We start from the raw sequence: 130283 nt of genomic DNA, 5'->3' as shown, positions 1-130283 counted from the left end.
TTTAGATGCTTTTGTTAAGTGGTGAACTAGCTGTTGGATTTCAAACCTTGTAATAAACATGTGATGAAAGTTAAATCTGGAATTAAATTTTGAAGGACATACACTGTATCAGGTAGATGGAGACCATCGGACCTTAACTTAGACATTTGTACTAAGGTTGACAGGAGGATCAGACTAATTGATTGTTAATACATAGGTTGACAGGCTCAGACTAATTGACTGTTAATGTCATTCATTGAATGCCCCAGATAACAGAGTGTATACCCTGTAGCCTACAGATTAGTACACCTCCAAATGTTTACAGTGTCCATTGTTCGATAATTTGTTGCATCCCATTGTTCGTGTTACCTATACATAGGTGATACTTTTTCACCTGGCCAAGGTGTAGGGTTTTGTTGACTTGTACTGGTAGGGAGGATTTTCTTCATTAACAGATACTGTTTTATATAGGGCCTGGGGTTGTTTAGCAGTGACAACACATTGTCCATGAAGTTGTAAATTATGGAGTAATTGGGGAAAATAGGACAAGAGACGTGATACTCTGACTTGGAGAGACATATTGTGTTTTGTTTGGTTTCACTTTGATACAGTTCATTGTGTTTTTTGTTGATTATTCAATCAGAGGGAGGTGAGTTTGATTTTTGTATCTGCATGCATTGTCAAATTTATTTGATCTAATGAGTGGTAATCTATATTGTTTATTTAATTTCTCTAAAGAGACTGATTAAGTATACATGTACTAGATGAAGTAGTCAGAGAAGAAAAGTATGTGTAAGCTCTGTGTAAGTTTGATGTACTATTTATCAGTATGTGTAAGCTCGAGCTCTGTGTAAGTTTGATGTACTATTTATCAGTATGTGTAAGCTCTGTGTAAGTTTGATGTACTATTTATCAGTATGTGTAAGCTCTGTGTAAGTTTGATGTACTATTTATCAGTATGTGTAAGCTCTGTGTAAGTTTGATGTACTATTTATCAGTATGTGTAAGCTCTGTGTAAGTTTGATGTACTATTTATCAGTATGATGATTGATTGTATATATATTAATTTGTTTAACGTCCCCCTAGTGATTTTTTATTTCACTCATATGGAGACGTCGCCACTGGCTGGTGAAGGGCTGCAAAATTTATCCCTATGCTTGGTGCTTATGGCCATTGAGTAGGGAGGGATCTTTATCGTGCCACACCTGCTGTGACATGGTGCCTCGTTTTTTTTGGTCTCATCTGAAGGACTACTCTATTTCATTGCCTTTTATGATAAGCAAGGGGTACAGAGGGTCTATTCTAACCCGGATCCCCATGGGATATTAATATGACAAGAACTCTGTCCAACACACATGTACATGTAATATATAACTATAATGGCAAAGCTAATCTTGGCATTTTTACACAAGAAAGATGTGATTTAACCTGAAGGACGCGCTCTTGCCTGGTTTATTCACATAGTCCACACTCTATGCAATGATGTCAGAGAGCATCCTTCACTTAGGACTTTAAAAATTGTTAGACAAATTATCTCATTTACTGCAGAAAGACCAAATCTCTCTCTCTCTCTCTCTCTCTCTCTCTCTCTCTCTCTCTCTCTCTCTCTCTGACTTGTCCATTTTTTGAATTGTTTTATATATTCTGATCCACTGTGATTTGGGCTTAAAAGATACCTGAACCTTAATTATCAATTTTAGGGGGTTGTACTACACGTGCACCTCCATTAAATCTACGCATGACCCTGAATAGTGCACATACGATTTTAAAACAAAAATACATTTAGCAACTTCTTAATGTTTTTTTTACTCCGATATGATCTCGTTAAGTCTCATTTATGGCATTTTATTCTGGAATGTCACTGCTTTAAGAAGTTGGTGCATGGTATCACAATTTCATTGCTTTGGGAGGTTGGTGGTATCTCGATTTATCTCAAGATCTTGGATGTACCCTGAAGTATTCTAAATCTTGATGTACTCTTAATTCTGAGTCATTTGTAGCATGTGAAATGGAATATATGAAATGTCATCATAAGAAAAAATCTGTCAGTTTTTTCTTACCCTATGAACAGAATTGTAGATGGAACGTAAGAAATTTCGTATAATAAACACTTATATTCACTGTTTTTCCATGTTAAATTTATCGCTGCGTGTACTGGTACAATTTATTATTCAGTAGTCTATAATGAATATACAGTTTCGTAATTCTCAGTGTGTTCAGCATAGGTCATACTTCTGTTAATATTACTCGGGTCATTAGAATTGTTACTGTACTTTGATGGGATGTGGGAGAGTGTGCAGGTGTTTGGGTTCTTAAATACGTGGGTACGTGACCAAATGATGCAGTGATTGATTATGTTGTAGAAGTTTAGACATGCCCAGGTTCATGGATATCATATCCTCCACTGTATTGAGTACATCTGAAATTGCTGAGGTTACACTAAATTATAATTCTCTACAGTTGAGAATTGAGGTTACTCTAAATGAGAATTCTGTACAGGTGAGAATTGAGGTTACACTAAATGATAATTCTCTACAATTGAGAATGGAGGTGACACTAAATGAGAATTCTGTACAGTTGAGAATTGAGGTTACACTAAATCAGAATTGTTGAGGATGGAGGTTACACTAAATGAGAATTGTTGAGGATGGAGGTTACACTAAATGAGAATTCTGTACAGTTGAGAATTGAGGTTACACTAAATGAGAATTCTGTACAGATGAGAATTGAGGTGACACTAAATGAGAATTCTGTACAGATGAGAATTGAGGTGACACTAAATGATAATTGTTGAGAATGGAGGTGACACTAAATGAGAATTCTGTACAGTTGAATATTGAGGTGACACTAAATGATAATTCTGTACAGTTGAGAATGGAGGTTACACTAAATGATAATTCTGTACAGGTGAGAATGGAAGTGACACAATGATAATTCTGTACAGTTGAATATTGAGGTGACACTAAATGAGCATGCAGGAGTTACTGGAGGCAAATAAAACTTTCTTATTTACTGTATAGTTACTGGAGGTAAAATTTTGAGTAGATTTTGTAAATCTTTCATATTTCATATTGATAATACCGTATTTTAGATGTCGGCTGCCATGTTGAAGCCCCCTGATCTGCTGAAGTGCAGTGACAAAGATTTTGACAGCGGAATACAACACCTTGGACTAAAAGTAAGGACACTATAGAATTCACTTGTGTTATCCCAGGAGTGGAAATAAGCCCAAATGGAGAATAGCTGATATAGTATATTTTTTCCAGTTTAAGTTTAAAATTGTATGATTTAAAGGACAGTGTATGATTAGGGCCTGATCTGGCCCCCTGAAATAACTTTAATTTTAAAGACACATGCTCTTTATTGAAAACTGTTGATGACCTATCACGTGACACCATAAACATGTGACAACATAAACATATGATACAATTTCCTGGTGGACTTTTCACCACGTTTTCCTTTCTGCATACATAGTGCATTAGAGAACATGATTTTTATTGTAACTGCATGGGTATATATGTATTTCTATTTATAGAAATAAAGCATGTTCTCTAGTGTGCTGTATGTTTCTGAAATGAAGAAAAAGAAGAAGCACTAAAAGTAACATTTTCATTGTAACAAGTGACAGTAGACAATAAATTGCCTCACTTCTGACTTCACATTACAAGGTACATTTATGGTGCGAAACTGGCCATAAATATTATCATGGTGTTGTCACACAGGAAGTATATACATTTTCAATGTTTTTCCCTGTGATGTATTTATACATTGTAATGATGGGCATTGCCTCTGTTTCTGCACTCGTAAACAATGCACATTTGAATACAGAACTACTTATAAAGATAATAGATTTTAAGTGAGAATGGGATCTTCCTAAAACTCCAAAAGAACTACTAAGTGAGAATGGGATCTTCCTAAAACTCCAAAAGAACTACTTATAAATATGTTAGATTTTAAGTGAGAATGGGATCTTCCTAAAACTCCAAATTGGCCTGATAACAATCACCGTAAATGAAAATGAAAAATCTGAAAATAAGAGTTCAGCAAACTAGAAAACCATTTGAAATTCATACACTGAACTGTCACTGAAATTTTAATTTTTCCGTGGGTGCTTTTACCAATCGTATTACATAAACACACAGTCAATAATTGGTATTTTATAATTATCGTAGGGGCTCTTGGAGACTATATCGTTGATGCAGAGGGAACAAAGGAAAGAGCAGGAGAACTTTGACTCACTGAAGGGCGAGTTGGACTCACTGAGCAAGAGCTCAAGTCAGTATAAACAGATTCAGAAGGAAATGAAAGGGTCACAGACCAGGATGACTGCACTCATGAACCGATCCATGAAGTGCTTCCAACAGGTACCATCAGTTCGCTTAGAGGGGCATGGACACAACTTGAACTTGAAATTTTTAAATTTTATTTTTCCATTTCCAATGTTTACAATGCTTAATTATGGTATTTCTAATGGTCAGCAAAAATGTGAATGTCAGTTGTCGAGTTAAAAGTGAGATACAGCACTCACAATTCTTTTGTTATGTAAACAAGGCTTATGTCATGTTTTTGTTTACATGTAGATTGCTTAATAGAAAATATTATGTTTAAAGCAAAATGAAATGTGACAACCAAGTTAGAAACCGTTTAATTGTATTCAGAATTAACTTATGAAATATCTGCTTTAAAGAATTTTTTTTACTAGTATATGTATATGTAACCCATATAAACAACACATGACACGAGCCGTGTTTACATCACAAAGAATTGTGAGCTCTGTATCTCTCTCTCTCTTATAAATCCACAACTGACATCAAAATTAAATTTACTCAACATGATAGATATCTCTACATTAAGTGTGAAAGCTAGCTCAATATTAATGTGTGGTAGATATCAACATAAGGTGTGAAAGCCTGATCAACCTTGGGTAATGTAGCTCAAAAGTTGATAGCTATCTCAACATTAGGTATGATAGTATACAGTTCAAATATATCATTGAGGGAGTGAACAAGATTCTAGTTCTCCGAGAGCAAGCCTATTTCCCGAGGTGAAGTGGAGGATAATAGGCTAGGTCTAGTGGACCGAGGCGAAGTGGAGGATAATAGGCTAGCTCTAGTGGACTGAGGCGAAGCGGAGGATAATAGGCTAGCTCTAGTGGACTGAGGCGAAGTGGAGGATAATAGGCTAGGTCTAGTGGACCGAGGCGAAGTGGAAGATAATAGACTAGGTCTAGTGGACCGAGGCGAAGTGGAGGATAATAGGCTAGGTCTAGTGGACCGAGGCGAAGTGGAGGATAATAGACTAGGTCTAGTGGACCGAGGCGAAGTGGAGGATAATAGACTAGCTCTAGGGGACCTGGAATCTTGCTGTCTCCCTCAAAGATATTATACATTAACCGTTTTATTATATTAAACAATACAAACATTTTAAAATCCTGAGTAATTAAAACTTGAAATCAATACACAGTGGAGAGGAGAGGAAAAAATCATATCAACTTTACTTGAATTGTTTTAAAACTTCAATATAGTCGTGATAGTGGCAAGGACATTTATTTAAATGTGTAATATGTTGAGAGGTCAGCAGTCTCGGGGGGGTGGGGGGGGGGGGCATAATGCAGATACCTACATTTGAATAATAGTGCATGTAAGTTATTTTACACACAATTATATATCTTTAGGCCACCTGAGTTCACTCAGGTGATCTATTGCAATTAGTTGTTGTCTGTCATCGTGCATTAACAGTTAAACATTGTTAACTTCTTCTTGATAAGTACCCTTCCAATTCTTTTGAGACAAGGGGGACATAAATTATAAATTTCAGGTCTCCTGCACCCTTGGGTCCTTAAGGGTATGGACAACAACTGCCAAAAATTGACCAATTTTCAAAAATCATCATCTCTACAACCACTCATGTGTAAGAAAATTAACTAAATACATAGTGATGTAGAGCAGGAAAGCCTTGACCAAAATTGTAGATTTCATCACCTCTTGGGTAGAGGTTCTGATTCCAGCGTGGGGCCAAACTTAGTATATATATAGTGTTAATGCACTTCAATAACATCTTCTTTAATGCTATTGATACTAAATTGAAACTAAATGGATATTTAGAAAGAACAGGTAGTCCTTTTACCAAAATTGTAAATGGTCTGTTATTAAATGTGTGAACAATAGAACCTTTTTAACTTCTTTAACTAACTTTAACTTTAACTTTCCAATTCCTTTAAATTTTTGTATGAAGCATCTTTGGTACAAGAGGGACAGAAATTGTAAATTTCAGGACTACTGCACCCCTGGGGCCTTAGGGATGGGGCAAAATTTGACAATTTTTAAAAATCTTCTTATTAATAACAACCGTACATGTAAGACAAGCTAAATACATAGTGATGTCGCGCATATGCATACATGCCAACTTTTAAAAATCCCCATGGGGGATTTTGCGTGCGACAACCTTTTTTCAAAGCTCAAAATTCACGACATTTTACCATGAAAATAAATATTTGTCTTTTCAAATAAAATATCAATCTAATCATTGTACATGTATCATATATTAACACAACATCAAGTGTGTTTGACCATTAACTTTAACAAAATTTAAAAAAAAAAAAACACTCTGAAAGATAAACATAAATATTTTATTAAAATCATCTATTCAGCAAAAAATCCTCTCCAACAATGAGTCACATACATATTATCAAAAATTAATAATACTTAAAGTTGCATCCTTCTACACCATATAAACATTGGCTGGTCTATATATCAAAATTTAAATTAAAGCACATGCATTTAGGTATGACTACAAAGGCGATCTTGCTTGTCTGTAAACATGGGCTTGCAGAGTCTGGTGGAACAATCTGTGTTGCAACCAGAAAAGGGGTGATCTGCCCTGCTATGAAGTTTGCGAACAAAACCTTTGCATCCATGACATCTGAAATAATTACGAGGAAAAAAAAACATCAAAATATACGTTTTTACTTGTAAATTAAGGCTACTTGCTAATATAAAATTCAGTAAGACTTGTGTGAATTACGCATCACAAAGTCTATTGAATACTACACTATATAATACATCGCTATAGACAGATAGACTCGGATAGCCTATATTATTATAGTTGGAAAAAAATATAGTTTGCATATTTTGGATGCTGTCAGCAATGGCTGACTATTGTCCCGATTTCTGATTGGCCAGTTCAGAAATGACGTGGAATTTCAAATTCCGGTTGGAAATGGGGGGTTGTCGTAAAATGGGAGATATTTTTAAAAAATCAGGATTTCAGGGTAGTTTTGCAATCGCGATCGGGATATCGGGATTTGCCTTTTCAACTGTTTCAAATCGGGAGAATCCCGCACAAATCGGGAAAGTTGGCATGTATGCATATGTAAAACATTCAGATAATATCTTCTTTAATGCTATTGATACTGAATTGAAACTAGATACTAGATATTTAGATGGAGTAGGTCGACCTTTACCAAAATTGTAAATTTCATGACCCCGGGGGAGGGGGGGGGGGGGGGGGGGGGGTAACGATTTCGGTTGCAGGATGGGGCCAAAATTATTATAGTGATTATTGTGTTGATCGTTTGAAAGATTTCTTTATGTTTGCTGTTATGGTATAAAATCTAACTGCATGTTTAGTAAAAGCAGGAAAGGGTGTACCAAAATTGTGTTTTGCAACCTTAGGGTTTTAACTCTTGGAGAGGTCCAAATTAGTCACATTGTGTTAATGTTACATATATTATGTAATGCCTTTCATTAGTATAGGCACTTTTAAGTTTTAAGAACACATCTTGATTTATACTGATCCTAAATAGAATTTAGCTTAGTTATGCAGATCAGGATTTTATAGCCCTTGGCACTAGTGATACTTTTAACTAATAATCAGGTGACCAGTAAGGCCTTGTTTAGAAAAAAAATTACTACACCTTTTTTTTTTCTTGCGGGGTCATTGATTTTGTCGCAAATCTTTGTTATTTTTGTATTTCCTGCCAATATATAAATTACACTGGGATTCCTTGATGTGAAAGAGGATGCAGTGTGCCGACTCGAATTAGCAGTTGTGTCTGAAGACATGTAGACAATGTAGACCAGTAATACTTTTCTCCTTACTTGAGGTGTTGCATTGTATTTACATTTTTGGGTGATTGTTTTATCAACAAATGGAGCGATTTTCCGCACTTTTCAAAAAGACTTTATTTTTTTCCTGAATTAAGCAAGCTTATCTATAAAACAAGTAATTGTTTTTGTCCTGGTGCACCTGCAAAATTCTGTAGTGCATTTGGTTTGAAATGACGAAAGGGGGGGGGGTGGACACAAAATAACATTAACCTGTTTTTACTGAAAATAATTTGTTTGAGTTATTAATAATATTGATATAAGGACAGGAGCAAAGACAAGTCACTCATTGTGACAACAAATTTAACTTGCATGTATTATGTGCGTTATTTTTCAAACAACATGTGTGCATTACGCCCCTGACTGATTATATATGTTTCATATCATTTTTATTTTACATGTAACACAGAGTTATTTCAGACAGACTATTTATAGTAGAATATTCTGTTTATGACCCCTGTAGACAAAGTGTAAGGGGATTATACTGGAATCACCTTGTCTGTCTGTATAGACACAATTTCTCCAGAGTTAGTATATCTAAAGGTTGATGAACAGATTTGATTAAAACTTAATGTATATCTTACTGAAGTTGTGCACCTGGAATGTTGGGGTCTATACTTGACTACCATCACATGTTTAGCTGATATAATAGATATAGTAGGTTTATACATAAAAGGTTTAAGTTTGTGGTTTCAGTAAAATGATACGCTTATATTTCAGCAAGGAAACCAGCATATTTCCAAATCTGTGGAAAATGAGGAAAAGCGAAATTCTGGAGAAGTGGAGAAACAAACAAAGCCCCAAACTACGGTGATAAATACTGTCCAAAACGCAAAACCTCCCTCAAAGAATGGCATCTCTAGGGCAGGGAACCAGGCAAAACTTAGTGATCAAACTACAGCAACCAAATCTGTCAGTGTGACGAAAGTGGAGAGTACACAGCAGAATGGGTCTGTTCCGCTCGAGAAAGACCCCAAAACCAGCAAAGTGACAGTGACCTTTTCCCCCACAAAACCTGCCAGTGTGAATGGTGAGTCGGACAAAAAATCAGTAACAAATGGAGGGGGAAAATCTTCCGTGGTGAAAAATAACGGCTCAAGCATCGAGTCGTCATTTAAATCCTCAGTGTCTGTGAAACCTTCCTCATCTCAACCGAATCCAGAGAATAATTCCAAGAAAGGCAAGGAACCGTGTATTTCAAATTCTTCAAAGTCTGCAGAACCTGCGGTTGTGAAGGCTGATCCAAAGTTATTGAAATCAACCGCTCCAACTGTTGTGTACCATATGGGACGACCAATGGCTGTGGATCAAAACCTTGGCAAGAATCGGGACCAAGTATTGGCAGACATTCGGAACTTTAAACGAAAATCAGAACCAGTGAAGCCAGTGGAAAAAGACGTAAAACAGATTTTTAGCAGTGCAACATCGAATGTGTCAGGATCTTCAAATGGCAAAGATGTGCCGTCTTCACCTATAGATGTGTCGCCTTCACCTAAAGATGTGCCGTCACCATCTAAAGATTTGCCTTCTTCATCTGAGGAGGAAGTGGATAGCGGATCAGGAAGCGTGGAGGGCAGTCCTGAAGTGGAGAAATTTGTAAGCAGCTTCAGCTTCACCCAGAAAACCCACAATGCCCCAGTTAGTGCAGAGAAACCCACTAAGCAGTTGATGGACAAAGGAAAGACAACTCTTCCAGTCCTCGGCGAAACAGTAAAAGTGAAAGGTAGTACTATATTTAAGTTACGGTAGAGGGTGCCAATGATATGCTCTGGTGTATGACTGAAAAAAAAATTACACTCTGGTTATTAGGTGAAATTGATAGGGATGTGTGAGAGTTGGATACTAGGTATTCAACATAGCCGGATTGGCAGGGCGGTGTTTGGTACACAACATAATCCCATCAGATAACACAAGGGAAATAAAACAAATTTTTTTGATTTAATGAATGTAACTTTTTTACTGAATACTTATAAAATACTAAAGGACTTCTTTCAACGATGAATTCACTGTGAATCAGAGTTAAGCTTTGTCTTTGTAAACATTGCAGACAGACATCTCAGTAATTGTTAGATTAGACGTGAAGGCTATCGTGGTTACATGAGACATATTTACAGAGTGTGCAGACTCTTAAGTATGATACTCTCCCCCATCCCAAACCAAAAAAAATTGTTGGATATTGTAGCCCCAGGTTCCTGGTTGTCATCTCCCCCCCCCCTTCCCCCCTCTCCAAACATGAACCCTGTCCCAAGATCAAGTTTGTTGTCTTTGTCTCTCGTTGTGGTCGCGATCACTGTGATTTATTGTGCACAAAGGTAAAGTCTTGTCAATCAGAATCAATACAGATTGTAAGTAATGCATCAATCACTTGTAAGCCCATCAGTCACTGTGTAGTTAAACTGTATCAATGAGATGTTATTCTGTACAGAGCAATGGCTGTCGGGCTCTAGAACCGGTCCAACAACATTACATACTAGAGTTCTTGTAGTCAAAGGGTGTTGTGCTTCACTAATAAAACCTTTTAAGTTATGTTTATCAGTTGGGCGTAATGTCAAAATAAGAAAAGGAAATTACTGGAGATTATTTATATGGGATGGAAAGTTTTACGTTATTTGTTCAGCTGATTTTTTATGCAAATGTGTTAATCTGGTAAATGTGCTTTATGGAAAGTATATACATGATGTAGCATAGTTGTGTTAGTGACAATATTAAATTTACATGTACTTAGTGAAGAAAAAAGGCATGCAAATTTAAGTTTTTACTGCAGAGATTCCATCCAAAGATAAAAATTTAAACAGCTGTATGTCAGTGTGGTCAATGACTGATATTTATCTGAAGTAGGACCTCAATTTAACTCCATTTGCACTAACAAATCATTTATATGCAATTTACATAGACCTGCTTAGTCAGATTAAACCAGACCAGATCAGACTACTTATATATTCCCTGATTGACACAGCGGGCAGCCTGTTTTATTTATCAGTCCACTTTGATCTTTTAAGCATTGGCCAATTTATCCCTTCTTATCCCTGACAGTTTGATGTAAGCATTGCATAAAAATGGTCCCTTTAATTTTTTGCGCTCCAGTGATCTGACGGAGGGGGCCTACACAATGTGTTTATTAATAGACAGCTTCGTATATGTAAAGCCTCGATCACAGGAGACAGGCCTGTCAGGGGAATTTTTAAATTTCAATTTAGGAGTGAAAATGGCGGAGGATTGGTGTGTCATGTGACTTTACCTTGCACAAAAACAACAAACAGTTTGTATGTGTGCTGTGATCAATCTATTTGGGAACTTTTTAAAGAATGTGAAAATAGATTCTGAGAGGTCTGTTAGTGCTGAATGAACTTTTTTCCGGCATTAATCAAATATTTGGAGTTTAAGAAAGGTTAAGTTGTAAAGTGAATGGGACCTTTTGTATGGGATTTAAACAAAGTTTAGAGAGCTTTCAGTGACTAGCTGTATCAATCAACTCTTTATTGAGTGACTGTGTGTACACAGACAGTCATCAAGTTCTCAACAATATCTTCAATCCAGTATGAATGAAGAGAACTCTGACAGCAGGTACTCCAGAATTCTACAGAATGTCTGGCCACCTCCGAACGATAATACCCGAGCTCGTCTGGATAGATTAAGAGAACTAGAAAATCAGAGAAGGCAGCACGAGTCCAGTTCTCGAACTCGTAGTTCAAGTGTAGAGCGAGCCCACTCCTCATCTCGTGAGCTTCTGCTTGGATCCAGGGGAACTTTTGGTAGATCTAGTTTACGGTCGTCTGCCAGACGGGGAAGGGAGCCAATGAGAGCATTCCCTTTAGGTCAGGCCAACAACTCAGGTAACTTGCCGACAGAATGTGAAAGTGAAAGTAGACCTCTCAATGACATCAGTAACAACAATATGACAGGTGATGTGTCACACACTGCGCGGCAAACCGATAATTCCCAGACTGAGGCTTCCAAGGCTTCTACAAACAACTTGGAGGGAAAAACTAATAACATTGAATTAATTATAATAGAAGGTGGTGAAAGAAACAGTGTAGAAAAATCAGAGACCATGTCTGGTGATGTGTCATCCGAAGGAGATCAATGTAAGGATACAGAGAACTCAGCCTCAAATAATCAATCAATGGAAGTGTGTGTGAAGACAGGCAGCACAGCAGTAGCTGATCCTGGGACAAGTGCTGATACCAACACAGAAAATAACGTGACTGAGCAACCAGTGAAATCTGTCACACCCGAGAGGACTGATAGTGTTAATAGTGATTCCAGTAAAGCTAAAGTAGGACAACCAAAGCCTGACACAGAAATTCAGATCTCATCTGCAGCATCCTGGGAGGTTTCTGATGACACTGACAAAAAGTTAGAGCAGATGACGGAGAACCAGCAGACACGCCTGGCCAAACTCCAGGAGCTGGAGGAACTCCGAACACGAGGCCGTGCTCGGGAGAATCCAGAGGATTCAAACTTGTCTGCGCGGGAACGCTTCAACATGAACTTTAACCCCAACATCAGGCCACAGAAACAGCTTTCCATCAGAGAACAGATCCGGAACTCGAGACGAGCCAGAAGACATCACTCCGATCTTCAACTCTCACAGCATTCTCCTTTCTTATCAGAGACGTCCACCACGTCATCGACAGCAGGAACAAAGGAGCAGACTACCAGTAGTGCTATTAATCCGTCGGCTTGGGACTCGGCCTTTTCTGATGACCGCAGTGAAAGAATGAAGAGACTGAAAGAGCTGGAGAAGATTCGCAAGGAAGGTAGAGACAGTGTCGCTGGCTCGAGTTTTGACTCTGAAATTTTAAGTCCCAGAGACCGCAGGAATTCCGCTCAGTCAGATCATCTCCATTCTTTATTCTCAGCAAGTCGTGTACAGCCATCATTCTCCACTGGAGGCAGCCTGTTCCCGCTGTCTTCTAATTACAGCGAAAGCTTGCCATCTCTTGTCACCAGTAACTTGTCAGTTGATACTCCCATGCCAAGTCTGTTTAATCGGGAACGAAATGTATTCCCCTCTGGTCCTGCTTTAACTCGTTCGACGTCCCTTTCGACACAAGAAGTGATTGCCCGGGCAAGGGAGGTAATCAACACCTCGGGTACAGCTTCTCTTGCTGCAAGTTCTGAGACTGATGTCAGATCATCGAGAGGTGAACTCAACCTTCACTTAGATTGGACCTCTGAGCCCCTTACAGAGGAACTCGGCGAATCGGACCGACCAACCACTGTGGACCAACTTCGAGAGGCACGGGCCGAAGCCAACCCCAGAGTCCATGATGTTCCACTGGATTTGAACCACGAGGACGGTGCCACATGTGTGAAGGCCATGCGTGAAGCCATAGACGAAACATACAGAAGCAGGTATAAAAGCCGTGGACTTCCCAGCGATGTCGCCGACCACTTCCTGGCAGACTGTTTTAACCCTAAATATACATTAGAAGAACGCATTGTTCTGATAAGGAAAAAACTATGGGGGGATCTTCCTGTGGTGAAATGTGAACGAGGAAATCCGGATGGGGCCTCGACTTCTGAAAGTGAGACAAATAAAACCTCCGAATCAAAGTCCAATGATGTGAAGGTTATTTAGATCTTGTTACGAACATCAACTACAAACATGTTTACATTGAAAGCTCTTCTGTTTTATGGTCTACTACACAAAGCTTCAGATTTTTATTGCCAGCTGAATTTAGTTTACTCAATTAAAGTCAAAAATACAAAGGGACGTTTTATGGCAATGCTGTTTTTGTGGGTAAAACAGAAGTGAAAATAAAAGTTGCTTTAATTTTTATTCTGGGGCTTATCTTTTGTAGCTTAATTATTGTGGAGTTTTAGTGCAGTATATTAAAATTGTTTGGTGTTTTTCAAAACATTTTTTCACAAGGCATATTGGTACAGATAAATTATATATAACAAGTTATTCTCTTTTAGAAGCTCAACTAATGTTCTAAAATTCATGATGGCGGTGTGTGTATATACATATATATGTTGTGTGTATTAATACATAAACTGAACTATATTTCTGAACTTGAACCTGCAGAAATTCATCAACAGGAATTTTTGCCATGTGCAAAGAACAGAAAAATGAAAGTGAAACTGAGTAGAATCTCAGTTTTAACACTTTAAACCAAATATACGTTGAAATCTGAAACCGAGATAAAAATTAATATCCAACTATTTATTATGGCGGCCCTGCATGGCCATGGCCATGGCCATGGCAATGTGATAATAATTTTGCACTTCTCAAAATTAAGCTAATGTCTTTAGTAATTTGTATGAAACTGTTCATTATCAATACAGCTTTTTATGGTAAAATTGGAAAAAGAGAGTATTAATTTAATACTCCCCCTCAGAAATTGCCAGCTACATGCTACTCGTACAATGAACATTTCATATGTTTTTCTGAATGGATGGTAAATAAGAAGCAGTTATTCAAAAAGTCCTCTCTAAATGAGGTAGGCTCACAACCTTTTAAATTCCAGGTGAAGGATGCCGGTCATTTACTGGTCTCGTGCAGTATTACATCATTTACTCTTATTTATTTTTGTATTATGATGTCATAATCTCATTTTCTTGAAATGGTATATTTTGAAACTTTATTCATGTATATAATACCCTAACGTACATCTCAAAATCAAATTTCTCTATAGTTATTATAGACTAAGAACCCTCTGAATGGATCATTAAATTTTGCTTGTTTTGAACACTATATCAACCTCTGATGCAGTGTCCATTGTGTATTGATGGGTGAATAATGCAACCTTGTTTGTTATACAATTAGTACATATAAATTCAGATCATAGCCTAACATTTCTTAAAATTGCAAATTTTAATGAGTCCATTCACCGGGATTTTTTTACCCCTTGAATCCAGGGGCCAGGGCCGTCAAGTTTGGGAAAAATAACGATATATGATTGAAATTTGGAAATTTGTTTCATGCAAATAAATAAAAAAACAAACAAAAAGTTAACCATTTGATATTTTATTATCAATATGGTTTAAACAAGCTTTAATTTCCGGTATTTGGCAGAGAAAAAACTGTCAAAAATGTTTTGCAACAGAGTGGCACCAAGGTTGGATATGGCCCCTGATGGCATATTCTCATCAAAGCATCCATCATTTTGGAATTTTTAGGCATCATTTTGCGAAAAACACTTGCTCTTTAGCATTGGGAATGGGGCCGAAATTTGGCCCTCTACAGACCCTAAAGAAATCCCTGTTCATGAATTTACATGCCAGATAAAAGCTTCACGAGGTTATAAATTTTGTAAATCTTATTATTTCAAGGGAAAAGAAATAGAATATCACTGACCATCTATTTCTTTTAACACTCTACCTCATGACTTGAAAGCGAAGTCCATCAACATTCATTTATAATCGGTGTGAATCATTCAGTTGTGCCCCTAAGGATTCCAAATGGCGTGCAAATTTATCATTTTGCACTCTAGACTCTTAAGGAAAAAATAAGCATCAAAGGTGTTCCCTCTGAGTTAAGAAAGAGATGTCACACATGGATTTCTCTCAAATTGTAACCACTTTGTTTTAATACCTTGAGAGTAGGAAGGTTTGAATTATCAGAGAAAATTCAGACCTTATGGTTACCATAACAATGTGGGAAGAAGAGGATGAACAGGAAGTGGAGAATGAGGAGGTGGATTTAGAGAGGTGGCTTAAAGGTAACCAGAGTGTGTGTGTGGGTTTATAATTGACATGTCAGAATTTTCTGTGGTTGTTGAAGTCTGTGTTGTTATTCAAGCTGATGCACAATATATGTGGTAAAAAGTATTGTGATCGATGCGACTATGCATCAACATTCAAATTTTACCGACTCGGCAGCTGTTCATCGACATTAGAGATGTCACTGTGATAGAATAATTTGAAGGCATTGATTACTTATAAGACTGGGAGAGGAATTTTTCAGCAGCCTCACAAGACCCAGAACAGAATAAACTTGTTAATATACTGTTTCTTTGTCGTTTAGTAAAGCTGTGTCCCTGCTCTTGAGGAAAAGAATCACCTGTACGAGTTAACGGTTGAGATATATAAATATCACTTTTGTGCTATTTGTAAGTAGATAAAACTAAATAGGACAAAAGTGAACTCTTCTCAATAAATGTTCTTGGTTGCAACTGAGAGCTTCCTACAAGGGTATATTGACACAAGTTTTGACCAGATTTGTGCAGATTCAGCTCTTGATGTGGGTTTCCTGGTATTATATATATAACTAGAGTGACCTGCATATTGTAGGTCAACTTTTGTCGGATTCTTCTTTTTTAATAGAACTTGGATATGTTCATTGATTGATTGTATATTTTTTAATGTCCTTCTCGAGAATATTTCACTGATAAGGAGACTAAGGTGACCATTGCCGGTGAAGGGCTGCAAAATTTAGACCCATGCTCGGCACTAATATGACCATTGAGCAGGGAGGGATCTTTATCGTGCCACATCTGCTGTGACACGGGACCTCGGTTTTTGCGGTCTCATCCTAAGGACGGCCCCATTTAGTCACCTCTTACGACAGGCAAGGGTTACGTACTGAGGACCAAGTCTAACCTGGATCCCCTGTCTTGGATAATGAGTGGGAGAAATGAATACCTGGAAATTAAAGAGGAAACTCATGAAACAGCAGCTGCACTTTAAAGTAAAAAGTTCCAGTCAGTGTTGCCAGTCTGACAGGTGTATTTACATGATGCTTCATGGGCAGGCATATTATTATGATGAGATGCTCCTTTTTGCACATTTCATGGAACTTTTGGGAGAAGGAGAAATCTGCTCCATATAGGATTAGCCTGTAGCATCCGAATGATGTCTGGCATCAAGGTTTTGCTATTTCAGTGTGCCTCTGCATGGTCAAATTTCCTGACTCCATGCATTCTCAAGGGACTGATTGTCCAACCTTACTTTGCCCTTTCCAGCTTTAACCTTTTTAATGATGCAGATATTGTTTGAATTATGCTCAGTATAAAGTGTTACTTATACACCTCTATATTCTAGCAATAGCTAAGCTCGGTTTATATCTTACAGAATCCCAGTTTACAGTGACTTTAAACTGCGGTGAATTCTTTATGTATGTTTGCAAGAGAAAGACCTATGTTTATGATATGTTATTTGTGCAGGTGTAAATGGTTGTCAAATTACAAACCACAATCTTCAGCCATGTATAACATTCTGTAATCGTACAATGAAAGTCTGGTTCACTGTGACCAAGTTTTAATTTTTATTTTTTTTTAATACACTTTTTGCTTGGTCGCAAGATTGCACATAGCACTCCCTGTGCCCCAGTTCATCTTGCCTATAGAGGTATTCCGTAGGCACAACATGATTCATGGGATTTATAAATAACATTAAAAATCAACATTGTAAATATGTCCCAAGCTTTAATATATGAAACCTTGCAGGTGAAAACACCCACAGATAAAATCAGGAAAAATGTTATCAGCTGAGGCTCGCGGTGATTGAATCACTAACAAGAATCCAAAGGTGTTTGAATATAATCAGAAATTTTAAAATGGACATGATTCTAAATTCTGCCGTATTTGATTTTAATTTGACAATTATAAACTTTAAAATCTTGGTTAATTTACCTTGAAGTTACTTGTAAATCTTTATTGTATTGTAAATCAGAAATGTGAAAATGTTGTTTTATTGATCTGAGATAATTCTACCTGACTGAGCAAAATTTATTCTTCAATTTGAAATGAAAATATTTTGATAGGGAAGTTTAAATTCACTGTAGTGTACCCAGAAATGAGCAGTCTGACATGTAGTTTTTTATTGCTGTGTATGCAGAGTAAGGGATTTCTGTTTGTAGAGTTTTGTCACCATTGCGATGTTCCACCTGTGTTATTTTTCTGTCACAAAATAAGTACGCCCAAATACATGTCCTGCTCTTGTGCACATTCTTAATATTCTGCGTAGGTTTAGACTGGCATAATCTCTTAATGCAATTGAACAGGCATGTGACCCAATTGCTTTTTAGGCGGGCTCAGGTTTTATTTTTCTTTCTTCAAATGACTTGGTTCTTGCAAGTTGTAAGAAATTGTGTGACCAGGCATGACAGCATGATATTGTGTGACATAATGTGTATTTTATGGCAATTAGACATGCTGGAAAGGACGTCAATACGTATAGATAATGATAAAATTGTGAGTCACTCCTACTGTCTTGTTTAAATATTATCATAAAGTGGCAGCTTCATCATAGAGACATCAGACTAGAGGCCCCAGGCTTATAAGGTCGTGTGCGCTAACTACTGGGTTGTTAATACAAAGAATTTGTATGACATCGGAGTCTTATGACAATATGTTACGTGTTCCATTTAGTTAGAAAATATAAACCTTCCTCAAAAAAAAAAAATTAAATTTCACCAGGTCAGGATATCCCTGATATTTTACATCAAAGATACAAGTTACATTGTCATATACAAGTTACATTGTCATATCAAAGACCATCATGACCTGTTGAACTAGGAGAAGCCTTGATCAGAACTGCAGGGTCCTTCCCACCCCCTGACAGAACTTAGCTGTCACGCCTCAGGGGTCAATGGAAAGGTGTGCTGGAGATAAAAGCGAGTTTATGGCAATGTCTGAATGAAAAGCCTGCCGATTTTATACGCTAATCACCGCCTCCGATTAGGCGTTCATTTTATGTTATGATGTATATATACGTTAAAGCAACTGCTATTTCTAGAATATGTGCATGCTTGAACAATTGTGCTGATCTATCCTTGCCCTTGGTGACAATTGATAGGGTTTTATAGTACAGCGCTAAAACTAAACATTTAAAACTTTAACTGACATTGGTTCAGTGGAACCACATTTACTATTGATTGCTATATCTGCACAGGGATAGCTAGACTGGTTGTGAAATGGAACTCAATGAATGGGATAACCTTTGCGATTCGTACATTTTACTAGGGATTAAAAAATGTGAAAACTGGCTGTCGTTTTGAGAAGCTTTCATACAGATTAAGGAGTGATTCATTGAATTCTAAAATACCTTGTGTGGGAAGAGAAAGTATATAGGCACTTTTTGAGTAACAGAGTGATCCCAAGATTTTAGTTGTTGTGTCATGTGAAATTGTGTTTTGTATTTTTAAATGGAAATGGGGACACGGGAACTGGTGTAATTCGAGGAAAAGTTTTAGGGATGATCATTGATCAAGCGAGAGACGAACTGTCAACTGATTTCTACCTGGGCCTTTTGAAATCAAAAACCATTGCATAATCAATTTACTGTATGTGTTTGTTTGACCTACCTGGGAAGTAACTTTAAATGGACATACATGTAGCTTTACAAAGAAAGGGACTGAAGCACATTGCTAGACAGTCAACGCTGCACTGCGTTACATCTTTGCAAGTGTGAAATCAATAATTTCAGTAAAACTCCGTGAGAGAAGCCCGGTACAAGTATGCCGGTTCGTAAAACAGGAATGCATGGCTCAGGGCATTGATGCATGACTTTATGTAATCTGTGAAGGAACCATGTTTTAAACAGTGGAGGGAATGTTGGATAAACTATGACAATTATCATCATGGTTATTGTTGATGATTTGTGTTCTAGACGACATGAATATTAGACTACGTGTGTCTGTGTGATGATTGTTCCAGCTATACAAACATTTCACCTTATAAAAAATGAAAACGTGTGCCTCTGATGAATTAAAGGAGGACTTTTGATGTGTGTGTTTGATGATATGTTTGGAGTAAATTAACATTTGAACAGTAAGTGCTAAAATGTCGTACAGTACGTTAATGACAAACATTTGGCCCCCTCCCAATGATGAAGTGAAGTCTCGCCTGGAACGTCTGCAAGAACTTAAACAGCTGAGAGAGAATAGGGATGCTAGTGGCACCGGGACCCTTCACACTGACACAAGAGCATCAGAAGGATCAAGAATCAGCCGCAGACAGCTCCTTAATACCAGAACTCTTCCAACCAGCCGACTACGTGAACGGCAGGAGGAGAGGCTGAAGGCTACCCTGGAGAGGAAATCCCAGGACGACCAACTGAGTGCATCACAGGAGGCACTGAGCAGGGCAAGCTATGGTGGAGCCAGACCTAAAAATATCAGTGCTTCTCTGAGGCCAAATTCGTCTGGGACATCTGAGATTCTAGCTTCTATTAGAAAGAATGAAGACATTGGGTTGAACCATCATGAGAGACAGAGGACCTTTTCTGCCGAGAGTGATACGTTCGAAGATCATGGTCCCAATGAGAATGTGATATATCAGAGTACGTCTGCCAGACTGACATCCATCGGAAGTCTCGCTAGTTTGACCGATGAACGGGAAACTGAGGTCAAAGCACAGGACGTAAGTGTAGAATCTGAGAGTGCTGACCATATTGAGGACATCGAGAGCTTTAAGCAGAGCTTGTATGGCCCATCAAACTCGCCAGCAAAGGTGATACTACAGGAGAGAGTATTAACACCATTCACCGATCCATCCTGTTTAATGGACGCCTCTGAATTCTCAAGCAGATTATTGACTTCTACTAAAAGTGAAAGTAGAGGAAAGGTGGGCGATTCTGCTCGGTGGAGACGAAACTTCCCTCAAAGTGCAGGAAAATCGTCATTGAGGAGTGAGAACCAGACTCAATCTAGTCAAGAGCAAACAAGTAATGGTAATCAATCGATTCAGGGAAATGGAGGTCTGGATATAAGTGTTGAGAAAACAACTGTGAAGCCAAGTGAATCTGAAGATAAGACGGTGGCAGCCTCAATACACACTGATAAACAGAGTGGTAGCAGTGAAACTACCATTGAAAAACAAAATGGAAGTGATAAAGTGATAGTATTTGATGGAGAAAGTATGAAAGTGATGGGGCGAAGCAATGATAACGGTACTGTTCCGTTGGAAAAGGAATCTGTGGTTTCTCCACATGACACGAATGTTGTTCAAAGCAGTCATGAAAATTCGGTAGAAAACGAGTCCTTTAAGTCTGGATTTTTAGACAGTTCTAATGACCAAGTTGTGCATGGATCATTTAATATCAGTGACCAATTGTCCAATTTCAGTGTCCAAAGTCAAGCAGACACGTCAGATTATAGAGAGAGCATTCTGGATGAAAGTGATAGCATCTTTGACACGAAGTATGAAAGTGTATTGGAGGAGGATGCTTTCCCAGACAGAGACTCTTGGCTGAGTGACCGGTCAATTCTAGGAGAGGGTTCTTTGTCCTATTCCAACAGAAGTGCCTGGCAGACTGACCGACCAACATTTGACAGGAGTGGAGGGTATGCTCCAAAGCAATCCAGACGTAATGTTCTGACATCCAGCAGGGCCAAACCCAGTACAACGAGAATCAGCAGATATACATCTCTGCCAAACAGTACTGACAGTCGTATTGCTGGCTTCAGATCGAAATATCTCAATCGAGATTATCCAGATTCATATACAAGTTCGTACGGTGGTGAAAGCAGTGTGACCTCGTCATACATAGAGACTGAATCAGAAGACATATCCAGTCGACTGGGAAACATTCTAAGTGATAGCTTTAAAAAGTTTGATAGTGTTTTGGATGGTAGTGACGTGCCGAAGAAGTCTGACAATTCCTCGAGGAATTTAAGGAGAAGCTACAGTCAGAAAGTGGATAGCGATAATGACTCGAGATTCAGTCGATTTAGGAGAACTAGCGAGACAAACGATGAAAGTGATTTTGACTCGAGCATAAGTCGATACAGGAGATCTAGTGAAACCAACAGTGATGGTGAATTTAGAAGTCGTTATGACACTGGTAGTTCTTCATTGCAGTTAAATCCTGGCATGCATGAATTCATTTCTGATATAAGGAGTCGAATAAGTGGTGAAAGAGTGAGCGACACTACCCGATCCAGTTCTAGCAAACCTCTGGCTCGAACAAGTGGTGGCAGCTCTGTGTTAGAGAATGCTAAAAAGATGTTACTGGGTATTACAGATGAACCGGAAGTCGGTGTTCATGATCAACAGTTTGAAAACCTGAGACATCAAACAGAACTATTGACTGAAACTCTAGTTGGTGCAGAAATTGATGTAAATGTGACAGAGAACAATGTTGAAATCAGTGGGAGTGATGTTCAGTCTGAAGAAGATGTCATTGACAATTCCTCAGAAGCTCAGCTTGAAAAAGGAGACATTATTCAGTTAACACCAGAACCAGATAAACAGTTAGGTGCTAGTGAGAAAGAGGCAGGTGTTAGTGAAGGTGTTGAACTTGATGGGGATAGTGTATTAGTCAATAAAGTAGTGTCTGACTCTGTCACATCTATAGGAACTGAAACAGTAAAAGATGTCAAAGATGAGGAGACATCTACTGGTAAAGTAGATGCAGAAAATGTGGTAAAATGTTCTGAAAATGATGACAACTCAGACAATGCAACATTAGTAAAAGCCAATGACACCAACTCAAAAGAACAGATCTCAAACAAAGGGAAATCTAAAAAGAAAAAGAAGGGGAAAAAGAAGAAGAATTCAGATAGTCAATCTGATGCATCTAATGATATTGACAGTAAAAGTTTGGATGGGAAAAAAATTGAGATCTCGCAGAGTGAGGATGTGCTGACGGTTACCATTGAAGACACAAAAGGAGTTACGGCTCCTCAGGAGGTAGAATCCACCGGGTCTGTGGGGAAACAGTTTGAGGGCATTATCAATGATATCGACCACAGGAGTGAGAAGACGTCTGTAGCCACGGAGGACCTCCTCTCTCTGATTGGTAAGGGAGAGGAAAACGAATCACTGACCAGCAAAACTGGCAGCACCAACTCAAAGAAAACAGTAAATAAGTCCAACAAGGACAGCACTGACACAACCAGCTCTCAGATTCCAGATGAAAACTTTGCTACTTTTGAGGGAGAAGATCCCTTGGCTTTGACCAAGAATGAAAACGTGTCTATGGAAGGTAGTAGTCTTCTTCAAACAGATGCCGAGCAGTTTGAAACCGCATCAGAGGAGGAGTTCTATGAAGCTCTGCCTGGGGAGATGGTGGATGAAGATGGGAATGTTTATGTGGAACACAGGGAGCAGTTTATCTATGTTACTGCTGGTTCCAAAGTGAGGAAGAAAAAACTTAGTAAGAAGTCTCTACTTGGAGAAAAATCTTCACAGGAAGTGAACTCACAAGCTGATGTTCATGACTCTAATCTGGATGATAGAATGAAATCACAAGTGAATGTAGATAGCTCAAGGATTGGCCATGTTAAGGAATGGATGGAGAGCAACATCTTTCCATCCAACAATGCTTTGGATGAGAAAGACTTCAGGGTGAAATCTAGTGACCAAGGAAGCCATTTCTCTTTGGCTTCCACCATTGGTGATTTTGATTCCAGAGGAAGCCTTGATAGCAAAGACAAGTCTGATGATGGGAAAACAATTAAAAATGTGTCAGTTTTTAGCAGTGATACCTCAGGTGGCAGCACATTATCAGAGAAGAAAAACTCATCTATGCAAACTAATGTGTCATTGTTGAATACAAGAGACAGTGCTACTCAAATGCTGATAAAGTCTAGAAACATTGGTGTGCAGATTGATGCTGAAATGTTTGACAAATTTGTTCAGACTATTGGAGAGCTTGTCTGCCCTTGCTGTAAACATAAATTCAACATTCAGGAAGGTTTCAGTCCTACAGCTGATGATATCAAAGTAAATGATAAAGATGTACAGAAAGTTAAGGAAGAACTGAAATTAAAACTTCAAATTAAAATTGAACAAGAAGATGAAAACAAACCTGGAAGTCTTAAAACATCCTCTAACTCCAGCGCATCATCAAAATCTTCATCATCTAGAAATTCCATGGCAACACCACCAAAAAGTCCATCTATCATTTCATCTGCTTCATCAACCAAGCGAAGTCCACGTGGAACCCCAAATGAGAAAAGCCCAAATGTAACCCCAAGAAAACAAAGCCCCTCTGCTGTGAAAAGAACTCAATCTCTAGGAGAAAAACCCAACAGAAAAAGTCCATCAACCACTCCTAGAAAACATAGTCCAGCTAGAAAAAGTCCGGTCACTACACCTAGAAAACAAAGTCCATCTAGAAAAAGTCCATCAACCACTCCTAGAAAGCAAAGTCCTGCAAGAAAAAGTGGAGCTACCACTCCTAGAAAGCAAAGTCCTGCAAGAAAAAGTGGAGCTACCACTCCTAGAAAGCAAAGTCCAGCAAGAGAAGGTGCTAGAACACCTAACACGAAAGCCTCACCATCTCACCAAGGAGGACAAACAAATGGTGAAATAAACAAGGGGCCAAGTTCTAAAGTCCGGAAAGAAAGGGTGGCCAGTGTACAGGACCTTCTCTATCAAAATGGTGAGCAAACAACAGAAAAAAAGCCTGAGGGTAAAAGAAGACCAACAACACCAGGACCAAAAAGGGAGAAGTCATCCGAGAGACAGAAAAGGGAGGCATCTGGAGATAGACGAAGCGATGATGGCTCAAGTGAGAAAAGTGATTTGCCAGGATACATGCAGCCCACCAAGTCTAGCAGGAAGAAAAAGTCCATTGGAAACAAAGATGATTTGCTGGAGGATGGCAAACAAAAGAAAGGGACCACAGCACCCAAGAGTAATACAGAGACTGATGAACATGACGCATTCACCACACTGAATGAAAACCCATTCATCAGGAGTGATCGACAAAGTTCTACAGGAGCAAATGGTCAAAGATCATCAGGAAAATGGTATCGCAAAGAACCTCTGAAATATGAGGAGGAACACAAGAAAGGAAAGCCACGCACTCCAAAGAAGCAACGGTCGACCTCAACGTCATCTGAGAAAACTCTGTCAATAAATTCTGACATGAAAACGGAGAAAATGCTAAAGAGTAATGAGAAGTTGAATGTCTCGAGTCTGGGATCTCAGAGCAGTCTGTTGGAGACAGATCTTGATGAAGCCATGGGGTGTAAAATTGACAGGAGTGAAGCAGATGAGGATGAATTCATGGAGACCGTTCCATATCAGAGCAGCCACTTTTTGGGACCTGACTTGAAAAGCTATGCTGAAAATGTCTCCCGAAACATTGCTGAAGTGGAGGTGAAGAAACTGACAAGTAATAGTAATCAAAACGAGGATGTGTCAAATTCAAACGGGCAGCTTTCACTACCGCCAGGGGCAGGTAACTTGTTCCAGCATCCCAGTGAGCAGTTTTACTGACTTTTTTCTTGCATTGCTTGCCATTATATCCAGAGCTTGGGTTCTGCTTGCAAAATGTACCCATGAGCATTGTTACGTACAAAATTAAATCAAAGTGGTCATTCTAAAGTTTTTTCTGTGGTCCAATTTTTTCATCTCCCCCTTTTTTAAAGCTTATTTGTTTTGTTTGTAGCTTGAGAAAATGCATTGTTGTTCTTAATGCTTGTAGACATTTTTGACAGATCATTGTTAGATTTTATCCATGTTTATGTTTTATGTAAGTGGTTTTGTGAAACTGGTAGCTGAAATTTCGCAGGACAGCTCTTCATACGAATAAATGTACCATGACCTTTCAACTGTCAATTTAAATTGTGCTGATGTGAATTATGGTGACCAGATTTATAGAACCACAAAATGGACCCATAGCTGCTTGTCCAGCATATCATAAAATTTTGTTTGCATTTTCTTGAATTTTTGAAATTCTTTATTATATATATTATTTTATACGAAAACTTATTTTTATACTTTAATGAGTAAACCTTGTGCATTATTAACATCCTATACATTCACAGATTGTCTAACAATAAAAACATTAAGGGGCTGTCCATTCAAAATGAGGCACGTACTGTCTAATGATTGACACATTTGACTTAAGGCTGATGTGTGTTTTCTGTTTGTGAAGTTTGCTTGATCGATTCCCTGTTATAAATGTAAAACAGAGCTGAATTTCAATATGAACATATTTATATCCAAAGGACTAGGAACTACACCTATCCTTCCCTGAATTTTAAACATGTCATTTTCTCTCAATTGCAATAATTTCCCAGTTGAAATTGTGTGAAAATAGAATTAATATTTACTTTTTCCCCAAACAAATTTTTAGTTTCGAGTATATGGTATTGAAATTTTTTTTTTTACAGTTCCTCAGAAATAGTCAGATGTGTCAACTTTAAGAACAATTTTTGGACAACATTCATCAGAAATTTGATGTGTTATTAACTTTGACCCAATATACCATAGATAGCCTCTTAAGGTAGTACTCTACATCGTCATAATGGCTGACTTCCTTTAAAAACATGGATGACAAAATCGATGTCAGCAATATTTGACTTTTCCTTTTTCATTTAAATACGTAGCCGAGTGGCTCAGTAGGTTAGCACGTTGACTGCTGAACTGTAGGTCGCAGGTTCGAATCCAGCAGGGGTTTTAATTTTTGTTCAGATTACCTTCTACTAAAACTGTATTTTTTGACAAAATAAAGTAAATTTGAAAATTTTCAACTTCAAAATATTGTTTTACATATCCTCCACTTTTCATCTACATCAAATTTCTCCGGTGTAGCATACCTCCTTAATGTATTGTATACCTGGATTTAATACCTAATGTCTACTAATTAAGAAACATTGTGTAGTGATGTATGTCTATATTTGGATTTCTGCATTAATTCATGATGTCTATCCTTGCTATACTAAGGGGGAAATGTGTGCATCTTTTCTATAAGGTCTAAGCCACTCATTTTTGTATGTGTAAAAAAAATTGTACCAGGCCGGTTACCATGTATATTAATGTTTAGGTTTAATTAAACTTTCTTCCTAATTTCTGAATTTTTGAGAAAGAAATTAATTGAAAGTTTTGGATATTTCTCTTCTGATGTCAAGTCACGCCCCTGACTGCTAGTGATAAGAATTTCTCTGAGTATAAATGATTTCTGTTCTTAAGAAATCAAGGCAACAGAATCAAACATTAAAACACATGCATCGGAAACAGTAGGAATGGATAATGAAAATTAAGAAAAAAAGATATTGCCAATGAAATTATGGAGTTTAAATACTGAGCAATTGCTGGCTGCATGGGTTGGGGACCATATGTTTGGATTTTAAGTAGCTGAAATATAAAATAAAGTTTTGCTTGGCATTGAATGTATTTGTAATTTATTTTAAATGTCCCAGCTACAATGTTTTCACAACAGTGCATGGCTTTTACTTTAATTTATTCAATATATTAGTATATTGATACATTTCATAAAGAAAATGCATTGCATGCACCGTTGAAGATATTATAAACATTTCAATTGTTTGACATTGTATGTTTGAATAGAAACAATGTTTCAAATCCTGCTTAACATGCTCTACATGTAAATGCCAAAAAAGAAGAAAACAGAACAAAAACAACAGGTGGGACCATTTTGTTAACATGCCAGGTGCCTTGTCCTAGATTTCGATGATTTATTATTTTTCTAGTATAAGGTATTTATATCTCAAATGTTAGAAAAACGGTTAGAAAATGGCTTCTGAATTAATCTTTTTAAAAAAATCCATAACATTTCAGCTACTTATGAAATTCATCCATCAGTCCTAAGGTATAACTATCAAAATGGTATTTTTCCTCCCTTTTTTTTCTGACTAATCAGAACAATTGATTGAGAACAGTGGGAATGCAGATTGCCACAATGAACATTGGTAATTTCTTTGAATGCAAGAGTTCTGAAAATTTAACTGAAAATTAATGTAGACAAGTGTAATATTTTTTTTTACAATTAAATTTCTCATTCAAAACTCTTCCTATGTATTGGTGTACTGATATGAAATGAACATATCTTCTAACAAGCGAGTGTTTTACCAGTACTGAAGAGTGTGTATTTGTGATTTAGATTTTGAATGCCCCTGAAGGACAATCATTTGCATGAAAATGTTGTGATAAATGTTTCATGTGATGAGTTTAGTTTTTTTTTTTTTTTTTGCTTATCCAGTATCATAGCTTCACTCAGTCTGCACGGGACAATTTTATGCCATATTTTTATTGAAATATTAAAATTTTATGACACTCCTTTTATCCAAACCTGTTTTTCTTGTTTTATTAAACTAAGAGAGGATGACAAAGGAAGGGGGATAACTCTGTGAAAGAGTTCATCCAATCAAGTTTAACCTACAAGGATTTTAATATAATGACTGTGTACAACTGGAATGCATTAACACGCCGCTTACAATTCTAAAAGAAATTGCAGAAGTACTGGTACATGGCTGCACTGCAATTCATTTCATTTTATTTTACATTATATGAATTCTAAGACAATGTACTCTAGTGCCATGGTAACTAATGGATGCTGAGCTTATAATTAATTGCATGCTTTAAACTTTTGATGACCAACACACACTGCAGGATACAGACTACCTGGATTTTTAAGGAGTTTTTGTTGATAGGATATATTCTTGGTGGTCAATTTTACCATTCAGCAGTGTAATGAAATCAGCAGGATGTATCACACGGAAAATCCCATTATGGGCCTTATGGTCTGAGCAAGCTCATGCTTTTAAACCCCGTAAAGGCTTCAAATGCTTCATGGAAATATTTTCTATGCCAGCCAATGACTGCAAATTAGATTTCTTCAGGAAAATCTATAGCCTTGCTTGTTTTCTATGACCCCAAACTGTGAGCTAACTAGTATCCGACACACCATTGTTGGTTACCCACGGGTGCTAATCGACTCTAACTACATCACTGTGGGTTGCGACGATGCAGACACAACTGCACTGATTCAGTCAAAATAACAACATTATGGCTAACCATTGGTGTGTGTTCAAGGGGAGGTAATCCATATTTGGAGAAGACTTAGTATATTGTCATTGTAGGCCACTAGCAGCTGCTTTAATTAACTCTTCAGCACTGTATTGGGGAATAGTGTCCAGGTCATTGAAATGTCGACTGTATTCATTATGTTTTAACAGTTTAAAACCTCTAGTTCAGGGCCACACTAAGCACAGTTACATACAGATGGGTTTTTTTTTGGTTTTTTTTGCATGTGTTTCTGTATCCTGATGAATAAAATATCAAATGAAAATTTACCTAGCATTTCTGAAAGTGCAAATATTTTTATAAGTTAAATTTTGAAATTGAGCGTTCCATTCATTTCATGGTAAAACACAAATTTTGTTTTACCCATCAATTATCTGTGTGTTGATACATTACTGTTAAATTCACCAAATCACATCGCACTGTGGTTTTCTGAATCCAGATCATGTCTCTGAAACTGTTGATATCACTATAATGCATCAACATATATGTTGAAAGTGATTGACAGACAAAAACTGCACACACAAAAAACATATTTTCACTACATGTGTATCTTTTTGCTAAAAAGAAAAACTTAATATAAATATGCATTTAAAAAATACATGAAGGTATGCATAAAAATTTATCTTTACTTTTGTAACTTGATCCAAAGTGTTTGGATCACGTCTCGTTAACAGGCGCAGATCATCAGATCAAACTCAATGCTTTCCCATAATTGTGTCTCGTTTGATCCTGATGATCCATGCATGCACTCGACATGATCGACTCAACGTGATCTGACTCCTCAGGTCGAGTTACTGCAGTAATGATATATATGTGTCGTTATAATCAGTGTTTTACACACCAATTTTGAAAGCTGCATTATGTCCTTGGCTACTGATTTGGAGAAAAATCTTCGACATTGTTAGGGAAGACCATGGCCGGCCCTGCATCAAAAAGACAAAAATATGAAAAAGAATTAAACACTGCAGAAAAAATTGAATAAAAACATTCTTAGATCTGTGTGTATATCACATTGACACAGTAAATCAAGTCACATAAATGACGTTGACATTGTCCATGATGTGCGATTCACAAGGTCGTGTACCACTGACCATTACTCTTTGTCCATTCAACAATATTCCAGTGTATATCATAAGGTAGCCTGCATGGAGACATTTGTGCTGAATGTTTCAATAGAATAGATATAGACAGCAAATTTTGGATAAATATATGGTTGCTCACATTGCTCATCAGATTTAGAATTTAGAAAAAGCTTCGGAACATTAATAAACATTGTTTCAAAAATTTTAATGGCCAGAATCTGAGAAGAATGAAACGGAGGTCACACAAACTCTTGATGAGAAGGACGGAGAAGGATCTAAACAGAAGCTTCTTAGTGACGAGGAGCAAACCGGTGTCCCTGTGGAAACAGAGAGTGGACAGGATGAAGTGGCCCCCGTCCGAGTCAACCTAACTAGCTGGGATCCAGTGAGTACTGCTTTATTGCAGATGTTACTGTATTTATTAAATTCTAGTGACTGAATCAAGAAGAATAGTTTTTGAGTGTGTATATATATAAAAGTATCTTTTATCGGAGTAAAATTTAAAAAAAAACAACTCTAAAACACTTTTTTGAAATATTTCGACCGTGTTGCTGGTCTTAATTCTTCAGTCATGTTTACTTATCAAAGCATCATAACACGTACCTTATATAACGTTACGTTGTTAAGATAAATAAACAAAACTGAAGAGGATCGGTAAAATGATCAAAATATTTCAAGAAAGTGTTAGTTTATATATAGGCATTACATTGTCCTGACTAAATATATATATACCGTCCCATTTTAAGAGACAAAAATGCTGAATTTGTTTTGCTAAAATTCCACTTCTGTGTTATCTATATGTGATATTTATAATGGGGAAGTCCTTGTTCATGTTATTCACAATTTATAATTTATTTATAGTGTTTCATCTTTGTGATTTTAAATTGAAATCAAATCGAATAATTTGCTATCCGTAGAATATTATTTTGCATCTTTCTGAATAAAATCAAACCACACTTTGCCCGATATGTGGACAATTACTGCGTGGGAGATTAAAATTAAACCTCTCACTTCGCTTGATGCATGGACAAATAGGGGGAGCTCCCACGCAGTGATTGTCCGTATATCGGGCGACGTGAACAGGCAGTGATTGTCCGTATATCGAGCGACGTGAGAGGTTTGATTTCAATGGACTGTTTTTCTATTATCTCTTATATTTGCATTATTTTTTTTTTCAGACAAAGTTGTTGAGTGATTTGTATACTGTCAAACTAATGCCTGATGTAAGTCTTACTTAAAACTAATGCCTGATGTAAGTCTTTCCTTACTTAAAACTAATGCCTGATGTAAGTTTTTTCTTACTTAAAACTTTGTTACATAGATTTCTCTCATATGTGATATGTAATTAACCCCAAAAAGTTTCCATGAAAGAAAAACTAGATGATAAAACCATTTAATTCACGGACACCAACAGAAGAATCATTCACGGACACCAACATAAGAATCATTCACCAGGAGATTTTTTTAAAAAAAATTCATATTCTTTAAAAATATGGCCTTGTCAATTTAACATTGAACGCTATGGGAAATACATGTTTTTGTCAAACAAAATAAAAGACAAATATGAGAAATAAGTCTCGGTAAAAATGTGCATAAACATTTTTTCCTTATTTATAAAGAAAACTATGTCAGTAGGCAAAATCTGATAAAATTAAATTTTTCTCAATTTTGAGCAAAGGGAAATAACTCTTTATACAAAATATTTGCAAGAAATTGTAACAAATTGTATCTTATACAGTCTAATTAAAATTAGATGTTAAATCTGCTGGCATACATACATGTATCTGATTAAAATTAGATTTAGATCCGCTGGCAGACCTATCTAGACTAGTTAAAATTAGACGTTTGATCTGCTATATGTGCGAGTGTGTGAGTGCAGGATCTTGTTTTTCATATATATATATATATATATATATATATATATATATATGATTTGCAATTGGTTGAGCAAAATATTAACATAATTAATTTGAAATGTAAACAACTCTGCCAAATAAATTTCCATGTATATCATGAGACATTAAACTTTTTATACAATCATAGATAAGATATGTATTGGTCTTTTATCATTAAAACTGTATACGATGATAGACTGCATAAAACCAGTTTATTTTCATGCCCAACCTTGACCTTCTCTCGCTAGCTCTGTAATATTTTATGTATATATATACTCATGGACAAAAGAAACGTTACACATGAAAAAATTATAGTAAAACAATATTTTTTCGTATAAATAAATAAAAACTTGTTTAACAACACTTCATGCTTTACTGATTACACTGGCAAACACAACAAATGTTAAAACCTAGTCATGCGTGAATTTATCGTTGATACCCGTAAACATGGTTTCGTGGATATCGCATTGCACGTGCAAAGAAAATCATTTTCATTTTTATCAAATACTACTCAAGGTGATTCAGGCAGTAAGAAAAACATCAAAATTTTCCAACATCTTCGCGTATTGCAATGCCCCGGCTCGACAGTTCCAGTCGCGAAAGAGCAATTGGCATGTTGGAACTTGGAGCGTCGCAAGCCGACGTTGCACGGCGATTTGGGGTTGCAAGGATCACGATTTCTCGATTATTGCACCGTTTCAACACAACAAATTCAACAGCAGACCGCCCCCGATCTGGAAGACCTAGGGTAACAACGCCCAGGCAGGACCGCATGATACGATTACGTCATCTACGGAACAGAACGGAAAATCCAGCAAACACTGCTGTTGGAATTCCTGGATTGCGGCGAATCAGTCGCCGAACAGTTCAACGACGTTTGTCGGCTGCAGGTCTACGTGCACGACGCCCATACAAAGGACCTATGCTGACCCAAAGACACTGCCGAGAACGACTTCAATGGGCTCGACGTCACTTGAGATGGAGGCTTGCAGACTGGAATCACGTTCTGTTTAGTGATGAATCACGTTTCATGCTGCGCCGAGTGGATGGCAGAACACGCGTGTACCGTAGACGCGGTGAACGCTTCTCTGATGGATGTGTGCTACGCCATGACCGCTTTGGAGGCGGAAGTGTAATGATGTGGGGCGGAATAAGTGGTAATCGACGAACAGATCTTGTACCGATCATTGGGACATTAAATGCACAACGATACCGTAATGAAATCCTTGCACAACATGTCCGTCCCTTTATCGCTGCAAATGGCGGAATTTTCCAACAGGATAATGCGCGCCCCCACGTTGCAAGAGCCAACAGAGACTTTCTTGCCAACAATCACATCGACATCTTGCCATGGCCAGCACTTTCGCCCGATTTATCGCCAATCGAGCACCTCTGGGACCAATTAGACCGTCGAGTAAGACAACGCCGCAATCAACCGGAAACGCTTGAACAGCTTAGAACTGCTTTGCAGGAAGAATGGCAAAGAATCCCTCAGGTCTCCATCAATCGTCTCATTGCTTCTATGCGTCGTCGTTGTCAAGCTGTTATCGATAACATTGGTTCTTTCACTCGTTATTGACATTGTGAATTGAATATCCGAAGTTAACACTTTCCGGCTTTGACTCCGTAATTTGTGTATGTTCAGATTCGGGAAACCTTAGATATTTGTTGTGTTTGAACATTCAAATTTTATTTTTTTATTCCCAAATTATATTATATTTTCATGAAATAAAATTACAGTTATACATTTTGGTGTAACGTTTCTTTTGTCCATGAGTATATATCCTTTCTACACAGTTTAGATTACTGTTGATATACATAAATTGTTTACCAAACCAAAAAAACAGAAAAAAAGATAAATTTATTCTTTGTTATTGTCATCAAGGAGCAAGTATTTTGAAATCTAGCAGTGTTTGTATTCTGAAATGAAACTTTTTTGCCCTGTTTGTTTTGTGCCTCAATGAATGTGATATTTCACCTCATATTATGAATTTTGTTAGACTGCCAAGGACATCTCCGACAAGTTTGTTGCCATGGAGGGTCTCATGGAAAAATTACCCATGAACAAGAAGAAGGCCACTCTTCTCAAGACCTGGAAACGCCGATTTTTCCGAGCTACGGATGGCTGGTTGTATTATTATGAGGTACAGGATCAAGTCATTGTTATTCACAAAGTAAAAGCTCGGCTGTTGAGCGGTACAATAGAAACTGATCATGCTCTTTCCTGTTGAATTTTTCATGCAATTGTAGAAATGTATTGCCTGGATATTCTCCAACTCGATCCTGATCAGTATTGATGTTACTCGGTTCACAATGCTCAGAGATTAAGAACCCCAGTAATGCTAAATTCATTCCACCTCTATAAATCTGAGATCCACCGTTTCATATCTCCACAAATTATAACATTCAGACCTCCTTCCATTTTTAGACATTGCACAAATATTAAATTTACGGTTTCTATACAATCCTTGTATTTTTTTGTGGGTGTGTTTAATGTATACGTAACACAGTGTAGGTATGAATGTATACAAGACAATGGTGAGTCAAGTAGCTAGTGCTTGGCTTCATTTAAATTGTCCCACTTTCTTTGAATTTTCCATCAGGCACAGATTTTGAAATTTTATGGTGTTTTTTTTTTCCAGACCAGTAACCACGATAAGCCCAGTGACTCGCTGCAGCTGATGGGGGGGAAGGTGGAGGACCTCGGGAACAGGATCCTGGGAGTGGATGACGGGGTTTGTAGACTGCAGTCAACATCTGTATGCATTCACTCTCTCTCTTGGTCGTTGTCTATGTCATTCCTATCTTTTTCCTGTTGACAGAGGGGAAAGTTCCTAATGGTGCGCTGTCCCTCAGACAAGGAGTACGGTCAGTGGAAGCTGGCCTTGGAGTCGCAGACTGCGGACAATGTCAAGGCCACTTATGTCAGACCGGTGTTGTCATGTCCCCCACATCCTCAGAAAGTAGGTGTTGTGATATCTTCCCAGAACTCTTCCTTTAATGTTTCTCTCACCTCCAAACATCATGGAATTCCTCTCATTGAGTTTTATATTATTAAAGCTGGGTTTACCTGTGCACCAGGAAAACACCACGTACATGTAGTTCCAATGACTATTCACTCCAAACTAGTAAATGTTAACATCCCCCCCCCCTCCCCCCACATCCCTACCCCCTTTGAGTTACCTGCAGAAAACGATAGTGCTTAAACACTTGATATTCCAAAGGATTTTCTGTACGAGTCAGTTATGTAATACTGGCTGATGCTGTTTGTAAGTACGACGTCCATTGTCTTCTGTTATTGCTTGCCTATTTCTGAGCAATATTTTCTGACTTAAGTCTGTTACGGAGAAAGTTTTTAGTCAACTTGAGTAGAAAAATTTAATTCAGATTTTTTTTCAATAAACGTAGAAATATAACTTTTCTCAGATTTGAGAATGAACTATAAAATTTGAGTGAAAATTTTGATTAAAAATTTTTTGTTGTTGTTGAGAAAATGAAGCCTGACCTCAAGATCTTGAAACAGACTGAAATTTTCTACCAATGAAAGCTCAAAATTCATATATGTAATTAACAGCATTCTTGTTATGTAATCTTGCCATTTGATTTTGGACTTTTTGATTGGCTAAATAATTTCAGCACTGAACACAGATCTGATATTGATTGACGTCTTAGATGCACCTTGATCCTGATGTTTTGATTTTAAGTGCAGTGCATTTTCAGTGAATTGCGTTTTGAACAATTTTCCACGTCCATCTCAACACGTGGGGGGAAAAATCTGTGGTAACTGAATATAATATATATATTATATCAAATATTTATAACTATACGCATGAGGGAGATTTACGCACTTATTGTGTGGTCACATAGTATAAATTTCCCCCACACGTAAATAATCACTTTTACAGTATCAGTTTTTCACTTCTGTTCTGATCTTGTGGTTTCAGAAAGTGATTTTGATAGACCTAGGAAGCAGTGCAATAAGAGCGGGAATTCTTGGAGAACACGGTATGAAATGATTATCAAGAGCGTTAAGGATTGTGAATGTAAATACAGCCTGCATATATCATGTATGTTATTATTATAGTACGAGTTACACAGGCAGTTTGGGACGTAATGCGGAGTCTTCCAGGGTGTGAAATGGAAATCCGTATTGGCAAAGCAAAGAATTTCCATGACGACGCACCCTGGATGACCCTGTATTACGTCCCAAACTGACTGTGTAACGAATTTATCTCACCGAGAACCTTTACAAGATTTGATCAGATTTCAGTAACTTGTGTAATGAATATTCACTTACCAAATTCAACCCCATACAATACGTAATATATATCACATCAACCCCATATAATACGTAATATATATCACATTAACCCCATACAATACGTAATATATATCACATTAAGAATCACATAACCATTATATCAAAACATCACAGTTAAAGATGTGAACAGTAAAATTAAATAAAAACATATCATGTAAATTATCAAAACTGTTCAGCAACAGATTTACTTATCGCTTGTGTGTGATGTCATAGTTGTCAAAATTATACACTTCCTGCACGTAGACAGTATTGATAATTTCTGGGCGTCATGTGATTTGTTTTTATCCAAATTGAATCATATATCAACAATTTGAAGCGAGATATAATTATCTATTTACATTTCCATGGTTTTGCCTTTGATATCTTTACAAATTGTAATGATAGCCATTTCCTCGTGAAAGCGATGCAATGGTAAACAATGCTCGTATGAATCTTAATGAATATAGTGCATCTATTCTTATGGTTGGGAATTCTAAAAGTAGAATGTAAATATAGATAAATTTCAGTTTTGAAAACACACGAGAGTACGAACTGCAATGCTTTGTTCCATCGTGAAGCACCGCAGCTCACACCCTCATTGTACAAATGTATTTTGAAAAAATTGAATTTATTTCTTGGATAAATGGCTGTTCTTCCAGCCCTCCCCAAACAGTTTCACTGAATTCTTGTAAAACAATGATATCAGTGGATGAAGAACATAAGCGGTTAAAATGGACAGTATGATTTTTGTGGATAATTTTTTACTATGATGATTTATTAAAAAAACAAAATTGCTGGAGATAATTTAGATATTTTACTGTATAGCGACATTGCCTTCGGTGTTCTTTCCCAACATGGTGGCCCGCTCGACTGACGGCCAGGGACATGCCGTGGGGATAGAGGCCTTCGAACCAGAGTACAGAAAAAACTTGTCTAAAACAGTCCACCCCACAGATAAGGTTGATAAGGTATGATGACTATCAATTAACTCGTTTCACAGTTTTCTTCTCCCTGTCATTATATCAGAGTGAAATATACATTAACTCAACATTTAATAATTTATTGCACATGAGAAATATTACATGAATACACCATTCTGTAATTTAATTGTTACACATCAGAAATGTAACATTAATACTCCATTTTGTAATTTATTTGTTACACATGAGAAATGTAACATTAATACACCATTTTGTAATTTAATTGTTACACATCAGAAATGTAACATTAATACTCCATTTTGTAATTTAATTGTTACACATGAGAAATGTAACCTTAATACACCATTTTGTAATTTAATTGTTACACATCAGAAATGTAACATTAATACTCCATTTTGTAATTTAATTGTTACACATGAGAAATGTAACATTAATACTCTATTTTGTAATTTAATTGTTACACGTCAGAAATGTAACATTAATACACCATTTTGTAATTTGTTACACATGGGGAAATATAGCAGTAATTACTGCTATATTTCCCCATGTGTAACAAATTGTGACACATCTGATTTTGCTGTTTTTTTTATTATGTTTTCCTACGTATTTTGTGATTTCATTACATGTCATGATTACTTAATTTGTTGGGACTCTTGTATTGGAAATTCGCTAAAGCTACAAGTCACTAGAGACTTGTATTGGAAATTCACTAAAGATTCAAGTCACCAGAAACTTAATTGTATTGGAAATTCACTAAAGATACAAGTCATCATAGACTTGTATTGGAAATTCGCTAAAGCTACAAGTCACTAGAGACTTGTATTGGAAATTCGCTAAAGCTACAAGTCTGATATCAGAGACTTGTATTGGAAATTCGCTAAAGCTACAAGTCTGATATCAGAGACTTGTATTGGAAATTCGCTAAAGCTACAAGTCTGATATCAGAGACTTGTATTGGAAATTCGCTAAAGCTACAAGTCTGATATCAGAGACTTGTATTGGAAATTCGCTAAAGATACAAGTCACCAAAGATTTGTATTGGAAATTCGCTAAAGATACAAGTCATCGGAGACTTGTATTGGAAATTCACTAAAGCTTCAAGTCACCAGAGATGTTTGGGGGCTGGATTTTATAACAATATCCATCACAGGGTAAAATTCAGCACACAATGATTCTGTACAAGAACATCTGTAATGGCAGAATTTCACTCTGTAAATTCCATGAACAAAAAACAAAACTAAGAAACAGATACATTGTCCATGATAGACCTAAATTTAGACCTAAATATAGACCTAGATATAGACCTAAATATAGACCTAGATATAGACCCAGATATAGACCTAAATATGCTAGTGTAGGTGAAGTGAAAATCACCAGTTACCCAATCGGAACTCCTCGAATGTCTCGCGCTGGCAATGCATCAAATTCACTCATGGATACCATCGTATTACATCCGAGATCTATGTCGAGTGTGCGAGGAGTTCCGATTGACCAGTTACCATTTCATTTTATCCTCCAATACAAAAGAGTTGTAATAATTAGGTAATTATGATACAAAGTTATTCAAATATCACTGCAGTTTATGAATGCATATTATCTTTGTGTTGCTTACAGTAATTTTAAAATGTAATTTTAGTTACAGAAATTATATGCATGTGGAATAATGTTTTTATGAATTTTCTAGGATTTTTTACGACCTGTAAGTCTAAGTGTTATGACCTTTGACCTCTTCCTTTTACTGCTTTTAGTATGTATTCTTGTCTCCAGGCATGTGCACAACTGCAATGAGTTGCACTATCCAAAATACGAGCCCAGAATCATACAGATACCCATTATTTAACTGTAAACTAACCTTGAATGGCTTGTGAGAAATGCCCTCAGGATTTCTGAATGTCTCACAGTATCGTCACTATTTGTATTTATAAACCAGTCACTCTGAATGTATGAGAGATAAGGTACTCGTTGATAAAATAGGTAGTGAAGGCTTGCTTGTAATTTTCTGTTGTCACAAACATGTTTCCCATAGGTACATAACAAATAAAGCTGTCACGAATATAGGATGTTTCAAAGTACTGTAAATGTATTACATTTGGCTGTGTATTCTATTTAGCGCCTTTGGCGGAACGCAGCTTCCGCTAAATCAAGTACATCGCTAAATACCATCCGTAAATCTAGATGTTTAAAGTAATTCAGGAATGCACTAAATCAAATCTTCGCTAACTTGTTGAAAAAACGATTTCCACCAAATATCGTACACGCCAAATATAATATGTTTACAGTATTCTAATGATGATCATGATATGTACACACACACAAAAAACACACATAATGCTTATTTAAAAATCTGAGTTCATTTCAGAGACAGTTTCATGTGTAAATAAAATCTGAAGCCTTTCAGTGCATTAAACTCTCAGTACATCCACTGGTGCCTTTCTTGGAATGTTAGGGAGTTCCTTTGGCTGTTAAAGTCACCTGACTGGTTTTTCTTTAAAATCTTTTTCTAATTTATGAGGATGTTTTGGTCCTTATCTGCAGTAACTATAAATCACAGCTTCATGGTGCTAAGTGTGAAGTCCCTCTTGATTTTATTGATACTGTGTTATATTTCTTTACACTTCTCTGTTGTGTAGTGATTGGGATGTATGGACTGACGATATTGGCTGGAATATAGTCCTTGAAGCTTTCTACTTTTCCATTTTTTCGTTCATTCTCCCTGCGCTTACCGTCCACTCTATGTGCGCTCTCTCAGTTTTGCATCCACCAACCGCTCGCAGTCACTGTTCACAAAGCGTTCACCAGCCGCTCGCAGTCACTGTTCACATAGCGCTCACCAACCGCTCGCAGTCACTGTTCACATAGCGCTCACCAACCGCTCGCAGTCACTGTTCACAAAGCGTTCACCAGCCGCTCGTAGTCACTGTTCACATAACGCTCACCAACCGCTCACAGTCTGTTCACAAAGCATTCACCAGCCGCTCGCAGTCACTGTTCGCAAAGCATTCACCAGCCGCTCACAGTCACTGTTCACATAGCGCTCACCAACCGCTCACAGTCACTGTTCACAAAGCGCTCACCAACCGCTCGCAGTCACTGTTCACAAAGCGTTCACTAACCACTCGCATTCAATGTTCACAAAGCGTTCACTAACCACTCGCATTCAATGTTCACAAAGCGCTCACCAACCGTCGCATTCACTGTTCACAAAGTGTTTGCCGACTGCTCGCATTCACTGTTCACAAAGTGTTCGCCGACTGCTCATATTCACTGTTCAGATAGCATTCATCGTTCGCTCCCCATGCGTTCGCCATGCATACATTGTTTGTTTAGCATTCAGTGTTTTGATCTTTGATTTTCATTCGAAACTCCAAAGTGAACGGATCAATCTTTATAATGAGGATAAAAGGGACAGGAATCTGTGTACAAGAGTGGAAGGAAACTTTCATATTACATCAGAGATATGATTTTGAACTACGAAGTATCTGGATTATCAACTGTGAAAAGCCAAAGGAAACTCCAGTTCACTCAGCAATATGTTGCATTGAGACATCCTAAATTTCAATGTTTGGTCTGCGTTCGTTCACTATGTGACGTACGCATTCATTATTTCCATACTGTTCATTCACCGTTTGTTCACCATTTATGTGGGAAAGCAGAACATATCAGGGGCTGTAGCTCAGTGGATAAAGCACTAGTAATACAGGGTCCTGGTTCAATTCCCAGTCCAGCCATAAATTATCTCCTTTCCTGTTACATCCTGGTAAATCTCATTCTGTTTTCAGTCGACATGATCAGGAATTATATGATAAATTGAGTAACAACCAGCACTGGATATTCACGCTTCACATGTCATGTTTTCACGCTTCATTGCCTTTCCATTGTCTAACTCTTCTTTCATTTTACTAACTTCTTGATATGTCATGTGAAACTGGGGAAAGGGTTACTATATTCATTGATTGTTCATGTCTTGTTCATCACCATACATTGTATTCAGCTTCTTTCAAAAGTTGCATGTAACACAGTTTTTAAAAAAAGTCATGTTTTGTTATTCAGAACAATGCCATCTGATTGAGTATTTGCATGTAGTAAAGAAATGTAAAATGAATGTCTACTTTGTCTTGTGTACGTTCAATGCACTATTTAAGGCAGCACACTTCATTAAATTCCTTGGATGAAATTGAGTTTTATTGTCTTACAGTTCAGTATAGACATATCCACCATTGGAGCAGTATTCAAGAAAATCTTCACTGACCTTAAAGTGGAACCAGCAGACTATTGGGTAAGAACCAGTTCAAGTTCATCTCCATAGCAACCTCCCTCCATATTGATTTTCTCTGATGTGGTATGCCACCTTAATGTAAATTTTGTGTATTTTCCAGCTGATGATTAGTACGCCTCAGAATCTGGGTGATAAGATCCGGGCTGGACTGATGGAGGTACTGATGGACACGCACCATGTCCTGGGGGTGTGTATGGTGATGCAGTCACTGCTAGCTCTCTACTCGTACAATGCTACATCTGGTATAATCGTAGATGTAGGGGAGAGAATGGAGATTCTCCCTATATATGATGGTGGGTATACATTCACATTTTAGTGATTTTACATGCATCAGAAGAAAAATCTATTTACACATAGTACAAGTATAATGACAATTCACAGCACGTCAGTCAATCATTACAACACTCATTACACTCATCCACTGCAGCAGAACAATGGGTTTTTTATTTTCTTGTCAGATCCAATAACAGTAATATTGAAAGCTAATAGAAATACAACTTTTGATGATTTCTTTAAAGACAACAAGTGTTACAATAATTTAAAGGGTTTTTTATGTAAAAAAAAAAAAAAAAAAAAAAACCTGTTTGAGATACATTTCTCCTGTAAAATGCCTCGCTATACCTTTTTAGCTATTCAGAGCTGGGAGCTCAAGTGAGCTTTTCTGATTACTTTTTGTCTGTTGTCTGTCCGTCCATCCATAAACTTTTGACATCTTATCCAGAACCCACGGGTAATTTCAGCCAAATTTGCCACAAAGCATGCTTGGGGAAAGAGGATTCAAATTTGTTCAAATGACGTGCCACACCCTTTCCGAAGTGGAGCTAATTTAGAATTCATGTTTGTTATTATGAAGGGCCATGCTCCCTCCAAAGGGAAGATAATTAAGAAAAGGCAATACTGAAAAGTAGGGTTGGTCATTTAGAAATCTTCTCAAGAACCACTGAGTCACTCAGAAAAGTTGAAATTTACACGAAATCTTCCTGACATAGTGTAGATTTAAGTTTGTTGAAAGCATGACCATTGGTAGGCTGGGACCACAGAAGGGGGTCAAGTTTTACATAGGAATATATTGGAAAAATAATCCAAAGGCTCAAGTTAGCTTTTCTGATCAAAATTTGTCTGGCGTCGGTGTTGTAAACTTTTCACATTTTCCTCTTCTTCTCCTGAACCACCGGTTCAATTTTAACCAAACTTGGCACAAAGCATCCTTGGATGAAGGGCTTTCAAGTTTGTACAAATGAAGGGCTAGGCCCCCCTTCAAAGGGGAGATAATCACGAAAATGCAAAATTAGGGTAGGGTCATTTAAAAATCTTCTTAAGAACCATTGGGCCGGAGGAGCTGACATTGACATGCAAGCTTCCTTACACAGTGCAGATCAAGTTTGTTCAAATCATGGCCCCCGGGGGTAGGTTGGGGCTACAATAGGGGATCAAAGTTTTACATAGAAATATATAGGGAAAATCTTTAAATATCTTCTTCTCAAGAACCATTGGGCCAAAGAAGTTGACATTTACATGAAAGCTTTCTGATATAGAGCAGATTCAAGTTTGTAAAAAAAAAAATTAAAAATCAACAGTTGAACAACAGCAGGGTCAAGGTGATGCAGGTGAGTGATGTGGTCCATTGGCCTTGCTTTATTGTGTGCTGTTTGCTCGGCTATCACTCCATTAAAGATGAAATAACAAAATATTTCAGAGACCACCTTACATGTATTCATGTTTTCTATTGTCTTCTTGATTGCAAATTGAAGAATTTAATTTCTATGCATTCATTGAGATATGTTACACAATACTGTGCCTTTCATTTTTTTTCCCTTGCTATTGTAGGTTTTGTTATAGAGGGGGGCGTTTCCAGACAGTCATATGGCGGTCAAAAGGTCATAGAATCTCTCAACTCCTGTCTCCATGGCTACAAATTCTCCACACCTATCCAACAGCTACTTGTCCGCTACGTCATGGAGCAGGTAAGGTTTGATTCATAAAAAATAAGATTTGTTCCCCTTTCATGCATTTATAAATACATAATTATTGTTTTTAACTTAATTTTACACAATATCATGCATATTAATCTTATTTTGAGGGTGTAAATCTGCTAACAGTATAACTTTGGCCTGTTGTTGTGATAATAACCATATCAAGTTTTAGCTCACTGGAATAAGTATAGAAATTGTGTTGGAGTCTCTTGTTACCATTGAATAAAAAATATGAACTCTGGGAGTGAAATCCGAAAATCTCTGATTGTGAGACATAAAGGCTAGCTGTTGTCAGTCCCTAAAGAGCAGATGTGTTTGTATTTCAGTCCTGTTACCTGGTCACAGACTACAAGGATACTATGAAGAAATGTGAACAGGATCCAGAACACTACAAAACCACTGTGTATCTGAATAACTTTGATTTACCTGAGGGGGCGGCTCTGTAAGTACCAAATACTGTACCAGTATGTATATTACTGAGGGGGCGGCTCTGTAAGTACTAAATACCGTACCAGTATGTATATTACTGAGGGGGCGGCTCTGTAAGTACTAGATACCATACCAGTATGTATATTACTGAGGGGGCGGCTCTGTGAGTACTAAATACCGTACCAGTATGTATATTACTGAGGGGGCTGCACTGTAAGTACTAAATACCGTACCAGTATGTATATTACTGAGGGGGCGGCTCTGTAAGTACTAAATACCGTACCAGTATGTATATTACTGAGGGGGAGGCTCTGTAAGTACTAAATACCGTACCAGTATGTATATTACTGAGGGGGCGGCTCTGTGAGTACTAAATACCATACCAGTATGTATATTACTGAGGGGGCGGCTCTGTAAGTACTAAATACCGTACCAGTATGTATATTACTGAGGGGGCGGCTCTGTAAGTACTAAATACCGTACCAGTATGTATATTACTGAGGGGGCGGCTCTGTAAGTACTAAATACCGTACCAGTATGTATATTACTGAGGGGGCGGCTCTGTGAGTACTTAATACCGTACCAGTATGTATATTACTGAGGGGGCGGCTCTGTAAGTACTAAATACCGTACCAGTATGTATATTACTGAGGGGGCTGCTCTGTAAGTACTAAATACCTTACCAGTATGTATATTGCTGAGGGGGTGGCTCTGTAAGTACTAAATACCAATTTCCGCACCAGTATGTATCTTACTTTTCTTGTTTATGAACTCTCTGAAAGATTATTGAGGGTTCATAGCCATTAAACAAGTGATTATGATAGAGTATTACCTTTCTGATGATTTGAACTACACATTAAATTAAGTGAGGTTAAATGGGTATGATGCAGTAATATTCTATTTCACAGGGAGGTAACTCATGACTACAGCTGCTTTAAGAGTCCTGAGGGGTTCTTCAACACAGATTTATGGGGAATGGACTACCCCTGTGTGCACAAGTTGGTGTTCCAGGCCATTCAGTCCTGTCCCATCGACAGCAGGAAGCGCATGTACAGGTAGGTCGTGTATCATAGCAGCTGCAACCGTCTCTCTGCAACAATTACTTTTTAAGATTGTGGCATAGCAGGATTTATACAGGATGATAATTCCTTGAAAGTTTTAGTGTAATCTAAATGCTTGAACAGTGCTTGAAATTTCCTAAGATTTTGAAAAGCCCACGAATTTTATGAAAAAGCAATTGAATATTTTTAGGTCACCTGAGTAAACTCAGGTGGTGGCTTATTGCAATTGACCTGTGTCAATTGGAGCATCTGAAGTGCATTATGAGTACCTTTTATGCTTACGGTTTCAGAAGACATTACCAAAATATACCAGAAATTGCAATACCAAAATATTCGACAGGTTTTTTGATGAAATTGATTTCTTTTAATGGGTTTACAAATGTCACATTTAAACCATATCTCCTATGTTTACAGGGCTATCTACCTAAGTGGTGGGATAACCTTGTTGCCAGGATTTGCTGAGAGACTACAAAGTGAATTGCAAACATTGGCACCACCCTCTGTTATAGTGGAGGTAAGATCCTGCTGCATGCATGTGTTATAATGTGGAGTGGAAATTCAATTCAGTAATGTACATCGACCTCGGTGTTATATTGACCTCTGTATTACATCAACCTCAGTGTTATATTGACCTCTGTGTTATATTGGCCTGTATTGTATCAATCTCTGTGTTGTATGGACCTCTGTGTTGTATTGACCTCTATATTATATCAACCTCTTTGTTATATTGACCTCTATGTTATATCAATCTCTGTGTTATATCGACCTCTGTGTTATATTGATCTCTGTGTTATATCAACCTCTGTGTTGTATGGACCTCTGTGTTATATCAATCTCTGTGTTATATCAACCTCGTGTTATATTGACCTCTATGTTATATCAATCTCTGTTATATCGACCTTTGTGTTGTAGGTCCATGCCTCTCCCCAGAGATATCACAGTGCTTTTATTGGTGCCTGCTCACTTGCCAGTATGGAACAGTTTCAGCAAATCTGTATCAGTGCTGAGGAATGGAAGAAAGAGGGAGTCAAAGCATTCAAAAAGTGGAATATGGCTGGCTGAAAAGCCAGAACAGGAATGTAGGGTGGGACATTTTCAGACTTTATTTTAACATTCCATTTTGAGACATTCCTATGAAGAAGAGTCTATTGCTTCTCTGCACATATCTCAGTGTTGTGATGGAATACAGTTTTTGCATTCCCAACAAAATATTTTTCTCTGTGATCCTTTTAAATATGATTTTGAATATTGTATATTTACTTGTATATCTACAAACATAAGTGTGTTTTTGTTGTGTGTGTATTGTACTTTCATTTTAGAATTGTGAATAGGCTGTACTTTCTCTTTGTCCGCCTAACACATGATACAATACCAAAGATATATCTGTATACACAATGTAGTCTTTATGGGACACTAAGAAATATGACTGATTCACTTCAATTTACACTTTACACAACAAACATTGTGGACTTTTAAGAAAGTCTTTAAAGGTAAGGGCACAGTGTCATACAATTGACTGCCATATATCTGTGTTCTGTTTATTCATTACCTTATTTCCCTTGTGTGCATTAAACACCGAGATTGTCTTCCAAAAACCCCTTGTTACATATCATGTACTATTTTTTAAGACTTCAGCTGTTTTGGGTTTGTTTGTTTTTTTCAATGAATTTTTTTTTTCAATGACGATTTTACCTTTTCTTGTGTTCGCACTAACAATAGTGCATATTTTACATGATATGAATTCTAATGTAATAAGCTACTTTTCAAGGAATTTGGTCCGAAGGTGAAATAATAATCTATTTTGAAAAGATCCTTTTAACAAATTTCTTAAGAGGTAATCTTTACAAGAAAGAAAAAAACTTGTTTATATGATTGAAGATTAATATCCAAAATGTAACTGTAGTTCGAACAATCTTGATATTGTTCTATAATACAAAGGTATGGATACTGTGATTTTGTAGGTAAGTGAAATATTTTTTTTAAAAAGATTAGTGAATACAGAGAAACCTGTCTAAACTGGACAGATTAGAGTAAATCCAGAATACAAGGCTCGTATTATGATAGATATTAAAATCTGATTTAAAATTCAGATTACACAGCGTTCGGACAAGTTTTAGAGTAGTACGCAAGATAAGCAGGAGATGTAGATTTTCATCAAACGGAGGAAGTAAATCTAACATGCAATACTCAATCGGACTTGCCAAAAAGACCAATTTTAATTCATCACAAATCATTCCCTAGTCTTAGAAGTTAATCATTCTAACGGACAAATTCTTTTAGATTGGAAAGTGCATGTTTTGAATTTTTTTAATCTTCGGAATAACGATATTTTTGTTGTTTTTATACTGTTTTTGCGATTCTCATGCAATATGAATACCAGAGCCTTTTCGAAATGAAAGGACTTTTAGTATGCAGTTTTGAACTCCAAAAATTGTTTAACGGGTATAATGTTGATTTAATTGAAGATGGATTCCACCCAATGCTTAGATTCCCCTGCTTCTGAAATGTTTTAGACAGATGTCACAGTATGGTTGTTGAACCGTCATGTGTATGTCATTGTTGTTCAACTAAGAGAAAAATATCAAAGTGGATTTTATATCTTTAGTATTAATCAGTATGCTAGAAATAACCACATTACTGACAAATTTTATCTAGTCTCCTATGAATATTCAAACAGGACAAATGTTCTCCCAAGATGTTTCAGAAGTCTTTCTTAAAAATAGTCTCATGATAAGTTTTGAAAAAAATGTAAGGAGAGGATTAAGTCAACAGTCTCATTATATCGGTTGATGATTTAAAGAGAAGCTGTTCTTGTTATTAGTAATTTCGTAAAAGTTATTCTCCATTTATTTATTCTGTAAAACACATGCAGTCTAAATATATGATGTATTGTGTGGAGTCTTGATATACTGCTTAATGACATGGTGGGATTTATACTAACTATAGAGATAAATGAAAATTTCAAGTATGTAAAACAATGTACGGTCAAACCTCGTTATCTCGAACTCGATGGGACCAGGGAAAATTTTTCGAGTGCGAAATACATTAAAAGGAATAATATCCATGGCATCTGAGATACCGAAGTTGACCTGTATATTAGATATCATGTAGTCACAAGTACTTGACAATACAAAAATGTTGGGAAACATACAGTGGTGAGTGTAAGGATGTGATTTCAATATATACAAACTGTATGTGATTGTCTTGGTCATGTCAAGCACCTGCATGTGTAATAGATGCATGTGATATTGTATATTTCAGAAAGAATTTCACATTGGAGGTGAACAAACCCTTGGGTTGATATTAGTGGTGTAGACACGGAAATCCGTGTGAATTTTAAGTATTTTTGTATGTTAGTCACTAAAGGAATGTTATTTCATGTAATAAAGGTTGTGCTGTATGGTGCAATATATCTCTAACCATGTGATATTGATCAATATTAACTGCTATATTATTCTGTTTACATATACACAAGTATCGCTGAATTGTACCATTCCATATTATTTTTGAATTATACATACTTGTACAATGTTTTTTGTATAGGATATGTACATGTAATTCTTTGAAACACATTATGGCAATAAAAAGAACAAATTGCAATTGATTGATTTTGGTTTTTATTAGCTCACTTGAACTATAAGCTCAAGCGAGCTTTTCTGATCACCTGTTGTCTGACGTTCATCTGGCTGTTTGCCTATAAACTTTACATATTTTCGAATTCTTTGCCAGAACCACTAGGCCAATTTCAACCAAACTTGCCATAATGCATCTTATGGTAAAGGGGATTCAAAACTACAAATGAAGGGTCACACTGTTTTCGAAGAGAAGATAATTCAGAAATGGTGAAAATAAGGTGGATCACTTAAAAATATTCTCCTCGAGAACCCCTGGACCAAAAAGACAACACTTTTGTGAAAGCTTCCTTGATGAGTGTAGTTTCAGAAATGTTCAAATCATGGCCCCTGGGAGCAGTCTGATTAAAATCAGACACCATACTCATTATCATAACAATATGATTAAAATCAGACCCTATATTCATTCTCATATTGCTATGATAATGAGTATGGGGTCTGATTTTAATCAGACTGTCTCCGGGTGTAGGGTGGGGCCACAACATGGGATTAAAGTTTTACATACTTTGGGGGTATATAGGAAAATATCTTTTCAAATCTCGAGAACAGCAAAGCTTCTATGAGTCATGAGTATATGCAAGCATCCTTAGAAAGTGCAGATTCAAGTTTGTACAATTTAAGTGTAGGGTGGGGCAACAATAGATGTTCAAAGTTTTACATTGGGACAATATGATCAAAAAGTTTTTAGAAATTTTCTTTTTGTGAACAGCTATGAATAGTGTTGTTAGGCAAGCAACCTCAGGTAGTGCAGTCAATAAGTGTTGAGATCGAGAATGGGGTTGACTGAGTCGTTGTCAAACTGCTTCTCTTATCCGAGTATTTCTTGAAAAATATGAGACACGTAGATGCGGACTGTGCGTAGTTTCCCAAACAAAGATATGACAGATCGTGACTGTTTCTCCACCAAGTCCCAGACAACAAAGATATGACATAGATCGTGACTGTTTCTCCACAAAGTCCCAGACAACAAAGATATGACATAGATCGTGACTGTTTCTTTGCCAAGTCCCAGATACTAGAAATGAAAGTTACGGATCCTTCGGATATGATCTTAACGTGTTGCGGATTAAGACATTGACACGATAAAGATCTTCCACTGATATGAACGTAGTACCATACTCGGACAACCTGTACACATGGACTCAACTTGATTGGTTGGTGTAGAGTGACTGGACCTACGTTTTATTGATACGCAGCCTCATGGAATTTTACGGACAAAAGCCAATGGTGAAATTAGAACCATGCCCGTCCAATGTCCCCCTCGTATTGTAATGACATGGGATTAACAATTTCCTATAACTAAATCGATGTTGCATCAAAGAATATACGTCATCAACTATAAGTAGTAATTAAGAGAAATTTTCCTCATCTTTTGTCATATGCATACATTAAAAACACTCCATATTATACTCGTACTTCGAAATTGAAAACGTAACAAACACTTACCTGAAAAAAATGTACTGAGCGAAAGAACAAAAATATGCACACTATCAAAGTACTGTATGATTTATTGGGTTTTTAACATTACATGAATCAATCAAGAACCTGTATACAAGTCAGTCTTATATTTAGTGATCATAGCCTGTCTGTTGACCTGAAGATTAAGATTTTGTGCAGTATTGCTTGATTCCTGAAGATTAAGATTTTGTGCAGTATTGCTTGATTCCTGAAGATTAAGACTTTCTGCAGCATTGCTTGATTCCTGAAGATTAAGATTTTGTGCAGCATTGCTTGATTCTACGAAGGACTTTAAGACTTGGGGGAGAAAAGAAGAAGTAAATTAATGGATTAACAGCATTGTTCAAAAGCAAAAACAATGACGTAACTGATATATTGTGATAAAAAAAGAAAAACTGACATTCGGTGAGTCTGAAATCTATAAGAAAGCATATTAAATGTAGAATCATATTTGCCAGCAACGGAATTGTACTCAATAGATAAATTACAATGATTACAAACAGCATCAGGGACATTTTTCTTGAAATTGATGAGGGTTGTTCTGGTGACAAATAGCTCGTCTTTTTTAGTTTGAAAATTTTGATGATATGCAACACAACAATGAACAAAAATGGAACAAATGCGATATATATACCAAATATTAGTTCAATTAAAACACTATTTTTGGCAGTGATATTCTCGTGTAGTTCCATTATAATTCTAAAGCAGTATAGAGATCCAGTTAGTATTCCTGCAAACCACACTCCTCCCGACATTTTTAATACGCTTTTTGTGGTGATCTTTACACTTTGCAAAGGCTTAGTAATAAATACATAACGTAAATATGCAATCAACACGATATGAAAGTTGGCACTGTGTAAAAAATAAAACGTTACTGTTCCATACATATTCCAAGCTTGTTCTCCCATCCCATTTTCAATACCGTTAATCGTGTACACGTAACGCGTGCACAAACATAGCAAATCAGCAACAGAGAGAGAGACAAGCTATTGCCGTGAATGTCGGTGTTCTAAGTCCCTTCCTTGTTGATACAAGAATGATTATGACAGTATTACCAGCCACTCCGATAACAAGGAGGATTGTTGAGATGATCGTAATTGGTAGATCCCACGAAGAATTGGGTGCTCGTTTAAGGTAGTACTCTACATCGTCATAATGGCTGACTTCCTTTAAAACAAAGATGAAAAAAATCGATATCAGCAATATTTGACTTTCCTTTTCTATTTGAATACCTAGCCGAGTAGCTCAGTAAGTAGAATACCGACTGCTGAACTGTAGGGGTTTTAATTTTTTCAGATTACCTTCTATTAAAACTGTATTTTTTGACAAAATAAAGTATATTTTAAAATCTTCAACTTCAAAATATTGTTGTACATATCCTCCATTTTTCATCTACATCAAATTTTTCTGGTGTAGCATACCTCCTTAGGTGAAACAGTGCTGATATTCAATAAAGATGATGTGTTTGGAGGACCGCAACAATGGCGTGTGTACGTCATGCCTGCAAAATAGAGACATATGAATAAATAATCACAGTACTGAAAGTACTGAAACGAGGTGACGAACGATACAAATTGTCACAGAGATGATAATGCTAAATATACTGTATTATTATCTATTCTGTTTAATTCCCATGCCGCTCCAAAACTCTTCAAACCCAATCAAATGTTTTAGTTAACCATCGTAAAATGGCTGAAACATGGTCAATACGACTGACGCCAGTGGCGTAGCTTCCTATGAAGCACGAAAGCATGTGCTTCCACATTGTAGCGGTAAAAAATGAAATAATTTGAAGTCAAGTCAAAATGAATATTAGATTTTAAATAATATAAAAACAAATAAATATTTGGTCAAAAATGCTGAATCATTTCATCTTTATCTGTTTCGGGCTCGGGCTCCGGGTCTTTAAAAATGACGTCATATCTATAACGTAATTGTGGAGCGCCAAATTAACATAAACTCAAATGACTGAAAATATCTTCAATTATTTGAAGATATCATCAATTCAATTATTACTCTCTTTAATTGAATTAATGCGCGCATTAAATCAATTATTGCTCTCATCAAATGAATTAATGCGCGCTTCAATTCAATTATTGCTCTCTTCAATTGAATTAATGCGCGCATCAATTGAATTAATGAGAGCAATAATTGATTTAATGCGCGCATTAATTCAATTATTGCTCTCTTCAATTCTATTGATGAGAGCATCAATTGAATTAATGAGAGCAATAATAGATTTGATGCGCACATTAATTCAATTATTGCTCTCTTCAATTTAATTGATGAGAGCATCAATTTCGTAGAAATATTGCTCACAATAATTAATTTAGAGCTCGGTATAAATAATTTGATGATCTCTTTAATTCAATTGAAGACATCTTTAATTGTTTACAATGCTTTTGTATAAGGAATTAATGCGCACATCAATTCTTTTAAAGAGAGCAACAATTCAAGTAAAGAGATCATTAATTCAATTGTGGATATGTTGAATTGAAGATATCTTTAATTATATAGTTGCTCTCTCTAACAGAATTATTGCTCTCTTGAAATTAATTAAAGATATCATTAATTCAATTGAAGAGAGCAATAATTCAATTAATGCGCGCATTAAATCAATTATTGCTCTCATCAAATAAATTAATGTGCATATCAATTCAATTATTGCTCATATCAAATGATTTAATGCGCGTAATATATCAATTATTGCTCTCTTCAATTGAATTGTAGCGTGCATCAATGCAATTGTTGATATCATTAATTCATTTGAAGAGATCATTAATTCAATTAAAACGTGCACCAATTCAGCTGATGAATTAATGCTATCATCAATTCAATTAATGCGTGCAATAATTCAGAATTGAAGATACCATTAATTATTTAAAGACATCTTTAATTTAATTGTTGCGCGCATTAAATGAAGATGATATCTTCAAATAATTGAAGATATCTTCAATTATTTGAGTTAATGTTAATTTGGCGCTCCATACATAATGTAATCCGAAACAAAAACAATATAGGCCTATTCGTTCCAAAATGCAGAGGGACATTGCGTCCTTACCCATGTGCCTGTATTTAAATTCAAAGAAAATGTGTATTGAATGTGTATTGAAGACTTTGAAAATACCTTTCTTAATTGTCTAAAAGGCACCAGCTTATAGAGGCTTTGCCCGTGGCCCCCAACAAAGTGCCTGCCCTTTCTGCTTCCATATTTATCTTCCCCAAGCTACGCCACTGTGCGCTAAACCCCATACAATATATTCTCTTTAGAGAAGTCGAGAGGCATAACCTTCATCGACTTCTCTTCGCAAGCATTCATGTTTTGATTCTGGAAAATGTGTAAATGCCGGAGTCGGTGACGGTTTATGCTTCGACCGACGTATCGACTCAGATGTGCCTGGATTTACGCATTAGACAACTTGTTTTCCAGCATTTAACAGCAATGCACAAAACCGTCATAAGGAAATCAAAACTTACTTGCTTTTAATCCATTTTCAAGATGCCCCTGTCCCGGTTTTAAATCACAACTCTGATTACGTTAGCCTGCTTTTCTCTTAACTGGTGCCCTATTGTGACAGCTCCCAAGACCAGTTAACGTAAACCCGGGACAGAGGACATGTTGAAAATGGATTAAAAGCAAGTAAGTTTTGATTTTGAAGCATAAACCGTCACCGACTCCGGCATTTACACGTTTTCCAGAATCAAAACATGAATGCTTGCGAAAAGAAGTCGATGAAGGCTATGCCTCTCGACTTCTCTAAAGAGAATACATACAATCAACCTATGGTGCTTAAGAAGAATAGGTGTCTTGAAGGTAAACAAAAATAACAAGAGGCCCATGGGCCATATCGTTCACCTGAGTCACTATAGTCTATCATTGTTCAGAGGTTGTGATTTTTAAAAGACTTTTTTTTTTTCATAAATCGTTATTCCCATGAAAACTTTTGACCCCAAATTGTAGCTCCGGAGGTTCACAAGGAAACTCAACATGAATTTACATTACACAGAGATGCCTCAAGATGCCTCAAAATGAATTTACATTACACAGAGATGCCTCAAGATGCCTCAAAATGACTACATGTATCTTGCTGTTCTAAATAAGACCAGGGTCACACGGTCATAGAGCATGGCATGGTATGAAATACCTTGTATACAAAATATGAAAGCTCTATCGTAAATAGTTCACGAGATATTGAATAGGTCAGATTTTGATCAAAAGTATGTCAAACCTCCAGGTCAAGGTCACAAGATCAAATTATACCGTAAATAATATATCTACAAAATATTAAAGCTTTGCCTTAAATACTTCAGGAGATATTGATTAGGATGGGATATTAAAGAAAGTAGGTCACGGTCAAAAGATCAAATACGATTGTATCACAAGGTTCTGTCAATAAGACAAGTGCATTAAGTATTTCAACGGACTTGAAATTAATTCAGGATAGTTTGTCGGATTAAAGACAATATGATGAGCAAAATAGAAATGGAAGACATTGTGTCCTCTATTCTGGAGAAGATGAAAAAGAAATTATTGCAGTCGTAAAAAGCACAATATTGACGTAAATGAAAGAAAGCACCACAAAAGTAATCAAAGCTGATGTAAAAAAAAAAAAAAAAAAAAATGATAATTTGAACAATAACTTGAGAACGTTGCAGAGATCTCAGACGGCCACGGGAGCTGCCACATCGCTCACCTGAATCTACTTGACCCATATTTAAAGATTTACCCTATATATATTCACATGTAAAACCTTGATCCCTATTGTGGCCCCAACCTACCGCCGGAGCCCATGATTTATACAGACTTGAATCTGCACTATATCAGGAAGCTTTCCTGTAAATGTAAACTTTTCTGGCCCAGTGGTTCTTGAGATTTTTAAAGATTTTCCCTACAGTTGTATATATTTGTATGTAAAACTTTGATCCCCTATTGTGGCCCCATTCTACCCCTGGGGCGATGATTTTAACAAACTTGAATCTGCACTATGACAGGAAGCTTTCATGTACATGTAACCTTTTGTGGCCCAGTGGTTCTTTAAGAAGATTTTTAAATATTTTTCCTATATATTTGTATGTAAAACTTGGATCCAGCATTGTGGCCCCATCCTACCCCTAGGGGCCATGATGTTAATAAACTTGAATCTGCACTATGTCAGAAAGCTTTTATGCAAATTTGTACATTCCTAGCCCAGTGGTTCTTGCGAAGAATTTCAAATGACCCCACCCTATTTTTGCATTTTTGTGATTATCTCCCCTTTGAAGAAGACATGACCCTTTATTTGTACAAAACTGAAAGCCTTTTACCCAAGGATGCTTTTTGCCAAATGTGGTTGAACTTGGCCCTGTGGTTTTGGAGAATAATTCGAAAATGTGAAAAGTTTACAGACAGACGGACAACGGGTGATCAGAAAAGCTGACCCGAGCTTTCAGCTTAGGTGAGCTAAAAAGAGGATGAAAACTTCCATGAGGACTTGTGCAAAATCCCCAGAGAGTCGGTCAATATCGATTTGGCACATGCAGATATTCTGGCCATTCATCGGATACCAGTTGGGATGAGAGACGGCCCAAGACTGGTTATAGTCAAATTTCGTGACCCAGAGACAAAAATAAGAGTGATAGAGAATCAATCACAGGAAAAAGTGAAGAAGCATTTCATCAAGTACGACCATATAAGTCCCATGAACGCCAAGCTCATCCGCGACCTAATTATAAACGAAGACCCCATGATTCATTCAGCTTGGTAATTTAATGGTAAAGTGTTCACCATCCATGTAGTAGTGGTAACAGATATAAATTCGGCATTTTGGATGATGTGAATGAAAAACTTTTAAAAACACGGCCGCTAGTGTGTTTATCATTACGAGAACAAACCTATAAACCAAATACTTTCGGGATCAATGTTAAAGTTTTGTTTACAAGTGGGAAAGATGTGTGAAAAGGATCGAGAGTATTTTTCGTTTACAAATAAAGATGCCATTTTTTTAAAATATGGATATGTCGGCAAGTGTTTGCTTACAATATCCATTAGCGATTATGCAATGCTTTATATTATATACCAGTCTTTTTACATTAGAAAATTGTTGATTCTATAAAAATCCTTACCGTGAATTGTCAGGGCTTGGTTACATTATCAAAACGTCAAGATGTGTTAAATTTTTATAGATCGAAAGGTTATTCTATATGTTTTTAAGATACCAACTTCACTCCTGAAACAGGATATTAAAGGAAAGGGGGGTGTATAAATGTTTCTTCAGTTCTTATAAATCAAATGCAAGAGGAGTATCCATATTTTTTAACAATAATTTTGAATACAAGATGCACCAACAAAATAGGGACAAAGAGGGGAAAAATGCCCCAGACTTAACGATAGACTTAACGATAGACTTAACGTTAGAGGATAATAAGGTCACTGTTATTAACATCGATAGTCCTGAGTTTTATGAAAATGTTCATGAATCATGAGGTTTTTTTTTTTAAACTGCATATTGAATATCATATACTTTTAGGGAATTTCAATCTTGCACTAAGCCCAGATATTATACTTCAATAAATAACTCAAAAGTAAGGAAGAAACTATTAGAAATTATGGATGACCTATAACTTCTAGATCATTTTAGAATACTGAATCCCGATAGAAGGGTTTATACATGGCATAAAAAGACGCTATTGAAACAGGGTCGTCTAGATTACATTTTAATCTCTGAAAGTTTGTCCAATTCCAAGGAAACATACTTAATCAAACCTGGTTATAGATCAGACCACTCCATAGTTGTTGTAGAATTAAGATTTAACTCTTTTAAAAGGGGATGTAATTATGGAAATAAGGGGTCACTATTTCATACCCATCCTATAAGAAATAAGAGAAAAACAAAGACTGAAATAGGTAAAGATGATTGGAGTTGAAAAGAGATTATAACTTCCAATTTTTCTGCTAATTGTCCTTTAAAAAAATAGGTCACTTACAAACTGAGGAAAAAAATAGATTTGCATCTTATTGAAGAAAAGAGGTTGATTTTAGAAAACTTGAGAAAACTTGGAAGGCCATGTTATAAGATCTAAATCTATATGGATAGAGGAAGGGGGAAACCCACAAGGTATTTCTGCAATCTGGAAAAACACTTTATGCGAATAAAACTATTAAAGAATTAGAAGTTGAAGGAAATTGTATGATCTATGTCCAGGCGGATAAACTTAATGAAGTTAAACGTTTTACCAAATTCTAAATGCAAATAAAGATTCAGAACTTTTAGATTTAGATCATAACAAAATTAATCAGTATTGTGTTTCGAAGTTGGACAAACATATTTCAGAGTCTTTGGAAAGAACAATATCTGAAAAAGAAGTGTTTGAAGTATTAAAACATATGAAAAACAATAAATCTCCAGGTAGTGATGGATATAGTGTCTAATTTTTCAATTTTTTTTGTGGATAAATCTGAAAGAACTTGTATTAAAACGTCATGTCCTTTGAATGGACGTAGAACCACTGTGGGGTGGTGACTGGTTACTAGATTGAAACTCCGAAGCACTTTTTTTTTTTTATCTGAGTCTACACTTTTTGATAATCTATTAGTTGAGCTTTTGTTACAAAATTTCCCTTATCAGAGATAGTATAGATATCTGAAATAACTGCGGCCTCCTCAAGAGTTCTCGCATTCTTATCTTCTAAATGTGTTCTCAAATCTTGATGAACACACTCCTTAAACTCCTCTATAAGATGAGTTGGCGAATGCTTTTAAAATTTTCATGAAATCCGTTAGATCTCAAATATTGATCAAATACACGTAAATCTTCTTTTTCTCTAGCAAATTCAACATATCCTTGATTGTCAAATGTTATGTATTTCCTGAATTTTTGTCTGCTCGCTTCGGGCACTAATTTATAAGCTTTTAATATCACGGCTTTGACCTTGTTATAATCTGAACTGTCATCTATGGAGAGTGCCGAGAAAAAAATGAGGATTGCGTTTTTGTTATACTGGTATTAATTTTCGAAAAAAGAATCTGAAAACAGGTTGAATTTGACTGCACTCATCAAGCACTTTGGTGGAATTTTCGAAATTTCTAGTTTTTTGTTTCCACGCATGATGATGCTAAACAAGAGACCACAAGCCTTATCAGTCACATACGTAGTATTTAAAAGTATCAGTATGATACATGTAACTATTATAATAATTTTCCCGTTCTGCACATATATCCAGGCTAAATTAAATATAAAACAAGATTTGTTCTATCAAAATAACACAAAGGTCCCAAGAAGTGTTCATACTGATGAAAGACTACACAATATCCTTGTATTGCTCGACCTCTCTGCGGCTTTCGATGTCATAGACCACAATATCCTATTGCAACGTATGGAAAACATGTTTGGTATCACTGGATATGCATTGAAATGGATTAAATCCTATGTTAGTGATATATATCAACGTGTTGCCGTCGGTTCATCTTTGTCTGATGCTTGTCTCCTCGAATGTGATGTACCGCAAGGCTCAGTCCTGGGTCCGAGACTCTACTGTCTTTTTTCAAAACCCTTAGGGGAAGTTTGCAGACGTCATGATATGACGTATCATATATACGCCGATGACACCCAGATCTATATCATCGTTGAACCTAGTGACAATTGGACTGATATGTCTCAAAGATTCTCAAGTTGTTTATCGGACATACGTATGTGGATGAGTATCAACCTCCTCAATGAAGATAAAACTGAACTTGTAGTCTTCGCACCAAAACACAGACTTAAAGATATGAGCAGTTTTTATCTTGAATTTGGTGATTGTGTTGTAAGTGATTCATCTTTCGTAAAAAAAAAAAATTAGGCGTATTCTTTGATAAAGACCTTACCATGGAAAAACAATGTCTCTCTATTTCCCGATCAGCATATGTGAACATTCGCAGAATTGGCTGTATCCGTTCATTTATCAATGATGAAGCATGTAAAACTCTAGTAAACTCGCTAGTTACATCCAGATTAGATTACGGAAATGCATTGCTTTATGGTGTTCATTCTAAACACACCAGCAAACTTCAGAGGGCACAAAACACAGCTGCAAGATTAATAACACGCTCAAAAAAGTCCGACCATATTACTCCTGTTCTAATAGATCTTCACTGGCTCCCAGTTGAATACAGAATTCAATATAAGATACTTCTTCATACTTTCAAATCTCTCAACAACCTATCTCCAGTTTACATAAAGGATATCCTTACAGTTTACAATCCCACACAATCACTAAGATCCGAATCTCTGCATCTTCTCCAGGTACCTCGGACACGTACGAAAACATATGGGGATCGATGTTTGGACAAGGCTGCATCGAGTCTCTGAAATTCTCTGCCTTTTAAACTCAGACAATGTACTTCATTGTCTAATTTTAAAGTGGACCTCAAAACGCATCTCTTTAGATAAGCTTTTAATTTGTGATTATTTTTATATACTTAGTGCTCTTACATACAGCTCTTACAGTGCTGTTAACAAACAAAAAACCAAAAACCAACCAAAAAAAAAAAGCCACCCCCCCCCCGCTGATTGTTATTATGCCTATGTCCTTTCTATGTATTTAATTATTCCTAAGGGTTGTTTTAAATTGTTTCATATGTTATTAGGGTAATCATATCATATCGCTATATATTAATAATAATATGTATGCATTTTAATTCTGACACTATGAATATTTTATTCACATGTATGTACACATCGATTTTATATGATCTTTTCTTTCACATTTGTAAAGCGCTTTAGAGAACTAATGTTGATAGGGCGCTATATAAATCTTTTAATTACAATTAATTACAATTACAATATGATTATTTTGAATTAACACTAGGTCTATACGACTATTTTGGATACGCCCAAGAGTCAGAACCATTGGGTTGCAAAATTTCCCCCTATCTGATTTTTCCAAAATATAACTTCAGTTTTAATACAGTATCAGCAAAATTAAAGAAATCTTCCAAATGATAAAGACAATAATCACCCACCCTGGGACCAAAACCCCTGCCCTACCCCTGAGATACTGAAAATTACAAAATATTCAGACATTATTTCGCAATGAAAAGAAAAGAGGAAAAAAAAGCTGATTTAAATGTTACTCCCTATAGGCTCTGGGGTAAGTGGTGCAAAATCCTGCATTCTGAGCATTTCCTGGCATTTCTTTTTCACCTTCAAATTATCTACTTCTTAAACAAATTTTTTATGTTACATATACTTTTTAAGAATTCTTAAGCGATATCTGACGAAAATATCGTACATATATATCAGTGGTCGTATTTATCCTAGAATTAAAACTGGCATTAACTTACAGTTAAACTTAACTAACCTTTGTGCAATTGGGTCCTGGTGTTGATACATGTTGAGTAATGTAACTCGTTAAGAATAACTCTTAACTTTTTGTTCCGCAGAGAGGGGATCCGGACCCCCACTTCTGGATCCACCCTTAGGATTCTATATCATTTTCAAAGTGTATTGCAACAGCTTTTATGTGTTTTTATGTGGCATTAACATATCTAACAAATGGAATCTAATTATAAAACACAGAGCGATTTTGCAAATGGTAGCAATTAAGGGCGGCACTATTGATTACATGCTGACGGTGACTTACGTCACCTCGAAAAATGATAAAAAGGATAAAACCTATCTACATTGTAGGCCTAAATCATAATGATAAGGTCACTATACGTACCGTCCATGAGTTTTGAAAACGTCTCTTATAGAAGGTGTCCGTATTCTTTATATAGTTTCTTCAATATTCCATCTTCTGAGAAAGGATTCGATGAATTAGATGCAAACACGTTCTCATTGTCACTGAGCGTAAACCTGAAAAGCTAAATACTTCTAAAAGGAAGTATCTTAAGTTTAACACAATACTACATTGTGCGTTGCTATAATTGATGTACGGAGTCTGACTTGGAAGAATACGGAAGCCGGTAGGTGCCAGGGTATAAAATTAATATTCATTTAACTGGCGGCCGCCACTTATTATTTGGCGGCCGTCATATGAATTAACTGGCGGTCGCCACTTATTTTATCGCAAAACTTAAATCATACATGTCGGCTGCCAATTTAAAAAACAATTTAATTTATACTGCTGAGTAATGATTTTTGAAAGATTTAGAATAGTACGCAGACACATAACATCGTTTTTCAAAGTGTAGGGACAATCGGATGAGAAATTGTCTTCTACAATTGTTGAAAAGCAGAAAAGGAATCTAAAAAATTCTTTTTTTTTAAAGAAACTTCATACTCCTGTATTGGAGGGAGGGCTCCGTTCGTCCTTCAATTCATTTATTATTACATTTTTACCATTCATTACTAGCACCAAAAGAATGGGGGGGGGGGGGGGGGGGGGGCAATCCGCCAATTAATCTTATTTCACATGTGAAAATAACCTAGTTTACATATGAAAATAACAGAAAATGAACGTTGTCAAAAAACGTGGAGGGTCAGCCTCCTGGTTCTACGTGCCTGGTACGTTGGCATATCAAGTACACATGAAAATTTTTGTTCATGCGCAAATCTGTCGACATTTGATATCATGAACATTGATATGACTTGTAAATTAACAGCACAATCGAAAAACAATAATGCTCTTAATTGTATCACTAAGTATTGGAGAGGGAGATTACAGGGATTGCACCCCTTTCATTTTGAGAAAGAGAGAGAGGGGTTGAATAACTGGCGGCCACCAGTTAATTTATATGGCGGCCGCCAGTTAAATGAATATCAATCCTATCGGCTTCCGTAGACCAATACAATAGAGCTTTATTGAATTCATAATTTCCCAGTACACTAGCTCATTGTCAACTTAACGAACAAGTGCAACCCAAAAGATAATGCAGTGTGTATAACTCTGAAGTCTCCGAGTATGAATTACATTCAACAGAAAATGCTAGGGGGCGCTCTACCAACTAGGTTACATTGCTAATATCATTAAAAATATAGTCAATTCATTTTAAAAAGAAGATATAACAATTAGAAATTAAGTATAGGGAAATCCCCCCTCTCCGTTGATTTTTCTCCCGAGGTGGGTTTGGTGTATACCGAGAATTTTCCTTGTCAACGCGTGCGATGATTGTCATACATGTATGTAGGCACCTATAAATCCCAAGTTAATATTGTTACCAAAAACTCGATGGAATGTAATCAATTGTTTGTTTCTTGCACGATGGCCTATGAGAAGTCTATTACAGAAATCTGAAAAACGAAAGTTTTATGAAACCTCGTTCATTAGTGTAGATTCAAAATTGATCAAATCACGGAGCCCCTGGAGTAGGGTGGGGCCACAGGGCCACAATAAAGGATCAGAGTTTTACATGCATTGGGAATATACAATTCAGTAAAATGTCTTTTAAAATCTCAAGAAAAGAAACGCCTTGATAAGTCTTGCATATCTTAAAGCGAGGAATTAAAAAGGAGTACAATTTAGAAATTGCATCCTTATCGATTCTTGTTTGAAAATTATATGGAACTCTCGTTTTACAATTGAAAACTGGTAGAAGACCAATGATTTCCTATTTCAAATTAGGTTTCTGACATTTCATTTTCATTCAAACATGTCTTCTATTGATATCAGCAAGAATAATATTTTTGATGACAAAAGCTTTGCGAAAAAATCCAATGCGTGTGTATTAATTATTTCAAAATCATCCGACTTCGGATGTTCGATTTTTTTCTACCGCCAATAGAAATGAACACATCATTCAGATCCGGGACACGGAACATGTGAAAACAAATTAACAGCCGGTAAATGTTGATTTCCTTGTGACAGATACATGCATTATTGTTAAACTTGTGGAAAAACTATCCAGGTATATTTGAGTTGAAATGTAAGTGGAAGCGTAAACCGTCACCGGTTCCGGCATTTACACGTTTTCCAGAATAAAAACATGAGGGTTTGCTAAGAGAAGTGGATGTATGCTATGTCTGTCCACTTCTCTTTAGAAAATAAATGATTCTCCAGCTTGATAAATCAGAAGACCACCCGTGTCCTGCAGACGAGATGTAAGATTGGGATTGGCGCAGAAAACCTTAACTTTTGCGGACGAGACTATTTTTGAGTTGTGTACATTTCTGAAGGAAGAGAACAAATTGTCAGAAATTCAGGATGCCAATGAAGCTAGGTCTTTTTATATACGTTTGGCGACTTATTCGATCTGAGTTGCAGCAGTTCTAATGAAATGATTACAATGTTACATATACATGTAGGCAATAGCTTAACAACGGCAGTAAACGCCTGTACAATAATGTAATAAAGAACAGAGGCGCAGCTAAGGTAGGGAATAACTTTTGAGAGGAGAACATCTTAATGCATATGCACTATTTGTTTTATCATACTGAATGCCATACAATTATCAGATATATACAAAGCACACTCTTTGTTTTAAAATGTAGGTTATCGTAAATATGGGCATTATGTAAAATGACATGTTCAACAAGGTGAAAGTAATTAAACTTTGATAAGTTTCCGCGATAGATACATGTAGATACCGTTATGCTTTCTGCGATAGATACATGTATGTACCGTTACGCCTCTCAGACTGCCGATGTTGATTCTTTTCATCTATGTATCTCTATTAAACGTCCCAAAATCTATGACGAAGCGTATGCACAGTTTAATTTGAAGTTTGAAAGGTGAAGATAACGAACAGTGATCAATCTCATAACTCCTTTAAGGAATATAAAATAGAGAGTTGGGCAAACACGGACCCCTGTATACACCAGAATTGGGATCAGGTGCCTAGGAATAACCACCCCCTGTCGACCAGTAGCACCCACCGTGAGCCCCTTATCTTAATCAGGTAAACGGAGTTATCCGCAGTCAAAATCAATGTGCCGAGAACAGCCTAACAATCGGTATGAAACACGTCAGACAGCATTTGACCCAATGTTAGGTTGTATCGGCAAACTAGATAGTTATAACGACCATAGAATTTGCGAAATACTGACTTTAAACGAGACTGTTGAAACCTCTGTACCATCAACTTCTTTGTCAGTCAGTAGCATGTCTCGATTTAAAAGTTGGTTATACGCAGAACAAGCTCTTGCGTATCGGTACGTGACCTATCACCCGTTGCCAAATAATATTTCTTGTTTCTAGACACTGTAAGCCTGGTAGAGTGGGCTTTTTTTTTTTTTTTTTTTACTTCCACAGGGAACCATTAGGTTTCATCAAATCTTATCGGATTCCTGTAATTTACTTGAAAGTGTAATGACAAAAAATCTGATGTTGAAACATTCATTAATATCAAAATATAAGAATGTTTAATATCATAAAATGTTATCAAAAATTGATTTTTTTTATCATAAAGTGCTCCAGAATACTACATCGGTGCCTCAAACACTGAGTTTTTATACACTTATAATATATTTATATAACAAAAGATGGCTGTGAAAGTTGGAAATTAAATGACAAAGGAAAATGTGTTTTATTAATGTTTACACATCACAAAAAGGGTGCGTTTTTCGAGAACTTTTTTTTATCTTTATTTGCTAGAATAGCGGACCTTAAACCTTGTCCTCCATGTGTATATTCGTCAGAGTTCACAATGTGCAGTACGACAGCGCCGATCAATCTTCCTTTTATTCAAAAACTGTCAAATGCATGCATACAGGTAGAATATACAGATCTTAGGGTCTAGGTCCTAGTATATTGGTAACAATTCCTGGATCCACCCCTGGTGTGTGCCAGCAGCTAGATACTTAGATATATCCCAATTACGCATGCGTCTCAGGAAAGAAATCACAGAACCAACAAAATTGGGGTATTGCCAAAAAAAAAAAAAAAAAATCGAACTCACCAAATATTCCTAGGATTTGATTATTCTTCAAAACACTGTATGGTTTTGCTGCGATAAAGATATCATTTGCACGGTATCCTTACGGGTAGTATCGTGAATCTAACCGCACGATCACGTGATTCAGACTTCGTATCAGCGGTCAGCAGACGAGTGTAGCTACGTATCGGCGGTCAGCAGACGAGTGTAGCTACGTATCGGCGGTCAGCAGACGAGTGTAACTACGTATTAGCGGTCAGCAGACGAGTGTAACTAAATGCCCAGTTCCATAGAACACGCGGTGCACTCAAATAAAATTGATTGCACACGCGTCACAATTATAATTTGGTATTACTTTCACAGAAAACTGAATTTATTCCCTATAAATGTCATTTTCTGCAATATAATAATGATGTCCTTTATTTAAACAGGATAGCACAATTAGTTTAAAACTAGTTTACATTGTGGTCCTGAAAACATATATACATGTACAGACAGCAGTATTATACAGATATGCAACATACTCAGTGTACACATTTTCTACAAAATCATCGACCTAGAATTGATTTAGATAACGCCTGGTGCTTCAACAAATATGTTTTCATTTCCAGTAAAACAAAATTAGCTAAAAGACTAATTGAACAATATTGTCATAATGCCTTTGAAATATTCATGAAACGAATTGTCTTTTGTTAGCGTCATTGTTATGTATTTTAATGACTCTTCGTTGTCCTACTTAAAGTGACCACTGCAGTGTTTGTTAGGCTATTTATCTTAATTAGCTTTACGGGCCTGGTAGAAAAGATGTTTAATGCTTAATGATACAGAATATAATGGAGATGAATGCCCTTTATTTTGTCACCATCGAACTCATTGTTGTTCTGAGTTAACATCATAGTGTGTGTGCAGCGGAGTTTGACCATTAATACTGCTTCTTCGCGGTTTCGAGCAAGTGCTGAACTGCATGTACCTGTGTGTATTTTCTTCCCCAAGTATTCAAAAGTTCTTAAAAATGCACCTGTGTACAACTGTGGTGTTCAATATAATTCTGAGTATGGGTTTATCCGGCCCTGTGTTTGGATACTCGGCGGATGTAGTAAAAAACTTGACGAAATATCTCTTTGAATCCAATGCATACGATAAAACGGTTCGTCCATCGAGGGATCAATACTCCGCAACAGAGCTAAAAGTGGCCTTCAATTTGAAGGGTATAAACAAGCTGGATGAACTGGAGGAGAAATTAGTAACTACGGCGTATCTCACTCTGGAATGGCAGGACGATTTCATGACGTGGGATCCGTCAGCATTTCCTGTCTACAGATTACCACTTCCTCAAAACGCGCTGTGGAAACCGGATTTAGTCCTGAAGAATGGATTCACGGAGTTCAAGGAGCTGGGTGGTTCGTTTTATTACGTCATGGTATCATATGATGGAAGTGTAATTTGGAAACCTTATCAGGTGTTTGAATCTCAATGTTCCATTGATGTTACGTATTTCCCATTCGATATCCAAACCTGCGACATCATTTTTACAATGTGGTCACATTTTCTATACCAAGTGAAAATAACATCTGACGATGCAATAGAGATGGATCAGTTTAAAAGCAACAGTATATGGGAAATTGTGTCTACTAGCCAAAATACGGATAATTCCGGAAGTAACGCCGTCATCAAGTATAGTATTCGGTTAAAAAGGAAGCCATCACACTTCGTCGGAAATATTGTTCTACCCATTTTGCTTCTTGGAATTCTGAATATACTAGTGTTCATCATTCCTGCCGATGCTGGAGAGAAGATGTCGTACTCTATTACAGTAGCGCTTGGATTCATGGTATTTCTGACGATCATTAGTTCGGAACTTCCTGCAAACTCGGACAACACTCCATACCTCACGTCTTACCTACAGATTCAGATCATCATGGGAGGAATATCTCTGATAGTGTCCTCACTGCAGCTTCGCTTACGCCACAAAGATGAACGTCAAAATGTTAGCGGATTTTTTCACGTGATTGCAAAATTTTCGCTTTGTAAATTATTGACGCGTAAGAAGGTAAAAACAGATACTGTGACACCAGGAAATGACGTACAAGAAAAGCATCTAAGCCAGAATGAGGAGCGTGACCGAGTGTCGTGGAATGACGTATCCTCAGCGATAGATTATCTTATGATTAATATATATTCCTTAGTTTATCTCATTAGCACTGCTTGTGTGATCGGTATTATGAATAGAGGGGTTTAGACAGTGGTTCACAATTTGTTAATGAATGCGAGGACTTCCTCCTTGAACTTTTGAATTATGATGCCTAGTGATAAAATACCAAGAGAATTATTACCTAGTTTGGTATAACGATGCATTGTGATGTCGCCTCGCTCAACGTGCATCTTTCAGCACCCTGGGTAACCCCGTCTCAAATATCCAACTGACTACTTATCTACAGTATTGAGATGGCATATAATGAAGGCTTACTTAGTATTGTTTCGTTTGTCACAGCGATGCACATCAAAACTACGAACATATGTACAGCGAATATGATGATTTTTATCTGAATCGCCGTTAATAGTTTTCGTATTTCTTTATCTAGAAGTCGGTAATTGGAATATATAGTGAATGTACCGATGTAACAAACTAATTTTCATTCCCCCCTAGTGCGTAGTAAAACATTGTATTTGTGCCTGTTTATAGCAAATTGTTTTTCATAGAAAATCGTTCTTATTTACATGAAATTTGTGTAGCGCAATGCACCATCGAGTATCCTTCACAATTGATTAATTTTGTCTATTAACTGGTTTCGCTAACCTTCAATTAAAATACGGACAGAAATCTCCATTGTGTTGGTATCATGGGCGTGCGCAGAAGGTGTGAATAATTACTTTCAAGTCTGGGTCGACTGAATTCAATGTTAATACCCAGGACCCAGTTGCACAAATGTTAGCTAAGTTTGATTAACAGTTGACTAACCTCTGTGCAGTACGGAACTTTCGGGATGTGCCGGAACTACTGCGGTCACGTGATAGTAACCAATTCTAGGGCAAAGTTGACATCAATACAAATGGTGTTTCGCTGCTAGACGGTTTGTAAAGATATATATATATATATATATATATATATATATATATATATATATACGCAGTTATACGACGACGACCCAAGTCATTATTGGTGCTTAGTACCTGGGTTTAAATTAGATGGAAGGGAAAAGGCGCATTTAGACGCGTATCCTTGGATGTTTCACCGATATCGTCAAGATGTTTCATAAATTTATTTCCCTCGCCAACTGATATAATTAAATCAAATGCATTTTTCTATAAATGGCTGTAGTGATTCCTTTCCTTGAAGATAGCATTTTAATGCAGGAATTTGATAACAATTGAAGTATCCCATGATTGGTTACTTCGTAGTTATTGCAATCCGAAAGTGACATGCCCTACAAATTACGCTCAACGCGCAAATAAAAGTCAGAGTGGATCCGTATTTCGAAAGTCCCGTATTGGTTTCATGTTTTTGGGGTTATTTACTGTGTAAAGATACTTGACAGCAATATTTCTATTCGGTGGATTTAATTTGATCGGGATCGTGTTACTGATTGAACTTATTCTAAATGGCACACACGATTGTTACACAACAGGAGGCTATGGAGGTTTCCATAACTTCTGTCCATTCTGTCCCAAAAAGTCACATGTATGCACTAGTAATAAAAGAATGCATGAAAACATTTCGGTTGAGCATCAATGAAGAGACATTATTTGTCGAAATGCGCATTTGGTGCATCAAAATTGATACCGTATAAGTTTTACATTATGACCCCTTGGTCGAGGCCTCTGCTGGTGGACTGTTAGTCCCCGAGGGTCTCTACAGCACAGTAGCTAAGTACTTCGTTACTAGCTTGAAAATACGGATGTATATTTAATTGCTGTTATAAAATTTAGAAATTCATTTCAAAATTAAGGATTATCTCCCTCACGCATAGCTCTTATCCCAAGACGAATTTGGCTCCACGTTTTTGGCACACTGTTTTCCCCTATAATAGCTCTAAAACTTCATTGCTATTTCGGATTTCAAACATTTCAGTTGAGCATCACTGAAGAGACATTATTTGTCGAAATACGCATCTGGTGCATCAAAATTGGTACCGTATAAGTTTTACATGTACATACAGTGTACAAGTGTTTTGTATGATTTTTTATGGCAATGATCAATTTTATTCCATAAACTAACGATGAATATTCGTGGGGTTATTCTGGCCACAGATATACTGTTTTATGTGTCTCTTGTCATTCTAAACTCTTAAATTTCTGGCATTGAATTAGCAATGCATAAATTGCAGCAATATTTCGTTATACGGATTTAGCGAATTACATATATATAGCGAAGCAAATCAACAAGACCCAAGGAATTTGCTGTAACCGAATTTTACTTCACTCAGATGTAATAGATGTAGCTGTAATTAATTGTTTGGTATAGTGATACACATGTATTGTGATGTTATATATTTTGCGTTATCCCTTTCTTTGGTATAATGACGTCATACATGTAGCAATCTTGCTGTGTTTGGTATAGTGAGGTCATACATGTAGCAATCTTGCTGTGTTTGGGATAGTGAGGTCATACATGTAGCGATATTGCTTTGTTTGGTATAGTGACATTGTAATATTCTTGTATAGAAACAGGAGACGAGACGTGAAACTTTCAAACGTTTATCTAGTGAACTGCAACTCAACAAGTCGTACCCGTGATCCCTATATACAAAATCATTAAGTTGTACACAGATGATTCAGATAATTCTTATATACACAATTATTAAGTTGTACACAGATGATTCAGATAATTCTTAAATATACAATCATTAAGTTGTACACAGATGATTAAGATAATTCTTATATACAAAATCATTAAGTTCGGATAATGTTACAGACGTCATACATGTCGCAATATTGCTGTGTTTGGTATAATGACGTCATACATGTAGTGATATTGCTGTGTTTGGTATGGTGACGTCATATATGTAGTGATATTGCTTTGTTTGGTATAGCGATATATCATGGAGTCAGACATGTAAGATTATTGCTTTGTTTTGTATAACGATATGCATATATGGCTATGGCTTAGCTTGGTATAGTGATGTTATATATTTAGCGACAGTTTTGTTTGAAATTACGATATACGTTTACCTTATAAAGATATGGAACTCACGATGAGTGTGACCGGTCGACAGGGGATGTTTACTCCTCCTAGACACCTGATCCCACCTCTGGTATATCCAGAAGTCCGTGTTTGCCCAACTCTTTATTTTGTATTTTTTATAAAAGTTATAACATTGATCAATGTTCGTTATCTTCACCTTTCATGATGGTGTCATATATGTATGGTTATTGGTCATGTTGCAATGGTAAAGCTAGCTCCAGATTTTTAGAGAATATAAATAACAAAATAAATCTTCAAATCCAGTTTAAGAGAAAATACAAAAAAACCCAGTTTTTAATCAATATCATGGGATTGACAGAAAATGTACCCTGGTTTGTTTGACCATACTCTATTAATTGTAATTCAATAGAAAAATAAATATACCCATTTTGTAAGTTAAGTAAAAATAGATGTATTTGAATTCAACCCTTTGACTGGGAATAATCCGTGGGTTTGCTTGTATTGATTTTAATTTTCCTTTATTGTTTTAAATGTTGACAAATGTCAAATTAATAGTCATAGCTTTGCGGTGGTCCTTTGATTAAAAACGCCAATGATACTCACACAGTAATTAGATTCTTAGGTATTTTGATATGCATAATTTTGCAGTGAAACACCAACAAGAAAAATTTCGAAGTTCATACTGATTAATTCTGAACATAACTCCCCCTCCCCCCATGCACCCTTTCTTTCTATTTCTACCCAGTCATGTGACATACAAACACCGACAGGGAAGGTTTTGAAGTTCATACTGATTAATTCCACAGGTACCTGAAGCATGGATATTAACTCCCCCCTTTTCTTATTTTTTTTTGGGGTGGCAATAATTTCTCTGAAATGTATGAATTCCCAGTCTATCCCATCTCTCTTTCGATTCATGTAATCGTTTCACGCTTTTTGTAAGTTTTAGAGATTGGCCTTCTACCGGTATAATAAAATACACAAGGTAAGAAACAAAACTTTGTAAACAAACAGGGGGTCCCCGTTTCGGTGCACATTTTGCAAGTAATTACAGCGTTACCTAAGGGATTTTGGCGAGCGGCAAGAATCACGGCGGATGTGACGGGTCTTAATTTTGTATTCCTTATTGGAGTTATGAGATTAATCACTGTTCGTTGTCTTTACCCTTTGTTCGTTATCTTTACCTTTTCATGAAAATTCAGACAATACGTATACCTTCTTTTCCCAGAATCCCAGCTCTAATAGATCCACTGCCAATATCTATCACAATCACTTTCTGAAATCATACACATATTACGAAAATAATCAAAATTAAAGATTAACGTATCTTGCAAGTCTGCTACACCATGCCCCACAAGCAAAAACTTTAACGTTCAAGCGAATCAAATTCCTGACCAGTAGTCTACTATCTCCTATGCATGCGATGATAGGAAGGTCTTAATCAATCTATATTCAAATGATTCTGATTGAAAATATCTATTATCTAGAACGTTAAAGAAAACGCTCTACCTGCCCATTTCGTGTTATATTACACAATAGATTGGTATATCTTAAATATGAGGCTCTCACGTTAATTAACATCGTTGATATTTTTGAAGATTTTTCTTGTGAAAAACACCCTGGAATGTGCACATTCTGTATCATTACTTGCACTGCTAGTTATACAAATAAATATAACAATAAAAAATCAATTCAAGATGACGTTTCGTTAAGTAGGTACATTACTTATACCCCAGAGTCAAGGGAGAGGGGATATCAATGATTGTCGAAATAAATAGTCTTTCGACGTTTTATAGATGTGGGGTTTAACATGGGAGGTGTTGGAACTTGACAGAAAACCTACTTTCTTTGGATGCTGGATACAAGATAATACAGGTTTAACATATGTGGCCTTGGTATTGTATGTAGTGTGCGATTTCAAGGCCATACCCCGGTAATTCATCGACGGTATTCTTTGTCGGTAGAACAACGCACCTTCAGATACCTCCCACTCTATGAAAGATAACATTGATTGATATGAATTAGTAGAAACGTCAGAACAAATAGAAATACGTGTACATAAATACAACAAATCTTCACGAATACCACAAAATTTTCAACCTGAATAAATTACCAATCATAAGATATATATTCCATAGCTTTATGACGTTCTGTCCATCACTATTATGTGAATTCATTCATAAGTCGAGTTGATCTCCCAGTGAACTCGAAATTAAAGACAGCACGGATTTTTCCACATCTGTTTTGTATTTAGATGTTTTACTGAAGATAGACATTAATGTAAATCTAACAATTGAACTTTAAAATAAATGGGAATTCAGTATCTCCACCGTCAACTTCCCATCAGGGTCTACTCCTTTAGCACATACAATTGATTGTATCGTTCTAGACTGATTCGGTACACGAGATCATGCACTGTGTATGATAATCTTCTAAGTCAAGTCAGACTACTAACATATTAGTTGATGTTATAGATATTTCAACATTTTCGTTTAAAGTAAGAATTTCGCAAATTAATGGGCTTATTTGGAAATACATGCATAAACGGAATGCCGTCTGACATGCTCCATACCAATTACGAGGCATTTCTTTACACACTACTTATTATTACAGATTACACCGTTTACCTGATCAAGATAGAGGATAGGTATAAACGGGCACATGATCCCATCCTGATGTTTCCAAGGGTTTGTGTTTGCCCGGTTATCGATTTTACATTCCTCCCAATAATTAAATTGGCCACTGTTAGTTATCTTCATCTTTTTTTATATTCTTTACGTACAATTTTTTTGGTACCAATATGGCGTAATTCTATACATGTATCGTTGTATCACCTGCGACATCTTTCTACTTCTGTATGTGTTTCATGCAATCTAGGTTTTGCAATAAAAATACTACCTCTGATGCTGAAATTATATGGCCGTTATAATGATCTTCTTTACAAATAATTCGTTTTCTTACATATATTTATCACATACATTTCCAACTAAAAAACTTATCAAAATTAAAACAATAACATACCCTGTCTTTAATTCCAAGAGTCCTGTCCCCAAGCTCTTCCACTTGTCCCCCCATTAGTTGTAGCGCATCACTGGGCTTGTTGTGGTAGCTTGACTGAAAATAACCCAGATCATCGTTCAGGAAAAACAAACAGGTCAAGATGAAAAGATTCACATTATTGATGATAAAAGATATTCATGTATCTATTTGTAGTGTATCAAGTTTGACATAATCGTGTACATCCATAGTAAAAGAACATATTATATATTCATACAAAAACAACTGGGACTCGACAGAAAAACTGCGAACGTGTGAAAGGATAATCTCGTTATTCTCTGTAAGTCACGAGCCGTTCCAGAAACTACTCCAAAATTAAATCATTGCATTACAGCCGTATACAAGACCTATTTTACACGAGGATTAGAAATCTCTCAATACCTTTTACCTATACAACAAAAACATGATACACGTGTATACAAACTCATACACAAGTGTACAAAATCACACCAACATATAAAATCACAAATGAACACAAATACGAACTCACACACATATACAAACTCACACACACATATACAGACTCACACACACATATACGAACTCACACATATATACAAACTCACACACACATATACAGACTCACACACACATATATATACTGTTCGTTATCTTCACCTTTAAAGGAGTTATGAGATTGATCACTGCTCCTTATCTTCATCTTTATAGGAGTTATGAGATTGATAATTGTTCGTTATCTTCATCTTTATAGGAGTTATGAGATTGATCACTGTTCATTATCTTCACCTTATAGGAGCTATGGGATCGCCCACTGTTCGTTATCTTAACCTTTATAGGAGTTATGAAGTTGATCACTGTTCATCATTTCCACCTTTATAGATGCTATGTGATTGATCACTGCTCGTTATCTTCACCTTTATAGGAGTGATGAGATTTATCACTGCTCCTTATCTTCATCTTAATAGGAGTTATGAGATTGATCACTGTTCGTTATCTTCACCTTTATAGGGGTTATGAGATTGATCAATGTTCCTTAACTTCACCTTTATAGGAATTATGAAGTTGATCAATGTTTGTTATCTTCATCTTTATTATGAGTTATTTTATTTCATTAAATAATATTTCAAAAGACCAGATTTCTGTATTCCTCGCCCCTTTGTAATTTTTAGTTCCTGGTTGTTTTTAACAATACGATACAGCCATGCGATGTGAGTCTTAACGACATGTAACTACCGCGTACATTCCGAGTCGTTTTAATCAAAACATCAGTAAAGGTCATGTCCGGCTAGAAAAGCGTTTTAGATAAACGAAAATTACATTACAACACCCATGATTCATACTGTACGTACAAGAACACAAACGTACGACACTTAGGCCTAGATATAGGGCCTACATATGTGACAAATCTGTCGGCGTATGATCTAAATTGAACACCCTGAATATTATTTGGAGAAAATGTATACGTCAGCTTTGTGAAATAGAGACATAGGAATAAATAATCACACTACTGAAAGTACTGAAACTAGGTGACACAGAGATGATAATGCTAGATATAATGTATGATGCATTATCATCTATTCTGTTTAATTCCCATGCTGCTCCAAAACTCTTCAAACCTAATCAAGTGTTTTAGTTAACCACCGTAGAATGGCTGACACTCAACCTATGCTGTTTGTGAAGAATAGATGCCTATGAAGGTTAAGAAAAAGAACAAGAAACCCACGGGCCACATCGCGCACCTGTGTCACCTTGGCCTATCATTATTCAGTTGTTGTGATATTTAAAAACTTTCTTTCATAAATCTTTATTTCCATGAAACTTTTTGACCCCATATTGTAGCTTCGAAGGATCAGAACATAACAAAAAATGAATTCACATAACACATAGATGCCTCAAGATGCACCGATATGACTACCATGATATTGCTATTGATAAGACCTAAGGTCACAAGGTTATAGACCATGTCATGGAATGAATGATTTTGTCAAAATATGAAAGCCCTCACAGCAGGTGTGGCACGATACAGATCCCTCCCTGCTCAATGGCCATGAGCGCCGAGCATAGACCTAAATTTTGCAGCCCTTCACCAGCAGTGGTGACGTCTCCACATTAGTGTATATTATCGAGAGGGACGTTAAACAACATTCAATCAATCAATCTATCTATCTTAAATAGTTCAGGAGATATTGAATAAGTTAGATTTTTATCAAAAGTATGTCAACCCTCAAGTTCATAGTCACAAGATCAAATACCGAAGTTCTTGTCATAAAGAATCTATGTACAAAATATAAATGTTTTACCTAGAATACTTCAGGACTTATTTATTAGGATAGGATTTTAAAGAAAGTAGGTCAAGGTTAAAAGATCAAATACAAAAAGAATCTACATACACATATGAAAGCCCTGCCTTTAATACTTCGGAAGATATTGAACAGGTTGTGTTGTCGTAAAGGTAGGTCAAATTTCAAAGTCACAAGATCAAAGGTCCTCGTATGAAATGAATTATTTTGCGATGAAAAGTCTATATAAAAATATGGAAGATCTACCTTAAATAGTTCATAAGATGTTGAATAGGTCAACTATTTTAAAAGTAGGTCCAACTCTAAGGGCAAGGCCACAAGGTCAAACTCCACGAAACAATAAAGAACTTATACATAATTTGTGAACGCCTATCTAAAATAGTTCAGGATATATCAAATACGGTAGGATGCTGTTTTTAAAGTAGGTCAAACTCCAAGGTCAAAAGACCAAACGCCATTGTGTACAAGGTCTAGTCATAAAGAATCTGTATACACAATATGAAAGTCTTACAGAGTCTTCCACTTCTGCTTCATACTTAGATATTTTATTGAAAATAGACATTAATGGCAAACTGACAACTCAACTGTATGACAAATGGAAATGATTTCAGTTTCTCCATCGTCAACTTCCCATATTTATGTAGCAATATTCCATTATCACCTGCTGATGCTGTTTATATCTCTCAACTGATTTGATACGCTAGAGCTTGTTCTGCTGACGGTAAGTTTTTAAATCGAGGCAAGCTACTGACAAACAAGTTGACGGTACAGGAGTTACAATAGTCTCGATTGAGGTCACCATTATATGGTCGTTATAACGCTCTAGTTCGTCAATACAACCTATCATTGGGTCAAATGCTGTCTGACATGTTTCATACCGATTGTTAGGCCGCTCTTGGCACACTGAATTTGACTACGGATAACTCCATTTACCTGATCAGGATATAGGGCTCACTACGGGTGTTACCGGTCGACAAGGTATGTTTATTCCTCCTAGGCACCTGATCCCACTTCTGGTGTGTCCAGGGGTCCGTGTTTGCCAAACTATCCACTTTGATATTGCTTATAGGAGTTATGAGATTGATCACTGTTCGTTATCTTCACCTTTACAAATATGTTTAATAACTTCTTTCAAATCTAGACTAAGTCTTGTACTACCGCTAGAATTCACTGCAACAGAGAGAGGATTATTAACAAAAGGCATATTCCTCAGAGATCAAACCATTGTCTAACAGATGTATAATGGCACCTCGTACAAATTTGTTCTAATGTAAAGCAGAATTATTGTTCTTGGAGAATTCACCCTTTGGTAAAGAATAAAATGGAATCTTGTACCCAAAATAACTTGTATCAATAATAAACTTGCATGCATCAATATTTTTTCCAAAATTGAATACATGTATTAGTTTAAGACCCTTACACAAAGTTTATCGTTTTCTTTGTATTCATAACAATCGCCAAATTGCAAGATATCAAAATAGATATTTTCCGTAGAAAACTCATCTTGTACAAAATTAGATTCTCTTTCCATCCTATTTGCTGGGTTTGAGTTCTTGACAATCTTTTCTTTGATGATTTGGTTTCCCACAGTGGAAACATCCGATTGGGAATTCGGACCCGACATTCCGGGGAATCCAAACTGAAAGGGCGATGGTCCATGAAATGGCTGCATTGGAAAAGGAAAAAGGGACGGAGCAAAGCTCCTAACATCATTAGAAAAATTATTTCTAGATTTTTGCTTTTCTTTTTGTTTCTTCTTTTTCTCTTTAAGAACCTTATTTTCCGCCTTGTTTTTGCACCTTTCATCATCGGAATGATCTGCAAGAGGACTGGAAAGGTAGTTCCTAACTGTGCTCCAGCCACAAGGAGATGCGTCGGCCATTTTTATGAGTTTACTGCGTTTTGACAAATTGCATTTGCTTCACCTACAAGTTATTTGCAATATTCATATTTCCTATTACTCAACGCCCACAAAGCTTGGGTTAAAGTATCAGAAACCTTCTCGTTATGTTTATATTGATCCTTATTACCTGAATTCTTCCAGGTAGTACCTTGATCACTTTTCAGCTTTTTAACTTCAGAGGAAACAGAGGACGTGGCTCCGCGCGCTCCTTCTTTAAATTGATCTAATTGCATCGCCATAGTGTGTTCCATATCGGACTTTTGCTCATTCATCTTATTCAGAATGACTTGAAGCATCTGATCCGCCTGAGCCCCACCCGAACTGTCGTAGTCACTTTGCATGATTTAAACGTGTTAACATATCTACGTGTCGTCCTAAACTGATTTTATATCGTTACTCAATTAAAACCGGTTTTATTGAACCACATGACTGAACATACCTATACAGGTATTTGAATTGAAAACTTGAAATATATGAACTAATCCACTCATTATAATTACCAAGTGGAAATTGATTTCTGTCCAATTCGTTCCTCAAACGAAAGAAATTACATTTATGCGGTCCCACTATATTTACTTTTTAAATAATCTTGTCACTGTTTTCTTTTACATGCAAATGTTTTCAAGCGTATATCAAGAGAAAGTTAAATACTTTAAAAAACAATTCATCTGCACTAAAGTAATTATGTACCAAAAGCAAAATATATGAGATCGCACCATACAGCTTTAACGTACAGAAACAATAGTACCGTGCGTGACATTTGTGTATTGCACACGAAGGAAATTACAGCAATATATATTTCAATTTAATTTATGTTTCGAAATAAAAATCAGATCTTTAACTTTTCCTGTCTGACACTGTTACACTGAAATAATCAACTTTCAAAAATGTAAACCATTTTAGCCTGCGAGGCATATATATCAAACAAACAAAGGGCAATGTATTTACAAGTGAAACACATACATTTATTATCAAAGTGAATTGAATGACTACAATTTAAAGCCAGAAAAATATGACCAATAGCTGCCATGAACGTATTGTCCGTACGTGTCGTGTACGCTGATCCACACTTGTTCATTTTTCTTCATTTTGATGTTGACCGTTGATGAGCTTGTCAGGAAATGACCCCTCTTGATTATTCTACCATCGGCGTAATTTCTCGCAATGATATTACCATTCTTAACAATCTGTGTATGAAACTTTCCGCCCCACTTAACCAGAACATTCCAGCTGAAGGAGTAAACCCCATCCTCCGGAGCAGTAAATTTCCCCGTATCGACGTCATATCCCGATCCTTCATTTAATTTTACTGCGTCAAATCTAACCGTCTGATGACTTCGAAGATTCGATAGGTGATTCTGAAGCATGGCTTGGAAAGCGACAACACCTACAACCGAGTACACAATACATCAAAGACAGAATCAGCCATTATAAATAAATCTGATCTTTCACAACTCAGGTTCCTTAAAGAGGTTCGCAACTACGATTTGGAGTAATGTAATTTTTTGATTTCTAAATTGAAGGAGAACACGGAAATTAAAAAGAAAACCTGGGGGTCGCAATGCTTGTCATTGGGCTATAGTGTTCTAAACATGACCTTTTTGCACTTAAAATTTATTCAATTAAACTTGATTTGTCTGTTGTTGTCAACACAACGTAAGTAACACAAATCAATCATTACATAAAATAGATACATAATCATGTCTTTTAACACTACAGACAAAAAAAGTTTAATATTAGCTATGGATATAGATAATTATGTTTTTGCACTTGATATACGAAAAAGTTCATGACATTAAATTTGAGAGTTTAAAAGGACATAATGAAAGGTGAAGATAGGAGTAATGTCACTTTCTAAACGTTCACATAATTTTCAAGGGCTTGTCTTTAAAATTTAAAATGGAAGGAAAATAGTGGGACCAAATTTTTAAATTATTGGTGAAAAATACTGAATTTCTATACAAAATTTCGAGTAAATCAAATTAAACTTTTTTTAAGAATTGGCATTTGGAAAAATATATAAACCAAATTAACAAATTACAATATTTTAACTAATTCCAAGTCTCAACTACAGGTATCATAAATGATGATACTGAAATTCACGCATAGCAGTATAAAAACAGTAGATATATTGGATGAAACTGTAATATCACGCAGATTTAGAGCCTTTCCTTCCGCCACAAAATATAGTCCCTGTAAAACCTTTTCAAAATTTGAATTCACATTAAAAACTTCACCTGGATAGAGTTCAGTAATAAATGTGTAATATGTTTGCATCGATGGGATCAGTATTGAAGCAGCAAATACTTAGTTGTAGCATCATGCGCAGTTGTGCTCAAAAGCTCAGGAGCCAATCTCTTTAATGCTAAAATATACAGGTTTCAAATACGAGACAAAATACACTCACGCTTATTAGGACCCCATTTTCTTTTATATCCCAGTCCACTGCATATTTTGTGATAGTTTCTATATTTGTTCACGATCTGTTGTGGTGTATCGGATAGTGTAGCAGAAAACAAGACGGCAAGAAATAGTGATAAAAGGAGAAACCTGTAAAAATGAACAGAGTGATCACACAGTATGGTAGTCACCTCAGTTCGTGATATCTAATAAATAGAATAGGATGATTTTTAAAAAAAGTAACTTTATCTTAAAACCGTTACGGATGTGAAATTCGGATATTAAAAACGTTATCTCTTAATTAAACTGACCATAGTGAAAATAATGATACACGACAGGAATTCGAATACTGCATATAACTACGTATTGGCGACATTTTCCCCCGTCAGATGCGCATGTTTTCCAATCTAATTGCTTCAGCAATATGATGAGATTCAATGAATTTAAATATATAAGATTATATTGGTGGTTTGAAAATCTAAATCTGTGTAAACAGACAAATGAGTATAACGCTAGTACAACATACCTGTACATATTCGATCGTACTGAATGGTCCCAACAATTAGCCAGGGATGGAACTAGTCAAGATGTCTTACTTTCACGACGACAAAAGCTAGCTCTTTTATATATATACATTGTGTATTACATTAAAAAGACATGTGATATGTGGTTTCGTGATGAGCACTAAAACGTAAAGATAATCGATAGCAGCAAATACTTCTGTCAAACACGGATGTTGTGATATGTGATCTATTACTAGACATTAGCCAGGGCATGGATGGATAAAAGATAACTAGTAAAAACCTGACATTGGAATGTTGAAGGCTTATAATCAAATAAATGTAGAAAGTACATACATTGTTATTAATTACATGCAGGTTTGTGTATGATAGTGGGGGCTATCTACTGATTAATGCATAAATGTGCTGTCTCCTTGTAAGTTCACATTTTTTTTAAAAATTTGATTAAGCTATACTTTGATATAGTGAGAGTTTTACATACGTTGTTTGACGAAACCACGTCTAGTCTATATTTGGATCTTTCAACACCTGAATATAGACTGAACTCTATGATTATGGATGTTGCCAATCACAGGCTCTTTAAACCGCCACGGGTCATGGGAGAGTTTCCTTCCAAATCATACCGCCAGTTACGTAAGCTCAAATTTACACACAAAGGAATAGTTGCCGTCAACATAAGCAACATTCTTCGTTATAAAAGAGCCCAGTCGTGTATTCCACCTTATTTCTAGTTCAAGTCTACACCCAGTATTTCCTACAAATGTACTTCTACTATTGCATTCAAACTTTTTAATTACAAACTTTGCAGTGTCTAGATATAGACCATCTTATATTTAATCCACTTACGTGTTCTTCATCTGTTTTCAACGATAATCCAGCTGGACATGTCATTACTGGTGATGTTGATATAGTTGAAATCACTTATTCTAAATCAAAGGTCCTAAATACAGAGAACCTCGGTCTTTCAATTGGCGATAGAGCTTTATCTCTATTATGAATTCTGTCAAAGATTATGCCAGACGATGGGCTAAATATGAAAAAGAGCTTAATACATTCTCAAAATGGATGAAAAGTGTAAGAGGAATATCAAAATCTCGCATTAGACACTATTACAACTGTCATTTAAACGAACATGGCATTAATTTCACTTTTGGTAATCGTACATATACTCCAACTGCCCTTTCAAAAGATGTAATTCCTAAAAACCATGCTTTAATATCAGAGATATGTAATATCCCAGTCAATAGGTCGGATGATGGAACTGTATGACAAACGGGATGATTTCAACTTCTCCATCGTCAACTTCCCATATTTATGTAGCAATATTCCATTATCACTTGCATATGGTGTTTACATTTCTCAACTGATTGGATACGCAAGAGCTTGTTCTGCGTATGGTCAGTTTTTAGATCAAAGCAGGGTACTAAAAACAAGTTGATGGTGCAGTGGTTGCAACAGTCGCGTTTAAAACCAGCATTTCGCAAATTCTATGGTCGTTATAACGATCTATAATAATAATAATAAAGCCTTTATTTATCCAGGATTACATATTTAGCGATAACGCTAGTTTTCAATATGGTCCTGCATATAACATACATAGAGACATATATTAGTAAAATAAACACAGATTAAAAGAAGTAGAATACATATAAATTTAGAAATAATTATGAATGTAAGATAAATAGGAACAAAATGAAGCTTAAAAAGTATGGTGATAATCTCTAAGATAATTTCTCTTAAAACACGCAACAATCCCTAAAATGCTGAAAGATCTTCTATAATATTCTGTTTTTGCCCTGGGTATATACAATATACAGTGAAACTTCTCCAAACCGGCCCCTCAGAATACCGGTTCTCCCTGAATATCGGCCGATTTTCAAAGTCCCGGCAGAAATCTTAACATTTCCTTACAAAGAAAGTCTTACAAAACCGGCCACCCCTGAAAACCGGACATCGGCCACTTTTTAAAGTACATTTGTTAACAAACATGTGTAATTTACCCTTAACATACCGGCCACTTTTTGAAGACAAGAAAATCTTGGCTAAAGGTTAATTAAGATCGTCCAGGTGTGCAAATTGACTGACCGACTGGCCAGGTATGAAATTATCTATCGGAGGTGTGAAAAACACTAGTGGCCTCTTTAATTCTATTGTTTACCTGTGCTGTCAAGGTGTTAGTTGACACTTAGCTAATCCAAGAGACCCTTCCAAATTCTGTACAAAATGTAAAACACAATTGGGAAATTATTGAATGAATACCGTATCAAACGCCATATTGTTTCATCATACTTTCGTATGGATATAAGCGGTAGTTAATAAAGAACAAACCCATGACTGTTAATGATAATTATTAAAAGATAGATTAATTTTCTTGGTTTCCATAGACTTAAAATTCCAAAGAAATATTCAAATTACAATTTCGTATTTACTACTGTACTTTTTAAAAACGTCAAAACAAAATTGTTAATGACATAAGCGATGAATGTAAACAGAGTTTTTATAGGTAAGAGGAATTCCAATAATAGGCCTCTGTGTTTTCTTTATGTATCCTGTTATAGATTTTCAGTTTAAAATTAGATGATTTCAGCGAGAATATTTCTTGTAATTCATAATTATCTTTAGGTACAAGCGGACTAATTTAATCTCCACCGATAATTGATCATAGATCACCAGATCAAAGTGAACAGTACCTACTTTGTGAATATTGAGATAAAATGTCTATAATTGCTAAATTCTCAGTATACCGGCCATCCCTCTAAACCGGCCGTTTTTCCCGGTCCGAGAGCCGGCCGGTTTAGAGAAGTTTCACTGTATTTGAATAAGAATTTCTAGTTTGCCTCTGACTGACTTCTGATACATATTTAAAAACATTTAAATAATCTGGCATTAAACCACGTAAAACTTTATACTCTAAAATGAGACTTTTCTATAGACAAAGTAATCTGATAGAGGCAACCAGTTAAGTTGTGTTAACATGACATTAGATAGTGTTTCAAAATTTCTGATGTAAAGAATTACCCTTGCAGCTCGTTTTTGCAACATAAAAAGCTTATTCACATCTAGTTTGCCAATACAACCTATCATTGGGTCAATGCTGTGTGACGTGTTTCATGCCGATTGTTAGGCCGTTTTTTGGCACACTGATTTCGACTACGGATTACTCCGTTTACCTGATAAAAATATAGGGCTCAAGGCGGGTGTGACCGGTCGGCAGGGGATGCGTACTCCTCCTAAGTAACTGATCCCATCTCTGGTATATCCAGGGGTCCGTGTTTGCCCAACTCTCTGTATTGTATTGCTTATAGCAGTTATGAGATTGATCACTGTTCGTTATCTTCGCCTTTCAATAATGCAAGGTTTCTTTAAAATTTTCAGAAGATTCTTATTGCAATAACAAAAAAAAATATTTGTGCGAATGATATGTTTGTGTGACAATGAAAAAATATACCAGGTAAGATATCACATCTTGGCACATTAACATAAAGCAATCCTAGATGTATCATTCATATCACTTCGAAATGTGTTCTTAAAATCAACGAGCTTTTTTCGTAACTAAATTGTGAGTTATTCATATTCATTGGATATGCACAAAAATACACAGAAAAAGATATGTTATTACGTACATCAAACATAGATATACGAAACATATTACTCTGCATATTCATGAAAGTCTACAGGGAAAGTTTTGGAGATTTCAATTTCTTAATTCTACTGCATTAAATAAATAGATTATGAGAATCCAGATTTTGATTGAAATGCAAGCTACGAAATGAAATCAAAGGTGAAAACAGCAGACCATGTATTTTAACCTATTTCAAATATCCATAGCAATTTATTTTTTTGTATCCATTGTCCCTACGTTGAATTCAATAACAACATATCTTACAAAATGTCCATAGAGGGAACTCCAGTTTTATGCGCAGATATAGGAGACTTTCTGCTTTATTTGTAGGGCGGAAGGGAATTTCTGTTTGATTTCAGATCTGATGGTTTTCCTGTTTTATCAATAAATTAGATGATTCTGTTGTATTTACAGATTTGAGCGAATTTCCGCTTTATTTGTAGATTTTAGGAAATTGCCTATTTACTTGTAAATCTGGGTATTATCTGTTCTATAAGTAGATATGAGAAGACCAATGCTTCATATGTAGATTTGGGAAAAAAATGCTTTATATGCGGATATCATTCAGGAATTTATTGTGCTATTTGTAGATTAAGGGATTCCCTAAATTTATTTTTAGATATGAAGGATTTTCTTATTTATTTTTAGATCTGAAGGATTTTCTGTTTTATTTGAAAATGTGAGACTCCCTGTTGTATTCAATTTGTAGTCTTGCTTTTTCCAGACTTGCTCTCGAGACTTTGCACAAGCGAGAGTATGGTATACGATCCCTCTTTTGATTTTATGACCAGTAGAGGGTGGTAAACCCAAACAATAACAATGGCTACTCCTGATAAGGATATATGCGTTTTTTCTTCGTTACAAAGGAAACAGATATAATTTTTGTGTGGAATCAAAATGTCTTTTAGTATTGATAACTGAAAGTCTTTCAGTTGAAAATTCAAATTTCGCCGTTGTAAACAAACTTTGACAATTGCTTCGAACTTCAATTCCTCCACGTTTCTCTATCAACCAATCAGAAACAATACCAATTTCTCGGTAAGCCTCAATTTGAAATCACAAAAATAAAATTGTACCAGACTCTCGGTCGTGCAAAGTCTTGATAGCGAGAGTCTGAGGAAAGTGGGACTATTTAATTTATATATCTTAAGAACTTCCTGCTGTACTTATTGATCTGATAGATTTCCTGTTTTATTAGTATTTTATTTGTACATGTATATGAAAGGCGAAGATAACGAACAGTGATCAATCTCATAAATCCCTTAAGCAATACAAAATAAATAGTTGGGCAAACACGGACCTCTGGACACATCAGAGGAAATTGCTGCTCTCTTTGCAGATTGACACGTTCACTGAGTCTTCTTCTCTGTTACGTCATATTAAAGGGGCATGGACACAATTTTAGCTGAAAATTTTATTTTTCCACTTTTATTGTTTACAATGCTTATCTGAGGTATTTCTAATGGTCAGCAGAAATTAAATGTCAGTTGTCGAGTTACAAGAGAGGTACAGAACTTTGATTGGACAAATTTGAATAGGTTTTTCCATGAGCGCCCAATCAAATTGCCTCATTAATTATTCATGAGAACGAGCGAGTAGGAATGAATGGACCCACGGGTGATGGACAGAGGAAGAAAGCGTAATCAACCGTGGGTTTCCGACGATGCAACATTGTGTATGTGTATGTTTTTGGTTTAATTTTAATGTGATAAAAAATGTTTGATGTTACATGTATATATTGAATTAACACTTCATTCCCAGTCGGGGAGCCTCCGAGACCGAGTGGTTAGAGCATCGCGCTCAAAATCACACGGCCTCTCACCTCTGCTCAGCGCGGGTTCGAATCCCGCTCGCGCCGGTAAGGAGAAAGTTTCCCAGTTTACTTTCGGAAGGTCGGTGGTCTCTTCCCAGGTACATTGTATCTGGGTTCTCTCTTCCACCAATAAAAACTGGGCGCTACCAGATAACTGAAAAAATGTTGAGTCTGGCGGAAAACAGCAAAAACAAAAACAAAACAAAAAAACACCCCCCCCCCCCAAAAAAAAACCCCACATATTCCCAGTCAACATCTCGATCGAGATCGGAATACGAAATAAAATTTCTTATGTACGGTTGCAAAGTGAAACTGCTTCATTGAATTATATACTAATTATACGGTACACCTTAGAGAACTGTTCGTTTTAATAAAGAGAGTGACAAAATAGATTCAAAATGAGTGTACCTTATTCGTTACTGTTACCGAACTTTCATCGGTGAAAATCTCGAAATGGCGTGTTTCACTGCGCTTGTTGACAGTAAGATCCACATTTTCTACGTGAGTATTTTGATATATGCTTATGAATTTGTTAACGCATACATGGTATGTCTCTGCTAGGAATAATGGAAACTGTCTCACCTATGTATGTAAAGACATATTCTATTGATTTCTATTTTTAAAAATGTAGAACATTTCTATTAAAATCTTAGACCCCCGATATCAGAATTTTCTTTTCCTAGACATCAATATGTCAAATTCACAATCCTTTTCGAATAGTATGTACCATATTTTGTACCAGTTATCCATTTTGAATCCCCTATCACAATGATATTTAGATGCACTGTTGTGTTTGAGTGGATGAGTGTGTGTCAAACAGAATTAATTTAGATTTGCATCAGTCTCTCATAAATATGCTTCATGATTCCTTTTTCACAAATTTGCATTCCAATGTATCTTTGAATATTATTAATTCTAACATATATACCAGTCCCAAACATTGCTATATCAAATACAAATGTCACTTTCCTCTAATAAACCTCAGCGGGGCCTTTGCTGACCGTGTCAATTTTCTAGTTTTCTTGATTTGTTTTCAAAAGAATTTTGTCCCGTGGGAATCCGAGCTTGAATACGTCTTCAGTACTCCTTGCTTGTCGTACATGTAACAGGCGACTTGATGAGGAGAACTTTCGGATGAGATCGCAAAAACCGCGATCCAATGGCACAGCAGGTGTGGCACGATAACGATCCATCACTGTCCAAAGGCTGTAAGCGCCGAACATAGGCCTAAATTTTGCAGCCCTTCACCGGCAATTGTGACGTCTTCCTATGAGTGAAAAATGCTCGAGCCGGACGTTAAACAATACACAATCAATGTAAACAATTTTATCTCTAGGCGTTGTGGTGATATCACACGTTAAATTCGAAATTACAATTTGATAATGGGACATGGACACGATTTGAGCGTAACATTTTCAAATTCTGTCTTTGCATTTTTAATGTTTAGAATGCTTAACTAAGGTATTTCTTATGTTCTGAAACAATTTGAATGTCACTTGTCGAGAAATATGGGAGATACAGAGCTCACGATTCTTTGTTATGTAAACAAAGCCCGTGCCATGTTTTTTTTTTTTACATAGGTTAAATATACTATAGTAAAAATTCGTTTAAAACAAATATTTTAATTTCAAATAAATCCTTAACACAATTAGAGACTTTATAGTGATAAGCATATATCATTTTGTTATGTTATTTTCTATTAAGCAATCTATATGTAAACAAAAATATGGTACGAGCCTTGTTTACATACATATATAACAAAGAACCATGAGTGCTGTATCTCACTTATAACGTAAGATTTAGAAATACTTTAGTTAAGCATTGTAAACAATAGATATGGAAAAATGAAATGTTCAGCTAAATCGTGTCCATGGACACTCATATTCCGACAATATGCACATCTACAAATGGCAATGACGCATTGTTTCAAATCCTTCAGATAAGCCATACAGAAGAAATGTTCAAGACTTGAAATATTGTACAATACTTCAATGCGCATACTGTAGGGACAGGGGGATCCAATTGTTTTCCTTAAAGTCTGAATCAGAGGGATAGATGGTGTAAAATAGTTTGTGAACAGTTTTGCTCTGTGCCTTATCTGAGTTCATAATGTTCCTGCTCATACTTTCATCTCCATACCATGCAGTACATTAACGAGAGGAGGTTTCATTTGGAGCACTTCCAATTTGTGGAGCTAGGGAGACATTTGTTTTTCATTTAAAAAAACAATATATAGTTCGTCCTTAAATCATTACTACAAGACGCCTTTAGATATCTCTGTATCATTAACACACTCACATGGGCTAATTGATTCTTTTTTTTAATCTGTCCTTCTTACATCCACTTGAACATTGTTATACCAAATTGCATAACCTTGTTAATTTATATTGTATTGATAAATTTAGAATATGTTTGTACGGGCATATGAAAATAAAATCGTAAAGAATTTAGATAAACCTTTTGTCACATTTTATGTCCAAACTACTTTCCCTAGTTTTAACCTTGTACAAAAGAATTAAATGTATATAATTTTATTCCTAACTTGCTTCCATACAGGTAAAGTTAATAATGTTCACCAGGTCTAAATTTAGATACCTGTGTATATATTCACTTGAAATAACAGTTGCGAGTTAGTTTGGGCGTAGCAGGCAAGGCGTGCACAGGGATAGTTGGCACCCAGTATTTGGTATATTGAAAACTGCATGGTATGGAGATGAAAGTATGAGCACTTCAGATTGTCGTCGCTTCACTTCTGAGGTAAGTTTATCTTTATTCCATATATTTAGTAAATACCGTAGTGCATTGCAAACAGCTTTGTCATTTTCTCTTATCCTACAACTTTATAGTAAAAGGAATATCAAGTTTGCATATTGTACATGTAATATTGTTTCACACGTCATAATGTACCAGTAGTTAGTATATCATATCAAAGTAATGAGTAAATGTGGGTAGAACTTTATGCTCATAGAGTAGTAGTAAAGTTACATATGCATAACTTTTTGTATGTGTAGTACAGTGTATATACGTCATATAGCAAAATATGCGATGTATACAGAAGTAGTGGTAGAATGTAAAACCACAGTATTAACGTTATAGTGGATTTATCAATTGTACAGTATGAAGTTTACGTACATAGTAAACTGTTGTGTAACTATACAGTATGTATTCTTGAAATGACATTTATATTATAGGTCCATGGTACAAGTAGATCAAATACAGGAAATATTGCCTTTCGCACGTAATACCTCTGCCCGCCAAAGTTTGGGAAGAAGAGCATATGTGGAAGCAGAAACCAACTTTAATTATTTAATGAACTGTAGTAAACAAAAATGTAATATGTAAAAGTAGAGAAAATATATATATTGTAAAGTGTTGTGCAGTGTGTCATTTCTTTTATATTTCCTTTGACGAAATTCGGTCAATCTGTGACATATTGGTGTCAGAAGTGTGATAACATGTGATTAGATATCTATTCTACCCTGTTGGAAATTGCAATTTAAATGTACAATTATTTGGTTTTTTAAAGAAAATTATTTGCCATTCGTTTGTATTTTTTTTCGTTTCTTCTCATCTTTGTACACAATATTGTGGATAGAGGAAACGGCTGCTGTATTTTGGATCTCGGAAATGAATTGATCATCAAATCAAGTACCTCAGTGTGAAAGTTAGAGAATCTAGTTTGTAGTCAAAGTGTCTGTCAGCCTAATTAGCTGGCGACAATAGGTCATATTTGTAAGTAACACTGCTGTACTGTGTCGCCCATATTCTCTTTCTTTCTTCTGTCAATTTATCTATTGCATCATGAAGACATTTCACCAGTTTGTAGGAAAACCATTGCTTTTGTTTGTTAACACTCTTTGTTGAGTACGTGTGCAATATTCAATAGTGGGAAAGTATTTGCTTTACGGAAAGGGGTTTGGCAAAAATGTCGACTGAAAGTTTAAGTGAGATAATAGCAGCGGGAAGAGTTGGGGTATAAGGATGAATCATTGAGAGAATATGTGAAAGAACAGCACGACACATTGCGAGATGAAGAATGACTTTGAGAGAAAAGGAAGAGAGAGCGTACAGATTAGAATTAAAGAGGTTAGATCAGGAGATAAAGTTGAAAGAATTAAATGCGCAACATGAACTTGAAATGATTTCAAAATCAAGTAGCGTCAAAAGTATTGTTTCAGACAGTCAAATAAATGCTAGAACACCAAATATTCCTCCGTTTGATGAAACACGTGACGAAATAGACAGTTATCTTAGAAGGTTTGAGCGGTACGCCATTGCACAAAATTGGAACAAAAGAACTTGGGCAGTAAGTTTAAGCGCGTTATTGAGGGGGAAAGCTCTCGATGTATACGGTTTAATGTCTTCAACTAAAGCTCACGATTATGATGAACTGAAGTCAGCTCTGCTTCGCAGGTTCGAGATGACTGAAGATGGGTTCAAAAGAAGGATTAGATCTAGAAGACCAGAGGCAGGTGAGACGTTTACTCAATTTACGGCAAGATTGGGATCTTATCTCACGAGATGGATTGATATGTCGAAGGTACCCAATACCTGTTAGGGACTATTTGATCTTATGTTAAGGGATCAATTGTTACATGTATGTAACCAGGAACTCAAAATCTTTTTGAAACAAAATGTTCCACAGACAGCAGAATATATGTGTCGACTTGCTTATCAGTTTTCAGAATCCAGGGCTGCAAATGCTGCCCACTTGTGTTTCAAAACTGTTAGGAAACCATCAGTGGTCGAGGCACCAAAAGGTAAAGAATTTTCAAAACCTCCAGGGTCTCAGAAACAAACAGCTTTTGTCCCTATGAATGAACGAAAATGTTACCATTGTGATAAGCGAGGGAATATAGCACTAAACTGTCCAAGCAAGATGAAAGGTAAGGTTTCGGGAGTCATCGTGGACGATTCATTTGATAATCAAGAGTTGGGTGTAAACTGTAGTGTATTGCTTTTAACACGCAATCCTCCTATAGTATCATGGGTAAGTGATAACACAGTTATTCTTACGTCAGCTTGTCACAGCAAAGAGAAACAGATGTCATTGTCTGCAGGATATGTGAATGGTCAGCCCGTTACACTTCTTCGAGACTCAGGGTGCAGGAATATTCTGGTAAGGAAGAATTTAGTTCACATGGAACAATTCACCGGAGAACAAGTGACATGTATTTTAGCTGATAGCACTAAACGAACAGTCCCTGTTGCCAAAGTGGATATTGATTCTCCCTATCTCACGGGTAAGTACGACGTCTGGTGCATGGATAATCCAGTGTTCAACTTGATCATTGGGGAGGTAAGTGATGTCAGAAAGCCACATGATCCAGATTCAAATTGGACGCCTGTGCTCACAGTTGAAACAAGACAACAAAGGAGAGAAAAATCAAAGCCTTGTATTCGACTTAAGGTACCAGAAATAGTAAAGGACGACATTCGACCAGAGGATATTCGCAGAACACAGGAATCAGACCCAACACTACGTGTCATTCGTCAGAATACTCTGGTAAATAAAACATCAAGTGATGGTAAAGTTTCATGGTTCCTCAAAGATGGACTAATGTATAGACAGTATAAAGGTGACAAAACATACATACTGCTAATAGTTCCAACAGAATTCAGAGAAATTGCCATGAAATTAGCTCATGAGTCAATCATGTCGGGACATTTGGGTACAAGCCGGACTATCAAGAGAATCCTTACGGAATTCTACTGGCCAGGAATACAATCGGAGATAAAAAGATTCTGCAGATCTTGTGACATATGTCAGCGTACAGAACCCAAAGGAAAGGTAAGCAAAGTTCCATTGGTATCCATGCCATTGATTGATGAACCTTTCAGGAGATTAGCCGTGGACATAATTGGTCCGATACATCCACCAACTAAGAAAGGTAACAAATTTATTCTCACTCTTGTTGACTATGCTACGAGGTATCCAGAAGCAGTACCTTTACCAGGAATTGATACAGATCGCGTTGCGGAAGCCTTGGTAGAGATATTCTCTCGGATCGGCATACCTCATGAGATGCTGACAGATATGGGAAGTCAGTTCACATCCACTCTGATGAAAGAGGTAAGCAGGCTCATTTCTATAAAATAGCTGACGACGACTCCATATCATCCCATGTGTAATGGATTGGTTGAAAGATTTAATGGAACAGTAAAGCAGATGCTAAAGAAAACGTGTGTCGATCGACCAGTGGATTGGGATAAGTATATTCCCGCAGTTCTCTTTGCGTACAGAGAAGTACCTCAAGAAAGTCTGGGATTTTCGCCTTTTGAGTTGGTGTATGGAAGAACAGTAAGGGGACCGATGACAATCCTCAAGGAACTCTGGACCAAGGAGATCAAAGACCCTGAAGTAAAGACAACTTATCAATTTATGCTGGACCTTAGAGATCGTTTAGAATCTACCTTTGAGTTAGCTCATCGCATGTTAGAGGAATCCTCGAGGAGACAGAAAAAGTATTATGACAGGAAAGCCAGACTCAGAAACATGAAGGTATGTGATAAAGTTCTTATTTTGTTGCCTGCTGATAGCAATAAGATACTCATGCAGTAAAAAGGACCTTTCAGTATTAGAAAGAAACTAAATAAAGTGGATTATCGGATAGAAGTCAATGGAAAATTTAAGACCTATCATGCTAATTTGTTGAAACAGTACATCGATCGTCATGATGAGGTTAATGTGCTTCTTGGGGACAACATATTGTTGTCAGTAAATGCAAAAACCATCAGTGCTGATGAACAGGACGTAGAGTGTCTCAGCATCCCTGATGAAGAACCTTTCACAGTGTTTACATCAACAAATATTTACAGGAAAGTCAGAAGAAAAAGGTAATGGAAGTTCTGAGGTTTTCAGATGTTTCCACTAGCAATCCAGGCTGTACCAGTGTGTTCCAACACGATGTAAAGACCACAACAGAGAAAACAGTTAGGATTGCACCTAGACAACTTCCCTATGCCTTGTTAGAAACAGTCAAGGAAGAGGTAAGGAAAATGTTACAGTTGGGTGTAGTAGAACCTTCTGAGAGCCCGTATTCATCACTAATTGTGTTGGTCGTAAAGAAGGACGGAAGTTACCGATTTTGTGTCGATTTTCGATCGCTGAATCGTATTTCTGTATTTGATGCTGAGCCTATGCCAAATATAGATAGTATGTTTTCAAAATTGGCGTGTCACACTTATTTCTCTCGTCTAGATCTTTCCAAGGGCTATTGGCAAGTTCCTCTCACACCTGAGTCTAGGTCGAAAACAGCTTTTCAGACACCACTTGATCTATTTCAGTTTACTAGAATGCCTTTTGGTCTCGTCACAGCTCCGGCGACATTCTATAGACTGATGCGTTTGGTACTTCATGACATGTCTGGAGTAGATAACTTCATGGATGATATTTTGATCTATTCTATGAATTTTGAAGAACATATTTCCATGCTTACTGAAGTGTTACAGAAACTTAGAAGTGTTAAATTAACAGCCAAACCAAGTAAGTGTGCCATTGCGTACAATCAGTTAGAGTGTTTGGGACATATCGTAGGACAAGAGTCAATTCAACCTCATCCAGATTTCCAGGTAAGCATTCTAAACATTAAAAATGGAAAAACAGAATTTGAAAATTTTCAGCTCAAATCGTGTCCTTGCCCCATCAACAAATTTCAATTTCGAATTTGACGTGTGATATTACCACAACTTCTAAAGATAAAATTATTTATATTGATTGTATATTGTTTAACGTCCGGCTCGAACATTTTTCACTCATATGAAGACGTCACATATGGCAGTGAAGGGCTGCAAAAAGGCCTCTGTTCGGCGCTTACAGCTTTCGGACAGGGATGGATCGTTATTGTGCCACACCTGTTGTGACATTGGGCCGCGGTTTTTGTGGTCTCATCCGAAGGTCCGCCTTATTGAGTCACCTCTTATATGTACGACAAGCAAGGGGTACCGAGGACGTATTCAAGCTCGGATTCCCACGGGACGAAATTGAAAATATGTCTAGAAAACTAGAAAACTGATACCGTCAGCAAGGGCCCCGCTGAGGTTTATTAGAGGAAAGTGACATCTGTATTTGATATAGAAATGCTTGGGGCTGGTATATATGTTGGAATTAATAATATTCAAAGATACATTGGAATGCAAATTTGTGAAAAAGGAATCATGAAGCATATCTATGAGAGACTCTTGCAAATTTAAATTATTTCTGTTTGACACACACTCATCCACTCAAACACAACAGAGTGCAACTAAATAATGATAGGGGTTCAAAATGGATAACTGGTACACAATTTGGTACATACTATTCGAAAAGGATTATGAATTTGCCATATTGATGTCTAGGAAAAGAAATTTCTGACACCGAGGGTCTAAGATTTGATAGAAATGTTCTGCATTTTTAAACAGAGAAATGAATAGAAATTGTCTTCACACACATAGGTGAGACAGTTTCCATTATTCCTAGCAGAGACATACCATGTATGCACTAAAAATTCATAAGCAAATATCAAAATACTCACGTAGAAAATGTGGACCTTACCGTGAACAAGCGCAGTGAAACACGCCATTTCGAGATTTTCACCCACGAAAGTTCGGTAACAGTAATGAATAAGGTACATTCATTTCTTATTAATTTTGTGACTTTATTGAAAGGAACAGTTCTCTCAGGTGTAACGTATAATTATGTTTCATCAAATCTTTATCGGATTCACGTAGTTTACTTGAAAGTATAATGACAAAAAATCTTATGTTGTTTGATATCAAAATATAAGAATGTGTAGTATTATAAAATGTTTGATTTTTATATCATAAAGTGCTCCAGAATACTACATCGGTGCCTCAAACATTGAGTTTGTATACAATTATCACACGATGATTTGATAACAAAAGATAGCTATGAAAGTTGGATATTGTATGAAAAGGGAAACGATGTTTTATCAACGTGTACACATCACAAAAGTGTGCATGTTCGAGAACTTTTTTTTTTTATCTTTATTTGCTAGAATTGCGGTCCTCAATCCTTCGTCCTCCATGTGTACATACTTTAGAGATCACAGGGCTCAGTATGACAGCGCCGATTAATCTTCTTTTTTGCAGAAATTGTCAAATGCATGCAGACAGGTAGAATACAGATATTAAGGTATAGGTCCTAGAATCGTGTATTGGTAACAATACCTGGATCCGTCCCTGGTATGTGACTGAAGCTAGGTACCTATATGTTCCTGTACCTGTTGGATCCTTATATGTCCACCCGAACATTGTGTCCGCCTTCGTTATATGAACGCCCAATTTTGGACCAAAATGTCCTTATATGTCCGCCTGAACAAAATGTCCACTCGATTTGTTTTCAAAGAGTCACTATATGTCCACCTGCACTGTATATCTGCCCAGTTTTTTCAAAGTGTCACAATATGTCCGCCTACGTTTTGAACGAACTATTACAATATGTACACCTATATAAGAATTTGATTAATATATAAGGTCGGTGAAAAAGACATAAGAATTCGAATTTTGTGCAAGGTGAAGATAACGAACAGTGATCAATCTCATAACTCCTACAAGCAATACAAAATAGATAGTTGGGCAAACACGGACCCCTGGACACACCAGAGGTGGGGTCAGGTGCCTAGGAGGAGTAAGCATCCCCTGTTGACCGGTCACACCCGCCGTGAGCCCCATATCCTGATCAGGTAAACGGAGTTATCCGCAGTCAAAATCAGTGTGCCAAGAACGGCTTAACAATCGGTATGAAACACGTCAGACAGCATTTGACCCAATGCGAGGTTGTATTGACGAACTAGATCGTTATAACGACCATAGAATTTGCGAAATGCTGACTTCAATCGAGACTGTTGAAATCCCTGTACCATCAACTTGTTTGTCAGTAGCTTACCTCGATTTAAATACTGACTATACCCAGAACAAGCTCTTGCATATCGAATCAGTTGAGATATATAAACACTATATGCGAGTGATAATGGGATATTGCTACATAAATGTGGGAAGTTGACGATGGACAAAAGACATAATTCGTCATTTATATAGTAGGGAATTCGACGCCTGTTGATGTCATTACATAGAAATAACCTTATTTCATTGCGCTTAATCGGCAAAAAATACAAAAGTTTGCAATTAAGCGCAATGATTATTACGTATAAACGCAAAAGATTGCATTTAGTCTCAATATCATTGCGTTTAAATGCAAATTTTGCTTTTAAACGCAATCTTTTGCAATTAAACGTAATGATCATTGCGTTTAAACGCAATCAAAGAAAGTTATCTTTATGTACTGGCCTCAACAAGCGTCTGTAATATAATAACATGTATCTACAAAAAACACTTTTAAATATTTAGCTTATGTTTGAGCAAGATTGTACATTGCATAACTACGGAGAATTTAGTTTTGTGATGAAGTATTTCCGACGTCTTTTTATATCAATATTAAAAGGTCCTACTATATTGGAAGGAAAATGTTTACTGTCACATACAGATATGCTAGCTAGATTAAAAATGCCCGAAACGAATAATTTTGGGAAGTGGAAACAACAATTTTACGACTTAGCATTCTTTGGTTCCGTGTTACTTTGTACTTATGTTTACTTCTCCAATGGTTTTGCCTTTGATATTTTTACCTACTGTAATAGCCATTGCGTCATTAATGATTTTTAGTTGTGAAAACAATGCGAGTATGAATCATGATAAATATATTACGTCTATTTTAACGGCTGGGAATACCCGACAGGAAGGACTTATAAGAAATGAATTTGATCTTTAAAAATACACCAAAGTATGAACAGCAACGCTTCAAATTGGCATACATATAACTGCCAATTACGATGTATGTAGGCATTAAGCATCGCAGTGCATACTAAAGTGTATTTGAAGAAGCAACATTTATTTCATAGCGTTATTAATAGCTTTGTCCGCCGGAAAAAAACGGGGTGAGTTGTATAAACGTGGCGGCACCTGTCAATAACGTATATTTATGTTGTGTGCTGTATACAGAAAATATATTGTCAGCCCAGGAGCTATTTAAATGAACATTATTTGTTTTTACCGTCGACATCTTATTTGAAGTCATGTCAATTTGAGAAAAGTGTCGTGCGAATACGCTACATTGTGTTGTGTAAATTTATATCAGCGGGACAGCGTTCCGTTTATAAAAGGAATGACGGTGTGCTACTAAGAAATAACCCCTCGTTGTTGAAAGTGTCGCTGGTAAAACAGGACTTAAGGACGATTATCGCATTATATATGGTAATGATGTGTTATGTATAGTTATCATTAGCCAAACGTTGTGTTTTGTAAGTTTGTTGTAGCACAGCGGTGAGTTGTGTTCAGGTGTACTAGTGCAACGTTGTATTTTGTTGATTTGCGCAACGGTGTTTTGTGTAAATTATTGCACGCAACTGCAAGTTGTGCATCACATAAAAAAATATCATTGATTAAATGCTCTGTGTCATCTCCACTGAGCTTTATTTAACAATTAAACAATTATTTGCTGGCACAATGACGCTATGACGGGCAACAGCTAGCTCCTATAGCAAAGTCTCACAGCGGGATGGTCCAACAACGTGGTTTGTGAATTCACGAATATGGCATGAATTCTTTGTGCCAGCGGAACAATGCGTTGAGAACGTGTGGCTGTGTCGGTTTGTTATATGAATTTGAACCTAGTTGAAAACGTGTTGTGTTAGGTTAAACTTTCTTAATTACATCAGCTACCGTATGCCCTGTTATGTCCGATGTACTTTGTTTTGATAGTCACAGATCGCGTTGTATATAGTTCCGTTAGGATGACAGTGTTTTTGTTTTATGCTACTGTTAGATCCACGACATGGTATCTTTGACAGGACTGTTTTAAGGATTTTAATTACGTTTAAGGGAATGTGTTTTGTGTGTATCTGCGTTAGCGTGACTATGCGTGACAGTTTTAGTGTGCTTATCTGCGTGTTGTTTAAAATTGCGTTAAATGACTGCATGTTATGTGTAGTTGCGTTAGCGTGACTATGTATTGTTTATAGTTGAGGGAAACCCATCGTCACAGACTACTGAGTGAAGTTAAACCATGGAATGTTGAGTGTAGTACCGTTAGCGTATTATTTACTGAGTGACGCTAAACCATGGAGTGTTGATTGTAGTACCGTTAGCTTGTTGTTTACTGAGTGATGCTAAACCATGGAATGTTGTGTGTAGTACGGTTATCGTGTTGTTTACTGAGTGATGTTAAACCATGGAGTTTTGTGTGTAGTACCAATAGCTTGTTGTTTACTGGTTGACGTTAAGCCATGGAATGTTGTGTGTAATACAGATATCGTGTTGTTACTGAGTGACGTTAAACCATGCAGTGCTGAGTATAGGACCGTTATCGTGTTAGCCTGTTGTTTACAGTGACATTAATTCATGAAGTGTTGTTTGCAGTACCGTTAGCGTGTTGTTTACTGAATGTCGTTAAACGATGGAGTGTTTCGTTGATGTTCTTCATAAAATGATAAAGTCTGGTCAAAAGTATTATAAGTATAACTGACTCTGAACACCTACACACTTGTATGCTAATCATGTTATAAACCAATAACAACTTTTGGATTGCCGGAAAAGCCCGGGAATATGCGATTGATTGTATACCAAAGCGTCTATTGTGACTTGGTTCTTCGTTCTGGAAATATCCATAAGGCCGATTCAAGACAAAAATCACGGATTGAAGAAATGAACAGGCATGTTTTATTTATTCAACTCTTATCGAAACTTTTTTTTTCCCGTAAGATCGAAATCAAACACCGACACACAATTGATTTATCCCATATTGCATTATCTTAAGTTGTCATTAAAAAAGATAAAGCTTGATTAGATCCGCCAAAGCGTCTCCGCCACTGTACTTTCGTTTTTGCTATTTCAGGGTAGTTTATCGGAAACGAAAGCAGAGTTTTAATTAAATTTACGACAGTAACTAATCAAGTGATATTCTATTATAGCTTACGGACTTCACCTCACATGTGAAACGTTATTGCAGTACGCAATTAGGTTAAGGGCTTTCATAGTAAAATGCACAATAATCATGGGGTGAAATCGCACCTCAAATTCAAAGGTACTATTACACTTGTTACGGTTAAAAACCGAAACGATACTACTCATATGTTGACTGTGACTGAGTTACCGTAAATTCCCCTCGTGGTAATTTCCCGTAAAGTCAGTTGAATATCACGTAATGCTTTATTTTTTGGAAAACAGCAAGCGGCCCTACTTGTGAACAAAAGGGTAACGAGCTGAATATTTATTGATATACTCATAAATAAATAAAAATCCTTAACATGAAAAGTGTTAAGACCAAATACATACTCAAACTAAACATGCTATAATTTAACGACATATCAACAGTCATCAGCGATTTACCGGGGTTGTCCACATTGCTATATACATCTTACTGTTAGTATACAAGACAAAAATTGTTCAGCGCACTTTTCAAACACATAAATATATCAAGATTATATTTCAGAAAAATTTGCATTGTTTTTTTTATAGCAGATGAACCTGAACTTTGCCACTGTTTCTGTAGTATGAGATTATTCATGTACATAAGGGAATTTTTAAACGCATCAGTCATTGAGATTAGGGGGCCATTTCAAGGTCACAATATAATATGAATATCACCTTTGTGCATACTATTATATTAAAAATGAAGAATGATTTGATATCATAGAGGAATAATATATACAATCATTTGACAAGACATGTTTTCACGTATACAGGTTATCACTTGATAACAGTAGTAAATAACGACAAAATATTATGACACTTACCCCACGATACAACTATCAGAACATGTACGCTGTGACGTACTTTTTCACTGTAACGTCATATGGTGCGAAGTGCACAGAGGTACATTTATAACAGCACTGAGATTTTTTTTCGGATAGCCTTAACTGAGATGCCTTAGAAATTCTGGAGCACCTGTTTAGGAGTTTATTGACAACAATTGTTACATACAGGAGGAGAAGCGTTCACAAGCTATTTTGACATCCTCTACTTCTCCTTGATCCACTATAACTTTATGAAAAATTATTTTATCCTCCTGTCCGGACAATATGCACATGTAAAAATGGCAAGGAAATATTGTACAAAATTTCAAATCTATCTAATAAGCGATATAGGAGAATTGTTCACAAACTATTTTATATCCACTATTATGTAACGTTTACTAAAAGAATAGGACACTCATATTCTGACAATATACACATCTACAAATGGCAATGAAGCATTGTACAAAGTCTCAAATCCTTCAGATAAGTCATATAGGAAAAGTGTTCAAAACTTGGAATATTGTACAATACTTCAATGCGCATATTGTAGGCACAAAGGGATCCAATTGTATTCCTTAAGTCATAGTGGATTTGAGGGATGGATGGTGTAAAATAGTTTGTGAACACTTCTCCTATGTGGCTTATTGGAGTTCATAATGTTCCTGCTCATGCTTTCCCAGCCATACCATGCAGTACATTAAGGAGAGTTGGTTTCATTTGGAGCACTTCCAATTTGGGGAGCTGGAGAGACACTTGTTTTTCATAAAAGATAATCTCTAGTTACTCGTTAAACCATTACTACAATACGCCTTTAGATATCTCAGTACCATTAGTACACTGATATTTGCATAACCTTGTTAATTTGTATTGTATTGATAAATTCAGAATATGTTTGTCTCTGGATTATTTCTACGGGCATATGAAAATAAAATTGGAAAGAATTTAGATAAACCTTTATTGAAGGAAGTAGATAAACAACTGCTTTTCTGCATGTCAGTTCTGTTGCACACCACCAAAGGCTGTCCAACGGCCTTTCACTTCTGATGTTATTCCGTGAGCATCCATAATGTATACTAAATCTCCCTTCTCCAGTGCCAGGACGATGCTGCTATCAGAAGTAATGTGCTTTCCCGCATTACCTATGTTATTTGTGGCCTGTCTTCCTTTGATCTTCCCATTTACGTATAATCCTGCATGTGCTTTTTTACCAGGGTAAGCGAGAGTGTACCAGTTGAACAGATAGATACCTTTACTTGGCGTGGTGAACTTCCCTGTCGCAGGATTGTATGCATTTCCTACGTTGGTGACGACCTTGTCAAAGACCCAGGGTGAACCAGCTTTGTACGTTCTGTCAGAACTAAGTTCAGCATGGAATGCTACAGGTGTTTTCGGTTCTACAAAGTACAATACACAAAGAAGAAAGTTAAAGGTATCGAATGTTCACAGTATCTTCAAGGAATTAAAAACTTTGTGCATGGTAAAAATGTATCTTTTAAAGGAATTGTATTCAATGGGCTCAGTGAAATCCTGTACATTGCCTTGTTGGATCATTATGTAAAGAAATTATATCGGTCTTTAGACTTTGTCGACTATCACTCTTAAATATACGAATCATTATCTAAGCGATGAACTGATGACATTTGCTCAGTAATATCGATTTTGTGTACATGTATATATTTGTACATATATACTATGAAAAGTAGGTATACGGTTTGAGTGTTTAAAATATTGTATGCATTCCCGTTTGGAATTCCGGGCTAGAATGATACCCCACGATAAAGATCCTTCCTTGCTCAAAGGTCATAACCGCCAACATGCCTAAATTTTGTAGCCGTTCATCAACAATGATGACGTCTCCATATGAGTGAAATATCTCGAGAGGGACGTTAAACAATATACAATCACCAATTCAATTATATAAACACACACACGCAGAGAGAGAGAGAGAGAGAGAGAGAGAGAGAGAGAGAGAGAGAGAGAGAGAGAGGATTTTATATATCTAGTATTGCTGTTTATGCTTGCAATATGTATGTTAGTTACAGTTTAAATGTATTGTAATAAATATAACCTTGCATCATCACGTGGTATTCTTTGCAATGCAGGTATTGTTATGGTTATTATTAGTTTTTTTCCATTCAAGCAGTATGACAGAATTTTCCTCCTTTGCATTAGGATACATGGTGGTACTACATTAGTTATCATTACGATCTTTCATTTGCAACGGAAAACCTTAGAGTGTTTCTATGGCTTATTAAGGTATTTTATTTCCAACGGAAGATCTTATTGTTATTGTAAGTTTTTTGTCTATTATCACTAAGGATTTCCATTTCCAACGGAAGACCTTATTGTAAGGTTTTTTCTCTAACATTTTTTCTGCGTGATTGCTCGAATATGAGTCAACCGAATTTTGTAAAATTTCAGGATGGTAGAGATGTACTTGAACTCGAAACTTTTTTTTCCGATTTTGACTATGTCACTTATTACATACCATGTTGAATTTCAGAGGGTCACGTGTCCTTTTTTTTTTATAACTATGAAAGATATCAACTTCAGATTTTCAACGATTGTAGAGGACACTTCGTAGATGTAAAACGTATACGGTACCAATTTTGATGTAACAGGTGCTCGTTTCGATGAATACTGTCTCTTCGGTGATGTTCAACCAAAATATTTGAAATCCGAAATAACAATAAACTTGTAAGAGCTATTTTAGGGGAAAACAGTGTGCCAGAAAGTGGAGTCAAATGTGACATATAGGGTAGTGCGATTTGTCTATAGCAAAGGGCACCGGAACTCGCCTGGACTCGAAAATGTGCAACTTTTTTTGGTGCAATTTTTGATACATATTCGTTGACACCTTTTTATAAAAAAAAAATTACTTTATAAAGACATATATAAGAAAAGTTGCAGATAGTGAAAAGATGTATTTGCCAATATCCAAATTTATGAGCCAGATCCTCAAACAAAGGCTTTAAAGAGGTCAAAAGTATTTTCTGAATATTTTGAAAACTATCAATGATAATTGATTATTTAATAAGAGTTTTTAAGGAAAATAATGTACGAACATTTCATTCTTCCTATCTCTTAAACGAAAAATACTTTGCAAAGAATAATGCAAATGATTCAGAATGTAACTTTAAACAATATGTCATCTTTAAATTTTGTTGTACATCCCTTTTAAGGAATTAAGGGCCCCAAAGCTGAATATCATATGTATTTTGTAAACTAAAAATATTTTGCTAAACGTTGCAGAACAACATATGTAATTAATAACAAGACCTATTCGATTATATCAATTTTGGGGGACAAGTCCCTCAAATAAAAGGCCGAGAGTGGTGAAAAGTATTTTCTAAATATTTCAAAAACCGGAAAGAATTTGATATACGTTATTCAAGCAAAGTTGTTTGTCAAAAATCGTGGTAAGCGATCGTCTAATGCTGGCGACATTACAATATAAGTGAAAATTCGCAAATAGGGTTTGAAAGAAAAATGCCCCTTTAAATTTAGCATGCATATAATGTTAAGTAGAATTCTAGTAAATTAATCAAGCTGCCTATTCCTATACATTTGGTGAATAAATTAAATAATTTCAAATTTTATTTAATCTGATAACGATGATCCTAACATCAAACATAAATTGATAGATAAAAGAATGGGTCGTTGCAAGGCAAAATACGATTAAATAGTGTGAATAAAACATACTTGGATTGCAGCAGGAACTGCCATCTACCTTCTTGTTAACAGATTTTTCAAAAGTTTGACATTGACCCTTTGTCAACGTAATTCCTTTATCATAATCACCATTAACAGCTGCATAGATGGAAACCAACAACAAAAGAAGTTCTTTCCTGTATGTACACTTCTGAAACAGACATTTCATAGATGTAAAACAACCACACAAGTCCCTTGCTGCTTGAACACTCCGGAAACAGACAATTTGGCGATGCATTACTTATATAAATTAAGAATTGCTTTTAGTAGATAGCTTTATGTCGTTGAAAATAATTCGAGAATGAAGTTTTTACAGTTGAAGACAGTACAGTTCTATTCACGATGTTGCAAATAACGCTCTAATAAACTTAGAAGTATTATCGTATGTATAAATAAGAAGAAATAATGGAGTCTGTATTAGAAACCCCGAATTTTTATATCGAATACACTATTGAAGAGAGGAGATTCCAATTGTTAGAGTCTTTAAAACATTAAAAACTGCTAAATGGAATATCGTTTGAAACATTACGACACAAAATATTTCATTTCGACGATTTAAATTATTTTAGAAATGACTATAGATTTGCTCTCTTTCTTCGCTGATGAACCTATGCATGACTTCTTGGTTTGTAGGTGTGGTCTGCAGTCGTGGGGTCGTATGCTCTCTTGTATTTAGTTTAATTGGGCCGTTCCTCCCAGAGACCTGACCCTGTCTTTGGTGTGTATATAGGTCCGTTTTTGTTCTGCTTTTGGTTTTGCATTTTTCTGATCATTATATTCAATTTTTAGGTCACCTGAGTTTATTCTTCTTCATAAATGCCTGTCCATTTCTTTTCAATTTGGTATGAGGAATGTTAGCGACAAGGGGTACATAAATTGTAAACTTCAGGACACCATCACCCTTGAGTCACAAACTGCCAAAAATTGACCAATTTTCAAAAAAAAAAATTCCCAAGAACAACACGTGTAGAAAAAACTAAATGCATAGTGATGTTGAACTGGACGACCTCTGCTAAAATTGTAAATTTCATGATCCCCGGGGTAGGGGTTCCTACCCCATGTCGGGGCCAAACTTGGTATATAGTATTTATGTGTAAAACACTTAAAGGACACATTGCATGTTTCTAAATGTTTTAATTTGTTCAGCAAAATTAATTCATTTCACGCCTAAAACTACTTTACATGTGTTTTAAATGAAATAGTTTGTGTAGTTTTCGAGTTTGAAAGCGATGAAATTCAAATCCTGCAATATGCATATTTTCTTCGATATTTCCCGCGCCATTATCTGTGACGTCATATGCGATCTCGAGTGAGACGATTTGAAAACAGTTGTTAACCATTTCATAAAAAGATTAGATTTAATTGACAAAAAACAAATTATCACATTAACGGCTTGTAAATAATACTGCATTAGGATGATTTGTTCCGTTTGAGGGTATACTTGCTGTCAGTAGAGAGGATTTGGACTGTTTTTTCCCCAATTTTTGAGGGACAAGACGTGAATATTTTTTGTCGGCACAACGACTTTGCCATAAAGAAAATCAGTAGAAATTTCCCCTGTAGCTTTTCAAACAAGCACTTGGACAAAGACGTAGATAAACTACGAGAAAATGGTTCTATCGAAGCTACGCACTGTTACAGATGGGTCTACGGCATATGCTTCCCATTATGCTCTCAAATTCAATACACACTCGCATCAACTGACCTTCACCTTGTAACAACATATCGGCAGAACTTGTGTTCGCAGTTTCCACCAACTGGTAGTTTTAAAAAAGAAATTTAAAGATAATGATAATTGAACATTCAATTATAAATAATAAAATATGATATTTCCCAACTTTGAATTAGATTATAATGCTTTCATTTTTTTAAGAAACGCGTACGTAATAGTTCAACAACAGCACATCGCGCTCCCCCTTCCTAAGTAACAACGTGTAGATTAAAAAAAATAATGATTAATAAAATTGCTTGAATAAAATAATTTAAAAGTATTGTGATTTTCACTATAAATTTGATCATTTTCAATATTTTTTTTCGAAATACACCCGTGACAATAGGGCTAGTTGTCAATGATACGTAATCATATCATAATATAGGCCCATCTAACTTATCCAAAAATAAATTTAATAATAATTGGACTGTTTATTTAAGAAATGCAACAACGCTAAATACTCGCTTTCCTCGCTACATTCGGATCGCTATTTATATGCACTGATGACTAAAAGATATAAGAACATCGAAATAAATATTGTCCATGATAAATAAATTAGGCCCCCAAAACCCGAGATTTTAAAAATATCTAACACTACTTTTAGAACAAGTTGATCGACGAAGGCCGCATATGACATCAGTGTACCACGTGACTACTGATCTAATTAGCTAGGCTTTTTGAAATCGGGACTTAGATGTAAGTCCGTATTGTGGCTAATTATCGCAATACTTCAGCGAAAGAACAATTACAATTAATTTCTATAAGCACAAGGAAGACAAAATGCATATAATTTTGTATACTTTGAAAACACAAGATGTGTCCTTTAAATACCATTTTCTTTAGTGCTACTGACAATAAATTGAAAATGCAGAGCTATTTTCAAAGAACAGGTAGTCCTTTATCAAAGGGGTAGGGGTTTTGGTATGAGGGTTGGAGACAAATGGTCAGTTGTTAAATGTGTGATCAATAAACATTTCGCGGGTACGTTAAGGCAGGTTATGAAAATCTTTACTGGGTTAAAATCCGTGAAACATTGTGACGTCATAATTGAAATAAGTATATCACTAAGCATATATCAAATTCCATTTTTTTTTTAATTTAAGTTCTATTTATGCATAAAATAAACCATACAGCTATTAAGATCTAAGGAAATTGGAAATGCTATACTGCTGTTGTGTAATTTCTGTCTGATCGATATGAAAGTAAACTGATTACGTCATGACTATACATCGAGTGACGTTGACACAGACAAGGAATTTGTTTATGTGTGCCATGCAAATATCGACAAAATGTGGAGCATTTGAAATATATGACATGAGATATATGGAATATACATGTGAAACGCTGAAAATTTATTGATATTTTAAGGTATGTTGATGTCATTCATTGACAATTTTGTCTAACGGGAAAACATTCCATTTAGCATGTCGATCCGATTTTCCTCTGTCACAGACTGAAATAAAACTGCAAAAGTAGCACACTACGCTTCATACTTTCAGAGACATTTTATAAACCGTGTGAAAGGTCATAAGCTAATGTACACGGACATTACTGATAGAATCGTCTGTTAACGTAGTTCCACCCTCCTGTGATGTCATCAGATTTTGCAAAATCAATGCTTTATTTAGATTTATGCATGATAGGAACATAAATTTTGTTAGTCTTTCCCGATGATTATTGTAAAAAATCTTGTTCAAAATCAACTATTTCAAAAGTCTAAGTTATAGATGAACAATCAATGATACGTTTTAAAATATTTATTCCAAGGGCAATAACTATGTTTTCATTGATTTCTTTATTAAGTCTACTATGTGATAGATTTCCTTTATTTTTACAGACATTTTGTATATTTTTGTGAAGATACAGTTTCATGAAATTGTTATGAATGCTATTATATCGTCATAACCAGTTTGTATGAAATTTTGATAATCCTATTTAAGGAAACTTGTAATTTTCTGACGGTGATATATGATTCTGTTCATGTACGTCTCGCATCTTTTAAAAAAAGTGTGATGACCTATGTATTTTATTTGATAATTTCCTAGTTTTAACTCTAATGAATGGAAATAAATACACTTTGAAAACTTTTATCGGATAAAACTTCGAGTATGGATTTACCTTAAGCAAAATTTTAAAGAAAACTGCATAAAATCAGTTCAAAATGTAAAACATGGGCTAGATGGTTTCATGTTTAAATGTTTAATAATTGTTTCTTACTGAAAGTAAATCTGATATACTATGGGTGTTTTAAAATATCTTTAAGAGTTAGTAGCACCCTCTCTCTGTGTAGGACAGATTTAATTTTTTTTTTGCAGTTTACGTTTATAAATGGAGCATGACCTGTCTTAACATACCAGCATTTGAACTTCTTGATAACTATCATTCCAGTTCTTTTCAAATTTCGTATGAAGCATTCTTGGAACTTCTGTAGAACTGCATATGTTTAAAAAAAAATAAATGCATAGTAATGTAGAGCAGGATGACCTCTACCAAAATTGTAAATTTCAGGATCACCGGGGTAGGGGTTTTGACCACTGGGCGAGGTCAAACTTGGTATGTAGTTTATACATGTATGTGTAAAACACTTAGATGACATTTTCTTTAGTGCTATTGATATTAAATTGACACTAGATAAATGTAGATATTTTGAAAGAACAGATAGCCCTTCACCAAAATTATAAATTTTATGATTCCAGGGTAGGGATTTTGGTATGAGTGCGGGGTCAAATTGGTCAGTTATGAAATGTGTGAACAATAGACAATTGAATTTCACAATCCAGGGTTTTTGGCATTTAAAAAAAGGTGGCAATATATACATTTTCATTTATAGTCGACTAGATTAAGCTATATCAAATGAAAATTAATGCAGGTATTCTATCTAAATGTCTGATAGTGTGAAGTCAGATGGTGCTGAACTCTTTCACTGGTAGATACGATAAACTGGTGTCCTAAACTTATATGAACTTTTAAAATGAAAAGGTGATATATGAAAGAGTGAAGATAGCTAACATTGATTGATTTCATCAATCCCAAAAGAATATAAAATTCAAAGTGGCGCAAAAATGGACCTCTAGAGACACCACTGATGTGATAAAGTGCCCAGAAGGAGTAAACATCCCTGGTGACCCGTAACGCCAACCGTCAGCCCTATATCTTGATAAGGCAAACAAGACAATCCACAGTTAAAATTAGTATGCGAATAACGGCCCAATCTGGCACAAAATACGCTGGAGAGCATCCCTTCCATCGACAGGCTACACTTGCAAACCACGAAGCGATGCTATAAAGAATACTATATTGAAAGTAAGGCAAACATGGACCCCTGGATACGTGATACGTAAGATCAGGCACCTAGGACGAATAAGCATTCCCTGTTGAACGACCAAAAACGGACGAAACCCCTGTAATATCCATTTATTTGTCAGTAACCTCTCGCGGTTTAAATATTGATCATACATAAAATATGCTCTTTATAAAGGTGAATATGTTTTCTAAGAACACGCTGTGCATGCCTCTAAATGTCAAGTTGAAGGTCACAGCAAGACATTCGTCCCCATACAGAAGCTTTAGAATAAATGCATCCTCATACAAACACCACCAGGTCAGCTAATAATGGACCATAATCCGTGCCCATGGGAAATGAAAGAAACTATTTAAATACCTTTAGTTGACTAACTACACTGCTTTCCCTTATTTAATTGCATGTTAAAGCTCTCAATATTTGATATGAATTTGTGATTTTTACCGAAATGCATAAGAGGTGTTTTGTTTACAAATAAGAGATGTTAGAGTCCAAATGTCGCTGTAAAAATAACCATCTAAATATCACCAAAGACTTCTTAAATATTATGAATAAGAAACGCCAGAATCTTTTTAATTTCAATTTCAGAGAACTTGTGCATACAATTAGAATGGTGTTTCATAAAGTAATTTTTAGATACAAATAATTCTGAGTTTCGTTTTAATTGAAGGAGAGACAGTTCAATATGTCAAAAAACTAGTCTTTCATTTATCGTGAGGAATGGTGTAAAGTGTTAAAAAGTGTTGGTGCTGTTTATTTCGGGAAAAAATGCAATTTCAAAATTACCTGCAGGTCGTTAATCTAATGTAATGGTCCCATTGACTGCGATATCAAATCTGCTTTTTCGATTACCAGAACAATGGACAGCTATAGAATTAATGCATATTTAATTTGGCGTTACTTTATGAAATGATAATTGACTAACCCCGAGGGAATATCTTACGCTGGATCGATTTTGTGGAAATTGAATATTCGCAGTCCATGGAACGTCATTGTATGACGTGATGTGGTGCACGTAAGTCATTTGTCATCTGTGCTCACCCCTTTTTGCGTCAGAAGAGTTGATTATGAATGCATTGATTTTGAATGATAAAAATACTGGTCATGGGTTTCTAAGCTTCTCATTTGCATGGAAAAGACTGTAACTGGTCTTACCGTACCTCGACAGACTATGGAATAATTATGGGGGAATATCGACATGCTTTTCATGATATTGCATTGTCGAAGCATGTAATCTTCCCATACACCGAAACATTAATATTCTTACCATTTCAAGGCTGTTTTGAAATTACCGCTGAGTTGAGTTTGTCGTGTGATGATATGTACCTGAAATAAAATGACACCGTTAGTTGGTTATTGAAGCTACTGTAGAAACTGTTGATTTTTCAAGTCACAATAATCAATATTAAGTGACGTAAAAAACTGAGAAGTTTACATTTACTTATACTTATTTTGCTCAATAGAAGAAGTTGTAATAACATTTTATAAAAATCAGTGATGTATCAACTACTCCAAGGATTAGATTTACTGAATCAAATGAATAAATTAAATTTTCTTCACATGACTAATGAAATAATTATCGATATGAATTGTAAAACAGTTCCTGTTATCTTTAATTGACCCACAGCACTTTGAGCAGATTAAGTGAAAGAAATTCAGGATCTTTATACATGTATACACTTTTTGAGATATGATAAATTACTATATGCAATAAATCGTTTTAATAAATAATGTTTTCGAATCAATCGGAATATGTAGTTGGAATGTAATAACCCTCTAGTATATCAATATACTATATATCTCTAATAATATACCTTGTAGTAAATTTTACAAACTTAACCTTTAAGTTCATTAAAACTCTTCTCGTTATACATGTACTGACGACAAAGAAATTTACCTGATATGAAATTCAGATGATACTGATAGTAATTGAATTTTACGGTACTTTATATACTGTTCGTGTGTTAGTAAATCTATTTCGTCATTGATTTTATGAAATATATGCCCTTGTTTCCTTGTAAAGCAATATCGAATTGTCGTCAAGTTGAAATTGATTTTACGACAGCTGAGGATATTATTGTCGATGCATGTAATTCTTAATCACTTAATTGTTAATTTCAAAAGGATGTCTCAGAGAAAAACATGCAAAATCGCTAAAATCGTCCAGATAGGTACATAGAACTTTCCATTTTGTTATATGTTTTTATGATCTAGGGTGTAACATGAGATGAAAAATGTACTTTGGAATTTACTCAGGTGTTTCTATTTTGTTGTTGTTGTTGAAACAACTGGTTTTGATATAGAGCAATAATTAGCATTCATGCATTGCAGTTATCATGGAAGTTTGATGTTTTATAAAATATTTGCAATACTTAAAAAATCTTCCTTTTTTTGCTACATCATCAAAGCATACATTAAATTTAAAGAATATTAATGTTTTGCTCTGATTGCATGTATTTATAATTAAGGACAAAGCCATATGTAGGCTAAACTTTAGAATTACAGATAAAATATGCAAGTTTGGTGCAGCAGTACAGCTTTAATGGAGATCAAAACTTCATGTAACGATATAAAAAATGAAGATCAATTTAGGTTTTAACAAATATATAAAATTCAGTGATGGCAATTCATCTAATATACATATATGTGTCAAATAAGTAGTTGAAATAATGACCATAGTGAATTTATCCAATAGTTTGTTTACTTGATATTTTCATCTAAACATAATTGATAAGATTTATTCTATAGATAATAAACAAATTTTATTGTAAATGAATAATATAAAGTCAATGAAAAACATAAAATTGAACAGTACATACCAAACATGAAAAAAGAAAGAAAGAAGATATTACAAGATTTCGAGAATGTTTGGAAGATTTATCTCCCGTAATGCCGCTCTTTATTCAAGTACGGGAAAAAATGGCAAGCAGACGCGACTTGCATCATATATTGCATTAAATGTATGATTTCAGCAGTTTTTCGAACAATGTGTTTATTGAATGCCATATATTTCAAATATATGAATGTAAGATGGATGTGTCTTGTCACTTGCAACTGTTACAATGCACTGAAGAACTTCCCGGACAGTGTGGTAAATATTTGGACGTGCCGGGGGCAATACTTCTGATGTTTAGAATTGTAATATTTCCGTGGACAATTGCATGTTAAGACTAAGAATATGTCAAAAGCATCGATCAAGTGTTGTGATAAATAATTCTGAAATAAAGAGTATACAGCACGCAGACGATTTAACAGTTGCGGTAAATAATGAAATTTCTATGAAAAATGCCCTAGATGAAATAAATAAATTCTGTGAAACTGCTGTCTTTAAAATTAATATCCATAAAACTGAATGTATTTTGCTTGGAAGATTGAAAAATCAGTTTGAAGAACTTTCTGGTATTAGAGTTACAAGTAAAGCGGTCAAGTGTCTAGGCATGTTTTTAGGTCACGATAAAGAAGAATGTTACAATAAAAATTGGATGAGAATATATAATGAAATGGAAAAACTGTTTGAATCCTGGAAAAGAAGAAAATTAACACTTTTGGGCAAAGCTTGCATAATAAATACACTTGCCATTTCAAAATTAACATATGTATCGTCAATTCTATGTCTTCCTGATAAAGATTTTATGAAAAAAGTACAACGATTAATCTTTAATTTCATTTGGGATAAAAAAGAAAGAATCAAACGAAACACTTTGGTTGGAGATGTAACAAGAGGTGGTCTTTCAATAGTAGATGTAGAATGCAAATTAAAAGCATTAAAAGCAGCATGGGTACCGAGATTATTAAATTCAAAGGGAGTCTTACTTCAAATTTTAAATAATTATTGTAGAAAACTTAACTTTGATATATACTATATGTTAAAATGTTCAACTACTGATGTGGGGAATTCAAACAAAACTAAATTACCACCATTTTATAAAGAAATGTTGTGTTTAATGAATGTAAAAGCGAACTTAACTTTGATAAAAGATTACCTGATGATATTTTACAACAACCATTATGGAATAACACAAATCTGAAATATAAAGGAAACCCCATTTTCTTCGATAATTGGGCGAGATCTGGTATCTTATATGTTAGTGATTTATTTGATGATGGAATTTTTAAACCGCTAGAACATTATTCAAATATTATTGACAAATCTAACTGGCTATGTGAATACAAAATTATTATGACAATCACGAGAAAAATTCGAGGACTAAACGATTTTTCAAATTCAAGCTGTGTAAATAAACAAAATGTCACTAATTTTAACTTCCTTCTTGGATTTACCAATATGCTTAAAACATTAAGTAATCTTTTTTATAAAAAGTTAGTTGAAAAAAAATTTGGCAAACCCAATGTTCAGGCATTACTGTCTGAAGAATTCAGAATATTCGGTGATTCTAATTGGATAAACATTTATAAATGTAAAATTAAAGATTTGAAAGACAAACAGATAGCGGAATTCAGTTATAAGTTATTGAATAACATATTATGTAATAATGCATATATTAGCAAATGGAAAAAAGATGTAAAGAATGAATGCACACATTGTAAGCAAGTTGAGACTACAAAACAGTTGATTTACGAGTGTGATAATGTTTTAAATATATGGAACACTGTTAGCTGTTATCTATCCTTCAAAGTTCAATGGAAAAACATTGTTGTTGGATTTTTTTCTAGAACAAAATGATAAAACCAAATCCTTAAATTTACTTATTACTTATATAGCCTACAGAATATACAAACATAAATAGCTATGTAGATTAGATTCTTTAAGTGAAACGACTTTTAATATGTATAATCATGTTAAAAAATCATTATGTTTCTATGCATCAGCATTGAAGTATATAAATGCAAAAGAGCATAAATTTTTTGAACATCTTTGTAAATTAATGTAACTTGACTGCTGTGAAGAGACCAGTATAAACTATCCTTAAATATTTATCATTATAACTATACGGTCAACTTAGGACTACATTGTTTATATATTATTCCTTGAGTAATTTCTATGTTATTCTACTGTTGATATATCTACATCAACGTTGTATATGATATTTTTATGATTTCGAAAATATTTGATATTATGTATTTTCATATAAATCATATATATGCCTTATATAAAATAATATTATAATAAAATATATTCAATCCAATGGGCCCCTGGCACCATTGGTGAGAATTAAGAGAAAGAATCCGAGGATATTTTATCCCAAATAGTATGTATACTTTTTAATAAATGATGAAACTATATAAAAAAAAAAAAAGCATCGATCAAATTTGGGGTTACAATGGAGGAGAAATAAAGCTAGGTGCTGTCATCCAGACCACAACATAGAAAGCTAAACCACAATGAGGGGCAACACCGACATTTTGTCAACACTGGTTGAGAACGAGACGGACAATGTAATTATGGTTGGATCAGGTATGACATAATTCAAAAACAAATTAAAGAAAATGAATATCATATATATGTATGTGTATCTATCTATGATTTTACATGTTTATATTTCACTTGTGTATGTATACACAGTGACATATCCACACACATACACAGAACACACTTTTCTGTACTGGTATAGATCTAGGGAGTGAATTATTAATTATGAATAAACAAACTGACACATTGACTCAGTCATTAAACAGTAAACACGATAAAGGTGAACCTGGGCATTGCGTGTGTATCAGTCTCTTTCAACTTAACCACCCCACCCCCACCCCACCCCCCACCCCCTGACATCAGTGAGTTTTTTAAAAAAAATTTTTGTTTCTATCAAGAAGACAAAACATAGAAAAACATAAATATGTCAACAATCAACAATCAACAAAGTTCATCAGGACATTACACTAGTATGTACTCCTGAAATTGGAATTACCTGACATGACATGATAGACTGTTATACACTCACATTCTTGTTTAGTTATAACCAAAACAGTAATCACAAATTATTGATATTATATACATTCATAAACATAATTAAATGTGGGTGTATAAACTAGTAAAAATATATTATTTCTGTAAAAATGACTTATCAGGACATTATACTAAACATCGGGATGTATATATATACAACCACATGGATTATTTTGCATCAAAATTTCTTTCTCTTTCATTTATGAAAGGAAACAGTTTATTACTCAAAACGAATCTAAAAATATATTTTTTAAATACACTTTGTCATGTTTAGTGCAGATAGGTTCCCAGATGTTGACATTATTGTAGTAGTAACGTGCAAACAGAAAGTACGTAATTTTAGTCAGGATTTCCATTTTCTTTTTCAAACACCTATATCATCTATAAAATATTTAGGGTCAGCAGCAAATGGGGAAACCGGAAACACACATTTTATTGTGGCCTTACTGTGATAGCACTAGTGTGGCAAGGTTTTGAATATGATAAATCATTAAGTAATTTTTAAAACAATGTTTTCATTGTTTCAGGTGAAACAGGATTTTCCTAGAGAAAAGGAACACAGAAGAGGTACTGTTTTCATCAATCAACACCATGAATTGACTGATCAAGAGTCAGAAGATACTTACAGACAATAACAGGTCTGCATGTCGTTCTACAGGAAGCAGAGATAATAGTGCTCAACATCAACATTATCCCTCTGAAAAGGCGGAGACAACGAACAGTGATCAATCTCAAAACTCTCATAAGACTCATCATGCAAGAATGTTGATAAAATGCTGGGGATTTGAAATTATTCTTACAATTCAACATGAAGATCAAGTATGGACACAGCATCTGATATGTATGTCTCACAATATGACATTATTTCTCATGAGTTGTTGATATAAACAGTCATTTCATGAATTGATGACAATGGACTCCTCCAAGAACTAACAGAAAAAAGAAATGATTGGATATTGAAATGCAGAAAAAAAGGCCACGAAGTTCTCCATTAAGTGGTTATATTGCCTTATGTTTGTCCAAAAAGTTAATAGTGTCATTGAATCTCCTGAAGCAAAAAAAAAAAAAAAAAAAAAAAAAAAAAAGAAGAAGAAGAAAAAAAAGAAAGAGCAATTGTTGTCTGAAAGATGTTTGTTTCTGGTGATCATAAAATGTGTCTTATTCAGCAATAGACGTAGAACAATACTTAAATAATCATCAGATTAGAATTTCAGATTACAAATTCTCTTTTCTGACTACTGATGAGGTTCCCTAGTACAGTCAAGAAATTTTTTCTAGTATATATATAAACTTTCAATGTATATATGCATAATATCTCTGTTAAAAATGTACCATTCTCTAGAATGAATTATAGTTCCTAATACGTTTCATAATTATATGCTAACATGTATGCATACTTTTTGAACAATAACAGAAGTAAACACATCACTGACCATACTTCTCATTCCTTCAACATAATCACTTTCAGGGGCGGATCCAAATATTGCGGTTACGGGGGGGCCACTTTATGAGGCAGGGGTCAATGGGTTCAGGGCGAAGCCCGGGAGAGGGAGGGGGCTGGGTGCGAAGCCCCTATAAGCTCCTGGATTTTACAGATTTTATAGGACTTGAAATATGTCTCCTATTTAAGTAATTTGTGCTATTTTCTATCATTTTTAATAAGGTGAAATTAGTATAATGTCGCAAATTTTAAGGGTTTTTAGAAAATTTAAGTTCTCCCAATAAAGCAATTCCAAGAAATCAAAAGATTTTAGCATTTTTTTTCCGAGAGTGGAAGAAATTATTGCTTAATTTATCGTTTAGTACATTTTTCTAAACAAGATACCAAAATTTACCTATATTTGAAAATTTTAGGGGGGGGGGGAGCTTCACCCCCGCCCCTTAAATCCGCCACTGACTTGAGTTTATCAAATTTTGCATGTTTTTCACCGACACTCTCTTAATTCCCAAAATGATATTATTATCCATGCATGTAATTCTTACTCATTTAATCGTTACTTTTAATTCACAGAATAATCATTGGACTCCCTAACAATTTTGAGTAATAATTAATTTAATGCAGCCTGATGATCTCGATTAATAATTGGTTGATATACAACCTGGATATCTCGATCTCGAATATCTCGATTAATCATTGGTCTAAATAAACCCTGACCATCTCAAATAGACATTGGTCTAAATACACCTTGACGATCTCAATTAATCATTGACCTAAATACACCCTGGGGATCTCGGGTAATAAAAATGACATATTGTTACATTTTGAAATATATGCAAATTTTCTAAGCTTTTAAAATACCCTTGGAGTCATAGTGGGGAATTAAACTTTAACAAAACTTATGCTTATTGTTAACCAATCTATTGTATACAAAATATAAAAAATCTACAGTATTTTTACTGTATATGATATATTGTAATGACAAAATGTCAAAGTTTCTAGAGCATGTGTAGTGTTATACACACAATCAATTAAAAAATTGAAAACATCAAAATATGTCTCTGATTGTTCTTAGATATACATTTTAAAAGAAAAATACATTTTTGATTTCATTCAGATCATAATAAAGAGCAAATCATTCATTAGAAAGGGGTGGGGGGGGGGGGGCGCGCATTAAAATTCAATTTCTAACATATACTGTACCATTAACTCTACCAAGTTTACTTTTCAAAATTCTGGATAATTTACATACAAAGTTTTGTTAGAAAACCATTAATAAACTTGTAAAACGATTTCATTTTTTAAATTAAAATTTCCTAATATTTTTCTGTTTAAGTTTGTAGACAAGTGCATAAAGGTCAGATCTTAAAGAATCATAGAATGTGTCTTATTCAGCAATACACATCGAGGCCTCTGCTGGTGGACTGTTAGTCCCTGAGGGTCTCTACAGCCCAGTACCTAAGTACTTCGTTACTAGCTTCAAAATACGGATGTATACTTAATTACTGTGACAAAATTTACAAAATCATTTCAAAATTAAGGATTATCTCCTTCATGCATACCTCTTATCCTTAGACTAATTTGACTCCACTTTTTGGCACTCTGTTTTTCCCTAAAATAGCTCTAACAAGTTTATTGTTATTTCGGATTTTCAACATGTCGGTTGAGCATCACTGAAGAGACATTATTGTCGAAATGCGCATCTGGTGCATCAAAATTGGTACCGTATAAATTTTACATACAACAATACCTAAATAATCATCAGATTAGAATTTCAGATTACAAATTCACTTTTCTGAGTACTAATGAGGTTCCCTAGTACAGTCACGTAATTTTGTCTAGTATATATATATAAACTTGAAATATTCAACGTATATATGCATGATAACTGTTAAAAAAGTATCATTCTGTAGATTGAAATATAGTTCCTAATACGTTTCATAATTATATGCTAAAATATATGCATACTTATTGAACAATTACAGAAGTTAACACATCACTGACCATACGTCTCATTTGCTCAACATAATCATTTGAGTCTAAAGCAGAAACAAACATATTTCAGACAACAACTGCTTTGTTTTTGCTTCAGGAGGTTCAATGACACTCTTAAATATTTGGACAAACATGAGGCAATATAACCACTTAATGGAGAACTTTGTGGCATTTTTTTGCATTACAATGTCCATTCAGGTTTTTTTTTCTTTTCTGCTAGTTCTTGGAGGAGTCCATTGTCATCAATTCATGAAATTACTGTTTATATCAACAAATCATGAGAAATACTGTCATATTCTGACACATACATTGAAAGTAGACATTAACTGCAAACTAACAACTCAACTGTATGACAAACGGAATGATTTCAGTTTCTCCATCGTTAACTTCCCACATTTATGTAGCAATATTCCATTATCACCTGCATATGGTGTTTATATATCTCAACTGATTCGATATGCAAGAGCTTGTTCTGGGTATAGTCAGTTTTTAAATCGAGGTAAGCTACTGACAAACAAGTTGATGGTACAGGGATTTCAACAGTCTCGATTGAAGTCAGCATTTCGCAAATTCTATGGTCGTTATAACGATCTAGTTCGTCAATACAACCTCGCATTGGATCAAATGCTGTCTGATGTGTTTCATACCGATTGTTAAGCCGTTCTTGGCACACTGATTTTGACTGCGGATAACTCCGTTTACCTGATCAGGATATGGGGCTCACGGCGGGTGTGACCGGTCAACAGGGGATGCTTACTCCTCCTAGGCACCTGATCCCACCTCTGGTGTGTCCAGGGGTCCGTGTTTGCCCAACTATCTATTTTGTATTGCTTGTAGGAGTTATGAGATTGATCACTGTTCGTTATCTTCACCTTGCATACATATCAGCTGCTGTGTCCATACTTGATCTTCAATTTGAATTATAAGAATGATTTCAACATTTTTGCATGTTGAATCGTTTTGAAAGTTTTGAGATTGATCACTGTTCGTTGTCTTCCGCCTTTTCACAAGGATACTATTGTTGTTGATTACTATTATCTCTGCTTCCTGTAGAACGACATGCAGAATTGTTGTTGTCTGTAAGAATCTTCTGACGCTTGATCAGTCAATTCATGGTGTTTATTGGGTAAAACAGTAACTCTTCGGTGTTTCTTTTCTCTAGGAAAATCCTGTATGACCTGAAAAAATGAAATCAATGTTTTAAAAGTTAATTAATGATTTATCATATTCAAAACCTTGCCACATTACTACCATCACAGTAAGACCAAAATAAAATATGTGTTTCCGGTTTCCCTTTTTGCTGCTGACCCTAAATATCTTATAGATAATATACGTACATAAAAAATAAAATGAAAACCTTGACTAAAACTACGTACTTTCTGTTTGCACGTTACTTCCACAATAATGTCAACATTGGGAACCTATCTGCACTAAACTTGACAACGTATTTAAAAAATATATTTTAAGATTCGTTTTGATTAATAAACTGTTTCCTTTCATAAATGAAAGAGAAAGAAATTTTGAGGCAAAATAATCCATGTGGTTGTATATATATATATATATACACATTGGGGTTTAGTATAATGTCCTGATAAGTCATTTTTACAGAAATAATATAATTTTACAAGTTTAAACACCCACATTTTAATTATGTTAATGATTTTTATATAATATCAATAATTTGTGATGACTGTTTTGGTTATAACTAAACAAGAGTGTGGGTGTATAACAGTCTATCATGTCATCAGGTAATTCCAATTTCAGGAGTACATACTAGTGTAATGTCCTGATGAACTGTGTTGATTGTTGACATATTTATGTTTTTCTATGTTTTCTCTTCTTGATATAAACAAAAATATCTTTTTAAAAAACTTACTGATGTCAGAGGGGGTGGGGGTGGAGTGGTATACGTTGAAAGAGACTGATACACATACACTGGCCAGGTTCACCTTTATCATGTTTACTGTTTAATGACTGAGTCAATGTGTCAGTTTGTTTATTCATGATTAATAATTCACAGACACAGAAAAGTGTGTTCTGTGTATGTGTGTGGACATGTCACTGTGTATACATACACAAGTGAAATATAAACATGTAAAATCATAGATAGATACACATACATGTATATGATATTCATTTTCTTTCATTTGTTTAGAATTACGTCATACCTGATCCAACCATAATTACATTGTCCGTCTCGTTCTCAACCAATGTTGACAAAATGTAGGTGTTGCCCCTCATTGTGGTTTAGGTTTCTGTGTTGTGGTCTGGGTGACAGCACCTAGCTTTATTTCTCCTCCATTGTAACCCAAAATTTAATCGATACTTTTGGCATATTCTCAGTCTTAATATGTCATTTTCCACGGAAATATTGCAATTCTAAACATCGGAAGGATTGCCCCCTGGGACGTCGAAATATTTGCCATACTTTGCAGGAAGTTGTTAAGAATATTGTAACAGTTGCAAGTGACAAGACACATCCATCTTACATTCATATATTTGAAATATATGGCATTCAATAAACGCAGTGTTCGAAAAACCGCTGAAATAACATATCTAATGCAATATATCATTAATGTCGCGTCTGCTCGCCATTTTCCCCGTACTTGAATAAAGAGCGGCACTACGGAAGATAGCTCTTCCAAACATTCTCATAACCTTGAAATATTTTTTTTCATTTATGGTGTGTGCTGTTCATTTTTATGTTTTTCATTGACTTTATATTATTCATTTACAATAAAATTTGTTTATTATCTATAAAATAAACCTTATAAATTATGTTTAGATGAAAATATCAAGTAAACAAAATATTGGTTAAACTCACTATGGTCATTATTTCAACTACTTATTCAATACATATATGTATATTAGATGATTGTCATCACTGCATTTTATATATTTACATCAAATTTTGATCTCCATTTAAGCTGTACTGCACCAAACTTGCATATTTTATCTGTAATTCCAAAGTTTAGCCTACGTATGGCTTTGTCCTTAATTATAAATACATGCAATCAGAGCAAAACATTAATATTCTTTAAATTTAATGTATGCTTTGATGATGTAGCAAAAAAAGGAAGATTTTTTAAGTATTGCAAATATTTTATAAGACATCAAACTTCCATGATTACTGCAATGCATGAATGCTAATTATTGCTCGGTATTAAAACCAGTTTTTTCAAAAATTAAAAACACTTGAGGACATTCCAAAGTACATTTTTCATCTCATGTTACACCCAAGATCATAAAAACATATAACAAAATGGAAAGTTCTATTTACCTATCTGGACGATTTTAGCGATTTTGCATGTTTTTCTCTGAGACATCCTTTTAGAATTAGCAATTAAGTGATTAAGAATTACATCTATCGGCAATAATATCCTCAGCTGTTGTAAAATCAATTTCAACTTTACGACAATTCGATATTGCTTTACAAGGAAACAAGGGCATATATTTCATAAAATCAATGACGAAATAGATTTACTAACACACGAACAGTATATAAAGTACCGTAAAATTCAATTACTATCAGTATCATCTGAACTTCATATCAGGTAAATTTCTTTGTCGTCAGTACATGTATAACGAGAAGAGTTTTAATGAACTTAAAAGTTAATAGTCTATTGATATAGTAGAGGGTTATGACATTCCAACTACATATTCCGATTGATTCGAAAAGGTTGTTTATTAAAAAGTTTTATTGCATATAGTAATTTATCATATTTCAAAAAGTGTATACATGTATAAAGATCCTGAATTTCTTTCACTTAATCTGTTCAAAGTGCTGTCGATCAAATAAGGACAACATGGAATGTTTTACAATTCATATCGATAATTATTTCATTAGTCATGTGAAGAAAATTTATTTGATTCATTTGATTCAGTAAATCTAATCCTTGGAGTAGTTGATACGTCACTGTTTTTTATAAAATGTTATTATAAGTTCTTCTGTTGAACAAAATAAGTATAAGTAAATGAAAATTTCTCAGATTGTTACGTCACTTAAAATTGAAAATTGTGACTTGCAAAATCAACAGTTTCTACCGTAGTCATTGAATAACCAATCAACAGTGCCATTTTATTTCAGGTACATATCATCACACGACAAACCCAACTCAGCGGTAATTTCAAAACAGCCTTGAAATGGTAAGAATATTAATGTTTCGGTGTATGGGAAGATTACATGCTTCGACAATGCAATATCATGAAAAGCATGTCGATATTCCCCCATAATTATTCCATAGTCTGTCGAGGTACGGTAAGACCAGTTACAGTCTTTTCCATGCAAATGAGAAGCTTAGAAACCCATGACCAGTATTTTTATCATTCAAAATCAATGCATTCATAATCAACTCTTGTGACGCAAAAAGGGGTGAGCACAGATGACAAATGACTTAAGTGCACTACATCACGTCATACAATGACGTCATATGACTGCGAATATTCAATTTCCACAAAATCGATCTAGCGTACTATATGCCCTTGGAGTTAGTCAGGGATCCTTTCATAAAGTAATGCGAAATTAAATATGCCTCAATTTCATTGCTGTCCATTGTCCTGGTAAACGAAAAAACAGATTTGATATCGCAGTCAAGGGGACGAATGCATTTGATTAACGACCTGTAGGTAAATTTGAAATCGCATTCTCCCCCTGAAATAAACAGCACCAACACTTTTCAACACTTTACACCATTATTCCTCACGATAAATGAAAGATTAGATTTTTGACATATTGGATTGTCTCTCCTTCAATTAAAATGAAACTCAGAATTATTCATATCTAAGAATTACTTTATGAAACACCATTCTAATTGTATGCACAAGTCCTCTGAAGTTAAAATTAAAAAGGTGTTAGTGTTTCTTATTCGTTATATTGAAGAAGTCTTTGGTGATAATTAGATGGTTATTTTTACAGCGAAATTTGGGCTCTACATCTCTTATTTGTAAACAAAACACCTCTTATGCATTTCGGTAAAAATCACAAACAAATTCATATCAAATATTGAGAGCTTTAACATGCAATTAAATAAAAAAAAAAAACAGTGTTGTTAGTCACCTAAAGGTCTTAAATAGTCTCTTTCATTTCCCACGGACACGGATTATGGTCCATTATTAGCTGACCTGGTGGTGTTTGTATAAGGATGCATTTATTCTAAAGCTTCTGTATGGGGACGAATGTATTGCTGTGACCTTCAACTTGGCATTTAGAGGCATGCACAACGTGTTCTTAGAAAACATATTCACCTTTATAAAGAGCACATTTTATGTATGATCAATATTTAAACCGCGACAGGCTACTGACAAATACGTTGATATCACAGGGGTTTCGTCCGTTTTTTATCGTTCAACAGGGAATGCTTACTCATCTTAGGTGCCTGATCTCACGTATGGCGTGTCCAGGGGTCCATGTTTGCCTTACTTTCAATATAGTATTCTTTATAACATCGCGTCGTGGTTTGCAATTGTAGCCTGTTGTTGGATGGGATGCTCTCCAGCGTATTTTGTGCCAGGTTGGGCCGTTGTTTGCTTACTAATTTTAACTGTGGATTGTCTTGTTTGCCTTATCAAGATATATGGCTCACGGTAGGGTTTACGGTTCAACAGGGATGCTTACTCCTTCTGGGCACTTTATCACATCAGTGGTGTTTCTAGAGGTTCATTTTTATTCTTTTAGGATTCATGAAATCAATCCATGTTAGCTGTCGTTACTCCTTCATATATTGCCTTTTCATTCTAAAAGTTTATATCAATTTAGGACGCCTGTTTGTCGTATTTATCGATGAAAGAGTTCGGCACCTTGTGAATTCATACTATCAGTGGTTCAAATAGAATACCAGCATACATTTAGATATATCGATGACGTTTTGTCTATTAACAATGATAGCTTTCATTCATATGTCGATTTGATATATCCCTGTGAGCTCAAAATAAAGGACACCACAGAGTCGTCCACTTCTGCTTCATACTTAGATATTTTATTGAAAGTAGACATTAACGGCAAACTGACAACTCAACTGTATGACAAACGGGATGATTTCAGCTTCTCCATCGTCAACTTCCCACATTTATGTAGCAATATTCCATTATCACCTGCATATGGTGTTTATATATCTCAACTGATTCGATATGCAAGAGCTTGTTCTGGGTATAGTCAGTTTTTAAATCGAGGTAAGCTACTGACAAACAAGTTGATGGTACAGGGATTTCAACAGTCTCGATTGAAGTCAGCATTTCGCAAATTCTATGGTCGTTATAACGATCTAGTTCGTCAATACAACCTCGCATTGGGTCAAATGCTGTCTGATGTGTTTCATACCGATTGTTAAGCCGTTCGTTGCACACTGATTTGACTGCGGATAACTCCGTTTACCTGATCAGGATATGGGGCTCACGGCGGGTGTGACCGTTCAACAGGGGATGTTTACTCCTCCTAGGCACCTGATCCCACCTCTGGCGTGTCCAGGGGTCCGTGTTTGCCCAACTATCTATTTTGTATTGCTTGTAGGAGTTATGAGATTGATCACTGTTCGTTATCTTCACCTTGCATTTTCACTTAACATAGCCTAATCTAGTCAACAATAAATGAAAATGTATATATTGCCACCTTTTTTTAAATGTTAAAATCCTGGGTTGTGAAATTCCAATGTCTATTGTTCATACATTTCATAACTGATTTAGTTTTTCTTGAAATCCTGAAATTTACAACCCATGCTCCATTTTATTCCAAGAATGCTTAATACGGAATTTGAAAAGAATTGGAATGATAGTTATCAAGAAGTTAAAAATGTAAATTGGTCACACATTTCATAACCGACCATTTGCTCACAACCCTCATACCAAAACTCCTACCCTTGGGATCATCAAATTTATAATTTTGGTAAAGGACTATTCTTTGAAAATATCAATGTTATTTCAATTTAGTGTCAATAGCACTAAAGAAAATAGTATTAAAGTGTTTTACACATAAATACTATATACAAAGTTTGGCCCCAACCTGGGTTCAGCACCCCTACCGCGGGATCATGAAATTTGTAATTTTAGTAGAGGTCTTCCAGTTCTTTATCGTTATGCATTTAGTGTATTCTACACATGTGTGGTTCTTGAAAAAAAAGATTTTGAAAATTGGTCAATTTTGGGCTGTACTGACCCAAGGATGCTGGATTCTTGTAATTTACAATTTTAGTACCCCTTGTCCCAAACATTCTTCATACCAAATTGAAAAAAATAGACTGGTAGTTATGAAAAAGAATAAACTCAGGTGACCTAGAAATTGAATATAACGATCAGAAAAATGCAAAACCGAAAGCAGGACAAACACGGACATATATACACACCAAAGGCAGAGTTAGGTGTCTGGGAGGAACGGCCCAACTTGCACTAAATACACCAGAGAGTATTCCATCCCACGACTACAGGCCACACTTACAAACCAAGAAGTCATGCATAGGTTCATCAGTAAAGAAAGAGAGGAAATCTGGTCATTTCGAAAATAATCTAAACCGTCGAAATGAAATACTTTGTGTCGTAATGTTTCAAACTATATTTCATTTTGCATTTGTAATGTTGTGAAGAATCTAACAATTGAAATCTCATCTCTTCAATAGTGTATTCGATATAACAAATTCAGGGTTTCAAATACAGACTGCATTCTTTCTTCTTCTCGTGGGGATCTGGGTTAGAATATGTCCTCAGTACCCTCTTGCTTGTCGTAAGAGGCGATTAAATGGGGCGGTCCTTCGGATGAGACCGTAAAAACCGAGGTCCCGTGTCACAGCAGGTGTGGCACGATATAGATCCCTCCCTGCTCTATGGCCATAAGCGCCGAGCATAAGCCTAAATTTAGCAGCCCTTCACCGGCAGTGGTAACGTCTCCATATGAGTGAAAGATTCTCGAGAGGGTCGTTAAACAATATTTAATCAATCAATCAATCTTATTTATGTATGTATATGATAATACTTCCAAGTTTTGTAGAACGCTATTTGTAATGTCGTTGATAAAACTATACTGCCTTCAGCTGTAAAAACTTCATTCTCGAATTATTTTCAACGACACAAAGCTGTCTAATAAAAGCGATTCTTAATTTATAGAAGTAATGTATCGCAGAATTGTCTGTTTCCGGAGTGTTCAAGCAGCAAGGGACTTATGTGGTTGTTTTACATCTATGAAATATCTTTTTCAGAAGTGTACATACATCAAGGAACTTCTGTGGTTGTTGTTTTCCATTTATGCAGCTGTTAATGGAGATTGTAACAAAGGAATTACGTTGATTAAGGGTCAACTTAAAGCTTTGGAAAAATCTGTTAACATGGTAGATGGCAGTTCCTGTTTCAGTCCAAGTATGTTTAATTCACACTATTTAATCGTATTTTGCATTGCAACAACTCATTCTTTTATATATCAATTTATGTCTGATGTTAGGATCATCTTTATCAGATTAAATAAAATTTGAAATTATTTAATTTATTTAGGAAATGTATAGGAATGGACAACTTGATGAAATTACCAGAATTCTACTTAACACTACATGTATATGTATGCTAAATGTATGGCGGCATTTTTCTTTCAAACCCTATTTGAGAATTTTCACTTATATTGTAATGTCGCCAGCATTAGATGATTGCTTACCACGACGTTTGACAAACAACTTTGCTTGAATAACGTATATCAAATTCTTTCCGGTTTTTGAAATATTTAGAAAACACTTTTGACCGTCTCGGTCATTTATTTGAGGGACTGGTCCCCCAAAATTGATATAATCGAATAGGTCTTGTTATTATTTACATATGTTCTGCAACGTTTAGCAAAATATTTTTAGTTTGCAAAATATATATGATATTCAGCTTTAGGGGACATCCCTTTACTTCCTTAAAAGGGATGTAAAACAAAATTTGAAGATGGCATATTGTTTAGAGTTAAATTCTGATCAATTTGTTTTATTCTTTACAAAGCATTTTTCGTTTAAGAGATAGGAAGAATGAAATTTTCGTACATTATTCTCCTTGAAACCTCTTATTACATAATCAATTATCATTGATAGTTTTCAAAATATTCAAAAAATACGTTTGACCTCTTTAAACCCCTTGTTTGAGGATCTGGCCCATAAATTTGGATATTGGCAAATATATCTTTTCATTATCTGCAACTTTTGTTATATATGTCTTTACAAAGTATTTTCGTATAAAATGACGTCAACGAATATGTATCAAAAATTGCACGCAGCAAATTGTTGCACATTTTCGAGTCCAGGCGAGCTTCGGTGCCTTTTGCAATAGACAAATCACAATACGCTATCTGTCACATCTATCAAGTCTCCTCTAAATCGCTGAAAATCTGAGGTTGGTATCTTTCATAAATTTAAAAAACACTCGAGGACAAGTGACCCTCTGAAAGTTAACATCGTATGTAATAAGTGATGTAATCAAAATCGGAAAAAAGAGTTTCGATTTCATATACATATCTACCATCCCTGAAATTTTACAAAAATCGGTCGACTCATATTCGAGAAATCACACACGAAATATTTGTAAGAAAAGAATGTTAGGGAAAACCTTTACAATAAGATCTTTCGTTGGAAATGGAAAACCTTGATGCTAATAGACAAATAACTTACAATAACAATAAGATATTCCGTTGGAAACAAAATACCATAATAAGCCATAGAAACACTCTAAGGTTTTCCGTTGCAAATGAGAGATCTTAATGATAACTAATGTAGTACCACCGTGTATCCTGATGCAAAGGAGGAAAATTCGGTCATACTGCTTGAATGGGAAAAACTAATAATAACCATAACAATACCTGCATTGCAAAGAATACCACGTGATAATGCAAGGTTATATTTATTACAATACATTTAAACTGTAAGTAACATACATATTGCAAGCATAAACAGCAAAACTAGATATATAAAATTCCCCTCCCTCTCTCTCTCTCTCTCTCTCTCTCTCTCTCTCTCTCTCTCTCTGTTTATATAAATGAATTGGTGATATACATTTAAATGGCATGTCTAACCAGAATGTTTTTCAATATTTTCACAGTTAAGAACTCATGATAATTTGCTTTCATCTAATTTAGAAACGTTACAACGGTGTTTTGTATCACATTCATTGTATCCTCTCTGTATACAATATATTATTGATTGTACGTTGTTTAACGTCTCCCTTGACAAAATTCACTCATATGGAGACGTCATCATTGCCGGTGAACGGCTGCAAAATTTAGGCATGTGTCTGGCGGTTATGGACTTTGAGCAAGGAAGGATCTTTATCGTGCCACACCTGCTGTGATGCAGGGCGTCGATTATTTTAGGCCTCATCCGAAGAACCACCCCCTTTAGTCACATATTACGACAAACAAGTGGTACTGATTACTTATTCTAACCCGGAATTCCCCACGGGAATGTATACAATAATTTAGACACTCAAACCGTATACCCACTTCTCATAATATATATGCACAGATACACAACATCGATATTACTGAGCAAATGTCATCAGTTCATCGCTTCGATAATGATTCGTATATTTAAGAGTGATCGTCGACAAAGTCTAAAGACCGATATAATTTCTTTACATAATGATCGAATAAGGCAATGTACAGGATTTCACTGAGCTCATTGAATACAATTCCTTTAAAATATGCATTTCTACCATGTACAAAGTTTTTAATTCCTTGAAGATATTGTGAACATCCGCTACCTTTAACTTTCTTCTTTGTGTATTGTACTTTGTAGAACCTAAAATGCCTGTAGCATTCCACGCTGAAGTTAGTTCTGACAAAACGTACAAAGCTGGTTCACCCTGGGTCTTTGACAAGGTCGTCACCAACGTAGGAAATGCATACAATTCTACGACAGGGAAGTTCACCACGCCAAGTAAAAGTATCTATCTGTTCAACTGGTACACTCTCGGTTACCCTGGTGAAATGGCACATGCAGGATTATACGTAAATGGGAAGATCAAAGGAAGACAGGCCACAAATAACATAGGTAATGAGGGAAAGTACATTACTTCTGGTAGCAGCATCGTCCTGGCACTGGAGAAGGGAGATTTAGTATACATTATGGATGCTCACGGAATAACATCAAAAGTGAAAGGCCGTTGGACAGCCTTTGGTGGTGTGCAACAGAACTGACATGCATAAAACAGTTGTTTTTCTACTTCCTTCAATAAAGGTTTATCTAAATTCTTTCCGATTTTATTTTCACCTGCCCGTACAAATAGTTCAGAGACAAACATATTCTAAATTTATCAATACAATATAAATTAACAAGGTTATGCAATTTGGTATAACAATGTTCAGGTGTCTGTAAGAAGTATATACATGTGAGTGTGCTAATGGTACTGAGATATCTAAAGACGACTTGTAGTAATGAATTAAGGAAGAACTAGATATTGATTTTTTATGAAAAACAAATGTCTCCCCAGCTCCCCAAACTGAAAGTGCTCCAAAATGAAACCCTTTCTCCTTAATGTACAGCATGATGTGGAGGAGAAAGCATGAGCAGGAATATTATGAACTCCGATAAGCCACATAGCAGAAGTGTTCAAAAACTATTTTACACCATCCATCCCTCAAATCCACTAGGACTTTAAGGAATACAATTGGATCCCCTTTTCCCTACAATATGCGCATTGAAGTATTGTACAATATTTCAAATCTTGAACACTTCTCATATATGGCTTGTCTGAAGAATATGAAACTTTGAACAACACTCCATTGCCATTTATAGATGTGCATATTGTCGGGACAGGAGAATAAAATTATTTTTCATCAAGTTATAGTGGATCCAGGAGGAGTAGAGTATGTCAAAATAGCTTTTGAACGATTCTCCTCCTGTATGTAACAATTGTTGTCAATAAACCCCTAAACACATGCTCCAGAGTTTATACTCGCACCTTTAATTACGTTCTACATGTGAGGTGAAGTCCGTACGCTATGATAGAATATTACTTGATTAGTTACATGTACTGTCGTAAATTTAATTGAAACCCTACTTTCATTTCCGATAAACTACCCTGAAATAGCAAAAAAATGAGAGTACACTGGCGGAGACGCTTTGGCGGATCTAAGAGAGTATAATTTTTTTTAATGACAACTTAAGACAATGCAATATGGGGTAAATCCATTATTTATTGATGTCTGGTTTCGATCTTACGAAAGAAATAAGTTTCGATAAGAGTTCAATGAATAAAAAAATGCCTGTTCATTTCTTCAATCCGTGAGTTTTGTCTTGAATCGGCCTTATGGAAATTAACAGAACGAAGAACCTAGTTACTATAAACGCTTTGGTCTACAATCAATCGCATATTTCCGGGATTGGTTTAAAACATGATCAGCATAACATTCTGTAGGTGTTCAGAGTCAGTTATACTTATAATACTTTTGACCAGGCTTTATGATTTTATGGATAACTTCAACGAAACACTCCATCGTTTAACGACACTCAGTAAACAACACGCTAACGGTACTGCACACAACACTTCATGAATTAATGTCACTGTAAACAACAGGCTAACGGTACTACAATCAACACCCCATGGTTGAACGTCACTCAGTAAACCGATAACGGTACTGCCATCAATACTCCATGGTTTAACGTCACTCAGTAACAACAAGCTAACGATACTACACTCAACACTCCATGGTTTAACTTCATTCAGTGACGTGCGACGATGGGTTTTTCTCAACTATAAACAACACGTAGTCACGCTAACGCAGCTACACATAATATGTAGTCGTTTAACGTAATTCTAAACAACACGCAGGTAAGCGCAATAAAACTGCCACGTATAGTCACGCTAACGCAGCTACACACAAAACACATTCTCCCTTAAACGTAATTAAAATCCTTAAAACAGTCCTCTCAAAGATACCATGTCGTGGATCTAACAGTAGCATAAAACAAAAACACTGTCACCCTAACGGAACTATATACAACGCGATATGTGGTTATCAAGACAAAGCACGTCGGACATAACAGAGGATGTGGTAGCTTATGTCAATAAGAATTAAAGTTCAACCTAACACAGCACGTTTTCAACTAAGTTCAAAGTAATATAACAAACCGACACAGCCACACGTTCTCAACGCATTGTTCCGCTGGCACAAAGAATTCATGCCATATTCGTGAATTCAC

General features: G+C 35.6%; 6 protein-coding genes and 1 long non-coding RNA gene across 9 annotated transcripts; 4 read left to right on the top strand and 3 right to left on the bottom strand.

Moving 5' to 3' along the window:
• The first annotated feature begins 14004 nt into the window (after positions 1-14004).
• Positions 14005-48313, top strand: LOC125657162 (uncharacterized). 2 transcript variants are annotated; one of them, XM_056145310.1, is made up of 16 exons: positions 14005-25166; positions 30054-30223; positions 31017-31061; positions 33734-33877; positions 34376-34468; positions 34556-34696; positions 35678-35738; positions 36859-37001; positions 38659-38673; positions 41170-41250; positions 41351-41543; positions 43078-43214; positions 43550-43665; positions 44561-44707; positions 45128-45227; positions 45626-48313. In XM_056145310.1, the coding sequence occupies exons 1-16, from the start codon at positions 19817-19819 to the stop codon at positions 45773-45775; spliced, it is 7086 nt and encodes a 2361-aa protein (XP_056001285.1). In that variant the 5' UTR covers positions 14005-19816; the 3' UTR covers positions 45776-48313. The 2 variants fall into 2 exon arrangements, with proteins under 2 accessions (XP_056001285.1, XP_056001286.1); XM_056145311.1 differs by lacking the exon at positions 38659-38673.
• Positions 48314-49835: 1522 nt separating this feature from the next.
• Positions 49836-60673, bottom strand: LOC125656214 (uncharacterized). The gene is made up of 3 exons (XM_056145309.1): positions 60484-60673; positions 51225-51304; positions 49836-50970 (listed from the first exon to the last, which is right to left on the bottom strand). The coding sequence occupies exon 3, from the start codon at positions 50709-50711 to the stop codon at positions 50055-50057; it is 657 nt and encodes a 218-aa protein (XP_056001284.1). The 5' UTR covers positions 50712-50970; positions 51225-51304; positions 60484-60673; the 3' UTR covers positions 49836-50054.
• A 4954-nt stretch (positions 60674-65627) lies between these two features.
• On the top strand, positions 65628-67396 carry LOC125656308 (neuronal acetylcholine receptor subunit beta-2-like). Its single transcript, XM_056145809.1, has one exon. The coding sequence runs from the start codon at positions 65628-65630 to the stop codon at positions 66810-66812; it is 1185 nt and encodes a 394-aa protein (XP_056001784.1). The 3' UTR covers positions 66813-67396.
• A 10480-nt stretch (positions 67397-77876) lies between these two features.
• Positions 77877-79965, bottom strand: LOC125655754 (heavy metal-binding protein HIP-like). Its single transcript, XM_048886219.2, has 3 exons — positions 79864-79965; positions 79345-79487; positions 77877-78324 (listed from the first exon to the last, which is right to left on the bottom strand). The coding sequence occupies exons 1-3, from the start codon at positions 79869-79871 to the stop codon at positions 77927-77929; spliced, it is 549 nt and encodes a 182-aa protein (XP_048742176.2). The 5' UTR covers positions 79872-79965; the 3' UTR covers positions 77877-77926.
• Positions 79966-87896: 7931 nt separating this feature from the next.
• LOC130048485 (uncharacterized) lies at positions 87897-88830 on the top strand. The gene is made up of 2 exons (XR_008797277.1): positions 87897-88050; positions 88485-88830. It is a non-coding gene; the product is annotated as an uncharacterized LOC130048485 (long non-coding RNA).
• An 11189-nt stretch (positions 88831-100019) lies between these two features.
• On the bottom strand, positions 100020-109142 carry LOC125655752 (complement C1q-like protein 4). Its single transcript, XM_048886215.1, has 3 exons — positions 109074-109142; positions 102786-102945; positions 100020-100477 (listed from the first exon to the last, which is right to left on the bottom strand). The coding sequence occupies exons 1-3, from the start codon at positions 109074-109076 to the stop codon at positions 100077-100079; spliced, it is 564 nt and encodes a 187-aa protein (XP_048742172.1). The 5' UTR covers positions 109077-109142; the 3' UTR covers positions 100020-100076.
• On the top strand, positions 100492-128332 carry LOC125655753 (complement C1q-like protein 4). 2 transcript variants are annotated; one of them, XM_048886218.2, is made up of 4 exons: positions 100492-100512; positions 121232-121290; positions 125325-125481; positions 127878-128332. In XM_048886218.2, exons 2-4 carry the CDS (start codon positions 121288-121290, stop codon positions 128276-128278), a joined length of 561 nt encoding a protein of 186 aa, XP_048742175.2. In that variant the 5' UTR covers positions 100492-100512; positions 121232-121287; the 3' UTR covers positions 128279-128332. The 2 variants fall into 2 exon arrangements, with proteins under 2 accessions (XP_048742175.2, XP_048742173.2); XM_048886216.2 differs by lacking the exon at positions 100492-100512 and adding an exon at positions 120672-120698.
• Positions 128333-130283: the final 1951 nt, after the last annotated feature.

This window comes from Ostrea edulis, chromosome 7 (genome assembly GCF_947568905.1).
Source record: "Ostrea edulis chromosome 7, xbOstEdul1.1, whole genome shotgun sequence".
NCBI lineage: Eukaryota > Metazoa > Mollusca > Bivalvia > Ostreida > Ostreidae > Ostrea > Ostrea edulis.
This window is presented reverse-complemented; position numbering and strand designations above follow the sequence as displayed.

Excerpts from the sequence above, each read along its gene's own strand:
- LOC125655752 (XM_048886215.1), bottom strand. Across the intron at positions 100,478-102,785 it reads CAGTTCCTGCTGCAATCCAA|AACCGAAAACACCTGTAGCA; the intron begins GTATGTTTTATT and ends TGTACTTTGTAG.
- LOC125656214 (XM_056145309.1), bottom strand. The coding sequence starts at position 50,711 with ATGGGAGAACAAGCTTGGAATATGTATGGAACAGTAACGTTTTATTTT.
- LOC125655754 (XM_048886219.2), bottom strand. Across the intron at positions 78,325-79,344 it reads AAAATGGGGTCCTAATAAGC|GTGTTGTCGCTTTCCAAGCC; the intron begins GTGAGTGTATTT and ends ACTCGGTTGTAG.
- LOC125656308 (XM_056145809.1), top strand. The coding sequence starts at position 65,628 with ATGGGTTTATCCGGCCCTGTGTTTGGATACTCGGCGGATGTAGTAAAA.
- LOC125657162 (XM_056145310.1), top strand. The coding sequence starts at position 19,817 with ATGTCGTACAGTACGTTAATGACAAACATTTGGCCCCCTCCCAATGAT. Across the intron at positions 41,544-43,077 it reads GATTCTCCCTATATATGATG|GTTTTGTTATAGAGGGGGGC; the intron begins GTGGGTATACAT and ends TTGCTATTGTAG. Across the intron at positions 43,666-44,560 it reads TTACCTGAGGGGGCGGCTCT|GGAGGTAACTCATGACTACA; the intron begins GTAAGTACCAAA and ends TCTATTTCACAG.
- LOC125655753 (XM_048886218.2), top strand. Across the intron at positions 125,482-127,877 it reads CAGTTCCTGTTTCAGTCCAA|AACCTAAAATGCCTGTAGCA; the intron begins GTATGTTTAATT and ends TGTACTTTGTAG.